General features: G+C 40.6%; 4 protein-coding genes across 13 annotated transcripts; 3 read left to right on the top strand and 1 right to left on the bottom strand.

The window, feature by feature from the left end:
* Positions 1-9,935: 9,935 nt before the first annotated feature.
* Positions 9,936-74,611, top strand: LOC124278517. Of its 9 annotated transcripts, none has more exons than XM_046714224.1 (8): positions 9,936-10,061; positions 34,405-34,442; positions 59,693-59,810; positions 68,838-68,997; positions 69,265-69,482; positions 71,773-72,021; positions 72,916-72,999; positions 73,345-74,611. In XM_046714224.1, the coding sequence occupies exons 3-8, from the start codon at positions 59,753-59,755 to the stop codon at positions 74,046-74,048; spliced, it is 1,473 nt and encodes a 490-aa protein (XP_046570180.1). In that variant the 5' UTR covers positions 9,936-10,061; positions 34,405-34,442; positions 59,693-59,752; the 3' UTR covers positions 74,049-74,611. The 9 variants fall into 9 exon arrangements, with proteins under 9 accessions (XP_046570180.1, XP_046570181.1, XP_046570182.1 ...); XM_046714223.1 differs by lacking the exon at positions 9,936-10,061 and adding an exon at positions 17,727-17,786; XM_046714222.1 differs by lacking the exon at positions 9,936-10,061 and adding an exon at positions 21,012-21,066.
* On the top strand, positions 22,967-23,560 carry LOC124278506 (cytochrome b-like). Its single transcript, XM_046714207.1, has one exon. The coding sequence runs from the start codon at positions 22,967-22,969 to the stop codon at positions 23,558-23,560; it is 594 nt and encodes a 197-aa protein (XP_046570163.1).
* Positions 74,612-97,352: 22,741 nt separating the features above from the next.
* LOC124278515 lies at positions 97,353-99,913 on the top strand. 2 transcript variants are annotated; one of them, XM_046714217.1, is made up of 5 exons: positions 97,353-97,635; positions 98,007-98,147; positions 98,262-98,364; positions 98,505-98,684; positions 99,059-99,913. In XM_046714217.1, exons 1-5 carry the CDS (start codon positions 97,529-97,531, stop codon positions 99,911-99,913), a joined length of 1,386 nt encoding a protein of 461 aa, XP_046570173.1. In that variant the 5' UTR covers positions 97,353-97,528. The 2 variants fall into 2 exon arrangements, with proteins under 2 accessions (XP_046570173.1, XP_046570172.1); XM_046714216.1 differs by having other exon boundaries at positions 98,262-98,379.
* A 4,129-nt stretch (positions 99,914-104,042) lies between these two features.
* LOC124278516 lies at positions 104,043-105,468 on the bottom strand. The gene is made up of 4 exons (XM_046714219.1): positions 105,215-105,468; positions 104,952-105,049; positions 104,546-104,665; positions 104,043-104,368 (listed from the first exon to the last, which is right to left on the bottom strand). Exons 1-4 carry the CDS (start codon positions 105,239-105,241, stop codon positions 104,284-104,286), a joined length of 330 nt encoding a protein of 109 aa, XP_046570175.1. The 5' UTR covers positions 105,242-105,468; the 3' UTR covers positions 104,043-104,283.
* Positions 105,469-121,896: the final 16,428 nt, after the last annotated feature.

Here is a 121,896-nt window from a genome sequence, read left to right as displayed (position 1 = left end):
CTAAAAGCACGTGTTGAAAAGAGACTAAAGAAATTAATCTACAGACTTGGATATAAAACAGAAAAATCTTCAACAAAAGTTGTTTCTAATATTTTTTAAAATTCTGAATACGAAACCCATCTGAATTTAGTACATTATAATAATCGGAGGGCGTTACTCAATTTCAGAACCTCAAACCATTACCGTCCAGTGATTAAAACACCCCCAAATGAAAGATTACACTCTCTTTGTAATTCAAACGATATTAGAGATGGATTTCACTCTTTGGTTACTTTCCCTACCTTGGTCGAAGAAATGAAAGAAAATATCAACAACTATTACAGTAGAAACCTAAATAAGCACAATAGGAACCAGCCTTTCCACTTTAATAAACTAATACACTTTGCAAAATAAAAATGTCATTTTAAGCAACGCCCCAAATTGAAAAACAATAACACAATGTACATGAGTGGAACATTGTTCACTTAACTGGTTAATGTATGAACATTGTTCATTTTCGCATATATATATATATTACCATATTGTGTATTATACATGTATGCAACATATACAAGTTGTATATAATAATGATACAAACATGTACTAAAACCGAAACATGAGTCTCATTAACCAATTCTGACAATGACATACTTTTCAGCCGATGCGAATTTTCTCGTGTGAAAGTGAAAAGAAACACTACAAACAACTATGGTTACACTAAAGTCCAATTCCTTGTTTCATAAGAAAATGGTATTTACAATTAATTTTATGCTTAAAGTTTTAGAAAAATCGTATTTCTATACTTTCTGTGGAGGTTTAGGCAGCATGTCGTTAACTAAGACGTCACAGACTGCATCTGTTTGAAGTGGTTGTACAATGATTCACAATTCATCTGGCTCACTGGTTACACCTGTTATGTGTTCTTTGCTCTTATTAAACGTATTTCTGTAACGTACAATGTGATTGATATAATATCAAGCCCGTACCAGACCGCTAAACCTTTCTCGCGGCCGAGCCTCGTTTTGAGATTTCCACGATTTCCAGATTTCCGATTGTCAGAGCACGCTGTACGACAGAGCTCGCTGCACGACGTGTTTGCAAGGATTAGGAAGAGCGTAGTGTTGCAATATACAGGTGATTATATGTATCAAATAATACTGATTAATATCTATAACTATATCCAGTTGAATGAGTTGGTCAAAAAAATCTGTACTGGTTATTGTACTAAGTTGCGCAATACAAGTGATTATATGTATCAAATAATACTGATTAATATCTATAATTATATCCAGTTGAATGAGTTGGTAAAAAAATTCTGTACTGGTTATTGTACTAAGTTGCGCAATAGGACGGAACCCAGTCAGCAGGAAACTAGACTGTTGTGTTATCAATGTTTTGACTTGCTCTAACGCCACAGAACGCGGTCGTTAAAGTGTAAATAAAGTTCAGTTTAGTTAAAAAATCACACATTGTATCCTTGAACGTCGAGGGTTGCGCAAACTCAACATTATATAGATATATCTGTTGAAGCATGATACTCTCTTTGAATGTCCAGTACAAACAGCGTGTTACCATCTGACCTGTAACATATGTGACTGGCATCAACCTGGGAAGACGTCAGCGTCAAGTGACTAGTGTGGTGAGTGTTTCACGGGCATCACATAAATACATTGACACAGTAGATAAATCTCTTGTTGTGTCATTATTGTGTGAAATTCCTGTAGAGGCACTGTAGAGGCATTCATCTCTACGTTTGTTTGTAACTGATATTTCATCTTTCTGAGCCAGGGCTCCATATACCAGTCTGTGGCATCTTACCGAGTTACCATTGTCTAGTTTATTCAAATAAAAAATCTTCAAAATCAAATAAATATTTGTTTATGTCATGGCGAAACAGAAACAGACTCAGGTGCAGTTAGATAATCATGATGGATAGTTTGCAGTCATCGTTTGTCAACGTCAGATCTAATTGAAATTCCACGTTTAGGGTAGAATGCTCCTCACGCCTTTAAATGCCAAATAAACAAATCCACCACGACCTGGTGGCGCTGATCAATTTCCAGATACTTGACTTATGCATTAAGTTGACATATTGGCAACATTGATTGTCAGCTGTTCCTGGCGATGATGCCAATTACAGCGGTATCTGGACCCACGCAAGGTACAATGTCATAGCCCTTGGCTACAAAAATGACATAAAAAGACATCTATTTTAAGATTTGTCCTCTCGTTTTAAGATGTCTTGTCTTGCCTGACGAACCATTTGATACGTAAATCTTAGACTTAAGTAAAACCCGCGTGATATATATTTCTGGATAAATGTTTTCTCACAAATTGTGTAAGACTTTGAACGTTTATTGTCAAAGCGATAGTGCACTCAAGGGAGGGGTTACCGCTTGAAGCCAAATCGGTTTTTCATATCCGACTGCGGTGGTATTTCGGAAATACTTGGCTTATGTCAATAATTCGCCACTAGTTTGTGCTCTGGGTCGTTTGTCCTGCTAATAGAATGACACATGTAAACCTTCCGTGTGTATGCATATACACAGCTGGAAAAACGTTAAGCACCCCTAAATATGTTGATCGCTAACAGAACTATTTTCGGGTTCAGCTTGTGTATGATGGTACGTATGATAATAATGTTCATTTAAACAATTATTTCAAATGTACTTGAATGAAACTGTCTCTCAAACACTCCCCGTGGAGCATGTCCAGAAGCACACCAAAGAATTTTCACATTTTCACATGTCGGTATTTAATCTGCATGGGTTACAATGCTCAATCATGTCTCTGCTATTGTGATATAAAGAAGATTTATCAGATGGCCAGAGATGGCGATGTATTGGTATGCAGAACTCCGGTATGTTCTTTGAAGCAGTTGGAATGAATGTCCACCACATATTTGTCGGTCGTTTGGTACAAAATACATGGAAACTAATGAGGTGAAGGATCGTCCACTTTCTCAACGACCCAGGACGTCAGATCTTGAAGACTGGGCACTATTGAGGCTGATTCGACGACAACCATTCGCCAGAAGCACTGTTCTGAGGACTTGGTGAAGAATACGTTGGTCTCATGAAAGCCGATTCTTTCTTCATGTAATCGGTGGACGATTGATTATGAAGGCAGCGTAATACAGCATTTGCAGCTAAAATCATCCAACCAACTGTTGCCTTTGGTGGAGGTTTCGTCATGGTGTGTGAATATGTCTCTGATGACTATAAACTTGACCTGGTGACAATACGTGGGAATTTGACGGGTGATCAGAATATCCAGCAAATGCTGGATCCAGTTGTTGTCCTCATTTTTATTACCATCTCTTGCTATAAGACCTGTATTTACGGATGACAACTACAGGCCAGACTGTTCTCATGACAGCTTTCATTAAGACTAATGCAGTGACTCACCTTCCGTGGCCCGCCACGAGACCTGAACCCCTGGAGCACATTTGGGACTTCATCGAGCGACGGATACAAGCACGTGTAATACCTGTTCAAAATCTGCGTGAGTTGGAAGCAGCTTTGTACCAAGAATGGCCACAGTTTCCTCTGCACCGATGATACGATGACTAACAGGGGATATGCACGCAGGGCACATTTATCCAAGCATTTGGATTGTACACTGCATATTATCCCAGGTTACATATCGACGTTTTGTCTCATCACACACACGCTAGGTTGACTGATCATCTCCATCTAGTTCCATACTTGTAACATGTATCATTTTGAGCCACAACAGTTGAAGGCATTGGTAAACACGTTACATGTTTTCACAGTGAAGTTGGTAAACATCACATACAAACATACATAGTATCAGGTCAGTGAAGTTGGTAAACATACATGGCGTGATGTTAAACACACAAAGAATCACAGTTGGTAAACATCACATACACACATAGTATCAGGTCAGTGAAGTTGGTAAACATACATACAAAACACACATAGTATCAGGTCAGTGAAGTTGGTAAACATACATACAAAACACACATGAAGTATCAGGTATCAGTGAAGTTGGTAAACATCACATACAAACACGCATAGTATCAGATCAGTGAAGTTGGTAAACATACATACAAACACACATAGTATCAGGTCAGTGAAGTTGGTAAACATACATACAAACACACATAGTATCAGGTCAGTGAAGTTGGTAAACATCACATACAAACACGCATAGTATCAGATCAGTGAAGTTGGTAAACATCACATACAAACACACATAGTATCAGGTCAGTGAAGTTGGTAAACATACATACAAAAACACACATAGTATCAGGTCAGTGAAGTTGGTAAACATCACATACAAACACGCATAGTATCAGATCAGTAAAGTTGGTAAACATCACATACAAAAACACATAATATCAGGTCAGTGAAGTTGGTAAACATACATACAAACACACATAGTATCAGGTCAGTGAAGTTGGTAAACATCACATACAAACACGCATAGTATCAGATCAGTGAAGTTGGTAAACATCACATACAAACACACATAGTATCAGGTCAGTGAAGTTGGTAAACATACATACAAACACACATAGTATCAGATCAGTGAAGTTGGTAAACATCACATACAAACACACATAGTATCAGGTCAGTGAAGTTGGTAAACATACATACAAACACGCATAGTATCAGGTCAGTGAAGTTGGTAAACATCACATACAAACACACATAGTATCAGGTCAGTGAAGTTGGTAAACATCACATACAAACACACATAGTATCAGGTCAGTGAAGTTGGTAAACATACATACAAACACACATAGTATCAGGTCAGTGAAGTTGGTAAACATCACATACAAACACACATAGTATCAGGTCAGTGAAGTTGGTAAACATACATACAAACACACATAGTATCAGGTCAGTGAAGTTGGTAAACATCACATACAAACACACATAGTATCAGGTCAGTGAAGTTGGTAAACAACATACATAAACACACATAGTATCAGGTCAGTGAAGTTGGTAAACATACATACAAACACACATAGTATCAGGTCAGTGAAGTTGGTAAACATCACATACAAACACACATAGTATCAGATCAGTGAAGTTGGTAAACATCACATACAAACACACATAATACGCATAGTATCAGTGAAGTTGGTAAACATACATACAAACACACATAGTATCAGGTCAGTGAAGTTGGTAAACATCACATACAAACACACATAGTATCAGATCAGTGAAGTTGGTAAACATCACATACAAACACACATAGTATCAGGTCAGTGAAGTTGGTAAACATACATACAAACACACATAGTATCAGATCAGTGAAGTTGGTAAACATACATACAAACACACATAGTATCAGGTCAGTGAAGTTGGTAAACATCACATACAAACACACATAGTATCAGGATCAGTGAAGTTGGTAAACATACATACAAACACACATAGTATCAGGTCAGTGAAGTTGGTAAACATACATACAAACACGCATAGTATCAGGTCAGTGAAGTTGGTAAACATCACATACAAACACACATAGTATCAGGTCAGTGAAGTTGGTAAACATACATACAAACACACATAGTATCAGGTCAGTGAAGTTGGTAAACATCACATACAAACACACATAGTATCAGGTCAGTGAAGTTGGTAAACATACATACAAACACACATAGTATCAGGTCAGTGAAGTTGGTAAACATACATACAACACACACGCATAGTAAACATCACATATCAGGTCAGTGAAGTTGGTAAACATCACATACAAACACACATAGTATCAGGTCAGTGAAGTTGGTAAACATCACATACAAACACGCATAGTATCAGGTCAGTGAAGTTGGTAAACATCACATACAAACACACATAGTATCAGATCAGTGAAGTTGGTAAACATCACATACAAACACACATAGTATCAGGTCAGTGAAGTTGTAAAAACATCACATACAAACACACGCATAGTATCAGGTCAGTGAAGTTGGTAAACATATACAAACACACATAGTATCAGGTCAGTGAAGTTGGTAAACATCACATACAAACACGCATAGTATCAGATCAGTGAAGTTGGTAAACATACATACAAACACACATAGTATCAGGTCAGTGAAGTTGGTAAACATCACATACAAACACACATAGTATCAGGTCAGTGAAGTTGGTAAACATACATACAAACACGCATAGTATCAGGTCAGTGAAGTTGGTAAACATCACATACAAACACACATAGTATCAGGTCAGTGAAGTTGGTAAACATACATACAAACACACATAGTATCAGGTCAGTGAAGTTGGTAAACATCACATACAAACACACATAGTATCAGGTCAGTGAAGTTGGTAAACATCACATACAAACACACATAGTATCAGGTCAGTGAAGTTGGTAAACATCACATACAAACACACATAGTATCAGGTCAGTGAAGTTGGTAAACATCACATACAAACACGCATAGTATCAGGTCAGTGAAGTTGGTAAACATACATACAAACACACATAATATCAGGTCAGTGAAGTTGGTAAACATCACATACAAACACACATAGTATCAGGTCAGTGAAGTTGGTAAACATCACATACAAACACGCATAGTATCAGGTCAGTGAAGTTGGTAAACATCACATACAAACACGCATGAATATCAGTATCAGGTCAGTGAAGTTGGTAAACATACATACAAACACACATAGTATCAGGTCAGTGAAGTTGGTAAACATCACATACAAACACACATAGTATCAGGTCAGTGAAGTTGGTAAACATACATACAAACACACATAGTATCAGGTCAGTGAAGTTGGTAAACATACATACAAACACACATAGTATCAGGTCAGTGAAGTTGGTAAACATCACATACAAACACGCATAGTATCAGGTCAGTGAAGTTGGTAAACATCACATACAAACACACATAGTATCAGGTCAGTGAAGTTGGTAAACATCACATACAAACACACATAGTATCAGGTCAGTGAAGTTGGTAAACATACATACAAACACACATAGTATCAGGTCAGTGAAGTTGGTAAACATCACATACAAACACGCATAGTATCAGGTCAGTGAAGTTGGTAAACATCACATACAAACACACATAGTATCAGGTCAGTGAAGTTGGTAAACATCACATACAAACACACATAGTATCAGGTCAGTGAAGTTGGTAAAACATCACATACAAAGTATCACATAGTTGGTAAACATCACATACAAACACGCATCATCAGTGTGAAGTTGGTAAACATCACATACAAACACGCATAGTATCAGGTCAGTGAAGTTGGTAAACATCACATACAAACACACATAGTATCAGGTCAGTGAAGTTGGTAAACATCACATACAAACACGCATAGTATCAGGTCAGTGAAGTTGGTAAACATCACATACAAACACGCATAGTATCAGGTCAGTGAAGTTGGTAAACATCACATACACAAACACACATAGTATCAGGTCAGTGAAGTTGGTAAACATCACATACAAACACACATAGTATCAGGTCAGTGAAGTTGGTAAACATACAAACGTACACACCTCGCTGTAATGATGAAGAAACAGTGACATTTCCTGGACATATGGGCGTGATAACCCACACAGCAAGGAGCATCTTTGACTCCGGCTATAAATGTCATAGTATTTATAACATTAATAAAGTGTAGTGAGTGAGTTTAGTTTTACGCCGCTTTTTGCAATATTCCAGCAATATCACGGCGGGGGACACCAGAAATGGGCTTCACACAAGGGGAAATCGAACTTTGGTCTTCGACGAGGCTACCCCACCGCCCTCTAATAACATGATGGTGACATGTACTGGTGTTGATAAGGGTAAACAATGGAGACAAGCAACATATAGAAGAAGAAATTAGTGTGTTATATAAATAATGGTAATTAAGTGATGGAGATACAAAACGTGTATTGGCTGCATAGTAATTAGCATGTGAGATTACAAGTATAATCGGACAATGGCAGCCCCGAATCACTTACTGTGACAACTGTAAACCTAGCAACATTTGCAAAGAGATCCACAGTCAGAAATGTGAACCTTTGATATCAACGCTGTATCATTAGATACTTCAAACCGATCAGATGTATCGAACTTTCATAGGCGTAGGAACAGTTTAAAAGTTGGGGGCAAGATTTCGAAATTGATAACGGGGGTGGGGGTGGGGTGGAGAGAGGAGATATATGAAAAGGACAGACGAGTTCACTTGCTTTGCAATTTCTCCGCAAAGAGTGTCCCAGCCCTTGTCTGCAGCTTTAGAATACTTCACAAGAAGGTCTTTATAATAACTTATTCTCTTTATATTTGGTCTTAAATATCTGAAAAATAAGAAATTGAGTCACTGTCATTTTTCTTTATGATAATCATATTTTGGGTGCTGACAAATAGAACAATAGGGTACTGAAAAACAATAGTTTTATACTATAAATATATTATAATTACATTCAATAACAAGGCAGAAGTGAGCACAGCTCACATACCCCCGCTTATAGTCTGATCACCTTCAATACCATTATTGAATACCAAAATAATATTTTAGGAAAACTTTCAATTTTGGCATCATGCAATTGAAAGCCAAAACCCACAATGGCACCATAAGGGTAAGTTCCATGCCAAATTTGAAGTTTGTAAGTGGTATAGTTTTTGAGTTATGCTCAGAGAAACCATTCCGGACGCACGGACACACGGGCGGACGGGCTGAGCGCTATATACCAGCGACTACGTCGTAGCTGGGGTATAATAATGCAGCCATTCTTATTTCATACATGAATTCGGCTTTCAGATAAAACCAGCTCTCTCACTGCCAATATATGAGTTTGAAATCGTGTCTTATTGTTATTGTTTAGATTTTCAATAAATAAATCAAACAGCACCTATTATACTTAAACTATGGCTATTACTGTAAACTAAATGTTACTGTATAGACTACACTGTAATGTCAATGTATGTTGTCAACTTACCGCTGATTCGAATCCATGTTGGCTGTTAATAACAGCCTGACTGCCTCTACTTTCACTTTTGAGTGACATGAATTAAAAAATTTGGATTCTATCATTAGCGGAATTTTTTTTTGTGATCATGTTATTTTTTCAACGTTACCAGAGGTTTGAATTTGTGTTTAATTCTCTATTATGGTCCCTAAAAACATTTCCAGCTTGTAAAAATATGGGGGGGCATATGTTTTTTTAGGGGGCGCAGCTGACCCCCTGCCCCCCCAGTTCCTACGCCTATGACTTTAGAATAACTAAACCTCTTCATGATTATTTCCCTTTAAAAAGCGTGGTAGTTAGCCTCAGAATATGTATACAACAAGTCTATGCATATTCATAAACTTACTTTGCAATTTGCATACATTTGATCTTACAGTGTATCGTATGTATTATTAATTATAACTATTAGAAACATAAATGGTAAATTATGGATGTCAACCCGTGTGAAATGAAAACACGATGTGGAATGATGAAGGAATTACGGTGCAGGAGATGAAGAGCGTACCCTGACACGTCTTGTTCCTTACTGTACAGAAGTTGACATCAATAAATGTCCACCTAATGTGTATCACTACTGAATGCCATTCAAAGACTTGAATCGAAATATGTTTGTGTTGGAGGGGTCTAAACATATGCATGTTACCTGTGTACCAAGCCTGGGCCCTCTTCCCCAAAGCGATCGTAGAGCTAAGGTGATCGTATCTCCCATTCTTTCATGTAGACTTACGACAGTCGTAGCGCTACGATCGCTTTGAGGAACAGGGCTCAGTTTTTTAAAATGTTTTGTTTCCTGTGCCCCTGGGTCGTCCTCTAGGTGACTATGAAGTGTCCCAGTGATCGGGCATCTGCCTTCTAATGACGCTGTTTCAAAGTAACTTTGAAGATAAGAAAGAATTGTGATTAACATTTTATAGAGCGGATTCACTTGAGATGTCAGCTGCGACACGAACCGTGCAATGTCGGGGGTGCTGTTAAACGAATCGACATCGCACTCCCGTCGTGTAGTAAGTTGAATCTGGCCCAAACTGTTGACGTATATATGTTAATGACAGGGGAAAATAACAGTTGGATCCCAATAGCAGCTATTAATCAACACCCCTGTAACAGTAAGTATTGAACCTTATTTTATGCATGTCCGTGGATGGGAAAATAGTCATTTCTAACCATGTAAGCTTCACAGTCTCCTCATGCTCTGTATCACAACCTATCCCAAAGTATCATTTGTATACACTTTATGTAGCAACGTGCTCTATATCACAACCTATCCCAATGTATCATTTGTATACACTTTATGTAGCAACGTGCGCTATATCACAACCTATCCCAAAGTATCATTTGTATACACTTTATGTAGCAACGTGCTCTATATCACAACCTATCCCAATGTATCATTTGTATACACTTTATGTAGCAACGTGCTCTATATCACAACCTATCCCAATGTATCATGTGTATACACTTTATGTAGCAACGTGCTCTATATCACAACCTATCCCAATGTATCATTTGTATACACTTTATGTAGCAACGTGCTCTATATCACAACCTATCCCAATGTATCATTTGTATACACTTTATGTACCAACATGCTCTATATCACAACCTATCCCAATGTATCATGTGTATACACTTGATGTAGCAACGTGCTCCGTATAACAACCTATCCCAATGTATCATGTGTATACACTTTATGTAGCAACGTGCTCTGTATCACAACCTATCCCAATGTATCATGTGTATACACTTTATGTACAAACGTGCTCTATATCACAACCTATCCCAATGTATCATGTGTATACACTTTATGTAGCAACGTGCTCTATATCACAACCTATCCCAATGTATCATTTGTATACACTTTATGTACCAACGTGCTCTGTATCACAACCCATCCCAATGTATCATTTCTATACACTTTATGTAGCAACGTGCTCTGTATCACAACCTATCCCAATGTATCATGTGTATACACTTTATGTACCAACGTGATCTATATCACAACCTATCCCAATGTATCATGTGTATACACTTTATGTAGCAACGTGCTCTGTATCACAACCCATCCCAATGTATCATTTGTATACACTTTATGTAGCAACGTGCTCTGTATCACAACCTATCCCAATGTATCATGTGTATACACTTTATGTACCAACGTGCTCTGTATCACAACCTATCCCAATGTATCATTTGTATACACTTTATGTAGCAACGTGCTCTAAATCACAACCTATCCCAATGTATCATGTGTATACACTTTATGTAGCAACGTGCTCTGTATCACAACCTATGCAAATGTATTATGTGTATACACTTTATGTAGCAACGTGCTCTGTATCACAACCTATCCCAATGTATTATGTGTATACACTTTATGTACCAACGTGCTCTGTATCACAACCTATCCCAATGTATCATTTGTATACACTTTATGTAGCAACGTGCTCTGTATCACAACCTATCCCAATGTATCATTGTGTATACACTTTATGTAGCAACGTGCTCTGTATCACAACCTATCCCAATGTATCATGTGTATACACTTTATGTAGCAACGTGCTAGTATCACAACAACGTGCTCTGTATCACAACCTATCCCAATGTATCATGTGTATACACTTTATGTAGCAACGTGCTCTGTATCACAACCTATCCCAATGTATCATGTGTATACACTTTATGTAGCAACGTGCTCTGTATCACAACCTATCCCAATGTATCATGTGTATACACTTTATGTACCAACGTGCTCTGTATCACAACCTATCCCAATGTATCATGTGTATACACTTTATGTAGCAACGTGCTCTGTATCACAACCTATCCCAATGTATCATGTGTATACACTTTATGTACCAACGTGCTCTGTATCACAACCTATCCCAATGTATCATGTGTATACACTTTATGTAGCAACGTGCTCTGTATCACAACCTATCCCAATGTATCATGTGTATACACTTTATGTAGCAACGTGCTCTGTATCACAACCTATCCCAATGTATCATGTGTATACACTTTATGTAGCAACGTGCTCTGTATCACAACCTATCCCAATGTATCATGTGTATACACTTTATGTAGCAACGTGCTCTGTATCACAACCTATCCCAATGTATCATGTGTATACACTTTATGTAGCAACGTGCTCTTTATCACAACCTATCCCAATGTATCATGTGTATACACTTTATGTACCAACGTGCTCTATATCACAACCTATCCCAATGTATCATGTGTATACACTTTATGTAGCAACGTGCTCTGTATCACAACCTATCCCAATGTATCATGTGTATACACTTTATGTAGCAACGTGCTCTGTATCACAACCTATCCCAATGTATCATGTGTATACACTTTATGTACCAACGTGCTCTGTATCACAACCTATCCCAATGTATCATGTGTATACACTTTATGTAGCAACGTGCTCTATATCACAACCTATCCCAATGTATCATGTGTATACACTTTATGTAGCAACGTGCTCTGTATCACAACCTATCCCAATGTATCATGTGTATACACTTTATGTACCAACGTGCTCTGTATCACAACCTATCCCAATGTATCATGTGTATACACTTTATGTAGCAACGTGCTCTGTATCACAACCTATCCCAATGTATCATGTATACACTTTATGTAGCAACGTGCTCTGTATCACAACCTATCCCAATGTATCATGTGTATACACTTTATGTAGCAACGTGCTCTGTATCACAACCTATCCCAATGTATCATGTGTATACACTTTATGTAGCAACGTGCTCTGTATCACAACCTATCCCAATGTATCATGTGTATACACTTTATGTACCAACGTGCTCTGTATCACAACCTATCCCAATGTATCATGTGTACACTTTTTATGTAGCAACGTGCTCTGTATCACAACCTATCCCAATGTATCATGTGTATACACTTTATGTACCAACGTGCTCTGTATCACAACCTATCCCAATGTATCATGTGTATACACTTTATGTACCAACGTGCTCTGTATCACAACCTATCCCAATGTATCATGTGTATACACTTTATGTAGCAACGTGCTCTGTATCACAACCTATCCCAATGTATCATGTGTATACACTTTATGTACCAACGTGCTCTGTATCACAACCTATCCCAATGTATCATGTGTATACACTTTATGTAGCAACGTGCTCTGTATCACAACCTATCCCAATGTATCATGTGTATACACTTTATGTAGCAACGTGCTCTGTATCACAACCTATCCCAATGTATCATGTGTATACACTTTATGTACCAACGTGCTCTGTATCACAACCTATCCCAATGTATCATGTGTATACACTTTATGTAGCAACGTGCTCTGTATCACAACCTATCCCAATGTATCATGTATACACTTTTATGTAGCAACGTGCTCTGTATCACAACCTATCCCAATGTATCATGTGTATACACTTTATGTAGCAACGTGCTCTGTATCACAACCTATCCCAATGTATCATGTGTATACACTTTATGTAGCAACGTGCTCTGTATCACAACCTATCCCAATGTATCATGTGTATACACTTTATGTACCAACGTGCTCTGTATCACAACCTATCCCAATGTATCATGTGTATACACTTTATGTAGCAACGTGCTCTGTATCACAACCTATCCCAATGTATCATGTGTATACACTTTATGTAGCAACGTGCTCTGTATCACAACCTATCCCAATGTATCATGTGTATACACTTTATGTAGCAACGTGCTCTGTATCACAACCTATCCCAATGTATCATGTGTATACACTTTATGTAGCAACGTGCTCTGTATCACAACCTATCCCAATGTATCATGTGTATACACTTTATGTACCAACGTGCTCTGTATCACAACCTATCCCAATGTATCATGTGTATACACTTTATGTACCAACGTGCTCTGTATCACAACCTATCCCAATGTATCATGTGTATACACTTTATGTAACGCAACGTGCTCTGTATATCACAACCTATCCCAATGTATCATGTGTATACACTTTATGTAGCAACGTGCTCTGTATCACAACCTATCCCAATGTATCATGTGTATACACTTTATGTAGCAACGTGCTCTGTATCACAACCTATCCCAATGTATCATGTGTATACACTTTATGTAGCAACGTGCTCTGTATCACAACCTATCCCAATGTATCATGTGTATACACTTTATGTAGCAACGTGCTCTGTATCACAACCTATCCCAATGTATCATGTGTATACACTTTATGTAGCAACGTGCTCTGTATCACAACCTATCCCAATGTATCATGTGTATACACTTTATGTACCAACGTGCTCTGTATCACAACCTATCCCAATGTATCATGTGTATACACTTTATGTAGCAACGTGCTCTGTATCACAACCTATCCCAATGTATCATGTGTATACACTTTATGTATGCAACAACGTGCTCTGTATCACAACCTATCCCAATGTATCATGTGTATACACTTTATGTAGCAACGTGCTCTGTATCACAACCTATCCCAATGTATCATGTGTATACACTTTATGTAGCAACGTGCTCTGTATCACAACCTATCCCAATGTATCATGTATACACTTTATGTAGCAACGTGCTCTGTATCACAACCTATCCCAATGTATCATGTGTATACACTTTATATACACTTCTGTATATGTATCATAACGTGCTCTGTATCACAACCTATCCCAATGTATCATCATGTGTATACACTTTATGTACCAACGTGCTCTGTATCACAACCTATCCCAATGTATCATGTGTATACACTTTATGTAGCAACGTGCTCTGTATCACAACCTATCCCAATGTATCATGTGTATACACTTTATGTAGCAACGTGCTCTGTATCACAACCTATCCCAATGTATCATGTGTATACACTTTATGTACCAACGTGCTCTGTATCACAACCTATCCCAATGTATCATGTGTATACACTTTATGTAGCAACGTGCTCTGTATCACAACCTATCCCAATGTATCATGTGTATACACTTTATGTAGCAACGTGCTCTGTATCACAACCTATCCCAATGTATCATGTGTATACACTTTATGTAGCAACGTGCTCTGTATCACAACCTATCCCAATGTATCATGTGTATACACTTTATGTAGCAACGTGCTCTGTATCACAACCTATCCCAATGTATCATGTGTATACACTTTATGTAGCAACGTGCTCTGTATCACAACCTATCCCAATGTATCATGTGTATACACTTTATGTAGCAACGTGCTCTGTATCACAACCTATCCCAATGTATCATGTGTATACACTTTATGTACCAACGTGCTCTGTATCACAACCTATCCCAATGTATCATGTGTATACACTTTATGTAGCAACGTGCTCTGTATCACAACCTATCCCAATGTATCATGTGTATACACTTTATGTACCAACGTGCTCTGTATCACAACCTATCCCAATGTATCATGTGTATACACTTTATGTACCAACGTGCTCTGTATCACAACCTATCCCAATGTATCATGTATACACTTTATGTAGCAACGTGCTCTGTATCACAACCTATCCCAATGTATCATGTGTATACACTTTATGTAGCAACGTGCTCTGTATCACAACCTATCCCAATGTATCATGTGTATACACTTTATGTAGCAACGTGCTCTGTATCACAACCTATCCCAATGTATCATGTGTATACACTTTATGTAGCAACGTGCTCTGTATCACAACCTATCCCAATGTATCATGTGTATACACTTTATGTAGCAACGTGCTCTGTATCACAACCTATCCCAATGTATCATGTGTATACACTTTATGTAGCAACGTGCTCTGTATCACAACCTATCCCAATGTATCATGTGTATACACTTTATGTAGCAACGTGCTCTGTATCACAACCTATCCCAATGTATCATGTGTATACACTTTATGTAGCAACGTGCTCTGTATCACAACCTATCCCAATGTATCATGTGTATACACTTTATGTAGCAACGTGCTCTGTATCACAACCTATCCCAATGTATCATTTGTATACACTTTATGTATGCAACGTGCTCTGTATCACAACTGTATCACAACCCATCCCAATGTATCATGTGTATACACTTTATGTACCAACGTGCTCTGTATCACAACCTATCCCAATGTATCATGCTTTATGTACCAACGTGCTCTATATCACAACCTATCCCAATGTATCATGTGTATACACTTTATGTAGCAACGTGCTCTATATATCACAACCTATCCCAATGTATCATGTGTGTATACACTTTATGTAGCAACGTGCTCTGTATCACAACCTATCCCAATGTATCATGTGTATACACTTTATGTAGCAACGTGCTCTGTATCACAACCTATCCCAATGTATCATGTGTATACACTTTATGTACCAACGTGCTCTGTATCACAACCTATCCCAATGTATCATGTGTATACACTTTGTATAACGTGCTTTGTATGTAGCCTATCCCAATGTATCATGTGTATACACTTTATGTAGCAACGTGCTCTGTATCACAACCTATCCCAATGTATCATTGTATATCACTTTATGTAGCAACGTGCTGCTCTGTATCACAACCTATCCCAATGTATCATTTGTATACACTTTATGTAGCAACGTGCTCTGTATCACAACCTATCCCAATGTATCATGTGTATACACTTTATGTAGCAACGTGCTCTGTATCACAACCTATCCCAATGTATCATTTGTATACACTTTATGTAGCAACGTGCTCTGTATCACAACCTATCCCAATGTATCATGTGTATACACTTTATGTAGCAACGTGCTCTATATCACAACCTATCCCAATGTATCATGTGTATACACTTTATGTAGCAACGTGCTCTGTATCACAACCTATCCCAATGTATCATGTGTATACACTTTATGTAGCAACGTGCTCTGTATCACAACCTATCCCAATGTATCATGTGTATACACTTTATGTACCAACGTGCTCTGTATCACAACCTATCCCAATGTATCACTGTATACACTTTATGTACCAACGTGCTCTGTTCTAACTATGTACCTTGTTTTCAAGTATTGATGTAAGTTCCGCCTCTAGTGGAGGCTGGTAGGTTGTTATCGCATGTGACTGGGTTTGCTCGGCGTTCATTCAATTGCTGGTAACTGTTTGTTTGCTATTACGTAGCAACTCCGCATCAAGCGTGAGACATGGCAACATTACAAACTACAAACTGATATGGCTTGGTTGATAAGGATTTGAACAATGCATGTTAAGAGCTGAATAGAGTTACTTCGTCGCTGATTCATGTCTATCTCAGAAGTCAATAGATTGCGTACTTAATCTACTATCAACACATTGATCGGCCACCCCTGATTAACTGAGAGTTAATTAGTGAGACCACTGATAGTCTGAAATAAACCATCGAGTTGTTTTACTACACCAATTAAATGAAGGCGAAGATGCATGCACACACACACAAACACACAAACACACACACATACATACACACATAAACACACACACACACAAAAATGACATGTATGTTACATACATACAAGTAAGTATGCAAAATACATAATGCACTACTTTAATTACTAACTGCGTTAGAATTATTTTTCATTTTTTCAGTTAAAGTATAATTGCACCTTTTGAAATACTGTCTTCAATCATTCGGAGCGATTGGCCATCACCGCTACAGGTTGATCAATACTGAATCTTGCCATTTCATTAAGCGGCTTGTTTTCAAATCTGCTTACGAGACTGTTTTAAAACTTCGTTGTGTGGATTATTTGGCCGAGTCAAAGCGGAACTAGGTGTAAACTGAACAGCAAGCTGGTGGCCTATTCATAAAGGTTAGTGTGACTGTATTTAGTTGACATTAGGGAAAGGGATTACATCCACCACAGGTATCCCGCCCGCTGGGCAGACAGGCAATGATTGCACTGCGTGTATCTGACATGTCATGGCGAAAATTCATGTGTTGGGTTTACTCACACTCCGGCGCAGCGATGACTTAACATAACATCACTGCCACAGGCTAATTTGCATATCACGTGAGTGGACTTTTCTCTTGTTTGTAATCAAACGCGCATATTCATGATAAGAAGAGACTGGACTCACGAAAGCTTTTCGGCGCTCTCTTCATAATGTTTTACATTGTTACATATATATTCTTCAACAACTGCGACAGTTAGGTCTATGACAGTACATATTTAGATATCAAACTGGCTGCATCGTTTGCTCTCCATCAGCTTCGATGACAGCACGTGGAGCCGTACAACCTATGTAAAGAAAGGATCGCTACGCAAATCGAAATAGTGTTACATGTTTTTGGATATTTTCTCAGTGAAACTAAACCATTCTATTAAAGATGTTTAGTTAGATGTGTAGGCTCGTCAAAAATAAAAGAATAAAAGAAATTTGTACATTATATTGAATTGACATTGCAAGATGTGACGAATCGTCACAATTTTCTGGCCTGTGGCAGAGGTACTATGCTGGCTGGCCGCATGGAACTCTGGGTAGGAGAGTGGGGTTTACTGTACTTGTCATGAAGGTTAACACACAGAGTGTAGTTTTACGCCGCTTTTAGCAATATTTCAGCAATATCACGGTGTGGGACACCAGAAATGTACCCATGTGGGAAATCGAACCCGGGTATTCGGCGTGACGAGCTAACGCTTTAACCACTAGGCTACCCCACCGCCCGTAGTAGTAGTAGTAGTAGTAGTAGTAGTAGTAGTAGTAGTAGTAGTAGTAGTAGTAGTAGTAGTACAGGTATTATTAAACTCACACGGTAAATCATGTCAGATCCCATCACAGCTATTCTGATACTTTGGGTCATGCAGCAGACTGCACATCATCTGTAAACATCTTGGTGGGATTGGACGAGGCAGTGCGTCCAGGCAGAAGTCCCATTCGCTGTCTTGGTTGCGTGTAAAGTGGGCAGAGTTTATGATGAGCATAACCAGCCTGACTGTGCCTGGATCAACTGAACTTTTATTGCACTTAGTTATCTTCATCTGTAAACGATGACAGATATATATGTTATTTAGGTTTCACCTCATACAAATAAAATATATACAAATCACAAGATAAAATATATATGATGAGCTATCCCTTATGGGGTTATGAGAGTCTATACACTGATAACAATGATGCCAAGTCTATATGACAGACAGTGATTGGTTAGTATGATCGACACGATTCTCAGTGATCAATTTTATCAGTCATGGAACAGTTCAGTTACTAATAGATCAAAAAACTTTTACTATAAATATTACAAGAAATTACCTAAATTTGAAAATTACCATTATCTACCAAAATCTATCCATTACTTAAATTCAGAACTACAAATCATAAACTACCAATTGAAAAAGGTCGCTGGACAAATACAGGAAAAGAAAATAGAACTTGCAATCTTTGTAATTCATCAGTCATAGCAGACGAATTTCATACATTTTTTGCTGTACATCACTAGAAAGTCGAGGAAAAAATCTCATACCAATTAAATATACCAAAAATGACAACCTCCACTCTTTCAAATTATTACTCTTTTCTTCCAGTAAAAGAAAAGAACTGAAATCTCTTGCAAAATGTATCAATATTATAGAGTGTCATAGCCTTTCTCTATCATGTTTGTTGTATCAGTTATATGTACTGCCATCTTGATCACCATAGTATATCATTATACCTTGTAATTCACTCTTATACCATCTTGGGGGTCCTATGGAGAATAACAGAATCCGAATGAGAAGATATTAGTGGTCTGATGATGGTTGATCTCGGTGGGGAGTTTAACCCCCTGAACCCATCGAACAATACCCCACTGGGGCTAACCCTCCGAAGCCGGTTCATTACTGGGCCATATATACCGACAAGGAGAAACCCATCTTTCACCTCCGCAGCTCAATAAGATTCATTCCGGTTTTCAAACCCATCAATCTGAAGACAGGACTTGACCCGAAGGGAGGCACGGACAACATCCGCAAAGAAACAAAATGGCCAGACATTTCACAATAAGTAAATTATTGAAGCATCATTGGGACAATGTGGGTGTATGCTAGTCTGACTGTATAATATTTGCGACCAGCTCGGGCGTCTGAAATTGTAATGGCATCTTTGCATGATCCCTCAGTTCTAACCGCAGCAAACCCGAAATTGCAAATTAGACGTTCGCACTACCGTTCCTAAATACCTTGTTGCAGCTGTCATGTATGACCCACAAATGTGCTTACAAAATGGAAATTCAAGATTTTCAAAGAAAAATGGTCCTGAAATGGTATTACCTTCACTAATAACATATTGCCAAATGTCGTTGACTGTAGTTATACAGAAACTTCAATAACTATACTGACTTTTGGCCAGGTCAATTCGGCAACAAGTTACACATTAACATCAACAATAACATTGACATATTGTCAAATGTCGCTGGCTGTGGCGATACAGAAACTTCAATAAACTATACTGACATTTTACCCAGTCTCTCTAACTTCAGTGATAATACAGGCTTCAATAACTGAGTTGACATATTGGTAGATCAGGTTGACTGTGGTTAAACATTGACTAAGTCTTCAATAATTACATTGGCTTCCATAACTATATTTCCCAGTGTCGCTGGTTGTGGTTGTACATTAACTTTATAACTTCGTGTCTTTACTGACTTTCTGCAGCAAATCATGTAACAAATCGTCAACCATCAAGCGACATTACCACGTGACTTATCGTTGTGGTGGACAATAAGTAAGGCATTATTTCAGTGTTAATATTCCAAACATTTTATTTCCATGATTAGTTTGAATTGATATGTCATATTTTTAATAAGGACCTTGTGATTTATGAGTAATGTTGTCTTTAAATAGTGATAAATGTACAAAAAAAACAACTGTGTTAGTTTGAAGTCATATTAACGTGAACTACTCATTCTGTTCTAATGGCCATAAAACCAGTTACTGTAGCACGTATTCTTGCAGAACGACAGCAGTGTTCGATTGAATAGTAAATATGTTATGCCGGTATTATAGTGTGGTCAAATGATTAAATCAATGGTTTGTAACAAGCTGGGAGCGCTACTTAGACGGTGGAAGTCGTCTCAGCTACCTCGCACAACAACTGGATGCTGTGGATCATCAGGTTAGTACATTCCCTGTAGCTACCAGTTGAGAATTGCATGCTAGTAATATCTAATATGAAATGACATAGGATTATGAATTATTAAACACACTGGTGATGATGGAATACAGTGTATGCATCCTTCCAGCTGTAATGGAAATAATTAAGTTCCGTTATTTCATCATCACAACGTCATGGCTGCATATATTTCACCACTATGGTAGAACTGGTATACGCCGATGTGCATTTGATGCATTCCTTGGGTCAGGTGTCTAGTAACTTCAGTTAGTTGGTTCAGTGACAAGGGGCAGATATAAAGTATCCAAACGCTTTGGTGATTTTTCCAAGTCAATTGACATATTGATAGTCACGGTATATAGAACTATACACAATGCCAATACTGATATTCTTTGGAGTATATAGTGCCCCTCGTGTATCTAGTGAGTTTGTTTTTCGGGTGTAGCTGGTGTGTCTCGATTTTCAGGTGTTAACTGATGTGTCTCGATTTTCAGGTGTTAACTGATGTGTCTCGATTGTCAGGCGTAACTGGTGCGTCTCGATTGTCAGGTGTAACTGGTGTATCTCGATTGTCAGGTGTAACTGATGTGTCTAGATTGTCAGGTGTAACTGGTGTGTCTCGATTGTCAGGTGTAACTGATGTGTCTAGATTGTCAGGTGTAACTGGTGTGTCTCGATTGTCAGGTGTAACTGGTGTATTGTTGGGTGCAACTGATGTGTCTCGATCTTCAGGTGTAACTGGTGTGTCTCGTTTGTCAGGTGTAACTGATGTGCCTCGATTGTCGGGTGTAACTGATGTGTCTCGATTGTCAGGCATAACTGGTGCGTCTCGATTGTCAGGTGTAACTGATGAGTCTCGATTGTCAGGTGTACCTGATGTGTCTCGATTGTCAGGTGTAACTGATGTGTCTAGATTGTTGGGTGCAACTGATGTGTCTCGATTGTCAGGTGTACCTGATGTGTCTCGATTGTCAGGTGTAACTGGTGTGCCTCGATTGTCGGGTGTAACTGGTGCGTCTCGATTGTCAGGTGTAACTGATATGTCTAGATTGTCAGGTGTAACTGGTGTGTCTCGATTGTCAGGTGTAACTGATGTGTCTCGATTGTCAGGTGTAACTGGTGTGTATAGATTGTCAGGTGTAACTGGTGTGTCTCGATTGTCGGGTGTTACTAGTGTGTCTTGTTTGCGTGGTGCATTAGTTATGATCAGTGCTGTGCCTGGTTTGCCTCTTATGTTAGGCTTCTGGTGAACTTCACTGGGTACCTGGTACCTGTCGTACATTATGGGAGTAAGAACGATGTGACTCCTACAATTTCTTTGTGTCTGGTGTATTTAGTGTGTTTGATATACCTGACTCTGGTGTATCTGACGTTTTGATATGCTTGATGAACCTGATCATTCTGGTGTATCTGGGGTGGTTGATGTACCTGGTGATTCTGGTGTATCTGGTGTGGTTGATGTACCTGGTGATTCTGCTGTATCTGCTGTGGTTGATGTACCTGATGATTCTGGTGTATCTGGGGTGGTTGATGTACCTGATGATTCTGCTGTATCTGGGGTGGTTGATGTACCTGATGATTCTGGTGTATCTGGGGTGGTTCATGTACCTGATGATTCTGGTGGGTGTATCTGGTGTGGTTGATGTACCTGGTGATTCTGGTGTATCTGGGGTGGTTGATGTACCTGATGATTCTGGTGGGTGTATCTGGTGTGGTTGATGTACCTGGTGATTCTGGTGTATCTGGGTTGGTTGATGTACCTGATGATTCTGGTGGGTGTATCTGGTGTGGTTGATGTACCTGGTGATTCTGCTGTATCTGGAGTGGTTCATGTACCTGATGATTCTGGTGTATCTGGGGTGGTTCATGTACCTGATGATTCTGGTGTTATCTTCTGTGGTTGATGTACCTGGTGATTCTGCTGTATCTGGGGTGGTTCATGTACCTGATGATTCTGGTGTATCTGGTGTGGTTGATGTACCTGATGATTCTGGTGTATCTGGTGTGGTTGATGTACCTGATGATTCTGGTGTATCTGGTGTGGTTGATGTACCTGATGATTCTGCTGTATCTGGTGTGGTTGATGTACCTGATGATTCTGGTGTTTCTGGTGTGGTTCACGTACCTGGTGATTCTGGTGTATCTGCGGTGGTTGATGTACCTGGTGATTCTGCTGTATCTGGTGTGGTTGATGTACCTGGTGATTCTGCTGTATCTCCTGTGGTTGATGTACCTGGTGATTCTGGTGTATCTGGTGTGGTTGATGTACCTGGTGATTCTGCTGTATCTAGGGTGGTTGATGTACCTGGTGATTCTGCTGTATCTGCTGTGGTTGATGTACCTGGTGATTCTGATGTATCTGGTGTGGTTCATGTACCTGGTGATTCTGGTGTATCTGGTGTGGTTGATGTACCTGATGATTCTGGTGTATCTGGTGTGGTTGATGTGCCTGTTGTGTCTAGTAGGTAATCTAGCCTGTTGTGTATCTAGTGGTTGATGTACCTGTTGTGTCTAGTATATTGGGTGTATCTGGTGTGGTTGATGTACCTGTTGTGTCTAGTATATTGGGTGTATCTGGTGTGGTTGATGTGCCTGTTGTGTCTAGTATATTGGGTGTATCTGGTGTGGTGGATGTGCCTGTTGTGTCTAGTATATTGGGTGTATCTGGTGTGGTGGATGTGCCCGTTGCCTAGTATGTGTGGTGTGGTTGATGTATGTTGTGTCTAGTATATTGGGTATCTGGTGTGGTTGATGTGCCTGTTGTGTCTAGTATATTAGGTGTATCTGGTGTGGTTGATGTGCCTGTTGTGTCTAGTATATTGGGTGTATCTGCTGGTGGTTGATGTGCCTGTTGTGTCTAGTATATTGGGTGTATCTGTCTGGTGTGTGTGGTTGATGTGCTGTTGTGTCTATATATTGGGTGTATCTGGTGTGGTTGATGTGCCTGTTGTGTCTAGTATATTGGGTGTATCTGTTGTGGTGGATGTGCCTGTTGTGTCTATATCTGTATCTGGTATGTTGCCTGTCTGGTATATTGGGTGTATCTGTTGTGGTTGATGTGCCTTGTTGTGTCTAGTATATTGGGTGTATCTGTTGTGGTTGATGTGCCTGTTGTGTCTAGTATATTGGGTGTATCTGGTGTGGTTGATGTGCCTGTTGTATATCTAGTATATTGGTGTATCTGTTGTGGTTGATGTGCCTGTTGTGTCTAGTATATTGGGTGTATCTGTTGTGGTGGATGTGCCTGTTGTGTCTAGTATATTGGGTGTATCTGGTGTGGTTGATGTGCCTGTTGTGTCTAGTATATTAGGGTGTATCTGGTGGTTGATGTGCCCGTTGTGTCTAGTATATCAGGTTGTATCTGGTGTGGTGTGTCTAGTATATATTGCGTATCTGTTGTGGTTGTATCCTGTTGTGTCTGGTATATTGCGATTGTCTGTTGTGTTGGTATATTGGGTGTTGGTGTCTTGTGAGCCTGTTGTGTCTAGGTGTGGGTGTATCTGGTGTGGTGGATGTGCCTGTTGTGTCTAGTATATTGGGTGTATCTGGTGTGGTTGATGTGCCTGTTGTGTCTGGTATATCTAGTATATTGTGGTGTGTTGTCTGGGTGTATCTGTGGTGGATGTGCCTGTTGTTGTCTAGTATATTAGGTGTATCATCTGGTGTGGTTGATGAGCCTGTTGTGTCTAGTATATCGGGTGTATCTGGTGTGGTTGATGTGCCTTGTTGTGTCTAGTATATTGTATCTGGTGTATCTGGTTGTGGTTGATGTGCCTGTTGTGTCTAGTATATTGGGTGTATCTGGTGTGGTTGATGTGCCTTGTTGTGTCTAGTATATTGGGTGTATCTGGTGTGGTTGATGTGCCTGTTGTGTCTAGTATATTGGGTGTATCTGGTGTGGTTGATGTGCCTGTTGTGTCTAGTATATCGGGTGTATCTGGTGTGGTTGATGTGCCTGTTGTGTCTAGTATATTGGGTGTATCTGTTGTGGTTGATGTGCCTGTTGTGTCTGGTATATTGGGTGTCTCTGGTGTGGTTGGTGAGCCTGTTGTGTCTAGTATATTGGGTGTATCTGGTGTGGTGGATGTGCCTGTTGTGTCTGGTATATTGGGTGTATCTGGTGTGGTTGATGTGCCTGTTGTGTCTGGTATATTGGGTGTATCTGGTGTGGTGGATGTGCCTGTTGTGTCTAGTATATTGGGTGTATCTGGTGTGGTTGATGTGCCTGTTGTGTCTGGTATATTGGGTGTCTCTGGTGTGGTTGGTGAGCCTGTTGTGTCTAGTATATCGGGTGTATCTGGTGTGGTTGATGTGCCTTGTTGTGTCTAGTATATTGGGTGTATCTGGTGTGGTTGATGTGCCTGTTGTGTCTAGTATATCGGGTGTATCTGGTGTGGTTGATGTGCCTTGTTGTGTCTAGTATATTGGGTGTATCTGTTGTGGTTGGTGAGCCTGTTGTGTCTAGTATATTGGGTGTATCTGGTGTGGTTGATGTGCCTTGTTGTGTCTAGTATATTGGGTGTATCTGGTGTGGTTGATGTGCCTGTTGTGTCTAGTATATTGGGTGTATCTGGTGTGGTTGATGTGCCTGTTGTGTCTAGTATATCGGGTGTATCTGGTGTGGTTGATGTGCCTTGTTGTGTCTAGTATATTGGGTGTATCTGGTGTGGTTGATGTGCCTGTTGTGTCTAGTATATTGGGTGTATCTGGTGTGGTTGATGTGCCTGTTGTGTCTAGTATATCGGGTGTATCTGGTGTGGTTGATGTGCCTTGTTGTGTCTAGTATATTGGGTGTATCTGTTGTGGTTGATGTATCTGTTTTGCTTACCGTTCTGTTTCTCCCAATACAGAAGCTGACATCCCTATATGCCTCCCCGCCATTATGTACATGTATTCTTATCATCTTAATGCAAATTGTGGATTTATAGAATAATAACAAGCACCAAGTGTATATATAGTCTCTTCCCTCTGGCCCGTGATTTAATGGAAGTTAGGGATACTTTCAAACTAAAACAAGCAGCATGACATCAAAGGGAATAAAGTTCTATCAAACATACCATTTGTTGTTAATACACAACAGTGCATTTGGGAATATGTATGTCAACTCTTTATCTTTCAATCAGATCGAACCATTTACTCGTTATGTAGAAGTTTCATAGTCAGTCAAGTATTTTCTTTTCGATGTTGTGAACCCCCGTATGGATCAGTCCTCAGGAATGGAGTGACTTGCGTCAGTAGTCATTGTCATGAAGCACTACTTCATTCCACCGGGGAAAGACACTCACTTGACCCTCATGTCCTCGCACGTAAAGTTGATTTACCGGTTAAGTATAAGTCTTATACGTCTCTAACGCCACAAATATATATCTATTCAGCAGGAAAAGTCAGTTCTATAATCGGTTGATTAATAGTGCTTCGATGAGACAGCAAATGCGCAAAGCTACGCCAGAGAGTAATGTTAAATATATAGACATCTTCAACCTAATCTTAACCCAATTATTGATAATTAAATGCTCATTTGGTTCTTTCCTTCAGGGCAAATAGACATGTTTGTTCAACCCCATGGGCTTAGGGTGTACTATTTAGGCTTTGTTACATTATTCAATAAATCTTTCATTAACTGCTTATATTTAACACGCGCCTGGAAACCTGGGTGCGGTCGGCGCATTGATGAAGACATCCGGCTTCATGTGACGTACCTGTCAGTGATTTGCCTGTGCACTTAACAATGCTCGACAGTTCGTAGTGATGATGATTGCATCTAAACACAAGAAGATATACACATGGTATGAAATTTAGTACTCGCATCTCTGGATGTATAATTATATATGTCATATTTGGAAGTAGCCAATTTATCGTTTCACCAAATTACCTTCAATGTTTGTCTAATTCGATATTTATGAGAATATTAACTGGATGAAAGGGGGTTTTAATCAGCACACAGTAGGATGACGTCACGATGATTTAACTTCAATACGGCGCGTAATCAACCTTCCACCCATGTCACGGCTATGTTGATATATCATAAGGGGTTAATTTGTAATAGAGTTCTGGGAGTACTAGGGTGGACGGCTTTGTACTGGCAATATTTACACAAGCATGTCTGTAAAAATCATTGTTAGAAATTAATTGTGCTGAAATGACTGTATCGAGCAGGCAGTGTGTTCAGTTCTCCTATGATGGTTCTACTTGTGTTCTTCAAAAGTAAAGCTTAATCAGTTTTTGTTTGTTTTGGGTTTTTTGTTTGGTTTACAGCTACTTTTGACAAACAAAGGTTGGTCACGTAGTTTCGTGATGTTACACTGAAGAGTTCCATCTGTCATTTTGAACATACATGTTCTGCGAGTCCAGCAGCAAATACCATCGATTCTTGTACGTCAATGTCGTAGATATATGGACATATTACTATATCTCCAGCATTTGTTTTTTTAAGGGAATCATAAAAGGTATAAGAGATGACATATGGATCTGTTCAGTCTCACCAGTTTCACCAGAATTATCTCGTTCTTCTACAGGGTACCCAGTTACTGATTCTCAGCAACTAATCTGGGCGGAACTTGATCAGTAGTCGTCACTACTGGCTATGTGCCTGGTCTGATGATGACCACTCTCACGCTTGATGGATAGCCTTGTTTTAGGTTATTCTGACACGGGAGAAGGGCAGTAGGCCTCGCTTGAATTTTCTCAATAAATGTCATAGGAAGTGATTATTTGAAAATCGATGGCGATCTGGATAGACCAGTTTATTGAAAAGCGACATTGGAAGTCATATTCGGATCTAATTTCAAAACTTCCGGATGGTGATTGATGGGAAAGCATTGTGAGAAATCTTGAGTCTGCATCAAACAGGAAACGCGTTGTTTACCCACTAATTTTCTTCCTAGCTTTCTTTGAGAAGAGTATAAAGTGCAGGGCAGCTGATACTGCGTTATTACACACAGACTACAATGTGCTGGCAGACCCGTGCATATAACGATTACGTATTGATATCTTAATCTACTCACCTTTCCTTTCCGTCAACGACAGAGTGAACAACACCCCCAGTCAGAGAGCCATGACTGACAGCCAGGTTCAATACCCTGGAATAGCCGTCGCTTTAATAAACGCAGAGATAATGTTGATATATGGTTATTGGATGCAACAGTTCCACCTGACAATGATCTACTGCCTAACCCTCTCACCTCCATCTGTATGTAAATTATCGGTGTCTGTCAATCTACCTCATATCCACCTGTCTGTGACTGTCAATCTACCTCATATCCACCTGTCTGTGACTGTCAATATACCTCATCTCTACCTGTCTGTGACTGTCAATCTACCTCATATCAACCTGTCTGTGACTGTCAATCTACCTCATATCCACCTGTCTGTGACTGTCAATCTACCTCATCTCTACCTGTCTGTGACTGTCAATATACCTCATATCCACCTGTCTGTGACTGTCAATCTACCTCATATCCACCTGTCTGTGACTGTCAATATACCTCATATCTACCTGTCTGTGACTGTCAATCTACCTCATATCCACCAGTCTGTGACTGTCAATATACCTCATCTCTACCTGTCTGTGACTGTCAATCTACCTCATCTCTACCTGTCTGTGACTGTCAATATACCTCATCTCTACCTCTCTGTGACTGTCAATCTACCTCATCTCTACCTGTCTGTGACTGTCAATATACCTCATCTCTACCTGTCTGTGACTGTCAATCTACCTCATATCCACCTGTCTGTGACTGTCAATATACCTCATCTCTACCTGTCCGTGACTGTCAATCTACCTCACATCTACCTGTCTGTGACTGTCAATCTACCTAATCTCTACCTGTCTGTGACTGTCAATATACCTCATCTCTACCTCTCTGTGACTGTCAATATACCTCATATCCACCTGTCTGTGATTGTCAATATACCTCATCTCTACCTGTCTGTGACTGTCAATCTACCTCATATCCACCTGTCTGTGACTGTCAATATACCTCATCTCTACCTGTCTGTGTCTGTCAATATACCTCATATCCACCTGTCTGTGACTGTCAATCTACCTCATATCCACCTGTCTGTGACTGTCAATCTACCTCATATCCACCTGTCTGTGACTGTCAATATACCTCATCTCTACCTGTCTGTGACTGTCAATATACCTCATCTCTACCTGTCTGTGACTGTCAATATACCTCATCTCTACCTGTCTGTGACTGTCAATATACCTCATCTCTACCTGTCTGTGACTGTCAATCTACCTCATATCCACCAGTCTGTGACTGTCAATATACCTCATCTCTACCTGTCTGTGACTGTCAATCTACCTCATCTCTACCTGTCTGTGACTGTCAATATACCTCATCTCTACCTGTCTGTGACTGTCAATATACCTCATCTCTACCTGTCTGTGACTGTCAATATACCTCATCTCTACCTGTCTGTGACTGTCAATCTACCTCATATCCACCTGTCTGTGACTGTCAATATACCTCATCTCTACCTGTCTGTGACTGTCAATCTACCTCACATCTACCTGTCTGTGACTGTCAATCTACCTCATATCCACCTGTCTGTGATTGTCAATATACCTCATCTCTACCTGTCTGTGACTGTCAATCTACCTCATATCCACCTGTCTGTGACTGTCAATATACCTCATCTCTACCTGTCTGTGTCTGTCAATATACCTCATATCCACCTGTCTGTGACTGTCAATCTACCTCATATCCACCTGTCTGTGACTGTCAATCTACCTCATATCCACCTGTCTGTGACTGTCAATATACCTCATATCTACCTGTCTGTGACTGTCAATCTACCTCATATCCACCTGTCTGTGACTGTCAATATACCTCATCTCTACCTGTCTGTGACTGTCAATCTACCTCATCTCTACCTGTCTGTGACTGTCAATATACCTCATCTCTACCTGTCTGTGACTGTCAATCTACCTCATCTCTACCTGTCTGTGACTGTCAATATACCTCATCTCTACCTGTCTGTGACTGTCAATCTACCTCATATCCACCTGTCTGTGACTGTCAATATACCTCATCTCTACCTGTCTGTGACTGTCAATATACCTCACCTCCCTCCACCTGTCTGTGACTGTCAATATACCTCATCTCTACCTGTCTGTGACTGTCAATATACCTCATCTCTACCTGTCTGTGACTGTCAATATACCTCATATCTACCTGTCTGTGACTGTCAATCTACCTCATATCTACCTGTCTGTGAATGTCAATCTACCTCATATCCACCTGTCTGTGACTGTCAATATACCTCATCTCTACCTGTCTGTGACTGTCAATCTACCTCATCTCAACCTGTCTGTGGCTGTCAATCTACCTCATCTCTACCTGTCTGTGACTGTCAATCTACCTCATATCCACCTGTCTGTGACTGTTAATCCACCTCATCTCTATCTATCCAACCCACCAATACCTGTATGTGAGTATCTATCTAACTCACTGTTAGAGTTGGAGTGTGTGACTGTCCAGGACTGTACTTTTAGCTATATATATGGCATTGCTTCGTAAAAAAAGTGATGAAAAATAACATTTATCAATGTAATTGTTCGCAAGTTGGTTTAGCAGCATGTATTTTAAATTCTCCAATGTAGAATATAGAAACAAACCTAGAAAGAATACAAAGCGAATGAGTACGTACCGACAGGGCAATGTTTATGGCATACTCATGAGAGGTCCTGTAAGGGTTATGTTATGAAACACGGAAACACACCTAAAGGGATGTTATTGTACTAAGCTGGCTTAGGACTTTGCTTTACCATTGTTTTCAAGGGACCACCTTACAGATTAACTTATTTGCACTTGGCCAGGTTTACAGAGAAGCTGTTTGCATTTGTACATGTCGCATTACCGGGATTTTGCTGTCATAACCATATCCCGGAAAGAAATGTGCACGGACATACCCAGACAAAGATGCTTGCAACGTTTCTCAGAAGCCTTCAGTGTTTGAGTATTTTTCTGAGATACTACTGTTCTGAGCCCCGTACAAAGGCGTTAAGGTTTGTAACAAAACTTTGTGATCAGCAGGGAATATGGGTGACGCAATTCATTGTGCGGAGTTGTGTCCCTTTTGACTCCTTGTTCGCCTTGATTAATGCCCTGTATGTGGGACCTGCATCTCTTTGGCACGCCAGAAACCTATGACTCCCTGTTCGCCTTGATTAATGCCCTGTATGTGGGACCTGCATCCCTTTGGCACGCCAGAAACCTATGACTCCTTGTTCGCCTTGATTAATGCCCTGTATGTGGGACCTGCATCCCTTTGGCACGCCAGAAACCTATGACTCCTTGTTCGCCTTGATTAATGCCCTGTATGTGGGACCTGCATCCCTTTGGCACGCCAGAAACCTATGCCTCCTTGTTCGTCTTGATTAATGCCCTGTATGTGGGACCTGCATCCCTTTGGCACGCCAGAAACCTATGACTCCTTGTTCGTCTTGATTAATGCCCTGTATTTGAGACCTGCATCCCTTTGGCACGCCAGAAACCTATGACTCCTTGTTCGCCTTGAATAGTGCCCTGTATGTGAGACCTGCATCCCTTTGGCACGCCAGAAACCTATGACTCCTTGTTCGCCTTGATTAATGCCCTGTATGTGGGACCTGCATCCCTTTGGCACGCCAGAAACCTATGCCTCCTTGTTCGCCTTGATTAGTGCCCTGTATGTGGGACCTGCATCCCTTTGGCACGCCAGAAACCTATGACTCCTTGTTTGCCTTGAATAGTGCCCTGTATTTGAGACCTGCATCCCTTTGGCACGCCAGAAACCTATGCCTCCTTGTTCGCCTTGATTAGTGCCCTGTATGTGGGACCTGCATCCCTTTGGCACGCCAGAAACCTGTGACTCCTTGTTCGCCTTGATTAGTGCCCTGTATGTGGGACCTGCATCCCTTTGGCACGCCAGAAACCTATGACTCCTTGTTCGCCTTGATTAATGCCCTGTATTTGGGACCTGCATCACTTCGGGCTTCCCTCCCCCGAAACGCTGACAGGCCGTGACATGTGGGGAATAATGTTCAAAGGGGCGTTAAATTCACCCAATCGCCGTTAATCAAGTGAAGTTATTTTCCGTTATATACTGTGAGTTTTTATGAGAACCTGGATATACACTAAACGCCAAAAGACACGTTACCCTCCTTGCTAAATACATTTCTTAAAATCTACTCAAGTGAGGATGAAACTGTCTGCTGCATTGTGATGCGTGGACGTCCACTTTTTGGTCTGTCTACGGTGACCCCAGTCTGTCTGTAGCGCTGAATAAGTCATAACCGTGATATGGTAGCATCCGAGGGCGTCGGCATCAGGCATGTCGACCCCATCTGCAACATCTCATTGGCTCATTCTCTCTCTTCAGCTGTTAATCGTGGCATATTTCTCGTACTTGTGTATCAGATCATGCATTCTAGGCTCTCTTTATACCCTGTAGAATCACCCTACACGTGAAATTGATGCAAATACTGTTTGAACATTGCTACGTTTTGGCGACTGATTTTGCTATGTGTAAACAGAAAATGGAAAAATGTTATTTTGCAAACAAAACTGTTAACAAAGATCATTTAGGTGTTCCTAAACACTTTGTCACAATATCAAAGACACGTTGTACTTGTTTTCACAGACTGAAATCATAGGAATGATTCTTTTACAATTTTACACACTCTACAACAGTTGTTTCTTGTTTTAATAGTTGAAAACTGGTGACTTTAAATTGTTTATCTTCGTTTCAAAGCAGAATTTTATTTCAAGTTTTCTCTTGGACATCTAAATCACTGTTATTGGTTTTTTTCGGCATGGTCGAAAATAGGACAAATTAAGTCTTCTGACAAAAGATGCATTTCACCTAAATGTGAATGCATTTGCGATTTTTTTCCCTAATTTGCATAAAGCTGTGTTGTTAAGCTTTCTTGTAAACTTATACCTTCTAACATATCTTTGATATATTTTAAGTAATGCATAAGGGGAGGACGGTAACGTATCATTTGGCGTTTAGTGTAGTCTTCACTTCGGGGGTAGTAAGAAATAGTGACTTCCTACTTGTCTAGTAGCTGACAAATCGTTAATCCCTACCATGTTTGTTTAGTAGCAGGTACTAGATTGTTTTTGGTTCTGGTAGCGTTTCTTCTTTGGTGGCACAAGGCTACCTGACTGCAATTGCATGAAGAAAATCTCACAAATTCCCTGCTCACTCTGGATGAACTCAATGAACCTGTAGAGGTTCGGGTGGTTTCTGCCAAGTCTCTTCAGGTTTGAATACCACCTCTCGAGGTGGTTTGTCGTACGTGGACTACAAGTGTGAAAGTGGTTCCACATCTCACGGTTGTCGTTGTCCACCTACTGCTCAGTGACGTAGTCTGCAAAGTTTATGGCATTTTCATTGTCCAAAATCAGCCTCATCAAGGGTGTTGACCAACACATCATCAATGTCACACATTCTCACAAGTGGCAACGCTGCAGCTCGTCTCACCAACATGTTGACGTTGTTGTTCTGGAAGGCAACCAGAAGTCCACACTGCTGGGCTTTTCGTCATGGATGCTGAAGACGTTTGTGTTACGCCATGATGTATACAAAACAGTCGGACAGGTAACCCATATCTCAATAATTAGGCCATCCCGTCATGGATGCTGAAGACGTGATTGTGTTACACCATAATGTATACAATGACCACATTGTCATTTTCCACAAAACTATTTGAACAATGACGTCACGCATCTGTCTCCCGGTGACGAATTGATATCTTAATGATAAACGTTATGGGTGGCAGGTCTATCATAGTGAAACACATTTTATCCTTAGAAACCGTCTGACAGATAATTTATAGCCACAATCCATTACCTTCGCACATCCACATCCTCATAACCACAGAGAATGAATTAATCCTAGCTTCCAGACAATTGTTCTTTTATTTATGGATGGTTTTCAGCCCATAACGGTGACCCAACTCGACATAGTTTCGCACTTCTTGTTCATGTAAAGGCAATATTTATGGATTATAATTAGTTTCGTATTTACTGCATCATAAAAAAAACTAATGGCACCTAGGAGCTACGCGAGAGATTGCCTTTTTTTCACCTGTCTTATAGTTTTGATTATCGATCCAGCAATCCTGCACCGACTGTTTATAGGGTGAGCCACGCTGATCCCGGTCGCCCAACAATACGCACGCCGTTTCTCACTTTCATAATAGCTCTCTCACTCAGAAAACGGGTTTGCGCCATCATCTGGAATCCATCCTTCAATTCACTTTACTGATGTGCGCTATTTGTCATCGATCTAACCGTAAGTTAAATATGGACTTTTTCTAAAACTGAACCAGTGCTTATTTTCCAGATGGCCGTGCGAGTTTGAATTGAACAGTGCAGTATGTGGTAAGTTGTCAGCCAGCACATATCTTACTTAGTCATGCCATAGATAGGATGTGATAAGGTACTTTATGTCAAGCCAGCCGCATCATTTGTTTAGTTTATATCCGGTATCATGTATCAGTAGGTACGTCGTACATTATGACATCTTTGGGAAGTAACGTGAAAATGGGAAGCAGGAGGTCCATTTTTGCTGTTCCCCACCATGACTCGAATATTGCTAATAGCGTCATAAAACCTTATTCACTCACCCAGTGGGAAGATATCCACAGTTCTGAAACGCATAATTTCTACTTGTTTATAAATGTGTAAGAACATGTGTTTGAACTCTAAGGAAGCCATATGGTCTATATTCAAGGTACTGATTTTTTTCTCAGAGAGTGTTTTTTCATAATTTAAATGATTCTTTAAATATTTTACATTTCGTTGCTCTACGCACACCTTGTACCTTCTTGTCCTTGTACCAAATACACCTGTGAATGGAGACGTATAAAGGGAGATCACTGTGCTGCCTGTTTTGCATTGCCACCAGTGAGTTTGATCTTACTTAAATTCATTTGATACGTTGTACGTAAAGAGACCTATAATGACCCAGGTCGACCAAACCCACACAAAATAATAAGTATACAATAAGTGAATAGATTATTCTAAACTAAAAAAAAACCCAAACAATTTGGAAAAAAAAATCAACCAAGGAAAGAAACCTGACAAACACTTTAATGAAGATTACTAGAGTCTTAGAACTTAGACAGTCCTGGGAATTATACTTCAGACTTAGACAGTAGACACTGGACTTGGACTATCTATGTATAAAATACACACATTAATTAGCCTCAGTCTCGATGTGGGAATTTGATTCTTGGTACCGGAATTCGGAGTACATTTCGTTCTTTCTCAAAATACCACTCACATCACTGCGACCTTAAAATACACGAGCTTTTTACCAGACAAGCTATTGGTTGATTCATGAGCAACTTCCGACGCCGTTGGGATTTGCTGACTAGAGACAACCAAGACACTGTGGTACCTGAGATTCAGTAGTCAGCTCTCTGTCTTTTTAGGATTAAGTCGACAACTAAATCCGAACTGGGTTGTATGATTCCCTTTTTTGTGAGACTTGGTTGAGGGCACATTTTTATCAATCTTGTGCATCTGACCACTGACCGCTCCTGTAGCTACGACCAAAAAGATAAAACAGGTGATTTGTCGTAAAAATATTGTTTAATGCTACAAGTGTATAACTACTTTAATTGTCCCGAATCATGTTATTCTTCTGCAAAACTAACATTATTTTTTCTACGTAACGACAAAGGTTCACATTATCCTGTATAAGATTATATCTTAAATAACCAAACAATTATGGTATTTGCATCACAAACACCGACTATGTATGTTCAGAAATGTAAATATGTGAAATAAAGATAACTATGGCAAATTATTCAAACAACTGATTGAGTAAATACAGAAAGAGATAATTTTCAATGGGTACATGATAATTTAAGTAGGACAATGATCTTTTCCACGTCATATTATGATTTGTTAAACCGTAAGACTGGGGTTGAATAAATATTTTACCAAAATGCTTAGTATAGCTTTTATTCGAGCTAACACTTTGCCATTAATGCATTAAAGGTTCTGCACAACTGTCATAACAAACAGGAAACGCTGGCTTACTCTGAGATTATAAAATCTGTAATTCATCAGTCTTTGCATGATTTGCTGCAGGAAAACAGGATGAGTGGAACTGCAAGCGGAAGTTACAGATAACAATGAAGGATTCTCACAACAACGATTCAAATATAAGACTTCAATATCAGATTTTGTATTTTAATGATTTTTCATTATTCCAGAAACGTTTACTTTGGTAGTAATTCTATGATCTGAAATTTATTTACGGATTCCGGAGAATTAAGCCTCATTCTCAGTAACAGATGAACCCCAGTTCCAATCAAGAGAGGCCTCGTATCCCATGTTGTTACGGTTAATAATTTGCCGTGACAAAAGGTTTAAGAGTCCCCTTTGAACCAGCAAAATAGAACACAGACAAGTCTACAATATTCAATAATATATTGAGTAAAAAATGATCAAACTACAATACAGATTTCTAGTACAATGCAGTTGAGTCACAAATCTAAAATATTGGGTCATAAATATAAAATGTCTGTTACAATCATAGCAAGATAACCAACATAATAAGATGACATGTAATAATATGAATAACATGAGAAACCTCTTGCAGAATTACTAAGATATAATTGAGATACAAACATACAACAGCATCAAGTCATTATGCTTTTACAACCTGGAAAGTGCATCAACACAAACATTGTCTTTGCCTTTACTAATCACAAGATTGAACCCTTGCAAGGTCAAACTCCATTTCATAAGTCTTTGATTCTTGTTCTTCATTTTGAGAAGAAACGTCAAGGGATTGTGATCAGTAAACACTTCAATGGGCAAAGTAGTGGTACCTAGGTACACTTCAAAATGCTGCAAAGCTAGCAAAAGACCTAATGTCTCTTTCTCAATGGTAGAATAATTTCTTTGATGCTTGTCAAACTTCTTGGAAAAATAACAAACTAGGTGATCAATTCCTGAATTATCCTCTTGAATCAGGACAGCACCTGCACCTACATCACTTGCATCAATTTATAACTTAAATGCTTTCTCAAAATTTGTTGCCTGCAATACTGGAGAATTCATGAATATGGCTTTGACTTTTTCAAATGCAGTCAAAGTCAAGTCAAAAGATGTTTATTGTATGAAAGGCCTCCGGCCCATATACATGAGAGTTACAGTGATAAAGGAATAGTCTGGATATTTACATATATATTTAAGAGTATACAATTCGCTTTATAAGAAGATCTCTTTTAGCTAATGCATATTTTATATATAAGGACAATTGAGCAAGAATATTTTCATTATTGGTTTGTAACAAAGATATATATGCATAATTGGGCTGCTTGGCAAAGAGATGGTGCGGTGTATATTTCTGTCTTAATTCGTGATAACAAGGACATATGAGGGTAAAATGAATTTCATTTTCTATTCCAACGTTAAATGAAGGACAATATCGACTTTCTTTCTGGACAGAGGTTTTTCTACCCTCATTAACCATTAAAGATAACAAACCTAAACGATACTTTACGAACATTGTTCTTAAACTATATGTTGTAATTATTGATAAGTATTTTTCTGGCTCGAGTAACGTTTTAAAGGTCCTGTAATATTCATATCGTGAGCTTGAATCTAGGGTGGATTTCCATTCTTGATTGAACATAGCTATTGATCTAACACGAAATTCATTAATAAACCAGTTCACATCGCCAATTGTTTGGCACAACCATACGAAACCGAAACCGTGAGAAAATAATAAATTTCTGATATCAGTTACCCAAGTGTGTTTTCCCAAATTATCCAGATTTAAAAGCATATTGTAAGCTAATTTTGGCAGACGTTGTTCGTGCATATTTAGAACCTTAAACCAATATTTTAAACATCTTATTTGAGAATTGATATACAAAAGAAAATCTGCCACATTCGCCATATAGCCTGCCATACCCAAGAATCTCATGAGTTCACCTGACAATATGAAGAATACAGGAACAAAGGATAGTCGGTGCTGTTGAGTAAACGTCAACAAATCTGATTATATTTTCAGCCTTAGTAATTCGCCGTTCGTTCAGCCAACGTGGTTTCGGTGTGTGGCGTTTACGCACATGTCATGCCCCTGACGTTTTCAGTGGGAGAAAGGTCTAGGTTCATTGCTGGCCACAACTTACTATGGATGTTGTGCTGCTGGAGATGAACACTGACAGTTCTCGGTGATGTCACAGGCGTTGTCGTCCTGAAACTCGAAACTCGAAACTCGACACCTTGCGTGTTACAACTGTCCGGAGACGGGTTCGCCATCATAACCAATTAAACGTCTAAAGTGCCATAAGGTTCCAGGATGCCGTTGACTTGACGTTCATTTCGGCGTCGCCAGACACGACCATGTGTATCAGGGGCGAGCCAAGTGGATCGGAAATCATGTGCCAGCATATGAAGATACCCAGTTTCGGTTGTGGCACCACTGACGTCGGATGATTTTTAAGAAGTGGCACAAAACGTAGAGGTCGAATAAGAAGATGAGCTGCAAGATTTCTAATCGTTTGACGTATAACTCGTACCTTTGAACACAAGCCTTTTGATTCGCCTTTTGAGCTCGGAGGGACTTGTTTGGGGTCCAACGTTCATGTAGTTTTGAAGGGGGTTGAGGGTTGGTTTTATATACAATTTTGACTTCGTCTTTTTGAAGGGTAACGTTCGTTTCTGGAGCATAATTCTGAAACTAATTGACCCATCATCACCAAATGTCATGTACAGCTGTAGATGTGCCTTTTGGGGGTTTGAACTTTTCTTTCCATTTTATTTGTTTTTGTTCTTGATTAGATTCCAGTGAAACGGTTACATCCATAACTGAATGTGATAAAATTTGATTTTGGTTCCAGCATTTGTTGAAATTATTATTGACTAGAGACAACTCCGTGACTGAAAAACAACAGATACATTCATGCATTTCGACATAGAATCATTTAGAATTCTGATTGTTTCATAAAATATAACTGTGGAGTTGTTGATTTGTTGATAAGCAATTAAGTTCAGTTGAATATAAAAATATTAATTGAAGACTTTACAAACATAATAACACACATATGTACTATCAACAATATGTATTTTCATACTTAGAGATTTTGAAATTGAAGGAATCAAATGAAGTGTTTGAGGTCTGAACGTTGAATGGGGGAAGGGGGAGACATCTCTGTGGTGTATATATGTGCTTGGTCAGAATTGTGTCTCTTTGCAACTGTCTTGTAGTGTATATGCTTGATCGGACATTTGCTTCTATATGGGCTAGCCAGGTATGGGTGTGGATATTTAGGGGAGTATGTTCTGTGAGGGATATATTCAGTTCCGTGACTATGGTTTTATGTGTGTGATGGATATGTTGCGCACCCATAGATACTACGTTGACATTTCACATGCACTTTATCTATGAGGGTCACGCCCTTTATTAATTGATTATAATGATAATGTTTCGTGTTCTCAACATGTTGGATGTGTCATGTTGTCAGTAACGGATAGTGTATCACACCGGCCGGTGTCTGCTGTAAAACCTCACGCGGAAGACCCAGGTTCGATTCCCCACATGGCTACAATGTGTGAAGCCCATTTTTTGGTGTCCCCCTGTCGTGATATTGCTGGGATATTGCTATAAGCGGTGTAAAACCATACTCACTCACTCACTCTGTTGTAAAATCGACCCCGTGGCTGCAGGTGTATAAACCCAGAACATGGAATTCACAGATACAAAACCTAAACCACAAAACATACAACGAATTGCAATTGGACGTTTTATTAATTCAACCCTAGGCTTCTGATGGAAGCATATCATATAAAGATGAAAACATTTGATAGAGTCAAGTTTCCATACATACGATGTCTTGTAAGCTTGGGTTCGCTGTCGAGAAAGTTGGAAACCCCCATCACATGACATGCACTTTATTACTTTAGACATGAATGTTTAATTCTCACATGGCAATACCAATACAACGTGGATGTGCAGCAAGCCTTGATTACGACGCTGGTATGTTGTTTTCGTGTAGCCATCGCCGCCTGACTTGAACCAGTGTCAATTATTCATGGCATCAGTCGGCTTGCCATACCACGTGATACCAGTAGGCGCGGCCTGACTCAAACAGACACTAATCATTACTATGTCCTCCGAGGCACGGAGCACATTAATCACTAGAATCTTTTACTATATTTCAGTGGTGGACTAACATATAATCTACGAAATACCGTTATCTGAAAGGTTAGATATGTAGGAAACAGAGTCCTCGGGTAGGAAAGGTGAAGGTGGTTGGTTGAGTTATAGCATATATGATCTCGGGTCTGTCACGAAGACAATTAGAAAGTACAAAATCTTTATATACGATCACCATATTGTATTGTAATTCAGTTATCATTTAGTTTGACAAACTCAGTGAACTTAGTAGTATATGAAGCAGCTTTATGTTGTAAAGATCGTTATGTCGTTTCCTATATAATGCATCACCTAAATTCTTTACATGAGTAAAGCAGCATAATGCATGGTTGACGTTGGGATGCGTTGATTAATTCCCCCTGAAGCACACCGACCTCTTTCTCTGACACACAGAAAACTAGAGTAATTACAGCACATTATCTGACAATATGACCTGGTATTTCATCAATAATTCAGTTTAATCACAACCACACAAACCTATTTCATTCAAGCGCCCTGGCCAAATTGCATAACAATGTTGTGCGTGCAAATTGAGCCGTGATGTTCACAAGTCCCTTTAATAGACAATGATCTGATTGATTACATAGTAAATTATCTTCGGTCCAATTTCCAAATTTCTTCACAAATGAAATCTTATTTCCCTGCAAAGGAACTGCCAAAATCATTCACGGAACAGTACTTTCTTCCTATCATTGATCGTGAAGAAAGAATTTCGCAGCAAATGTTTTGACACATTGTGGGCGGTAATAGCTATATCGCTGCATCATGTTGCCGTGGTCACTTTGAGGAGAAATGGCTGCTGTTCATTATTTTCGCAAACCATTATTTCGTTGCTTATTTGGACATTTCACCCAATCAGAGAAACGAGCTGAGATTAGCCCTTGTTAATGGCAGTTGTAATTAGCTCCGTCTCACAATATTATTCCATTCCTGAAACTCCATTCACCCTTCAGCAATCGTCCTCGATTCTGAAATCAACAACACGTTTTATTAGTTCTGGCAGTTAGGTTGTTTGATCAAATACACAGATTCAATGCGTGGATGTTGACCGAAATATTCGTTTTATTGTGGAATGTCTACATACACACTTGGATTTGAACATGAACTGAAGATTTTTACAGGGACAAAATAGGTGCGGTTTGGCGTCATCGAAATCGTATTAACAAAAGCTGGAAACCTTGAAAAAACATCACTATCTATTGATCACCAAGAAACGTGCGTGAATATACCTTGCTGTGACTTTAGATTTTTATTCTAAAATCACAACTATGTCCATGGAACACAGTACATAGAGATTGCATATCTACCAATGATGTGCATGTCGAAAGTAGATAAACCTTATATAATACAAAGTACTTTACATTTTACTCTTTACTATAGGTAACGGTGACCTCATACTGCCAGTCCTTATGGCTATCAATGACATCAGTTAATATCCAGTTAGTCATACCTCATGCCATCTTCAGGAAAACCAGACAACTCAAACACAATAACGCCATGAACTGTATGGACGTCACTTACTTCGGCTAAATGAATTGCTTTGTAAAGAAACTTATTTATCGAGCGTGTGGTGTGGAACATACCTTGACGAAACACATTGGTCATGTACTTGTCAAATGTATTCAGCTGAAAAGAGGATATGAAAGTATTCAACATCCAAGAGACGTCTCATACATTCAATCAGTTTCAGTATGAATGTACATGACTACAGCAACAACAGTGCATGTCTCCCAGCTCCTTCGGTGCCACATAACATCCAGCTCTAACCGTTCTACTAAACATATACTGAACTACTTTAGAAATGCATTACCTTGTTATATTTGATCATGGAATAATCAAAACGACTTTTGAACCCAAACGGTGTTTGAAGTAATTTGACTATGACAGATAAACGTGATGCACACCGAGAAACACGTGCATCCCTGATCACGTGACCCACCCTTTGCTGAAAATCATCTTTTCACCTGCAAATCGCGTGAAACTGCGTAGAACGTGGCGGTTCAACAACACATTGAAGCCTTCCTTGAAGCCTGTTTGTCTACACGTCAATTGGCTAGAAGGAAAATTGTCACAATTCAAAAATCGTCAGGCTATCGCCGTGCCTACGACAAACTGGCAGAACACGTGATCGACTACACCTAGTGCAACCATGTGCCACGATCTCATCACTCGTTAAGGAACCGGTTCAAGCCAGCGTCCAGAACAGACACTATCATTCGTGGAAGAAGGGGTCTCATCAGTCCCCAGACGGACGACGATTACGTCAGCTAGGACTGCGTGCGCGTACGTGCTCTCGTTACTGTCGAGTCCAGATTTCATCTCAGTCATGATGATGGAAGGATCAGAGGCCGGAGTCGACGTGGAGCACGTAACGCTGATTGTTGCATTCAGCAGCTGAACCTCAGGGTTGGTGGAAACGTTATGATTTAGGAAGAGATTGGATGTCAAAGCAGGACGCGTCTACACATCTGTCGTGGTCGAGTTACAGCTCAAACGTATACACCTCAAACGTAAACGCCAGTCGTTCTCTACATAGCGCGGATCAACGTCTTCACATTATGCAACATGATAATGCACGACCCAATACTGCTAGACACAGCATGAACTTACTTCAGAAAAAACAACGTTCCTATCCTGCCGTGACTATGCTCGACCTACCCGTTACTAACATTGACTGTGTCACAGTTTTAAGCGCGTGTTAAATTTGACCCCCCGTCAATGTCATCGTTAATTTATGGGTGCACTAAATGATTAATTTTGTCTTTTTTTGTGTTTCAATCTTGATTGACAATTTCAATGTCAGCAGGGACATGTTCTTGTATTCATTTATTACGAAAATAAAACTTTTTTAGCCTGTGATGCGTTTCTAAAGTAGGTCAGTATATTATAATCTGACAAATACATGTAGTCGGGCTGGTGGACACCCGGTGTCATTCAGGTGATACGGTTGTTGCGTGTATGCCTCCAACCACCAAGTGACGACCAAATCGCGTGCTAATACCAGGAGGATTAGGCAATCAGTTATGTCGTTTGTATAAAATGGGAATAATATTGACTGACTGAAGTATTCTCAGTTCATGTCAATCAATGCATGTAGTGAACTCGTTAGAATCCCTATACAGACATAATTCTTCAAGCATACGAACGAGCTGAACACACTGCAGAACACACTGCTGGTTGGGGTATGTCAAACATGGAGGGTCTGTGTACCAATACTTGGCCTCAGCTCGCTTCACGTATTTGTACGTGTAAATAAACTAGTTTCGGATGGTTTCGTTATTGAATGTATCAACATCATTGACTTTGAGTTTCATCTTTAAGTACAGGTTTGAAATACACCAGTTGTTCTCGAACGTCATCTCATGGTGTCACGTGTAGTATGTTTCAACTAGTTATATTACTCACTACTGAAACGTTGAAGAAACTATGGTCGATACGAATTCAAGGTTGGTGATCAGACAGTTCTTATAATATGCTACGTGTCGACAAAGTGCCTGGCTTCTTCTGATATGGATAAAAAAATCATATGATAATTATTTTTAAATCAGGTTCCAAAATTGCTTGAAATTGCCATCATTAAGTTTACAGCGTTTACATTCACCATAGCTTGACATCATGCTTGGTTTACATTCACCATAGCTTGACATCATGCTTGGTTTACATTCACCATAGCTTGACATCATGCTTGGTTTACATTCACCATAGCTTGACATCATGCTTGGTTTACATTCACCATAGCTTGACATCATGCTTGGTTTACATTCACCATAGCTTATCATCATGCTTGGTTTACATTCACCATAGCTTGACATCATGCTTGGTTTACATTCACCATAGCTTGACATCATGCTTGGTTTACATTCACCATAGCTTGACATCATGCTTGGTTTAGATCCCGAGAGACGGTAGACTGATGGAGCCACGTTGTTTTGACCATAGCTTGACATCATGCTTGGTTAGATCCCGAGAGACAGTAGACTGATGGATCCACGTTGTGTTGACCATAGCTTGACATCATGCTTGGTTAGATCCCGAGAGACGGTAGACTGATGGAGCCACGTTGTGTTGACCATAGCTTGACATCATGCTTGGTTTACATTCACCATACATCATGCTTGGTTTACATCACCATAGCTTGACATCATGCTTGGTTTTACATTCACCATAGCTTGACATCATGCTTGGTTTACATTCACCATAGCTTGACACCATGTTTGGTTTAGATCCCGAGAGACGGTAGACTGGTGGAGCCACGTTGTGTTGACCATAGCTTGACATCATGCTTGGTTTACATTCACCATAGCTTATCATCATGCTTGGTTTACATTCACCATGGCTTGACATCATGCTTGGTTTACATTCACCATAGCTTGACATCATGCTTGGTTTACATTCACCATAGCTTGACATCATGCTTGGTTTACATTCACCATAGCTTGACATCATGCTTGGTTTACATTCACCATAGCTTGACACCATGTTTGGTTTAGATCCCGAGAGACGGTAGACTGGTGGAGCCACGTTGTGTTGACCATAGCTTGACATCATGCTTGGTTTACATTCACCATAGCTTATCATCATGCTTGGTTTACATTCACCATGGCTTGACATCATGCTTGGTTTACATTCACCATAGCTTGACATCATGCTTGGTTTACATTCACCATAGCTTGACATCATGCTTGGTTTACATTCACCATAGCTTGACATCATGCTTGGTTTACATTCACCATAGCTTGACATCATGCTTGGTTTACATTCACCATAGCTTGACATCATGCTTGGTTTACATTCACCATAGCTTGACATCATGCTTGGTTTATATTCACCATAGCTTGACATCATGCTTGGTTTACATTCACCATAGCTTGATATCATGCTTGGTTTACATTCACCATAGCTTGACATCATGCTTGGTTTACATTCACCATAGCTTGACATCATGCTTGGTTTACATTCACCATAGCTTGACATCATGCTTGGTTTACATTCACCATAGCTTGACATCATGCTTGGTTTACATTCACCATAGCTTGACATCATGCTTGGTTTACATTCACCATAGCTTGACATCATGCTTGGTTTAGATCCCGAGAGACGGTAGACTGATGGAGCCACGTTGTTTTGACCATAGCTTGACATCATGCTTGGTTAGATCCCGAGAGACAGTAGACTGATGGATCCACGTTGTGTTGACCATAGCTTGACATCATGCTTGGTTAGATCCCGAGAGACGGTAGACTGATGGAGCCACGTTGTGTTGACCATAGCTTGACATCATGCTTGGTTTACATTCACCATAGCTTGACATCATGCTTGGTTTACATTCACCATAGCTTGACATCATGCTTGGTTTACATTCACCATAGCTTGACATCATGCTTGGTTTACATTCACCATAGCTTGACACCATGTTTGGTTTAGATCCCGAGAGACGGTAGACTGGTGGAGCCACGTTGTGTTGACCATAGCTTGACATCATGCTTGGTTTACATTCACCATAGCTTATCATCATGCTTGGTTTACATTCACCATGGCTTGACATCATGCTTGGTTTACATTCACCATAGCTCATGCTTGGTTTACATCACCATAGCTTGACATCATGTTTTTTACATTCACCATAGCTTGACATCATGCTTGGTTTACATTCACCATAGCTTGACATCATGCTTGGTTTACATTCACCATAGCTTGACATCATGCTTGGTTTACATTCACCATAGCTTGACATCATGCTTGGCTTGACATCATTCACCACCATAGCTTGATATCATGCTTGGTTTACATTCATCATAGCTTGACATCATTATTTACATTCACCATAGCTTGACATCATGCTTGGTTTACATTCACCACATCATGCTTGGTTTACATTCACCATAGCTTGACATCATGCTTGGTTTACATTCACCATAGCTTGACATCATGCTTGGTTTACATTCACCATAGCTTGACATCATGCTTGGTTTACATTCACCATAGCTTGACATCATGCTTGGTTTACATTCACCATAGCTTGACATCATGCTTGGTTTACATTCACCATAGCTTGACATCATGCTTGGTTAGATCCCGAGAGACGGTAGACTGATGGAGCCACGTTGTGTTGACGATGTTTGCATTCACCATAGCTTGACATCATGCTTGGTTTAGATCCCGAGAGACGGTAGACTGATGGAGCCACGTTGTGTTGACGATGTTTGCATTCACCATAGCTTGACATCATGCTTGGTTTAGATCCCGAGAGACGGTAGACTGATGGAGCCACGTTGTTTTGACCATAGCTTGACATCATGCTTGGTTAGATCCCGAGACACGGTAGACTGATGGAGCCACGTTGTGTTGACGATGTCGCATGAAACAATGCTACACATGTTATGAATATTGTTGACATAGTGATGACGAATGTTCCCACCCCTGTTCACATGGTCCACAGAGAGATGGGTAGTGGGTGGAAAACTCTCATTTGCAACACGAACTAAACCGTGATCAAACCTGCAGCCATGAATGTTGTATTGCTCGCTACAAAGTACTGTCTATGTATTAGTGTTGCTGTGGACATCAGTATGATACTAAGTAATTCTGTTCACGAGCCCTGCGTTATATTCAAAAATGAAAAACTAAACTCACGTAAACTATCTCAATAATACCGCGAGGTTGCTGCCCATACATCCGAAGTCTGTACTTCTGTGGGTTTCAGTGAAGAGTAGACGTATCTGTTGTTTCTAAATGATTCTACTGGGATCAGAACAGTGCTACCGAGTCTCTCATTCGATAACCAAAGATTGTCCCGCCGACAGGTGATGTTAAAACAAAGTGGAATAAAGATGCATGTTTATGACACAGTATCTTCAACGGGGGAGGAATAATTGCATGTGTCAACCAGCCTGGGATGCTCTCTATACATTACCTATATATAACTGTATAGTATAAACTGGAGGAACAATTAAACCATATTGGCGCTTTGGAGCAAAAACATCTTATTTTCCCTCTACTGAATAAATGAAAACCCTCTGATTATACAAACCTAATCATTATTTTTGGCCATGATGACAAACATGAATAATTGCTACTGAAGACGGTCCCATATTTCTCCGATGTAGAACCTAGTGTCTAGGGAAATTCTGAAGATTGGTGCATTGGGAATAATTTCCTATCAAGCTGACACGAATGGAAACAAAGTGAAAATGAATTAAATGTATGCCTAAATGAACACCCTGTGAATGCCTAGTTTGCAAGACGATCCCAAAGAAATGCCCAGGTATCTCAAGGCTGAACAGTCTAGACAGTGCCCCTGAGAACGATGACGTTCCTATGGGTACTAGCAGTTTATGTCAGGAGAAATGTCACTTAATTCCCAGACATGCACGGCATCGAAGTGAAGTTTGCCGGCCCTCAAAACAAATATACTATCAAAACGCAGATTTAGACGCATTTCCGTCTGTTGTTACTTGGACAGATCTTTTGGATATGTGATACATACATGCATGTAATGTAATTCGCTGGATTGTCGCCATGAAAAGATGAAAGCTAAAGTAGTAAACTAAACTAAACTAGTTCCATTATAACAGGGACTTTCCACTGTACGATTCAGTTTTTATCGCTATAATGCGTTTTGGAAGTATTATCAAATGGTGATAATAATAATAATGTTCGCCCAAAGACCACAGACATCCCAAACACAAAAGCAAACCCTTACCGCATTAAGTATGTTTATATGTAGGTTATATTTCAACGACAGTTCCAAATGAAAACAACTTTCTGTGGAGAACAAATGCCTGTTCAAAAAACACCCTTCAACATATGTCCGCCCTTGGTTTGACTTGTGATGTATATTTTTTTTTAGGTGCGTTGTACATGAGAAGAATATTTGTTTCCATATCAAGTTTCACGCCCAAGAGTAGGTTCTCTAGGGGAATATAACATTATGAACAATACACAATCACGAGGAAGGTTAAAAACACCCAACAACTTCGTGGCCAAATGTTTAACACACTACGAAATATGTATAAAAGTACAGCTACGTATATAATTTGTGTGTCACTATTTGGAGTCACACATTACAAGATACAGCTAATATTCTGACGTCAAAGTCATGTGGGTAGCAAGCACTGAACGTAAAATAATGACATGTACCACGTAACAAATTACCCAGGGATCCGACTGTACATCATGTGTATACGAATATACAGGAACAAAGACTATAATCGATAAAATGTATGAGAGCATGTAAATTCCACCGCCGTATAGCGAGGGCACTAGTGAGCAACCAACTCTTTTGTGAATATTATGTGAGTGGTGCTGCCGGTAGAGGATGTTTAGTGAACACCTGGTGTCATCACTGATTTTCAGTGACCAATCACATATACAAATGTATTTCATCACTGTTTTTCCAAGTGGAATCTATTTCAGTTGATAATTGAGGCTGATTTGGGTGGTGTTGATGTTTTCAATTAATAAGCTATGTCGGTACCAATGTATCTACTGACATAAACCCGTCGTGTTCGAAATGCCGTATTGTGCTCGTTCTGTCCCATCTAGATGGCATCCAAAATCTGGCTGTCGTATTATGAAATGTCTGCAGCTGTGCCCAATGACATGACCTCAAATAACACAGTCGTTGTATGTAAGGACATTACTACACAAAGAACTTAATGAAGCACCCCTGCAATGATAGGTTTGCAATAACTTCTCGCGGTGACCACGATGGAAAAACATGAGTTTTTCTGACCCGTATGATCCCTTGACTCATACAAAAACGACAAAATGATTGGAATCATGTTGGTTTTATGATGGTAATTGTTCATTTAAAAAAAATCACTGATTTTCATTCAAAACCATGTCTGTACAAGTATGGCCTTGGGATGTTTAATGTTGACTTATATTGGTGAATGTGAACATTCAAAATGTCATTTTGCGTGTCTTACTCGATTAAAGGTCAATACCGAGTGTAACTTCCATCTGACTTTATGACAGCCAGCACTCTCCTCCTCTTACCCCCTGTCAGCCTCCTGTTCCTCTGAAGGGGCAGTCTACGCCATTTCCTGTGTAAAGCAGCTTCCAACTCGGCCAGGTTCACCAAAGAACGAGGTCTGACTAACACATAAAGCATCAATGCTGTCAACCCTCGGCGTGTCTCTTTTGTACTAACAGTAGATAATGCCATCGAACTTTAACATTACTGATGTAACAAGGACATTAACAGTTCGACCCGAGATATAAACAATGCCACTTTATACTTAATTTATGATATAGAAACAGCATAAATTATACGCACTAGTTCACATTACTCCTTTAGTTTTGTACTCTTACGCTTGTCTATTACACAGCTGCGTTGACAGTATTCATGTGATGATCAATTCAAACTTGACAGTTTATAGATTGCCTTCACCGTTTATATATTATCGTCATAACATATGCACTAGAGGAAGAAGAAACTATCGAATCCTCAATAAAATATTTTAAAACAAATGTTACAAAGAAAAAGTATATACATAATCCCAACAACTTACCTAAGCCTGTTACTCCAAACAGTACTAATACTACCCTCCCCAAATACTGCTAAACTATCCCATGATTAATGCTGTCCCTACACAGCTACTCCTCTTTCTACTACTACTGCTACTACTACTACTACCACTACTACTGCTGCTGCTGCTGCTGCTGCTACTACTACTACTACTACCACTACTACTACTACTGCTGCTGCTACTACTACTACTACTACTACTACTACTACTACTACTACTACTACTACCACTACCACTACTACTACTACACTTGTATTCATACTAAGATTAAACGCAACTACCATAAGACTAAACTACTCACTGAGATTTACTCAATGCTAGTTATTACACAACACGTATCTACACCTAGAAATAGTTGTTCAATGCAGTCATTGCTGTGCTTTATACAGCAAATCACAGTTATACATACACACAATGCAGCACATTTTATGGTTCATATATATCACAATAATATACGGATGTCTACACTGACATTTATAGTCACGACTCAATATGAATGATAGTGGCCACATAAACTCACTTAAACTTTCCCTCACGACCAGAACCCGATAACGAAGAACTTACGCTTTCCGCCAGTGTACTCATGTTAAAACAAATCTATGAAACATATGTATATCCATAAACTCTGTGAGCTGTCGTATTTTCTGCCGTTGTTTTATCATCTCTTTGTAAATCATTAGTTACTTTGTATACTATGACATTTAAATATATGCAAATACAATCAGGGTTAACTTAGAACATTCATACATATTCATGAAGTGTACATCAGTGTGGTCGATAATCCACCTTGTGCATATTCAGCATGAGACAACACTGCCGGGCAAGATGAAACCTCGGTATATATAACCCTGATATTCAGTTCACGGAATCCAATTAAATTAGTGCAACATTCTCAATGGTAAATGATTAAAGTGCAGATCATATTTCAAACATTTTGATCAATTACAAGGATGCTCTATTTTTGAAGACATGAAAAGAATTTCAGCCTTGGATTGCATAGCTGCACTAATTGAGACAGTTGCCCGTCCCACCAGCGACGGCCATTGATGACGATCATATATCACTGCTTCCAGTTCCACATAACGCTACGGTCTGTCCCCTGTTTCTCACGCCCCTTGTGTATTAATCATCTGTTATTACCTGGATACCGGGCTGCGGCAAATTGCCGTGATTAGGTCCTTCGTGGTGCGTGATTTCGCGATTATCCGCCCAGTGCAATGTGTTTGTGTCTAAGCAGGAGATTGCCTGCTATCACACACTTGATAAAAGATTGAATACAATAATTAACAAATGGCAAAACAATTAAATTACCTGCGTGAGATTCTACAATGAATAAAATGCATATCACTTTGTACCACATGAATTATTGTTGAAATGGCGAGGGTGCGAAAGAACTATTTTTGCCGGAAAAAATACTTTAAACTATGAACATGGGAAAAAGCATCGCAACACCACATATTTTTCATAGTATCAATGTTACCATAAACCAAAGCAAAGGAACTTATCAAAACCTCAATTAAAATCACCGTCTGGTTAGATTGACACTCAAGGTATGAATAATGACAAATCAAAATGCGAAAAAGATCGAAAATCTGTAGTATAATTATAGAAGCAAACACGGCAAAACATTAGCTCATTTTGTAGTGCTAATATCTGTGGTTGTATGATGTTAACAGGTCCGGTCATGTTCAAGATTCTGGCATACAATCCTCAAGGAATCACATCCGTATCAATGACCTAGCACAATGTCAATATCTGGTGTAAACTCCGCCAATAGCTTCCTGTTGCGCATGTGTGTGTTTCTGCGGGACCAAACACGAGCTAAGCCATCAGTCCGACCAGTGGACCCTTCCCCATGACGTCATATTCCAGTGACGTCGTGCTGGACGCCCAGCTAATTGTCCTACTTTGTGCTCTGAGGATAACAACTGACGTCTGATAGGTCGTCTCGCTATATACTCGACCGACTTTAGGCTATTTCGGACCTCTCTGTTGGACAAACGACGATGTGGAAGTCACTCTGTTTTAACACGCCAGATGAAGGGATGAAGTCGTGTGATTCTGAAAGTTGGCACCCGTGGCCAACCTGAACGCAGACGGTCATTGCTTTGCCAGGGGCGTAGCTACCATTGTGAAAAAAAGCATGATTGTTGCTAAAAAGGCTGGGCAAGCCCTCAATACTATCGGTAGAATTTGTAAATGTTGTGATGGCAATATAATTGAGGACGAAGTTCACTTTTTGGTCAGCTGTCCACTATATTCGGATTTATGCTATGACTTGTGAGAAAATGTATTAAATGTTAACCCTTTTTTCTCTCTCTTGTCACCTTCCAACCAGGCCGCATATATGCTAGGTAATGTGAAATTAATAAAACCCTTAGCTGCATTAGTTACTAAAATGTTTAATAGACGTAAACGCACTTTGTTGTCATGTAATTAAATGTACCACACTTCACTGTTGCTTATAGAATTGTGATATTCTATTCACTACTATCTGTTTTAGGTAGAATGTAGTGGCTTGTGTCTCATAGGCCATAAGGCCAGATGTTATATTTTATATCAAGTATCTTAAGGTATCTATGTTTGTGTCATATATAACATGTGACACACAAATAATAACACTCTTTCTTCTCCGTAACCATACGCAAACGCACTTTGTAGTCATATAATTACATAAATATACCACACTCCATTGTTGCTTACAAAGCTGTGATATTTTATTTACTACTATCTGTTTCAGATATAATATAGTGCCTTGTGTCTCAGGCCATTTGGCCGGATGTTATATTTCATTGAATGTTTTAAAGTCTATGTATGTTTTATATATAACATTGTGACACACAATAAAAATATTTTCTTCTTTTTCTTCTTCTTCTTCTTCTTGACTTAAAAGCTTTGCAACCTATCGGGCTTACACGAAAAATTGGCTTTCTGACGTATTTTCTGACCTCATAGACGATCACTGATAACAACCCACATCTCTTGCCAGTATTCGTATTCGGCAAACCAATAGCTTGTCATCTTTAAGCAGTTGTCCGTTGAGAAGGCAAGATATTTGCTTATCAACAACGGAAGCCATTGACTATCTGGGCAAACCTGTTTGTCACCATGTTTGTCACTGCATATACCTACTTCCCAGAAAGGAAAATGTGACTTGGGTTGTGCATTGCTTTCAATCACACCAAAGAAAACCTGACCTCGTGTCCATTCAGTATGCGAAACGTTCAGAATGTTAGATAATATATATTAGATTCGCGCCTATATTGTGATAAACATAGAGATTTTTTCTGGGTTACATCTTCTTTTTATTCTCGAGTACAACGTTTCAGGGCTTGTTCTGGCCCCATCATCAGGTAAACTGAACAGTAACTGTTAACTCTGGCCGTGACGTCACAATGCTTATGACGTCACAATGCTATGACGACGCAATACATGTGACGTCACGGCCAAAGTTAACAGTTACTGTTCAGTTTACCTGATGATGGGGCCAGAACAAGCCCTGAAACGTTGTACTCGAGAATAAAAAGAAGATGTAACCCAGAAAAAATCTCTATGTTCATCAAATATCATCTTCTAAAATGCCAATCAAGCATCTATATTGTGATAGTCTAAATCCTGTCCCAGGCGTCTGTGTATAGAAACGGGGATGTTTCAAGTTAATTATTTGCTGGCAATGCATGGTGTAAACTGTCATCTAAGGAATACGAAATGCTTGAAATTACCCGGCGTTACTTCGGTAAAAATATTCAAGGAATGTGCAGACGCACCTCTTCTTCAGTCACCAGAGACTGTCTTGTCAATTTCACTTCAGGCGAGAATTGATCAATGCTCACTCATTCCTCAGACGACTATTCAACAGTGGCAATAATATATGAATATTATAATAAAAAACACAACTATCAAAACACATACTTGTTCAGGCAGTACCAACCCGATCATAACATGATAAATGTACAATGTCGGCCTTACACCACATGATATCACCTGCATTACATATGAACTTGAACTTCTTACACTTTTAGCATACATTCACTACTCACATACCTGATAGAACTATATACACGAATAACACACTTGTTAGAGCTATATACACGATTCTCACACCTCTTAGAACTACATATACACGACTACCATACCTGTTATAACTATATACACGATTCTCACACCTGTTAGAACTATATACAGGACTACCATACCTTTCAGAACTATATATACACGACTACCATACCTGTTAGAGCTATATATTCACGACTCTCATACCTGTTATAACTATATTCACGACTCTCATACCAGTTAGAACTCTATACACGACTCTCATACCGGTTAGAAAATATATACACGACTACCATACCTGTTATAACTAAATACACGACTCACATACCTGTTAGAACCATATACACGACTACCATACCTGTTAGAACTATATTCACGACTCTCATACCTGTTAAACTATATACACGACTCTCATATAGGTTAGAACTATATACACGACTACCATGCCTGTTATAACTATATGCACGACTCACATACCTGTTAGAACTAAATGCACTACTCTCATACATGTTGGAACTATATACACGAATACCATACCTGTTATAACTATATACACGACTCACTATATACACGACTCTCATGCCTGTTAGAATTATATAAACGACTCTCATACCTCTTAGAACTATATACACGACTACCATACCTGTCATAACTATATACACGACTCACTATATACACGACTCTCATGCCTGTTAAAATTATATAAACGACTCTCATACTTCTTAGAACTATATACACGACTACCATACCTGTTATAATTATATACACGACTACCATACCTGTTATAATTATATGCACGACTCACATACCTGTTTGAACTATATATACACACGACTACCATACCTGTTAGAACTATATACACGACTACCATACCTCTTAGAACTATATACACGACTACCATACCTCTTAGAACTATATACACGATTGTCATACCTGTTAGAACTATATACACGACTACCATAACTGTTATAACTATATACACGACTACCATACCTGCGATAACTATATACACGAGTCTCATACTTGTTGGAACTATATTCACGACTCCCATACCTATTATAGCTATATATACGACTCTCATACCTGTTGGAACTATATATACGACTCTCATACCTGTTATAACTATATATACGACTCTCATACCTGTTGGAACTATATTCACGACTCCCATACCTGTTATAGCTGTATATACGACTCTCATACCTGTTGGAACTATATATACGACTCTCATACCTGTTATAACTATATATACGACTCTCATACCTGTTGGAACTATATTCACGACTCCCATACCTATTATAGCTATATATACGACTCTCATACCTGTTATAGCTATATATACGACTCTCATACCTGTTAGAACTATATTCACAACTACCATACCTGTTATAGCTATATATACGACTCTCATACCTGTTATAGCTATATATACGACTTTCATACCTGTTATAACTATATTCACGACTACCATACCTGTTATAGCTATATATACGACTCTCATACCTGTTATAGCAATATATACGACTCTCATACCTGTTATAGCTATATATACGACTCTCATACCTGTTATAGCTATATATACGGCCCTTATACCTGTTATAGCTATATATACGACTCTCATACCTGTTATAACTATATTCACGACTACCATACCTGTTATAGCTATATATACGACTCTCATACCTGTTATAGCTATATATACGACTCTCATACCTGTTATAGCTATATATACGACTCTCATACCTGTTTGAACTATATGTACGACTCTCATACTTGTTATAGCTATATATACGACTCTCATACCTGTTATAGCAATATATACGACTCTCATACCTGTTATAGCTATATATACGACTCTCATACCTGTTTGAACTATATATACGACTCTCATACTTGTTATAGCTATATATACGACTCTCATACCTGTTATAGCTATATATACGACTCTGATACCTGTTAGAACTATATTCACGACTCTCATACCTGTTATGGCTATATATACGACTCTCATACCTGTTTGAACTATATACACGACTCTCATGCCCGTAGGAACTATATTCACGACTCCCATACCTGTTATAGCTATATATACGACTCTCATACCTATTAGAACTAACTACACTTAGACTAACACCCAGTCTCTGAAATGAAAATTGTTCCTAAATTAATATCATAAAATATCATGAAAAGGAGCCCAGACACATTTTCAATAGAATCTGTGGAAATCTAGACTCGCCACATATTCTTTTTGCGCGGGGTTTCTTGGATAAAATTGTGTCTAGTCACAATAACATGTGACTAGTTGATTAATGTTGATTATTAAAACAGCAAGAATGACGTTTTTACACTATAACTATAGCTTGAAACTATCAACACAGTGTCTATACTTGGTGGCACAGGAACGTTTTAAAGGTGCCGCAAAGAGACTTCACGTATTCACATAGGTCGCTGATTGGTCAGTTGAACCAACATGCCATATTGTTCCTGTATTGCTGTAAACATAATATTGCCGTTGTAGGATTTAGTTGTCTTGGTTGTGTTGACTGTTCAGACATATTTTAGAGAGTTAGGGAGTAACCTACTGAAAACTGGGGACCAGTTGCCACAGGGGATGGATAATGTTGACACCCCGATGCATCCAAACGGATGTCCAGAGTGCGATGGTTATTCTCCAGTGTCTTTGTATGTAAATAAACAACCCAGCAATACGCGCATTTGTGAACATGTTTGTTTGTGCTTCATATGCTGGTGGGCGTTTACTGCCTGACAATATATATCCGTTGGGATGCATCGGGGTGTCAACATTTTATCACCAAAAGCAAATTGATACACATGAAACGACTCAAAATAATTCTGTTGTAGCTTAATGCATGCTAAGTATTATGTAATGTCATTAATAAAAACAGAGTATTTGATTTGTTAACGGTACACTTGTGTAACATTTCCTGTGACTGTCTGATGATTAGGAAAAGTAAAGCCTACCTTCTATTGTTGCCAGCAAGCGCCCTTGGCACTATATTGTTTTGCTAGTCACACCCCATAATCATTATCAAATGCTTTCTTGGCATGGCAGAGATAGCCAATACGACATAGTCCCCTGTAGGTTAAACAAATAGTTTTTGTGCTCCACACAGAATAGATTTTAAAAAGGCTAGATTCTTGCAAGGGAGAGAACATGGGTAGAATGAGCATGAACAATATGTGTTTCCACGCGGTACCTTTGGCATCTTTGTAGCACATTACTGGCAGTAACGGAACCCACCATACTGTCTCACAATCGAAACAATCAGTTTCTATAGCAGGCCATTAGACTCGACATCCGCCAAGTGAGACAGTCGCCGGAAAGTCATTACTACAGCTGATCGTACAGTTTGCTGTAACTTGACATCTATTCCTGATTCATTGCAACACTGGCTGCACCGGGTTTGCAGCATTTCTATGACTGGGAAATACTGAATCTTTTATACAAGGCACTTAAAATATATGTTGGGAGTAATGAAAGCGTGCCCTGGTTCAATCCAATTTACCTGATTCTGTTGATATATTTTTTTCTTAGAGGTTAAGAAGTACTTACGAATTATGAATTAGCATAATAGTATTAATGATGACTAATTTGTAGGTCTTAGCGTTTTGTGAGTTTCAGCTGCACGTCTCTGTTTTGATGTCTTTGCCATTTTATGTGATTATGTCCGATACAATTCTCCATTTTGACTTGTAAAATATATACTTCTGGCGAACAATAGGCTTGCCATGTGTTTGTGGCAGAAGTCTATGTTGGGGCAGCATGTGCTTAACTTTTCACGAACACCCGGTATCGTTACTATTACATAATGATTCCTAAACACAAATGGACGATATAGTGGGGATTTCTTTTCTCCGAAGAGATTGCTATTTTACATGCAAAGAGATTTTTCGCTTTAATTATGTCCATACAAAATTTAAAATTGACTATGACCAGTCACAGAAGATACAAGTGACTGTACAACCGGTGATACTCTCGGGGAGTTGGGTATGCCATCGACTGTCGTGAAGAACATCTCCTTTTGCTATAAACATATTAAGTATTCTGTCGATGAGATATTGATCGGACTAGAGAAAGCGTGGCAGATTGATCCATTGGTATACAGCTTGTCGTCTTTACCAATCAGAGATGAAGCTCTCTGTACGCTGTGGCCTGAATGTTTTAAAGAATGGCACCACGCGTGAGTGCTGAGTGCGTCATCTGCCAAACCACATGCAGGCTGCTCTCAACTAAGATACACTAACGGTAAGCAGTGTTTCATACATGTTAACAGTGATGTTGTGACATGTTTCAAAACGGCAATCTAATCAACTTATCCTGTCTTATCAATATATACATTAAGGCTATGCACAAGAGTGTGAAGAGGGGTTGAATGAAAATGTTATACATTTTTTGTTTGAGTGTAATGCTTACAATGTAATTAGAGATAGATATGTTCCTGTAAATAGTCACTGAAATAATAGTTGCTAATTATCATAATATATTAACTTGTAATTGTAGATATACCCTTGTAAAGTGTTCTTATTACATCAAAGGAGCTCTTGCTTATAGAAACAAAAGTTACGTCATTAGCCATTTAATTGAATTACTTTGTAAAGTTTCACCTATTCTGCGAAAATGTACTCTTTTTGTATGTATCGTACATGGGCCGATGGCCTACAAACCGAAATAAAAGAATAATTGCACAACGGTATGAAGGTGGTAACCACGGATGGACGTAAATGAAGTCGTTGACTTGTTCGGAATAAATCAAGTGGTGATTACTTGTTTTCCTTATATGGATTAAAGAGGTGATCAGAATTTTTTTTGACTCGGTGATATATTTTGCCAATTAAATGACTCAGAACACAAAATGGCAAAAGACATCAAAACAGAGGGAGAGAGAGAGAGAGAGAGAGAGTGTGTGTGTGTGTGTGTGTGTGTGTGTGTGTGCGTGCGTGCGTGCGTGCGTGCATGAAATTATTATTTCATCCAGCCTGAACAAGTTTTGTGGGATGCAGTTTGTCCTTTCAGTCAGTAATTACATGAGCCCGGTTTGCTCGTGATGTCAGTTCTGGAAAATATTCTACATTGCACAATTGTAATGCTTGGAGTAGTATTCATCCTCAGCCATTGTCCCATTGTTCAAATTCTCACTCCGAACATTGCTTTGTCAGCAATATTAATCAGACAATGTATCCAAAGGTTAAGACAAAGGAGAAAGTCTTCTACAATGAAACACAATCAATACAAACTAAAAGTGCAACAGTTAAGTATATTGTTTGACTACCAGACCGTTGTGCATTGGACTTGGTGCCTGTAATTTAGTTCTTGGATTTTGTCCATTTGCAATTTAGTGCAATCTCTCAATTATTTACATGTTAATTGTATTTAATACTGCTGAGTGCAGCGTAAAACTAAACTCACTCACTCACTCTTGCTATTGTTCTTGTTGTTGAATGTTGTTTTATACGACTTCAACTATAAAATGAGCACATGTAAAGGATTCACCCTGAAATAGTGACAACACCAGGTGTCTGCACAAAGCTGAGCGTATCCTGCCCCTTTTTGTCACCGATGTATATTGCTGCGCTTAAGTTTTCATTACAATATGACGATCCGTTAGCGGCGAAAGATCTTGTATGCATACAGGAGTTTGGACCAGTATAGAATATGGTGACTCTATTTTTTTAAATATATCCGAAGCTTATACATATATGAACATTCTCAGAGATGAAAATGTTCTTTGTCATACGCTCTGTTTGTCAGAGGTGTACTTTCACCGGTCAGGGAATGTTGTCAGCTACTGACGTTAATTGCAAACTGTTTAATGTTGTAATGGTTTCTCCTATAGTTTCAGGGTTTCCGGAATAATGCCTTGATCAGACCATACATCTGCGCATGACGAGGGGACTACATCATGCGCGCATCTCTCATCCTCATCTTCGCTGATCCATGGCTGTGGACCACACTGTGCTGTAAGTATATAGCTGATCCATGGCTGTGGAGCACACCGTGGTGTAAGTATATAGCTGATCCATGGCTGTGGACCACACTGTGGTGTAAGTATATAGCTGATCCATGGCTGTGGACCACACTGTGGTGTAAGTATATAGCTGATCCATGGCTGTGGACCACACTGTGGAGTAAGTATATAGCTGATCCATGGTTGTGAACCACACTGTGGAGTAAGTATGTAGCTGATCCATGGCTGTAAACCACACTGTGGAGGAAGTATATAGCTGATCCATGGTTGTGGACCACACCGTGGAGTAAGTATATAGCTGATCCATGGCTGTAAACCACACTGTGCAGTAAGTATATAGCTGATCCATTGTTGTCGACCAACACATGTCACTCTTCTGTCTGTACATGCAACTTGAAATGGAATGAAAGTGTTGATAGGCTATGGAAAGTTTTTTTAATAATATATGATGATTTAAAGAAATGATTCAACCAAAGTGGTTGGATCAAGATTTGGTCTACATCATTTTCCTCAAAAGTATTTTTCTTACAGAATATCCTCCAAGCTGATAAAACGTTTCTCCCATAAGGATTATCATGGTCAGTCAACAGCATTGGAGCCAAGTGAAAATAAATGAATTATGGGAAAGATGTTTATCGATTCTTTAGTCTTTTTATATAGTTTTTCAGTGAGGATAATTTCAAAGCATTAATGAAACATTCTATATCGATCAATCTGAGGCCTCCATCTTGATAATCTCTGTTTATAGTTGATCTCTTTATTTTGTCGTTTTTATTCTCCATAAGAATTTATCAGTTATTTTATTGAGTTGTTTAATGAATGTTTTAGGTGGGTTGGGCAGTGCAAATATGTACAAGAGTTGAGATTGCCAAAGTTTTAATAACAGTGATTTTTCCAATAAGAGTCAATTTTTTTCTGCGCCAATTGGCAATTAATCTATTGATATGTTCTGAGCGTTTCCTTGTGTTAATCACCCACAGGTCATTTAATGAAGCATTTAAGGTAATTCCTAAAATTTCGAAGATCCTCCCTGTGCCAATCAAGATTAAGGTCATTGGCTTAAGTTATATTACTTTCAGACATTGAACCTATCCAAATTGCCTTGGTTTTATCTATGTCCTACGATTTGGTGAAATGTGTTCAGTGTTTCAATTACTGCATTGAGACTTTTTTCAGATCCATCTAGAAATAATTGACTATCGTCAGCATACTGTCCTAGTTTAGGTTCAATATCATGTAGTGTTATGTCCTTTATGTCTGGATTTGTCCTCATCATAGTACCTAATATTTTGACTGCAAGAATAAGTACGGTGAAATTGGATCTCCCTATCTACATCCCCTTTCAAGCCTGAAAAAATATGACAAATGTCCATTTTGAATAACTGATGCTATTGTATTAGAGGATAAGATTTTTACCGATTATATAATATTTGGACCAAAACCAAATTTGTTCAATACCGGTGTCAAAAAAGATTTAGAGATAGTATCAAAAGCTTTTCAAAGTCAATTAAGAGAAGCAAATCTGGTTTGTTTAACTTTTTAGCTTAAAAAACATAATATCATAGATCATCCTGTTTTTTCACTAATACAACTACCAGGATTAAATCCTGTTTGGTTGTCATGTATAACTGTATTCAAGGTGCTTTTCAGTCTATTTGCAATACAGGAAGTGATTATTTTGTATAAAGCATTGAGCAATGAGATTGGGCACCAATTCTTTAACATTTTTCTGTCCTTAGTTGCTTTTGGAAGACAGGTGACTCCCCTATTCATTGTGCATGTTAATGAATTATTAGTAAATGTCTCGTTTATAATCTAAATATCCATTGGCTTAAGTACTTCCAAAAGAATTTCAAAAATTCTATTGGAGAACCATCAATACCTGGGCTCTTATTGTTTTCATAGATAATACTGTTTTCCTTATTTCTTCCATTGTCAGGTCCTTTTTCAGGTCATCATACTCTTTCTCACTTATTTTCTGTGTAGTTATATCATTCAAAAGTTCATTATTAATGTTATCATCACTGTTTGATTGTTAATAAAGTTTAGAGTAGAAACTTTTCAATTCTTCTAAAATGATTTTTCCATCTGTAATAATTTCTCCATTTTCTTTCCTTATACTATTTATCAAATTGCTAGTAAAATGTCTCTTTTCGAGATGTTAACAGTAACTAGTTGGCTTCTCTCCTTCTTCGTACCATGTTATTCTCTGTCTGATTTGGATTCCTCTGGTTTCCTCTTCATGGTATTGTTCTAATTGTTTTTTCATTGTTGATAGTTCAGATAATAGTTTTTCATTAATACATTGGAAATCATTTCTAATATTTTCTTCAAGTTCTTTAATATTTTCTTCTAATTGTTGTATTTTCTTAGTTTTATCTTTCTTCAAAAAAGGAGAGTAAGAAATGGTTATCCCCCTGGGTTTCATTTGAAAAGTCTCTAAAAATAAACAGTCTGACATTTTCAGTCGCAAGGTTGCATATTCAATAAGGGTGTCAGTATCTTCCTCTGCATGTGTTCTGTCTGCATATTCATACAATGTTTCCTTTAAAGTATCCTTGACAATTTTAGTATACTCTTCATTGAGTAACAATGAAGTGTTGAATTTCCAATACCCCTGTCCTCTTTCTTTAGTTAAAGCATTTGAGAAAGAGAAAGAAACCGGGGAATGATCCGATTTATAACCTGGAATAATGACAGTGTCACATGAGATATTAAATAAATCTTGTGTTATAAGAAAAAAGTCTAGTCTAGCTTGTTGCCTAGGTTTCTTTTCCACCAAGTAAATTTTCTGCAGTCAGGATTTTGCTCCCTCCACACATCTATCAAATCAAATTGTTCTATATTTTTTAGAATTGTATTCCTTGCATTAGGGTTATTAATATGTTTATAGTTTTCTAGGTCAATAGACGGGTTTAATACCAGATTCCAATCACCACATTATATCATAGAGTCTGTTCCCGTATCATCAATCAGCTTAAATATTTTTGTGTAACAAGATGGTTCATCTTTGTTTGAACCATAAAGATAGTTAATGTCATCTTTGTAACATTTATGTATTTCAATTTCGGTGTTATTATTATTATTATTATTATTATTATTAAATAGTATACTAGGTATATAGCTTATCCATGGTTGAGGGACCACACTGTGGAGGAAGTAAACTGGCGTTCAAAAGAAAGTACACAGGCAAAGATTTGGTCAAATAGCACAAAATTAACAATTTTTTAAAAGATAATTTCATGTGTTTATTGAGGCACATGGTCAAACAGAACTCCTCACAATAAAATGAAACTTTAAGCGGGAACATTATTGCCTTATGGTACTGTCAAACATGCACGGGGTCCAAATGACACATTTCATTATTGCAGATGAAAAGTTCAATGTTGATTACCAGACACCCAAATGTCACAAAAACAGGTATCACATTCAGTATCTTGTATGGCCTCCACGGGCATCAATGCAAGCCTGTACTCGTCTCCTCATGGAAAACGTAAGTCGCCTGATGACGTCATTTGGAATTCTTGCCCATTCCTCATGGAGAGCATTTTCAAGCTGTCGTACATTAACGGGCTGCTGTTGCCGAAGTCGGAGTTGTCTTCCGATATGGTCCCATAGATGTTCAATCGGGTTGAGGTCAGGTGAACGAGCGGGCCATGGCAATACATCAATATCACGGTGTTGGAGAAAGTCTGTGGTGATCCTGGCTGTGTGGGGTCTGGCGTTATCATGATGGAAAATAATTCCATGATGTTGTCGCATGAAAGGCAGTACAACAGGTCGCAACACCTCATCACAGTATCGCTGGGCATTCAGATTGCCACGAATTGTCACTAAACGTGTCTTCTGATCACCACAAATTGCTCCACAGACCATAACACCACCACCACCAAAGGGGTGAACATCTTGTATACAGTTTGGTGCCAACCGTTCTCCCCGACGCCGATACACCCAAATTCTACCGTCAGCATGAAACAGATTAAATCTGCTCTCATCACTGAAGAGGACACGTACCCAGTTACGACGTTGCCACCGATGCACAGTCCTTGTCCACTGTAAACGGTTCCTACGATGTAGAGGTGTCAAGGACATGCCACGGAAAGGTCGATAGGCCCGGATACCAGCAGCACGGAGTCGCCTCATCACTGTGTACCTGCTGATGCGGTGACCTAATGCTGTCGCTGCTGATGACGTTGCAGGTAACATTTGATTGCGTAAATGGATTATCCGCAGGTGCTGGTCATCTTGTGGTGTAGTGACTCTCGGACGTCCAGTTCGGGGTCGGTCAGCTGTCTGGCCTGTCTGTTGAACACGTCTGAACAGATTTATTATGGTTTGTCTTGTGCACTGGAAGGTCCTTGCAATATGACTGTTGGACGCCCCCATCTGTGACATACCAATGGCTCTCTCTCTCTGCACTGGTGTACGTCTTGGCATTTTCTTCATGTGTTTATTGTCGTCTGCCATATCAGCATTGGGATGAGTGTCTTTTATACCCGTTTACAATTTGATTGCATGTGCAAGAGGGAATAATCACAATTTCAACAAATCTCGTGTTGCACGTGCAGCCACACATATGGCTGCATTTTGAACATTTTACCCCTATAGTTGCGTTTGTGAGATCTATTTTCAGTGCAAATCTTGATGAATTGAAACGAGGTTCATGTATGGTGAACAAATGTTTAGGTGTGTACTTTCTTTTGAACGTCAGTTTATATAGCTGATCCATGGTTGTGGACCACACCGTGGAGGAAGTATATAGCTGATCCATGGTTGAGGGACCACACTGTGGAGGAATTATATAGCTGATCCATGGTTGAGGGACCACACTGTGGTGGAATTATATAGCTGATCCATGGTTGTGGACCACACTGTGGAGGAAGTATATAGCTGATCCATGGTTGTGGACCACACCGTGGAGGAAGTATATAGCTGATCCATGGTTGTGGACCACACTGTTGAGGAAGTATATAGCTGATCCATGGTTGTGGACCACACTGTGGAGGAAGTATATAGCTGATCCATGGTTGTGGACCACACTGTGGAGGAAGTATATAGCTGATCCATGGCTGTGGACCACACCGTGGAGAAAGTATATAGCTTATCCATGGTTGTGGACCACACTGTGGAGGAAGTATATAGCTGATCCATGGCTGTGGACCACACTGTGGAGGAAGTATATAGCTGATCCATGGTTGTGGACCACACTGTGGAGAAAGTATATAGCTTATCCATGGTTGTGGACCACACTGTGGAGGAAGTATATAGCTGATCCATGGCTGTGGACCACACTGTGGAGGAAGTATATAGCTGATCCATGGTTGTGGACCACACTGTGGAGTAGGCACATTTGTATATAGCTGATCAATGGCTGTGGACCACACTGTGGAGGAAGTATATAGCTTATCCATGGCTGTGGACCACACTGTGGAGGAAGTATATAGCTGATCCATGGCTGTGGACCACACTGTACTGTACGTATATAGCTGATCCATGGTTGAGGGACCACACTGTGGAGGAATTATATAGCTGATCCATGGCTGTGGACCACACCGTGGAGATGGCTGTGGACCACACCGTGTATATAGCTTATCCATGGTTGTGGACCACACTGTGGAGGAAGTATATAGCTGATCCATGGCTGTGGACCACACTGTGGAGGAAGTATATAGCTGATCCATGGTTGTGGACCACACTGTGGAGGAAGTATATAGCTGATCCATGGTTGTGGACCACACTGTGGAGGAAGTATATAGCTGATCCATGGTTGTGGACCACACTGTGGAGTAGGCACATTTGTATATAGCTGATCAATGGCTGTGGACCACACTGTGGAGGAAGTATATAGCTTATCCATGGTTGAGGGACCACACTGTGGAGGAAGTATATAGCTAATCCATGGTTGTGGACCACACTGTGGAGGAAGTATATAGCTGATCCATGGTTGTGGACCACACTGTGGAGGAAGTATATAGCTGATCCATGGTTGTGGACCACACTGTGGAGTAGGCACATTTGTATATAGCTGATCAATGGCTGTGGACCACACTGTGGAGGAAGTATATAGCTTATCCATGGTTGAGGGACCACACTGTGGAGGAAGTATATAGCTAATCCATGGTTGTGGACCACACTGTGGAGGAAGTATATAGCTGATCCATGGTTGTGGACCACACTGTGGAGGAAGTATATAGCTGATCCATGGTTGTGGACCACACTGTGGAGGAAGTATATAGCTGATCCATGGTTGTGGACCACACTGTGGAGTAAGTACATTTGTATATAGCTGATCCATGGTTGTGGACCACACTGTGGAGGAAGTATATAGCTGATCCATGGTTGTGGACCACACTGTGGAGGAAGTATATAGCTGATCCATGGCTGTGGACCACACTGTGGAGTACGTATATAGCTGATCCATGGTTGTGGACCACACTGTGGAGGAAGTATATAGCTGATCCATGGCTGTGGACCACACTGTGGAGAAAGTATATAGCTGATCCATGGTTGTGGACCACACTGTGGAGGAAGTATATAGCTGATCCATGGAGGACCACACTGTGGAGGAAGTATATAGCTGATCCATGGTTGTGGACCACACTGTGGAGGAAGTATGTAGCTGATCCATGGTTGTGGACCACACTGTGGAGGCAAGTATATAGCTGATCAATGGCTGTGGACCACACTGTGGAGGAAGTATATAGCTTATCCATGGTTGAGGGACCACACTGTGGAGGAAGTATATAGCTAATCCATGGTTGTGGACCACACTGTGGAGGAAGTATATAGCTGATCCATGGTTGTGGACCACACTGTGGAGGAAGTATATAGCTGATCCATGGTTGTGGACCACACTGTGGAGTAGGCACATTTGTATATAGCTGATCAATGGCTGTGGACCACACTGTGGAGGAAGTATATAGCTTATCCATGGTTGAGGGACCACACTGTGGAGGAAGTATATAGCTAATCCATGGTTGTGGACCACACTGTGGAGGAAGTATATAGCTGATCCATGGTTGTGGACCACACTGTGGAGTAAGTACATTTGTATATAGCTGATCAATGGCTGTGGACCACACTGTGGAGGAAGTATATAGCTGATCAATGGCTGTGGACCACACTGTCTACAAGATAGATAACTGATCCATGGCTGTGGACACTGTATGGTTTCTGTAACAGTCTCAACACTTGCCGTTGGGCACTTAGCCTTCACTATGTACGTACTGTACTTCAGCTTGACACAAAGTCAGGCATGAACCTTTGTTGAGAGAAGGTCAACGTCAGAACTTGATGCAAAATTGAAAAGTCAGATCGTATATTCTTGTTCTGATATCAATTCTTGTACAAAATCTAAAATAAGTTAGTAAAAACATCCCGCATAAAATAAGATAGATATAACCACTATATGCACCGCCATGTTTACATTAGTTTGTAAGTTAGTTAGTTTGTCGTTTAACGCCGCTGCAGTCTGTAAATCTAGGAGACAGAACAGACAATCCAGTGACCAACAGCATGAGCATCAATCTACGGGATACGATGATATGCATCAACCAAGTCAGCGAGCCTGACCACCCGGATCCGTTAGTCGCCTTTTAAGACAAGCATGGGTTGGTGAAGACCAATTCTAACCCGGCTCTTCACGGGTAGCCACACTCATTAGAACCTCTAACTGAAGAAACGCCTTGTGAATGGCTTCAATGAATCATGTCTGTGTCCGTGCATGCTTGATTTCACTATATCTAATGTCCTGTTTTAAAAGATTCATATTAGCCACAAAAAAAAGTGGCTCCAGGGGAAAGCTTTCTTGTAACTGTTGGATACACCAGAACAGGCATATTCTTTGTGGCACAAGAAGTTTACTGACGTAATGACCAATTGTGCTGCAAACTTAGTTTAATTGACTTTAAATCTGTCTTGGTCAGTCATGTGTATGTTTCTTTACAATGGACTCGTCAACTGATGATTCCTAAAGTAACACCAGAGAGTGACTTCTTAGTAAGGCAGTCGTCTATAACCCGGAAAGTCATCGAGCTGTTAAATTTCATTCCCTGTACATTAGAGGGAAGTTTACACATGGTGGACATATCCAGTGAAGCGGATCTGAACACAGAGATACAAAGTGTACGGCTACTTCAGCCAAAACCCGTAACGATCCGGGTAAAAATTTGTCTTCACGAACCCATGTTTGTCGTATGAGGCGACTAACTGGATCGGGTGGTCAGGCTCGCTGACTTGGTTGACACATGTCATCGTATCCTAATTGCGTAGATCGATGCTCATGCTGTTGATCACTGGATTCTCTGGTCCAGAATCGATTATTTACAGACCGCCGCCATGTAGCTGGAATATTGCTGAGTGTGGCACCTACCAACCTTTAGCCATGAGTTTCACTCCTGCAGCGCCTGGCGTTGATTTCAGTCGTGATAGGCTAAATATACTGAAACGGTATAGCCATGTGTGCCAGGGAAACCATGTTACCCCATACTACGCCCAAAAGAGGCGTCAGTCGGGTATGCAAGCAGTAACAGAAGTTTCAGAAAGATGGCCTTCGGTCCAGTTTGCTCTTTATTGTCTATTGTGGCACAGTACCTGCAGTCTGTAGGAGCAATACACAACATGCAAGTGCATGGAGAAGTATAAACTGTGTACATGATACTTGTACCTGCATGAGCTGCATAACGAGGTCTCTCATGCACCAGATAGCAGACATCTGCATTGTATGCTCCAAAGTACAAATACATACTGCACCCCACATTATTGAACCTGCAAAAGAAGAGTGTAGTAGGATATGTATGACAAAAATCATATAGGTACAACACTGAACTTGAATAATTTTACACAGGAACATTTTTTCTGCTCAAAACTCATGGCTTCAACTTACGGTTCACGACTTACGGTTCCCGTAGCAAATGGCTCCCAATTCACTTCTTACAACTTAGTCTTTTAGTAATACACGATCATCAACGTGACTTTCATCACGCTCGCCATGCTACCATGTACGTATTCCCTGATTCAGGTGTCGGGGGCATGGACGAGGAATACGAATCTGGACGGTCCTACGTCCTCAACCCCCTGAGACTGTCCTGGGGGGACGCGGCAAGTGCATGCCGGGAGATGGGGGGAGATCTGGCGGTCATTAGGAGCATGTCCACCCTGCCTACCATCCAGCTGGAAGGGTAAGTTTCTTGACACGTGCAGTTCATGTAGTGTAATATGTCTCCTCTTTCGACCTTACAGCTCTGAAGGAGAGTCTGTAGACATGCGCAGTTCATGTTGTATCATATCCCATCAAATGGAAGGGAAGGTTATGCAACATGCAAGTTGCAGTTCATATAGAAGTACGCTGACGCGTGCAGTTGGTAGTCATCCATTTTTGGTGTCGTATGATACGCCTTTGTTCACAACAAACATGATTCAAGATGGTTATATCGTTATATCCTCAGAGACTGGACATTCTGGATCGGCCTCACGAAGAACGAAGAAGGCAGGTGGCTATGGAGTAATTCTGACAAACCGATGTGGACAAACTGGCAGACAACCTACATCCAAAACTTACAGATCCCCAAGTTTGGCTGTGCTTCAGCTGTCACTATGATGCCGTATTGGTGGCAACCTAAAAACTGCAGCAGCCCGCTCCCATCGCTGTGTGAGCTGCAGGAAGGTGAGCTCCGTGTGTGTGTGTGTGTGTGTGTGTGTGTGTGTGTGTGTGTGTGTGTGTGTGTGTGTGTGTGTGTGTGTGTGTGTGTGTGTGTGTGTGTGTGTGTGTGTGTGTGTGTGGTAACGGAAGTTACACATGTTATAGCAGTATGTACTTATAGTGTGTGTGTGTGTTTGTGTGTGTGTGTGTGTGTGTTTGCGCGTGCGTATGTATGTGTATTTATTCATAGCAGTGGTTCTGACCGATGTTTTTCAAACCCCAAATCTATACTAGGCACATAAAGAAACTGTGCATACAAAAAATTAAATCTAAATTTATCAAACCTGTGTAGACACATAAGGATTTAAACTCAGAGATTAGTGACATGTATCCAACATGCATGCACGTGCCACGTTCCGTGACGTCAGTGGGTTCTTCCTTGAGACGTACAATACGTTGTTGCACGTGCATTCCGAGAAAGACAAACAGAGCACATGAATGCCACACAATACTGTCACTTTGGAAAGCTCAACCCCTGCCCTTGTGATCGTTCAAAAAATTAAACGGCTATTGAAACGCATAGCATGCCAAGGCTCACGTCTGCACAACGTCATGAGGCCTTTGGGATGGTCCGTGGGGGAATGTCTCAACGACAAGTGGCTGCATATTTCCACTGCCACCGGAACACCATTTCTGCACTGGTGAGACGCTACCAGAACACAAATGACGTCATCGATCGGCCACGTTCTGGACGTTCACGTGTAACAACGCCAAGACAGGACAGATGGATAAGGGTGACCCATCTTCGCCACAGGTTTCAGACTGCAGTGATGACTGCCCGAACCATCCTAGGACTTCGCCGTATCCACCCCAACACAGTTCGACAATGTTTACGGCATCACGGGATCAGACCACGATGTCCCGCCATACGGCCTATCCTGACACAACGTCATCGACAAGCTCGCCGAATGTGGTGCCGAAAATTCATGTCCGCAGACCCTTGTTTTGGTGGAGAAATGTTGTTTTTACAGATGAGTCCAGGTTTAACATTTCCCATAGTGATGGACGTCAACGTGCCTATAGACGCGTGGGAGAACGTTATGCACAGGCCTGTGTCTTGGAGAGGAATCGCTTTGGTGGTGGTGGTGGTTCCGTGATGATTTGGGGTGGAATAACAGCACGCCGAAGAACTCCTTTGGTGATTGTTCAGGGCAACTTAACTGATGTGGGCTACAGGGATCAGATTCTTCGACCTGTGGCAATTCCTTTTCTGCAACGTCATGGCCCTGGGTTAACATTCCAACAGGACAATGCCTGCCCTCATACGGCAAGGGTTGCTATGGATTTCTTGCAACACCACAACGTTGACTTACTGCCTTGGCCTGCAAATTCACCGGATCTCTCCCCGATAGAGCATGTTTGGGACGAGATGGATCGACGTCTACGCAGTCTTCCTCATCCGCCAGATAACGTCCTTGACCTTGCAACAGAACGTGAGAGAATCTGGCGTGACATCCCACAAGCCTTCCTTGCACATTTGATAGGCTCTATGCGTCGTCGATACACTGCTGTTCCCAATGCCGATGGTGGACATACCCTTTATTGAGCTTGTGACATGGTCGTTTGACCCCTGTACCGCTTGTGGACTCGTGACGTCATTGTGATTGACTTTTCAATTGAAATTCTCACGACTTGTTATGGTCTCATGATCCCTCCATGAAAGTTTATATGTACCTTTGACATTGTTATCGTACTAATCAACTGTGATAATATTTTGACAATGCACAGTTTCTTTATGTGGCTAGTATATATGGAACATGAAGCGTTGTCAGATATTCCTGTATGACGTGGGAATTTAGGGACCGTTCATAATTTATGGCTATGGCTGTCTGTCTGTGTGTGTGTCTGTGTGTGCGTGTGTCTGTGTGTGTGTGTGTGTGTGTGTGTGTGCGTGTGTGTGTGTGCGTGTGTGTGTGTGTGTGTGTGTGTGTGATATATGATTTTAAGGGGGGGTCACCCATTTTGTTCTGGGGAGCTAGGGGGTCATCAATTTTGTACACACGTACTAGGGGTCATCAATATTGTACATAAAATTATGTTTAAAATTATGCTTAGAAATCATGGAAAGGGGAGGGGGGTAATTGACTTTGTACATGAAATGCAAGGGGGGTCACATACTTTGTACATAAATTTTAGGGGGGTCATTCACATTGTTCATGCTCCCCCCTCCCCCCTAAAATTATGAACGGTCTCTTATGACTGCATTTATATTCAATTTATCAGGATGTTAATGTGTTGTTTCAACTGGTTTCAGGTGAGTGCACTTTCGTACGCCACAACCACTCCAGCGTCATTGCCAACAACGTGAAGATTCCTTCTGGCGTGGATCTTGAAGAGTGCAAGAGGCTCTGTGAGACCGAGACCGACTTCACCTGCCGCTCTTTTGAATACAACAGCAAGAGACACTACTGCCAAATGAGCGACGTGGACCGTCACACAAGCGGAATCAGGTTCACGGAAAGCGATGAGGAACTCGACTACTACCACCGTACATGTGATACAGGTGAGCGTCACTGTCATGTGCACTTCTGTCTTGAAGCACTGTCCGTGAGATTCAGGTAAGCGTCACTGTCATTTGTACTTCCGTCTTGAAACACTTTCTGTGAGATACAGGTAAGCGTCACTGTCATGTGCACTTCTGTCTTGAAGCACTGTCCGTGAGATACAGGTGAGCGTCACTGCCATGTGTACTTCCGTCTTGAAACACTTTCCGTGAGATACAGGTAAGCATCACTGTCATTTGTACTTCCGTCTTGAAACACTTTCTGTGAGATACAGGTAAGCGTCACTGCCATGTGTACTTCCGTCTTGAAACACTTTCCGTGAGATACAGGTAAGCGTCACTGTCATGTGCACTTCTGTCTTGAAGCACTGTCCGTGAGATTCAGGTAAGCGTCACTGTCATTTGTACTTCCGTCTTGAAACACTTTCTGTGAGATACAGGTTAGCGTCACTGCCATGTGTACTTCCGTCTTGAAACACTTTCTGTGAGATACAGGTTAGCGTCACTGTCATGTGCACTTCTGTCTTGAAGCACTGTCCGTGAGATTCAGGTAAGCGTCACTGTCATTTGTACTTCCGTCTTGAAACACTTTCTGTGAGATACAGGTTAGCGTCACTGCCATGTGTACTTCCGTCTTGAAACACTTTATGTGAGATACAGGTTAGCGTCACTGTCATGTGCACTTCTGTCTTGAAGCACTGTCCGTGAGATTCAGGTAAGCGTCACTGTCATTTGTACTTCCGTCTTGAAACACTTTCTGTGAGATACAGGTGAACATCACTGCCAGTTGAAAGCAGACTTCCTTCATTGCTGTGATCAGTAGTAAACTACATCTCACGACGTGAATGTATGCATACTTCCCGCGGTACTAAGACGTATCTTCTATGTCTCTAGGTCGTCTGAAGGCTGGATACACCGTCTCTCCCATCGGTATCATCACACAGGAGTACAAGACAACCCCAGATCCAACCACACCAGGTGATACATTGTTCGCCGTTCAAATACACGCATACTGACTTTCGTAGCTGGAAGAGTAGATAGAACTTGATAGAAGAAACTGATCACCAACCCCTACCTTACAAAGTAGGTACCTGTTCGATTGGTAAGACACAATTCCAAACCCTACCTTTCAAAGTTGGTAACAAACACAGTAGGTAACAGTCATATACATCTTTTCAAGACACACACAACCTACCTACACACTGACAGAAAGCTCAAACTTGTTTTTTTCTTCAAATTTATCGGTATTTTGTTTGAACTGGATTCGTTTTCGTTCATGATAATCTATGTACTGCTTATATAGAGATAAATTATATCTTGCAGAACCGACGTCGAGTTTGTTTTGCACACAACTGAAGTCAATTGACCCAAACACAACCGAGCCGGTCCCTGAGGAAGTTAAAGAACTTCAGTCTATGAATGTAGTGTTTAAAGCTCGCCAGACGACGCTGAAGAGAATCAGCGTCCCTGACGCCAGACCTTCAGCTACGTACGTGGGATCATCTGCCGTCATCATCTCATTCTCAATCATTGGAGCGATCGTCTTATGTGACCTCTTTACCTTGCCACGCCATTGCAGAAACGCACATGGACGCCTGAAGCAGAAGAAGAAAGAACCCATAGAGATGAAGTTCGCTGATCGGAGTCACCTGAACATCACGGACCACATGAATGGAGTAAAACTACACATGCAGCATCTTTCTAAAAACAATACAGCAACTGACAGTAAGGAAGAAAACGTTGATCCATTGACAAATGCCGAGGTTCTAAGTGAACACTCCTTCAGTAAGATTATGAACACGGACGTCGGAGAAGACGGCATCGTTCCCAATGGAACCTTACAACGCAAAACCTCATCCAGGACATATGATTGGTCGGATGAGGAGGACCCAACCGAACCACGTGATATCCTTGAAATTGAAATAGAATGCGACACTAACGATGCCAAAAGCGAGGATGTTGATCTCGATGCATCTTCAGGTAGTTCAAAGTACATTTACCGGACGTACATGAGCACGGACTTATGAAGTGCTTGGCAGCTGTGCTCACGGTGCTTGTATTCCGATGTTCAATTTGTGCCATATATTTCAGTTGCTTTGTGTGTTTATGGATATCGGTGTCATTGGGAAAACAATCCCGCAAGTTAGACAGATATACACTCTCACTACATTCCTACTGGAAGGGTTACTGCCTTGAAGACAGCAACACCAGGTGGATGGACGATCATATGGCAACTGTGAAAATAATTATTATAGCAACAAGTAAGGGGCGGCCATTGTATCACCAAGAGTGGGTATGTTAAGGATGAGAGTCGATATAAAGGAATTAAGCTGGAGGTATTTATTCAAGACAAAATATAATATTTTTGTTTCCTACATTCCCATGTTTTGTACCTGTCATGCGTAATGCTTTTGGAATTGATAAGAAATATATATCAGTTCTCTTTGCAAGCTGTTTACCCACCCACTTTGAAAACTATCTCCCCAAATAATGTTCTCGATATGTAACATCTACTCTTGTTTTACTATATTTGGGGTTGTATGTTTAATGGTTACACTATGTTTTATAATAAAATAATAAATTATTCACAGTATTGTGTTTGTCGGTATCCTTCAGATGATATGAGAAGTCAATCGTGCCCAGATATATTTTAGCACTAAGCCTTTCTTTCTTTATCGATGGCTTATATTTATTGTTGCACAAACAGCACTTTATTATGGTACACAATGTGTATCCTCCTCTATGAAACCAGGAAACACACCAGCACTGTCAGGTCCTCTGTCAGGTCGACAGCATACACTTAATGTTCACCTTCTTGTAATTGTAGATATTCTTTTCTTGTGGTATGAACTGTACGAGGTCTGTAAAGTTGGAGAGATATTAGTCATCAAAGTGCTACTCGATTGTAGTCAGCTCCAGATACAAAGCTAAACAGAAGTATTTACCTTGACAACCACTTATTGTCGACTGGAACATAACAACATATTTCGACAAAAGATGCATATTTCCGTTTGAAATAGGTGATTCTGCATAAGAAACACAAAATTGGAAAATGTGTGAGTGAGTGAGCATGGTGTTACTCCACTTCTAGCAATATTCCAGCAATATCACACCAGAAATGAGCTTCACACATTGTACCCATGTGGGGAATCGAACGCGGGTCTTCGTGACGAGAGAACGCTTTAACCACTAGGCTACCCCACCCCCAGTTGGAAAATGAACTTCAGCAACACCATGGAAGATATACGTAGAAGAAATGCATAAGGATCTTGGTAAAAGAGGTTCCTCCGGTGTACTTCACAACTGGTGAACATGGAGATACATAAGTCTTGTCCAATTGTCTGCATACATCTTATCAATGATGAAGACCAGCATTTCGTATTGTTTCCTCGGTAAATTTCAGACGAAATTTTGCTTTTATACTTGACAAATTGCCCCGACCCTCTCAAGATTCAAGTGGAACTGTACATTAGAACAAAAGCCAAATGGATCAAGGAAATAGCTTTTCTTTTTCATTTTTTTTTGACAGAATTGTTTCACTTCTGAGATTCTAAACATCAAAAACATTAACATCATTTGTTTGTAAACAAAGGGTTACACGATTGCGTGAAGCTGTTGTCACCACCAATATCGCCAGGGTCGTGGATAAATACACTACCCACATCCTTATTATATACATCGACATTCGTTGACTTGCCTGTTGTCCTGCACGCTCAGATTCCTCCATTACGTTATAGCTGAAATACAAAAGCTGATCTGTTGAGGCACAGGTATGTTCCCTTGAAGCCTGGAAGATATTCCTTGAACTTCCAGAGAGGGTAATTAGGGTTTAAACAATTAAAGCACCCAGGCAACTATTTATGTGTGTTGTTGGGAGGGCAAGTGTGTCAGAGACATACTACGTCGAGTCGGTTTTTCAAACTACGTAAATAATTTGTAAACCCGGACAGAAATGAGTTCTTCTTCGGTGTCACCTTTGGCCTAAAGACAAGCTCATTCTTCTGTTGTAATGTATTCGAATCGATACAAAATTTGCTGAATACGATATATTTACATATGATTAAACCTACTCCTTAATACAACCAAGGAAGAACTCTGTATCCCCAGGCAGTATTTGGCGGAATTAATACCATGCAGAAACGAAGAACCACAAAGGATTTGACAAGAACTTTATTGTACAGAGCGACGTTTACACGTAGATTGTTGCTAGGCTGAAGTGACTACAACCAAGTGATGAGAGGTGATGATAACTTGTGACACGTAGCAGATTAACAACACAACATTGGAAAAATCTCACATAACTCAATGAAGTCATGATCAGATTTAGACCCGTCTTCTTCCAAGGTTTGTGACGCCGGATTTCTATGACTTCCAACAGTTTTGTGTTCGTAAAGTGCTGATTGCACCTGAATTTCGACTGAATGTGATGGCTAGGGAACTCGACTTGCTGGCGGTCTGAAAGAACTTATTTACCGCCCGCTTTAGCCGTTGACGGTTAATGCTCTTTGATGTATCCGCCAGGCTGGAGGCTCCACGAGTGAGTCAGCAGTCACCATTTACTGGACGTGGTACAAAGGTGCTTGTGTCTACGTCTGGGGTAGGAGCAACACTGTCCTTCCCTATGCATCTGTGTAAAACTCATCAGTCTGCCCTGAACATCCCAAATCACTTTCAAATTTGATTTATTATATTTTACTTGACACTATATAAAGAGCACAGATTAACGTATTGCATACTGTGTTATTCACAGTTGTTATTCACAGCTTTCCTACACTATGGTGTTCTCAACTGGAGTCATTTACAGTACAAATATACTAATAAATAACAGGAACGTCCGTACCCGAATGTTATTGTGTACATTAGCTATTGTTGGACAGTCAGCCTGTGTAGCAGCTTCCAACTTGGCCTTCCTCCAAGGCTGTACTGAATGCTGAGCCCATGGATGTATAGTAATTCTATCCTTCGAACATGTCGGACATGTATGATTGCTGAGGGAAGTTTCTTGCAGTATCGAGGTACAGGAGAATGCCAGTCACGTGTCAGACAATAACCGAGCAACTGAATGATGTCATTTAAGAGTTAAACGGCCGTATGTTACATATGTGTATTTTTTAACATTGCTCAGTTTGACCAATCTGACATGTAACGTGATGCTCCAAGTGCATGACATCGGCAGATTCAGCACGACATCGGTAGATTCAGCACGACATCGGCAGATTCAGCACGACATCGGCAGGTTCAGCACGACATCGGTAGGTTCAGTACGACATCGGCAGATTCAGCACGACATCGGCAGGTTCAGCACGACATCGGCAGGTTCAGCACGACATCGGCAGGTTCAGCACGACATCGGCAGGTTCAGCACGACATCGGCAGGTTCAGCACGACATCGGTAGATTCAGCACATCGGTAGATTCAGCACGACATCGGCAGGTTCAGCACGACATCGGCAGGTTCAGCACGACATCGGCAGGTTCAGCACGACATCGGCAGGTTCAGCACGACATCGGCAGGTTCAGCACGACATCGGTAGATTCAGCACGACATCGGCAGGTTCAGCACGACATCGGTAGATTCAGCACGACATCGGCAGATTCAGCACGACATCGGTAGATTCAGATTCAGCACGACATCGGTAGATTCAGCACGACATCGGTAGATTCAGCACGACATCGGTAGATTCAGCACGACATCGGTAGATTCAGCACGACATCGGCAGGTTCAGCACGACATCGGTAGATTCAGCACGACATCGGCAGATTCAGCACGACATCGGCAGATTCAGCACGACATCGGTAGATTCAGCACGACATCGGTAGATTCAGCACGACATCGGCAGATTCAGCACGACATCGGCAGGTTCAGCACGACATCGGCAGATTCAGCACGACATCGGCAGATTCAGCACGACATCGGCAGGTTCAGCACGACATCGGTAGATTCAGCACGACATCGGCAGATTCAGCACGACATCGGCAGGTTCAGCACGACATCGGTAGATTCAGCACGACATCGGCAGGTTCAGCACGACATCGGCAGATTCAGCACGACATCGGCAGGTTCAGCACGACATCGGCAGGTTCAGCACGACATCGGTAGATTCAGCACGACATCGGCAGGTTCAGCACGACATCGGTAGATTCAGCACGACATCGGCAGGTTCAGCACGACATCGGCAGGTTCAGCACGACATCGGTAGATTCAGCACGACATCGGCAGGTTCAGCACGACATTCACACACTGACATCGGGAAGGCGATAAGGTGCACCACGTCATCATCTTCCATCCCCTGCTCTGCCTTCTTTGCATTTATTTTACGTTTCCCCTTCCCTCCTCCTCCCTCCTTCTCCCTCCTCCCTGCTTTCTTCACCTCCTTAGTCTCCATCTTTTCTCCATCCAGCTCTCTTCCCCTTCACATACAATTGGTTTACTTGAATCACTTTTCAGTAGTATGCTAAATCAATACTATCTGGTTAAGAAAGTTGAAGGAAAGGCAAGGTTTACTTTGGGGCAAGATGTACTTATAGATAAATGGATGTGTGTCTGTCACGCGGCGGCGGAAAAAGTATTAAAGTTTCATGATGTGTAATGGGTTGCCTCGTCCAATAATAATTAGGTACTTCCGACCAGTGCTAATCGGTCTGTTTCCACGCAATCACTCTGGCATAAAGATGTGTGGATATCACGTGCATTATCTATGGAGACATACCCCTACAACGTCAGACTGTAACTTGCCACGGTAGACAGTACCCTGCTAGTCTATCCACAATAGACAGTAATCAGCCAGTCTATCCTGATGCTGGAACTCCAGCTGATCATGGTTTAATGTGATTCCAGGAAGACAATACCCCTATTCTTTTACTGCCAGGAAAGCCACTCAAGCTGATGGGTTCACGGTTTATTTGTTCATGCAACATAAATGACGCTGATTGCAGTAGGTCAGAATGGTCTAAACTGTGATGACGCACGCAAGGTTTCCCATCCTGCTATGTTTGTGAATTATTTAGCCTGTTGATGTTTCCACTATGATGAAGGTTTCACAGCAACACCCTTCACAGCATGGCCATTCGTTCGTGTCCTTCATCAAAGGGTGGTTCTCTGCTGAGGTCTTCGTTAATCAGCCCAGCTGCCCTTGTTCTTCCTCAATAGACACATGTCAGTGACTCTAGCCATGCTTCTTGACTTCCCGACCAGAAACATCAGTGTTGGCTGGTCGGGGATGGTTAATACTGTATAATACAACTTTTATGAAATTGCTCTTCATGTAAGCGGATAACTGTCTGGTTTCTCATAAAAAAAAATTATTCATACATAAACCTTGTTTTCGATGTTTTTATAGCCGTTGAAAAGTTGGTAGCCGTAGACGAAGCGGAATATCGAAGATGGTTTCACGAAATCCTCATGACGGTTTCACTGGAGGTGCTATTTGTGGGCGGTGGTTGACGATATGAGTTGTACGTCTTCACCCGCAACTAGTATGCATATTTAAAATGTAAAGTTGTATATGTATAAAACGTCAATGCAAGAGAATATTGAATCTCAAATAACCTCCGACAAAGATTGCATAAACATAAAAGCCCAAATTGTAGTGAAAATTATTTCACGGGATCACTGATTGATGACGTCAGGTGAAAAAGGAGAGTCCTTCTTCTCTGGTAACATCCTTTACAAAATCAAGTGTATTAAGTAACCTCTTGTAATAATAGGAGGACGCCTCAACTTGTCCAAGTCAATTTTCATCATGTTTACATCTACTCATTAAACATTGCTAATGCATATTATTGTTCCTGTAGGGAAAGATCAATTTGTTTCACAAGTGTGGGTTCACACATAAACATGCTTCAACGTACTTAGCACCGCAGTTAATATCTATTTGTTCACATATTCATATTGAACTCCGCTAAATGTAATGTACCAAATCTCTTGTTAAACCCTCAGACCCTACAGCGTGTACCGCTGTCAATATGGAACTATAATCATCAGTGTAGCGCGGCTTCCGTACCCTTTCATTATGTGAAGGCGTTTCCTTTTAATGGACAACCTAGTCTTGGAACGAACACATGGAACAGTAGTCATAAGTATCGAACGTGTCCATGGTATTGTGTAACACACTGATCTTTTTCTTGTGATCAATTCGTTATGCATCCGACTTGAGTCAAAACAAAGTCACCGAACCTGGAACAAGTCCTTTATGTGTTGCTGCTCAGTCCTATCTCAGCAGACACACTCAACACAAGGAAACTAAAGCATTTTGGCGAGGCTAATACGAGAAATTACTGGAACACCCCTTGAGATTTACTGCCGTGTAAACATGATAGTAATTACGTGGGATGGAAAGGTGTAACACTGTACACATGTATTGACGTATCATCACTATGAGTCATCGCTTTAACTTTTGAGACAACGCAAGATTTCGTTTAATTGAACGAGTGAGTGAAATCAAAGCCTTCGTAAACAGTATTTCGGGAGAACCACAATGATCACGGACATGAATCTGAATCCAAGATAGTAGGTTTGTGTAACATCTAAGGAGACCACTGTGCGCATTCACATTCGACCCTGTTGTTAGTGCTGGGAGAATATTGGAGTAAAGAGACAGGACAGTGTTATTGATTAGTACTGGGAGAATATTGGAGTAAAGAGACAGGACAGTGTTATTGTTAGTGCTGGGAGAATATTGGAGTAAAAGAGACAGGACAGTGTTATTGTTAGTGCTGGGAGTACTGGGAGAATATTGGTTAGTGCTGGGAGAATATTGGAGTAAAGAGACAGGACAGTGTTATTGTTAGTGCTGGGAGAATATTGGAGTAAAGAGACAGGACAGTGTTATGATTAGTACTGGGAGAATATTGGAGTAAAGAGACAGGACAGTGTTATTGTTAGAGCTGGGAGAATGTTGGAGTAAAGGAAGAGGACAATGTTATGGTTAGTGCTGGGAGAATATTGGAGTAAAGAGATAGGACAGTGTTATTGTTAGTGCTGGGAGAATGCTGGAGTAAAGACACAGGACAGTGTTATTGTTAGTGCTGGGAGAATATTGGAGTAAAGAGACAGGACAGTGTTATTGTTAGTGCTGGGAGAATATTGGAGTAAAGAGACAGGACAGTGTTATTGTTAGTGCTGGGAGAATATTGGAGTAAAGAGACAGGACAGTGTTATTGTGGGTGCTGGGAGAATATTGGAGTAAAGAGACAGGACAGTGTTATATTTAGTGCTGGAAGAAGATTGGAGTAAAGAGACACGACAGTGTTATTGTTTCTGCTGGGAGAATATTGGAGTAAAGAGACAGGACAGTGTTATGGTTAGTGCTGGGAGAATATTGGAGTAAAGAGACAGGACAGTGTTATTGTTAGTGCTGGGAGAATATTGGAGTAAAGAGACAGGACAGTGTTATTGTGGGTGCTGGGAGAATATTGGAGTAAAGAGACAGGACAGTGTTATGATTAGTGCTGGAAGAATATTGGAGTAAAGAGACACGACAGTGTTATGATTAGTGCTGGGAGAATATTGGAGTAAAGAGACAGGACAGTGTTATTGTTAGTGCTGGGAGAATGTTGGAGTAAAGGAAGAGTACAATGTTATTGTTAGTGCTGGGAGAATATTGGAGTAAAGAGACAGGACAGTGTTATTGTTAGTGCTGGGAGAATGTTGGAGTAAAGAGACAGGACAATGTTAATGTTAGAGCTGGGAGAATGTTGGAGTAAAGGAAGAGGACAATGTTATGGTTAGTGCTGGGAGAATATTGGAGTAAAGAGACAGGACAGTGTTATTGTTAGTGCTGGGAGAATATTGGAGTAAAGACACAGGACAGTGTTATTGTTAGTGCTGGAGAGAATATTGGAGTAAAGAGACAGGGCAGTGTTATTGTTAGTGCTGGGAGAATATTGGAGTAAAGAGACAGGACAGTGTTATTGTTAGTGCTGGGAGAATATTGGAGTAAAGAGACAGGACAGTGTTATTGTGGGTGCTGGGAGAATATTGGAGTAAAGAGACAGGACAGTGTTATGATTAGTGCTGGAAGAAGATTGGAGTAAAGAGACACGACAGTGTTATTGTTTGTGCTGGGAGAATATTGGAGTAAAGAGACAGGACAGTGTTATGGTTAGTGCTGGGAGAATATTGGAGTAAAGAGACAGGACAGTGTTATTGTTAGTGCTGGGAGAATATTGGAGTAAAGAGACAGGACAGTGTTATTGTGGGTGCTGGGAGAATATTGGAGTAAAGAGACAGGACAGTGTTATGATTAGTGCTGGAAGAATATTGGAGTAAAGAGACAGGACAGTGTTATTGTTAGTGCTGGGAGAATGTTGGAGTAAAGGAAGAGTACAATGTTATTGTTAGTGCTGGGAGAATATTGGAGTAAAGAGACAGGACAGTGTTATGATTAGTGCTGGGAGAATGTTGGAGTAAAGAGACAGGAAAATGTTATTGTTAGTGCTGGGAGAATATTGGAGTAAAGAGACAGGACAGTGTTATTGTTTGTGCTGGGAGAATATTGGAGTAAAGAGACAGGACAGTGTTATGATTAGTGCTGGGAGAACATTGGAGTAAAGAGAGAGGACAGTGTTATGGTTAGTGCTGGGAGAATATTGGAGTAAAGAGACAGGACAGTGTTATGATTAGTGCTGGGAGAATATTGGAGTAAAGAGACAGGACAGTGTTATGATTAGTGCTGGGAGAATATTGGAGTAAAGAGACAGGACAGTGTTATTGTTAGTGCTGGGAGAAATTTGCAGTAAAGAGACAGGACAGTGTTATGGTTAGTGCTGGGAGAATGTTGGAGTAAAGAGAGAGGACAGTGTATTGTTTGCTGGGAGAATGTTGGTGTAAAGAGAGACAGGACAGTGTTATGGTTAGTGCTGGGAAAGAATGTTGGTGTAAAAGAGAAGAGGACAATCTTATTGTTAGTGCTGGGAGAATGTTGGTGTAAAGAGACAGGACAGTGTTATGGTTAGTGCTGGGAGAATGTTGGAGTAAAGAGACAGGACAGTGTTATTGTTAGTGCTGGGAAAATGTTGGAGTAAAGAGACAGGGCAGTGTTATGGTTAGTCCTGGGAGAATGTTGGAGTAAAGAGACAGGACAGTGTTATGGATAGTGCTGGGAGAATGTTGGAGTAAAGAGAGAGGACAGTGTTATGGTTAGTGCTGGGAGAATGTTGGTGTAAAGAAAGAGGACAGTGTTATGGTTAGTGCTGGAAGAATATTGGAGTAAAGAGACAGGACAGTGTTATTGTTAGTGCTGGGAGAATGTTGGAGTAAAGGAAGAGTTCAATGTTATTGTTAGTGCTGGGAGAATATTGGAGTAAAGAGACAGGACAGTGTTATTGTTAGTGCTGGGAGAATGTTGGAGTAAAGAGACAGGACAATGTTATTGTTAGTGCTGGGAGAATATTGGAGTAAAGAGACAGGACAGTGTTATTGTTTGTGCTGGGAGAATATTGGAGTAAAGAGACAGGACAGTGTTATGATTAGTGCTGGGAGAATATTGGAGTAAAGAGAGGACAGTGTTATGGTTAGTGCTGGGAGAATATTGGAGTAAAGAGACAGGACAGTGTTATGATTAGTGCTGGGAGAATATTGGAGTAAAGAGACAGGACAGTGTTATGATTAGTGCTGGGAGAATATTGGAGTAAAGAGACAGGACAGTGTTATTGTTAGTGCTGGGAGAAATTTGCAGTAAAGAGACAGGACAGTGTTATGGTTAGTGCTGGGAGAATGTTGGTGTAAAGAAAGAGGACAATCTTATTGTTAGTGCTGGGAGAATGTTGGTGTAAAGAGACAGGACAGTGTTATGGTTAGTGCTGGGAGAATGTTGGAGTAAAGAGACAGGACAGTGTTATTGTTAGTGCTGGGAGAAAATGTTGAGTAAAGAACAGAGACAGGGCAGTGTTATGGTTAGTCCTGGGAGAATGTTGGTGTAAAGAGACAGGACAGTGTTATGGATAGTGCTGGGAGAATGTTGGAGTAAAGAGAGAGGACAGTGTTATTGTTAGTGCTGGGAGAATGTTGGTGTAAAGAAAGAGGACAGTGTTATGGTTAGTGCTGGGAGAATGTTGGAGTAAAGAGAAAGGACAGTGTTATTGGTAGTGCTGGGAGAATGTTGAGTAAAGAGACAGGACAGTGTTATGGTTAGTGCTGGGAGAATGTTGGAGTAAAGAAAGAGGACAGTGTAATGGTTAGTGCTGGGCGAATGTTGGGGTAAACAGACAGTACAGTGTTATTGTTAGTGCTGGGAGAATGTTGGAGTAAAGAGACAGGACAGTGTTATGGTTAGTGCTGGAAGAATGTTGGGCTAAACAGACAATACAGTGTTATTGTTAGTACTGGGAGAATGTTTGAGTAAGGAGACGGTACAGTGTTATGGTTAGAGCTGGGAGAATGTCGGTGTGAAGAGAGAGGACAGTGTTATTGTTAGTGCTGGTTGAATGTTGGAGTAAAGAGACAGGACAGTGTTATTGTTAGTGCTGGAAGAATGTTGGGCTAAACAGACAATACAGTGTTATTGTTAGTACTGGGAGAATGTTTGAGTAAGGAGACGGTACAGTGTTATGGTTAGAGCTGGGAGAATGTCGGTGTGAAGAGAGAGGACAGTGTTATTGTTAGTGCTGGTTGAATGTTGGACTAAAGAGACAGGACAGTGTTATTGTTAGTGCTGGGAGAATCTTGGTGTAAAGAGACAGGACAGTGTTATTGTTAGTGCTGGGAGAATGTTGGAAGAGTTGGAGTATGGAACAGGACAGTGTTATTGTTAGTGCTGGGAGAATGTTGGAGTAAAGAGAGGGTACAGTGTTATGGTTAGAGCTGGGAGAATGTTGGTGTCAAGAGAGAGAGGACAGTGTTATTGTTAGTGCTGGGAGAATGTTGGAGTAAAGAGACAGGACAGTGTTATTGTTAGTGCTGGGAGAATCTTGGTGTGAAGAGAGAGGACAGTGTTATTGTTAGTGCTGGGATAATGTTGGTGTAAAGAAAGAGGACAATGTTATTGTTAGTGCTGGGAAAATGTTGGTGTAAAGAGACAGGACAGTGTTATGGTTAGTGCTGGGAGAATGTTGGTGTAAAGAGAGAGGACAGTGTTATTGTTAGTGTTGGGAGAATGTTGGAGTAAAGAGACAGGACAGTGTTATGGATAGTGCTGGGAGAATGTTGGTGTAATGAGACAGGACAGTGTTATGGTTAGTCCTGGGAGAATGTTGGTGTAAAGAAAGAGGACAGTGTTATGGTTAGTGCTGGGAGAATATTGGAGTAAAGAGAAAGGACAGTGTTATTGTTAGTGCTGGGAGAATGTTGGAGTAAAGAGACAGGACAGTGTTATGGTTAGTGCTGGAAGAATGTTGGGCTAAACAGACAATACAGTGTTATTGTTAGTACTGGGAGAATGTTTGAGTAAGGAGACGGTACAGTGTTATGGTTAGAGCTGGGAGAATGTCGGTGTGAAGAGAGAGGACAGTGTTATTGTTAGTGCTGGTTGAATGTTGGTCTAAAGAGAGAGGACAGTGTTATGATTAGTCCTGGGAGAATGTTGGTGTGAAGAGAGAGGACAGTGTTGTAGTGGGATAAAAAACATGACACAATGGCTGCTGAAGGGATACTGAACGTGACACAATGCCTGCTGAAGGGATACTGAACGTGACACAATGCCTGCTGAAGGAATACTGAACGTGACACAATGCCTGCTGAAGGGATACTGAACGTGATACAATGGCTGCTGAAGGGATACTAAACGTGACACAATGGCTGCTGAAGGGATACTAAACGTGACACAATGCCTGCTGAAGGGATACTAAACGTGACACAATGGCTGCTGAAGGGATACTAAACGTTACACAATGGCTGCTGAAGGGATACTAAACGTGACACAATGCCTGCTGAAGGGATACTAAACGTGACACAATGCCTGCTGAAGGGATACTAAACGTGACACAATGCCTGCTGAAGGGATACTGAACGTGACACAATGCCTGCTGAAGGGATACTAAACGTGACACAATGCCTGCTGAAGGGATACTAAACGTGACACAATGCCTGCTGAAGGGATACTGAACGTTACACAATGCCTGCTGAAGGGATACCGAACGTTACACAATGCCTGCTGAAGGGATACTAAACATGACACAATGCCTGCTGAAGGGATACTGAACATGGCACAATGCCTGCTGAAGGGATACTAAACGTGACACAATGGCTGCTGAAGGGATACTAAACGTGACACAATGCCTGCTGAAGGGATACTGAACGTGACACAATGCCTGCAGAAGGGATACTAAACGTGACACAATGCCTGCTGAAGGGATACTAAACGTGACACAATGCCTGCTGAAGGGATACTGAACGTTACACAATGCCTGCTGAAGGGATACCGAACGTTACACAATGCCTGCTGAAGGGATACTAAACATGACACAATGCCTGCTGAAGGGATACTGAACATGGCACAATGCCTGCTGAAGGGATACTAAACGTGACACAATGGCTGCTGAAGGGATACTAAACGTGACACAATGCCTGCTGAAGGGATACTAAACGTGACACAATGGCTGCTGAAGGGATACTAAACGTGACACAATGGCTGCTGAAGGGATACTAAACGTGACACAATGGCTGCTGAAGGGATACTAAACGTGACACAATGCCTGCTGAAGGATACTGAACGTGACACAATGCCTGCTGAAGGATACTAAACGTGACACAATGCCTGCTGAAGGATACTAAACGTGACACAATGCCTGCTGAAGGGATACTGAACGTTACACAATGCCTGCTGAAGGGATACCGAACGTTACACAATGCCTGCTGAAGGGATACTAAACATGACACAATGCCTGCTGAAGGGATACTGAACATGGCACAATGCCTGCTGAAGGGATACTATACATGAAACAATGCCTGCCGAAGGGATGCTGAACATGACAATGCCTGCTGAAGGGATACTGAACATGACACAATGCCTGCTGAAGGGATACTGAACGTTACACAATGCCTACTGAAGGGATACCGAACGTTACACAATGCCTGCTGAAGGGATACTAAACATGACACAATGCCTGCTGAAGGGATACTGAACATGGCACAATGCCTGCTGAAGGGATACTAAACATGAAACAATGCCTGCCGAAGGGATGCTGAACATGACAATGCCTGCTGAAGTGATACTGAACGTGACACAATGCCTGCTGAAGGGATACTGAACGTGACACAATGCCTGCTGAAGGGATACTGAACGTGACACAATGCCTGCTGAAGGGATACTGAACGTGACACAATGCCTGCTGAAGGAATACTGAACGTGACACAATGCCTGCTGAAGGGATACTGAACGTGATACAATGGCTGCTGAAGGGATACTAAACGTGACACAATGGCTGCTGAAGGGATACTAAACGTGACACAATGCCTGCTGAAGGGATACTAAACGTGACACAATGGCTGCTGAAGGGATACTAAACGTGACACAATGGCTGCTGAAGGATACTAAACGTGACACAATGCCTGCTGAAGGGATACTAAACGTGACACAATGCCTGCTGAAGGGATACTAAACGTGACACAATCCTGCTGAAGGGATACTGAACGTGACACAATGCCTGCTGAAGGGATACTAAACGTGACACAATGCCTGCTGAAGGGATACTAAACGTGACACAATGCCTGCTGAAGGGATACTGAACGTTACACAATGCCTGCTGAAGGGATACCGAACGTTACACAATGCCTGCTGAAGGGATACTAAACATGACACAATGCCTGCTGAAGGGATACTGAACATGGCACAATGCCTGCTGAAGGGATACTAAACGTGACACAATGGCTGCTGAAGGGATACTAAACGTGACACAATGCCTGCTGAAGGGATACTAAACGTGACACAATGGCTGCTGAAGGGATACTAAACGTGACACAATGGCTGCTGACGTGACACAATGCCTGCTGAAGGGATACTGAACGTGACACAATGCCTGCTGAAGGGATACTAAACGTGACACAATGCCTGCTGAAGGGATACTAAACGTGACACAATGCCTGCTGAAGGGATACTGAACGTTACACAATGCCTGCTGAAGGGATACCGAACGTTACACAATGCCTGCTGAAGGGATACTAAACATGACACAATGCCTGCTGAAGGGATACTGAACATGGCACAATGCCTGCTGAAGGGATACTAAACATGAAACAATGCCTGCCGAAGGGATGCTGAACATGACAATGCCTGCTGAAGTGATACTGAACATGACACAATGCCTGCTGAAGGGATACTGAACGTTACACAATGCCTGCTGAAGGGATACCGAACGTTACACAATGCCTGCTGAAGGGATACTAAACATGACACAATGCCTGCTGAAGGGATACTGAACATGGCACAATGCCTGCTGAAGGGATACTAAACATGAAACAATGCCTGCCGAAGGGATGCTGAACATGACAATGCCTGCTGAAGTGATACTGAACATGACACAATGCCTGCTGAAGGGATACTAAACATGGCACAATGTAACATTGGGTTTTGGGTACGTAAGAAAGCACGATGTCGGTTAATCTTTAGAGTACAGATCATGACCTCGTTTCCATCGTTAGTTGGCTAGAGGACACGATAAAGTCTCTATTTGATTTCAGTACCGGATATTACAGATTCTTTAACGTAGCCGTCATAGATTTTGCCCTGTTGGCGCGTGTTGTTTAACAGAAGATAAATAGGACATGTTTAAAATATCGCCATAGCAATACATGTTTTCTTGGCTCCCTGTTTTTGGTCTTTTGTGAATATGGCATCTCGTCATGACTACACGCTATTGAACTGTTGTGTGTTGAATAATATGAATCGCTGTTGCCCACCCACATGTTTATGAAATGCTGTCTTCATACACTGCTTTATCGAGCAGTTGTAAATAAAGTTCAGCTGGCAAAGCGCATCGCCTCTTACACCCTCTCCATCTTGATATCATTTGCCGCGAGCGCATATACTTCAACAGCCACGACTATTTCCGTAGCAGCATCGACTGTTGATCGTGCATTGTGTCAACACGTTTCTTCACGTGGCCCTTGTTTGGGGAATATTTATAACACTGCGACGATGTAGACTGTGAGTGCTGCAGGTGACACAGGCAGCCGTGTCTGGTTGAGTATTGACGCTCAACTTCCGGATATAATTGATCAAATGGTGCTTTAAGAATTAAGTTACATCTCAAAACGTTCAGATAAATGAACTGCAATCGTATCATCTCCAAGGCAAGTCGGGTGAAGATCAATGGTATACCCACTTAGCCAGTTAATAAACATATATACACACACGTCCTTGCCATCACGTCTTGGAAAGTTCATCTATCTGGTGTTTATAGACATTTGAACATTTTCAAAATATTCAGCTAGCGATTATCAAACGCATTCTTGTCACAAGTATGGATACATGCCACAGATAATATCGTCACCGTATGGATGTATTGAGGTTTGTGTATCGTTAAGTGAAGATCGTTTGGATCATTCCTTGAGATTCGGCATGTTGTAAATATAATCAGAAACAGCTAATAACTACTTCAGTGTGTTTTACGTGTGGCACAGAAACAGTGTATACATACACAGGTCAATAGTACACCAAAATCAACGTCACAGCAACATTTAGTACACTGACTGAAGCGCCCGATAATACTATCCGATGAAGCTAAAATGGCATCACACGACGTTTACTTGCAGTCACTAATATGTCGGATATATCACGGCTGTCCCTGGGTTGGCGAAGTCATTGTTGACAGCATAAACAACCATACAGCAGGGTGCAATTACTCAGCAAGGACATACCATCAACTCGTTGTTTTATTGGAACTGCAAACATGAGATCCTTGACCAGACCCCATGACGTAACGTCAGTAGTGCGTGAGTTGATTCTCGTGGAGTGAGTGATTGAGTTAAGTTTACACCGCACTCGGCAATATTACAGCTATATGGCAGCGGTCTGTAAATAATCAAGTCTGGACCAGACAATCCAGTGATCAACAGCATGAGCATCGATCGATGCAATTGGGATACGGCGACATGTGTCAGTGAGTCTGACCACCCGATCCCGTTAGTCGCCTCTTACGACAAGCATGGGTTACTGAAGATCAATTTTAACCCGGATCTTCACGGGTCTGATTCTCGGGGGTAAATGGATCTGATAATCAAGGCAGGTGACTTGGGGGACAGCGTTTCATCGTCACTCATTATATTAAATGTCTTTGGTCCAGACTCGATCATTTACACGTCAACGCCTTCTTGCTGGAATATTGCAGTGTTAAAGTGTTTTGGACGATGAGCGGTAGTGGTTTCACCGTGAGCTCTTTCATGTCTTACAAACTTATAACAATCGTTCGTTTTTAAACATCAAAAAGTTAAATTATTGTTCATTCTACCATGCCATTTAAGTATGTTCGTTTTTGATTGACTGTTACTAAAAAATTAGAAGTGAAAACTTTTCAATAACCATTTCTGAGAGCCGATTCACTGCGCGTAATGTCAAAACACGACTTACAGACTGTCGAATAGTTAAAGACTGTCCAGATATTGGATATTCCTACCAATATGCGAATGTAGGGAGAGGATATTAAATGTTCTGTAATGCTCTTGGGGATTGCAGTTTTTCCATAAATAACTCGGCTGTTGATTGGTTTCCTGAACTAATGACTGTTCGTTCTTTCGATCTATCATCCACTACCTGATATGGAATTATATGTGACATCATTATTAATTCTGAGTAAATATCTGCATCTTGATAAATATTCCATATCCATCTGCCCGCCATCCATCAATCGTACACATGCATACAGACATACTGAATATGATGGTAATAGCGAGCGATGTGTGCCGAAAAGGTCGCTTGTTGACTGCAGCGTAGGGATACATGTTATGGGCTATAGCTGCAATACATGTCCAACTTGGTAAAGAATGGCATCAGAGAGCGAAACGTCTTCATTCCATTTCGAAGACAAACTGCAATTCCACCTCGCTCATTAGTGCGTCTCATACTACTGACTGGACCATAAAAGTAAAACCAGATTTCCTCAGCTCAGAAAGTATGTTTGGAAGTGAGCTGTACGCCGAAAACAAGCTTTTGCAGCCAATTAATGTTTCGATTCGTAACCCACATGTGTGTTGTTAAAGATGTACAGACCAGACACGGGACTGAATCGGGAACACGGGTGCCGCAGATATTGCAAGTACAACTTAGCCCCAATAGCCCAGTGGTGAGCTGTCACGATTCAGCCAGCAGTATTTTACAGGCGCTTTGTGACCCCATGTCACGTCTCCCCTGCAGATAATGGTGTGGTTTGTTGTTTTACGCCGCACTCAGCAATATTCCAGCTATATGGCGGCGGTCTGTAAATAAGTGAGTCTGGACCAGACAATCCAGTTATCAACAGCATGAGCATCGATCTACGCAACTGAGATATGATGCCATGTACAACAGATTACAAGCGCAATCAATTTCGCAAAAGGAAATTGTTTACATCAAGAGAAGTTTTCAGTCAGTTCAGAAGTTAGCCTGTCTCACAGCCCCTAAACCACAGTATTTCCTTTCCGCCCAACACCATCTGCAAAAGCTCTAGATGAAGCAAGCCTAGATCTCCATAGGTTATGAATCTCTTCATGATACGTCATGTTAGTAGTGTTGGGCTGTTGCCTAACTCTGGTACTCCTTATTATGATCCAATATCCGTGCTTCAAACAGTTCAAAATTAGCATTGAGGTTTTCGGTAAGATAAATACGTTGTTCACTGGTCCCTCGGGGCCCATGGGTTGATGTACCCTCTATGTTTGTTTATGTTCCCTGAGGGTACATCAACCCTTGCCCGATCCCCCTATTGACCAGTGAGCAACTTATATTGTATTGCGTTTTGCGTCAGTAATAATTATCTCATGTAGCAAGTACAGAGTATTGAAACGTGTTGTAAACGGATCTGAAAAACACACTCTTTCAACAGGCCTTGTCTAAGTTGCTAGTTTGTCCTTTATCCATATGGTTGGTAATTGTCTGTATTAATCTCTCCACGAGTCCATAAACTATTTATAGCCAAGACTGGGTCGTGGGTCAAAAGAAGTTCTTAAGCAAAGTAAACCTAATGCAAATGACAGGACTGTCTTCTTGCCATTGAGTTTCACATTTTAGAGATCAAGAACATTATAATTGGATGTTGAATAGGAATCGTGAGAATGTTCTTCACTTGCTGTCTTTCTCTCCATGTGACAAGGTGGTTTGAATGTCAATCATGATTTGAAGGAGTGAGTGAGATTAGTCTTACGCCACTTTTAGCAATATTCCAGCAATATCACGGCGGGGGACACCTGAAATGGGCTTCACGCATTGTACCCATGTGGGGAATCGAGCCAGGGTCTTCGTCGTGACAAACGAACGCCTTCACCACTAGGCTACCCCACCGCCCCATGATTTGAAGGAAGGAGTTGGAATAGATGAATTACAGTTTAGGGGCACTCGTTTGATGTACAATAGGAATACAAAATATCATTGTTGAAAGTGTATTTCAGTATTCATTTTAGCTCAATTACACATTCAACAGTGATATTTTTCAGCTTTCATTTTAGCTGAATTTATTCATTTGGTGACAGTAATGGTTTTTAGTTGTCGTTGAACATACTTTCACTTGCAGTTGGTTCCGATATGTGATCTAACACAGTCTGTACTTTTTGTTCCTTGGTTATAATTAGCCCGTCCATGCTAATCAAGGCATACATATTTTGATATAAACCCAATAAGGTGGTTTTGTTTGCTTCACAAGCAGTGAGACGGCAACGGCACCTTATGTCATAGATGGTAAGACACGTTGCTATATTTTATGGCGTTTCTGAAAGATGTTTTTACCTAAGCGCATTTCCTGGGATTGTAATGGTGTAACAGTGACCTGAAAAACTATACTAATTACGGTTTGTGATATCTGGCTATATCCAGTTTGATTTATATGTTCACTGGCCAAGATGCATCATACGTTGTAAATAGCAAATGGCAACGTATAATGCTATAAATTGTACTTTCACTTTTTAATAGCTTTAACTATATTAATATATCTTCCTGTTCAATTATTTTAATTGTACACGAAAATGATATGTATTGTTTCACAGAGTTGTTAAAATTGATTCCAAGTTACCATAAAACGGATTTCCAGCCCTTTAAGGGGCGGTGGGGTAGCCTAGTGGTTAAAGCGTTCGCTCGTCACGCCGAAGAACAGGGTTTGATTCCCCACATGGGTGAAGCCCATTTCGGGTGTCCCCCGCCGTAATATTGCTTGAATCTTGCTAAAAGCGGCGTAAAATCCAACTCGCTCACTCACTCACTCACATACTCCAGCCCTATACGGAATTGTACTAGAGTAAGCGCCATTCCCATTACTGTGAGTGAAATGAGTCGGGTACTCGTCTTCAAACCTCAAAATACCCTATCTAAATGAGACACATCACAAACCATCGAATTTAGATAAGTGTACTTGAGATTGCCTGGGAGCCCCATGTCACGTTAACCTCCACAGACGTCAGCAACAGGCACGTGACGTCAAACAAAAAGCATGTACTTGAGGATGGTTGCGAGGTAAACACAATTAGTTCTGTAAAGAACAATAGAATGCTACTGAGGACATTGAATAGCACAGGTCCAGGGATTAAGTGGACAACTTTTGTGGTTAATTGGAATGCATGGGAATGGTTATACAGCCATCAAGCTACAACAAGCTGCCGTGCTGTACAGAGAAGCAGCATGGTGCACTGCAGCTAACTACAGACAGGGCACACTTGTACCTAAGTAGCTGCTTCAATTCACATGTCTTAACAAATGGGAGTTAGTGAGAGAGGTTTTACGCCAGTTGGAAACGTTATCAATTATATCAAGGCGTGGCAGCATATTGTCGTAAAAGACCAGATGAGTTTACTATGAGATACTGTCCTATTGGGGAAATGATTCAGACATAATCTGATACAACGGAGTTGTGTAAGATAATCCTTTGTCCCTTTTCTGTCATCACCTCAGTTCGTGTCTGTGAGATAATTTGGGGATGCACAGTTCGAACAAGTAAGCAATGGTTAGCAATGGGTTACAGTTTTCTCGGACGTTCTTTCTTCCCACTTGGAGCTACAATCTAAGCCTCAGATCCCCCCGTGCCACTGAAGCGCTGACATTATTTAATCACAATCAGCGACCCAGGCTATTCGCTCACACACATGGCGACGGGATAAACCCAGGCTATTCCCTCACACACATGACGGGATAAACCCAGGCTATTCCCTCACACATGGCATAAACCCAGGCTATTCCCTCACATACATGGCGGGATAAACCCAGGCTATTCCCTCACACACACATATAAACATGGCGGGATAAACGCAGGCTATTCCCTCACATACATGGCGGATAAACGCAGGCTATTCCCTCAAACCTATTCCCATACATGGCGGGATAAACGCAGGCTATTCCCTCACATACATGGCGGGATAAACGCAGGCTATTCGCTCACATACATGGCGGGATAAACCCAGGCAGGCTATTCCCTCACATACATGGCGGGATAAACGCAGGCTATTCACATACATGGCGGGATAAACGCAGGCTATTCCTCACATACATGGCGGGATAAACGCAGGCTATTCGCTCACATACATGGCGGGATAAACGCAGGCTATTCCCTCACACACATGGCGGGATAAACCCAGGCTATTCCCTCACATACATGGCGGGATAAACGCAGGCTATTCCCTCACATACATGACGGGATAAACCCAGGCTATTCCCTCACATACATGGCGGGATAAACCCAGGCTATTCCTCACACACATGACGCAGGCTATTCCCTCACATACATGACGGGATAAACCCAGGCTATTCCCTCACATACATGGCGGGATAAACGCAGGCTATTCCCTCACATACATGGCGGGATAAACCCAGGCTATTCCCTCACATACATGGCGGGATAAACGCAGGCTATTCCCTCACATACATGGCGGCGGGATAAACGCAGGCTATTCCCTCACACACATGGCGGATAAACGCATTCATGGGCGGGATAAACGCAGGCTATTCCCTCACACACACATGGCGGGATAAACGCAGGCTATTCCCACATGGCGGGATAAACGCAGGCTGGCTATTCCCCACACACATGGCGGGATAAACGCAGGCTATTCGCTCACATACATGGCGGGATAAACGCAGGCTATTCCCTCACATACATGGCGGGATAAACGCAGGCTATTCCCTCACATACATGGCGGGATAAACCCAGGCTATTCCCTCACACATGGCGGGATAAACGCAGGCTATTCCCTCACACATGGCGGGATAAACAGGCTATTCCCTCACACACATGGCGGGATAAACCCAGGCTATTCCTCACATACATGGCGGGATAAACGCAGGCTATTCCCACACACATGGCGGGATAAACATGGCGGGATAAACCCAGGCTATTCCCTCACATACATGGCGGGATAAACGCAGGCTATTCCCTCACACACATGGCGGGATAAACGCATTCCCTCACGGGGATAAACGCAGGCTATTCCCTCACACACATGGCGGGATAAACCCAGGCTATTCCCTCACATACATGGCGGGATAAACCCAGGCTATTCCCTCACATACATGGCGGGATAAACCCAGGCTATTCCCTCACATACATGGCGGGATAAACGCAGGCTATTCCCTCACATACATGGCGGGATAAACCCAGGCTATTCCCTCACATACATGGCGGGATAAACCCAGGCTATTCCCTCACATACATGGCGGGATAAACCCAGGCTATTCCCTCACATACATGACGGGATAAACCCAGGCTATTCGCTCACATACATGGCGGGATAAACCCAGGCTATTCCCTCACATACATGACGGGATAAACCCAGGCTATTCCCTCACATACATGACGGATAAACCCAGGCTATTCCCTCATACATGGCGGGATAAACCCAGGCTATTCCCTTACACAGACATGACGGGACGGGATAAACCCAGGCTATTCCCTCACATACATGACGGGATAAACCCAGGCTATTCCCTCACATATATGACGGGATAAACGCTGTCCTTTCTGAACATGATCGATAACCTTTGTTGAAAGCAGACCGTGAAGTAACTCGTACCCACCCCCACGTTGGGTCGGCGATGGCAATGATACAACTGCATACACAACACATATATATGCAGAAAGGAATACACATACAAGTGACATGAGAGGTAAAATAATGTTTAGAATTGAAAAGGTCACTAGTCACTCATATCGAACACACAACAATTACACACCTGGACACATCCAGGTACGTGAATCACTCATTTTTAACACACAACACTTGCACACCTGCACACATCCAGGTACGTGAATCACTCATTTCAAACACACACTACTTACACACCAGGGCCTAGATTTCGAAGCTCTCTTAGCGCTAAGATAGTCGTAAGTTAATGTTAATGCATGGCACTTACGACTATCTTAGTGCTAAGAGAGCTTCGAAAATCTAGGCCCTGCACTCACCCGGGTATATCAATCACTTGTATCAAACACACAACACTCACACTTTCATATTAACTAATATTACAATTTAATACCTTTAAGTAGAGATAATCACAGGAAATTATTGAATTTCATATACAGCTTCAAAAATACACCGAATGCATCATGTTTCGAATAAACCAAATTGTCTACGATACTCACACGCATACACATAACCATTAATCACTAGTATGTTGTAACAGGTATCGAAGTCACGCTAGTTACCGTGGGTGAAGATGCATTGCTGAATGCCTATATAGAGAATACTACACGAGGAGCGAGGTCAGATAACATAGGAAGGTCACGAGTTTCGTATAATTCGTATGTAATGAGACCGAGTGTGGTATTTTATTTATTACCCACGTCTTACATGCATTTAAATTGACAAAATAGCGTATTTTTGTTATGTTTTTGGTTTCAAACCGAAACCGGTTTGATAAAGAGGTTGCGGAAGAGTTTTGTACTGTAGTACAATATTTGCATGACGTCACACTAATGACGTCACTGCCATGGTAACCGACGTCACGATGCATGCCAGTTGTCATCGCCTCGTACAGCCTCCTACAGTAAACTACTCCGTTGCAACTCGTTTCTTGGTTTCCAGTTGCTTCATTCGGCTAACATCACTGGTGGAAACATTGCGTTTATGTTTTTCGACAGATAAAATGTCTCAGTTCGACTCACAATTAAACAGCGACACGGCAACGTTCGCAATGTTTACATTCCCACAATGCATTTAAGTTGTAGAATGAATGAATTCACGTGTTTGTTATGAATGAAAAAATAGTTACGTCAGAATGTGACCTAATAGGGGGTGTAAGTCTCGCGCATTCTCATTTCCGGTGTCCAACTTCCGGTGACAAACAAACCAATCGGAGGACCGGTTATACAAAGCAGTTGCGCTACGCCACATACGTTCCTATTCGCCCGCCAATGAGACTGTTGCCAAGTCGTTCTAACCGCGGGAAATTTCTAACGGTAAAAGCATGGTTATTTGTTTCGTGTTTGGGTGTAATCACCGAAGCAATAGGGATTCCTGCAGCTTTTTCAGGTTTCCGGACAATAAACGAAGCCTATGGGGTCGTCTGTCAAGGTAAGACTACCAGAGTAAACGGGTTTAGCAGGTTTTTTTCGGACATGTCCGTAGTGGAGTCATCTCAGACCCCTACTGCCGTGCTGACTAAAACGCCTACAGAAATTATGCTGTAAAATGTTCATGTATTAACACATATGTAGTTGGTCAGTTAATGGATAATTCGGGCCCGATAATTCTTTGTGAATAATTCGAATTAAAATGTAAAATACTGCAGTACTAAATTGACTCTTGAGGTTTGATTTTCACACAATGTCATGGATCTCGTGTAGTGAGGCCATACAACATATGCTATTGGAAGTATTTCAACCTTTATAATGGATAGGCTTAATCGGTTTTAATTGTTATTTTAAATTATTTTGTAATTTCAGAAGGCTCGACAGATACCCAACATCCGAGAATGACAGGATTTGTTCATGTCATTTTGAAGGTGGCACAAAGGATGGTGATCCCATATTTTTCCCCCACAACAAAGGAAAACTGTTTCAGTTCAAGGATCCCAAACCACAGAGGTATAATGTTTTGCAGTTAATACATACATTTGCAATTTAAATGAGTAATCTATAATTAAATTTGTATTTATATTTAGGGTATATATTTATGATTATTATTTATTTTTCCTACAGAAAAAGGAGTGTGCCTTTGGAGTGCAGTGATGTACCGGCAATCCCACTGGCTCAGAGTCCTGATGTCCAAGCTGAACCTGAACACAATGGAAGGACGGATGTAGTAAGTATTTTTCATGTCAGTATAAATCAATGTTTGTTTAAAAAACATATAGCACATTATGCACACTTATGTCATTATTTTCTACTTCTCTAAATCTTTGTGCTGAATTTATTGTTCCAATACCAATATTTGTACCATAGGTGATGGAACATGGTTACGCCATACAGTGTGGAGACCAGTGTGTGGGGAAGCTGACTTCGTTAACCACTGAAGTCCAAGACTTGAAGGCCACAATCAAGTCCCTAGAGCAGGAAATCCACTCCTTAAACCTAAGGCGTTCAACCTTTTCTATCAACGATATAAGTGGCAGTGAAGAAAAGGTTGGTTAACAAATAACAGATTTTAACAGCAAAAACAAATGTATATAATAATTTTGTTTTACTTTCTCATTTATCTCTACCCCTTGGCCATTACAAAATTTAAAATAATGGGAACTTAAGTCACTTGTCATTCCCCTGTACACATAAAACAACACTCAAAATGTATAATACCTATTCTTATTAAAGGAGGGCTTTCAGGTGTGCTAATAATATTGTTGCCACTACAATTAAGTTAACAATGTATGTTAAATGCAACCGCAACAATCTAAGTAAACCTCAAATATGTTTATGAGTGTTGGTGTGTGTGTGTTGAGAGGAGGACTGGGCGCTAAATATTTTGAAGTACTGGTATTAATTTGAATGTGTGTTTACAGATGCTACTCTACACAAGCATACCCTATGATGTCTTCGAGATCATCTGCTCCATGCTGGAACGCTTCGACCTCAACTACTATGCTGGATGGAAACCATCAATTGTATCCTTGGAAAATCAGCTTTTGCTAACTCTCATGAAACTTACCATGAACAGCAAAGATCTCGATTTGGCACAAAGATTTCAAATCAGTCGTGCTACGGTGTCCAATATCTTCAATACCCTCATCCATGCTTTACATGAACTCTTTTCAGGTGTTATGGATAACTACATGCCCAGTCAGACTAAGTGTAAAGGCAGCATGCCCAAGTCTTTTGAAGATTTTGGTAGTGCTAGGGCATCTATCGATGCTATAGAGATGTCTCAGGATATCCCCAAAGACCTTGACTGTCAAAATAGAGTGTACAGCAACTACAAGTCCCGCCATACTGTTAAAGCTGTGACAGCTGTGGCACCTAATGGCGCTCTAACATATTGCACCAGTCTGTATCCTGGGTCAACATCAGATGTAGCTATTGTTAGCCATTCAAATATGTTGTCTTCTTTCAAACCAGGTGATCTTATTTTAGCTGATAAGGGTTTTACTATTCATGAAATGTTGCCACCAGGTGTAAGTTTAAATATCCCTCCATTTCTGTCAGGTAAGTCTGTTTTCACAAAAGAGGAAGGTAAAATGTGTTACAAGATTGCAAGAGCCAGGATACACGTAGAAAGGGCGAATGAGCGCATTAAAAACTTTGATATTCTAAACCACATTCCTGCAATTTATCGCCCTATCTCAAGTAAGATTTTTCAGGTTTGCTGTTTTTTGATAAATTTGCAAGCTCCATTACTCAAAGAAATAAATAAAGATTGAACATTAACAAGTATCACTATCCTTTGAAAGAACAAGAACACAAAAGATCAATCTGAAGTTTATTTTAATATATATTTCACAACTGCAAATATTCAAGTATTTTCATCAATGTATTTCTGAAATCTGCATAAATCAGCCATCTTTTTCCATTGATATAGGTGAGGTGTTTCAAGTTGACTCCTGCTGGCAACATTGCCTGGTTGCCTACCACTAGGGATGGGACGAGGAATCCCTGCCACTAGCTCTTAAGCTGAGTACCTTATTTGTCTAAAATTATCAGATAACAAGTTCAAAATGAATGACATTTTAATAAAACAAATTCACAAAATCCACTATAATGAAGCAATTTTTTGTATGATATATTCAGGGCATGATTCATGTAAACAAGTGTCTTAAGTAAACAATATTAAATGTAATTGGTTCAGAGAGAGTCTATGTGCCTATTACCGGCCTATTCACATATTGATATGGTACATATATTAAAATCACACCATAACTTAAGGCCATTACATGTGTATGAAAAACCTAAGGATACATCTAAATCATGATAACCCTTTCATAATTTCCAGACATTTACATATAAAATGAAATACTCATGAAAATTCTGGAAACACATAATGAAACGCTTGGAGTACATTGTGTGTTATCTCTTCCCTCCATATGTAATAACATATTTTGAATATTAACATACTTTAATTAGATTGTAACATACTAAAAGTGTATTTTCATTTCAGGAACACTGTGGACACGCTCAAGACACAATACAACAAGATGTCGAATGTATATTATTTTTACAATGTGTCCTGTACAGATACTAATGAAAATAACTTTTTAAACATAATGGATGACTGATTTTCTCACCAAACATTTGTACATTTTTATAGCTAAGTTGTAAAATGAGATCACTTGTAAATAAATACATGGACTGTGGATAAGCACTGAGTACTATTTGTGGTTGGGCATCTGATAAAGATATGTTCAGTTACAGTTTCGCGTAAAAATATATAAGTTGATACACGTTACAATGGAAGTTGAAATTTACAATTGACAAACTGTACAAGATTCAAATACAGCCATACCTATTGGTTCAGACAAGTTTGTTTCATGATCAACTTACACCATGCCCTAAACAATTAACCATTTAATACAGGTGTTTGGGATCAACCTACCCCTAGGGTATCCAATAACTGTCATGGTGCGTCATGTATCCACAACTCATGCTTCTTGCATGAAGCCCATGGGTGGTTAACCCGAAACAAAAATGTGTCGGGATAATAATTAAAGGCATTGTTTAAGTTGATACTGAGACAAACTGGTCTGAATTTTACAACAAATCACATGTGGCGGTGGGGTAGTCTAGTGGTTAATGCGTTGGCCTGTCATGCCGAAGACCCGGGTTCGAATCCCCACATGGGTACAATGAGTGAAGCCCATTTCTGGTGTCCCCCGCCGTGATATTGCTGGAATATTGCTAAAAGCGGCGTAAAACCAAACTCAGTCAGTCAGTACAACAAATCATCAATTGCACACTAAAAGAACATAGTCTCTTTTTCAAAATGTCAGCGTTGTTGTCACCATTCACAATATCTCCATATAGCCATGCTGAAATAAAAAGAAATTTATAATTATAACTTAATGTGGTCATGGGAGATTATTTAATCATGTAACAAAGTTCATCTTGTTCATAAGACAAACCATGAAGAATTGTTTCAGAAGGCATAAAGTAAGTGAACATCTTTTATAAGCCAGAAAATCCAACAGTAATCAATACATTTAAAAAGGGCTACCTAGTTACTGCAAAACGTTTCTTATAAACAAATGATTGTCAGTTAGTAGCCTATTATTGTCTTATCATTCTTTACTATGTTCATACAAGGCACTGGTGTGTTTGAAGTGTAATGAAGGCTGCAATATTTTCATGAAACTCTTAAACATACTTCAAATACAAACGACACAAAAGCTTCATATTACTATAAGATATATGTAACATGATGGAAACAAGTTGAATACTCAGCTTCGTGTTGCTGTTTATGTTGTGGTGAACAGTCCACTGGTGATCCAGAGCCGATCCTTGGGGTGCTGATACCTTGTTTCAGGATAGCCTTGATCCTTCTTCATATCCTCTGCAGTCACTTGGTCTTCTGTTGACTAGCTACCCACACTAAGACAATATGGTTGGAAAGTACTTGTCATAAAAGAAATCTATCAGCTTTGAGATATTTGAAGCCCATTCTGGATCCCGGTATATTCTGTGTATGAGAAGTCCACGGGGTGTCCAAATGAGGAGGTCACAGCATGTCTTCCCCATGATGTACAGTTGGCCTTGGATCTGATGGTAGTATTCATGGTCATTTGGCAAAGTAATTCTCCCATCAGTTCTGACTGCAAAGCAATATCATTTCAATAAGTAACATACCATTTCAATAACAGAATCTTGAGTGTATCTTTATACTATTTTCCAATAACTTAAAAAAAACTAAACTTTGATGTTCTTGTTTTTGGCATGTAATTTGACATATTCTATATCAACTGGTAATACACTGAAGTGGTATTTGTAATTTCACAGTACTAAACAAACTTTAAACTTCTGTTAATACCTAAGCAAAAATTCTTTTGACCAATGGCATCCAACGGTGGCTTGTCTCTGGCAGAAAATGGACACTTAACTTCGATGATGTCTGGTGGTGGTGTTGCAGACTGTGGAATTGGGGTTAGCACAATTCCATCTGGGGAAGCGCCGAGAATTCCTGATTCGTGAAGCCATATGCCTACAACGATGCATGTAACATAAGAAAGAAAATCCAGCAACCAAATTGTTTCTCATTACACTTTGTTTTTCATTTTTTAAAAGGCAACAATATCACGCCACACATCTCTACAAAGTACATAATGCATTTCTCTCAATAATACTATCAATCCCCAAGGAAGCTACCATATAATTTATTCCAATTAAAATTACGTATTTAGATTACAATATTACAATAAAAAGTTGGTCGAACATTATTTCATGCGAATCGCGTAGAATTACCTCCCTTCGTCCCTTGGAGCACTCTTCATGAATATTGTAAAATTCAACTTGTGATTGAAACCAGTTCACTGACAACACCACGTGTATATATATACCTACCTGTTTCTTCAACCTTAGCCCCAAGTTTATGATATTGGTCAATAGCGTTCCTTTCATGGTTGATCCCCCAAGCAATTGAGTCCTTCTTCTCCAAGTTGTAAGGGGAACTGAGGCGTTTCCAAAATGAAGGTGGGTAGCTGAAAAATTAAAATGATACTTGTACAACTAAAAAATCATGCAATGTATGAACTTGATAAATGTAATGCTCCTTTCATGCTTTTTCACTTCAAACATGTAATGCATGTAATCCCAAATTACCCCAAAAAGGTCATCAATTACATAATGAATGAATATATAATTTAAATTAATAAACCAATTCACACAATATGAATAAAATCAACAAAGTAACAAAACATTACGTACCTGTTTCTTTGGATAGCTCTCAAAATGAATCCAAAGTTTGATGAAGTAATCCTGTGTCTACGTACGATAGACCACATAGGATTGCTTCGCTGGCCTGAGGTAGCTGATGCTATGGTCTTCACTTTCTCTGGTGAAAGGAGAAGGGTCTTAGCCAGAAATGTCCTCTTACACAACGCTTGGATATATCCTGCACTCATAATAACATCCTCAACAGGAACAACGCATGGATCTTCTTTCTTTGGCTCTGGTGAGAGTATCCATTGCAAAGCTGAAAGGGGGAAATGAAATTAATAAATGTGGACTTTCACTTAAAACTGGTAGATGTTAGTTGATAACAAAGGAATACTTCCGACTTGTTAAATCTTGTTCATGTTAATTGTTATCATTAAGTATAATAGTTGCAATTATGATTAGGCCTTAAAAAAAAGCTTGTTCCGATTTCCCGACCGACCCTAAATATTCCTGCCGAGCCTAACAATTTTACTCACCACATAATAAATTAAATTTATTTTCTGACACATGAGTAATGTAAAAATATTTTGAAAAAAACAAAAAAAAACTACCTGCCTACCCTAGTTCTGAAATGTAGGAAATCGGAACATTTTTTTGGTTTTTTTGGTTTTTTTGGTTTGGCCTTACGCTCCTTTCAATTATCTCCAAACAAAACTCAGTTGTTACATTAAATAATTGTGGTCTTTGATTTGAAGCAAAAACAACAGCAAAAAACATGAAGAAATCTTTCCCAATTCTAACATGAAAGTGATAAGAACAAATAAGAAAAACAACAGGTAAAATTCATTCACAATTAAAAAATATTATAACATCAGAATAAAAGGAGAAACATCAAACAGTAATATAACACAACACAAATTTGAGGAGACTAATAACCAGTAAATCTTCCAAGCTTCTCCAGTTCACTACATAACTGGTCTCGATCTTCTTGAGTAACCTCTCTATTTAGTGCTCTGTTTAGATAAACAAAAGTAACAGGAAAACATTACTATATCAGATATTTTCATTTACAAACAGCACATGAGTTGTCACTGAGGTAACTGAAAAACATACTAGTCTACTGGATAAAATTGTAAGATTTGGACATTATTGTAACGTTTTCCATGTGGAAATATGTTGGTTTTAGTTACCTGTATCCTGGTTTTCTTGGAGGAAACAGGTCCTCCATAGTTGCAGTGTCAGCCCTCATCTTAGACTTTGGTTTTTTCAGCCAGCTGCACTTAACATCTGTCTTGCTTGCACGCTTGTAACTACCAAGTAAAAGTGAAAACAACAACTCTAAGAAATAATCTGAATTATTTTTTTTGTTGTTTACATGTCATTATGACAGCTAAAACTTGATTGATATAAATGCTTAAGTTCATAAAAATATAAACGGTACACCCGAATTTAATAATGGTTCTGTCACTTTCAGCTTGATATAGGCTTTCACAAGTAATATAACTGGTATATTTTTCAGCAAATATTATTGAAAATACTGCACCATTTAAAAGAAATATTCTTGACAAATGAACACACATAAATTCAATCACTCACCCAAACAGGAGAACAGCGGCGACATGGTGGCAATAGAAATTACCCATTGGACAATCACACCTGGTCACGTCCGTCCCATAGAGGTCATTTAGTTCAATCTGTAAGTAAACAGTGTACAGTTGGCTTTTGTATTCTCGAAATTATTGGTTTCTACAGACAGACACACGGAACTTATACCTTCTTGATTTCCAAATGAATACTTTTACAACACATTTCATACATAATAATATTCGTATTTCGCGCCCAAAATTTAAAGCACTGACCTGCACTCGGTAGGATTTGTCCTTCATTGACGCTTGAACATGGCCTTCTATGTGTCCAAGCTCTGGGTCATATAAAAAACCTAAGTACCCGATCGCAGCTCACAGAATTTTCGGACTTGCGAATCAATTTTGGCCTGTCTGAAGTGTAATTCACCCAGTACATAATGGAGAGCGCCATTGCTGAAAACTTTGTTTGTCACCGGAAGTCACGAAATCTCGCGATGCGCAGGATTCACTTACACGCCCTATAGAGGGCTTCGGGCTTTTCTACATTTCCCACAATGCATTCCCGGCGGCCATTTTGGAAGGCTTTGTTTACGCAGCTCATTGTTGTTGATCATTCATCCAGAGATAATGCCGACTACGTGTGCTATTGTTAACTGCAACAGTCGGGGTGGGAGAGATAAAAAGAGCTTTTATCGCATTCCTAAAGTTATTTCTGGACAGGGGGAAGCAGCAGAAAAGAAGAGTGAACGGCGAAGGAGAGCATGGATTGCTGCAATCAACCGATCCGATGTGACGTGTTACGAACAGCTTCGTGTTTGTTCGGATCATTTCATTTCAGGTAAGCTATATAATTAACATTTTGTAGGTACATACGAATCTAAAATCTTCACAATTCAAAGCCTCATTTCATATTGAATTGATGTGCTAGGTCGAGGTCGAGGGTCAGTCTTGGTAGTAGGCAGCCATGAACACTAAATGTTCGTAGGGTATGCAGTATATCATGTAAAGTTGATATTAGTACGAACTTATTTATTATGAATTCAGTGTCTATTGTTGTTTTATCAGAAAAATAGTAACATATTTTTTTTATGGTTTATTTAGTATCCTGTTTCAAAGCACAATGTGGAAACAGTATAAATTGATATTGAATCATGAGTTAACTTAATTGTCTTCTTAGAAATCTTGCATGTAGAGAATTTTACAGACAGATAAACTGTAAGTAATGACATTGTGTATTGTGTAATGAATAATTCATATATTTTCAGGAAAACCAGATCAATATGATGAATCACATCCAGACTGGGCTCCTAGCAAGCATCTAGGCTATGAAGGGACAAAGTCACCAAGTAAAGCAGCAGTACGCCACGAAAGACTGCAAAACAGAAAGGAAGCTGCTAAGAAAACAGAAGCTGCTCTTAGTTTACTTGAACTTAGTGCATACAGAGATCTGACAGAGATTTGGCTGAACCCACCCCTGAGTCACCTACTGTTGAAGAGGAACCAACCGACACAGAGAAGCTGGAGCTAGCTAATCAAGAAATAAGTGAATTAAAACAGGAAAATATGCAGCTGAGAGAACAAAACGAGTGTTTAAAGAACATTGTACACAAAATGAAGGCCAATTCACCAGAGGACTTTGAAGATGACAATGAAAAAGTGAAGTATTATACTGGATTGCCAAGTTTTGTAACTCTTATGGCACTTACTCATCTTTTGGCCCCTGACATGACAGAAAACAGAAATTCATCTCTCAGCAAATTTCAGAAGATAATCATAACCCTAATGAGACTTAGACTAAATTTGCCCATCAAAGACTTGAGTTATCGTTTTGGTGTATCTAAAGCTACATTATCCAAGGCTTTCTTAGATACTTTGAACTTAATGTATGTGGCATTACAACCTTTAGTGCGTTGGCCTGATCGTGATGAACTAAGGGAAACAATGCCGATGGTGTTTCGTAAATACTTTGGAAGGAGAGTCACATGCATTATCGACTGCTTTGAGATTTTCACTGATCGACCATCCAACATGACTGCAAGGGCACAGACCTGGTCCAACTACAAGCACCACAACACAGCCAAGTATTTGATAGGAATTACTCCTCAGGGAAGTGTAAGCTTCATATCGGAGGGCTGGGGAGGACGAGTAAGTGACAAACATCTAACAGCCAACTGCAAATTCCTAGACAATCTAATGAATGGAGATTTGATACTAGCAGATCGGGGATTTGACATCCAGGAAGTGGTTGCATTGGTTGGAGCCGAAGTTAAATTTCCATCTTTTATGAGAGGAAAACAACAGCTGAGTGCTACAAAAGTTGAGTCAACAAGAAAAATAGCTAATGTGAGGATTCATGTGGAAAGGGTCATTGGAACTGTGCGTCAGAAGTTCATGATTCTTGGAGCGACGAGTCCGATTGATTACCTCATTTCGAAAGCTGGTGACAAGTGTGCAATTCTTGATAAAATTGTGTTTGTATGCTGTGCTCTTACCAACATGTGCCCCTCTGTTGTGCCATTTGACTGACATTAACAGCTATCAACATGTGTCCTGTTGTGCCATTTCTCCAACATTAACATTCACATATTAAATTTCCATTAACTTTTATCTTGAGTTATTATTCATTGGCTACTGGTATGTTAAGCCATTAAAAAAATGAAGAAAAAAAAAAAAAAAAAAAAAAAAACAAGATAAAAAACATGTCTGCAGTTTATCCATTCTGTGTTAGGTTTAATCACAGTATTGGATAACCCAAGCTGCACTGATGAGCCCTGGGAGGGCGAAACATGTTAAATTTTCTGATTGAATCATATGATTTTAGACTACAGAAAATCTTTTTGTAAACACATTTTTGAGAGAAACAGGTATGTTTAATATTGTAACTGTTTTCCAAAATGACGACATATTTCACATATTTCGTCAACTTGATGTTGTCTATTTGTTGTTGTAGTGAGGACAAATAAATTGCCAAGAACAAGAAACCTTTCTAAACAAACTTTGAGTGCAATGCAAACATGTTTCGCCTTCCCAAGGCTCATCAGTGCAGCTAGGGTTTCCCAATAAAATAACTGAGAAAACTGCAGACATGTTTTGGGTTTTTGATGTTTTTTTGTGTCAGAACAAACAAATAATATCAACAGTGATCAGTGAAGTCAGGTAGGGAATGTGGATTCCAGGTATTTTCTTTTATTTCCTTTTTATACTTCTCAAGAAGTTACGCTCCAAGCAGTCCGAACAAAACCAATCTCCCTCAGGTTCAGCTTTCAGGTTCACACATGACAAATGAAACCACTCAAAGGGCTTGTTGGGACAGTCTTCAGAGTCACAGCCAATCATAATACCGCCTTTTGCACCATGACAAACACAGAACAGTTCCAGGTTTTCCTCAGATGTGTCCAGTCCAGGTGAGGGTTTGGAGGACTTTGATACAGCTGCTGTCTTAGCCTTGGACTTTGATGTCTTCTCTTTTGTAGCTGGTTTTGGCTTGGTCACCTTTCTATTTGTAGACTCAGACTGTCTAAGGGGCTTCTTCTTCGTTGATTTCTTAGCCGCAGATGAGATTGTCTCCTCTTCACTTAAACTGTATAATTTACCAACAAGTTCCGGAAGAATGACTGTGGCAAAACATCTTGACGATCGATCCAGTAACTTGTTCCACACATCGCTGTTGGGCTCAATCCGTTCAATGAAAATGTCTTTTGGAGTCCATACAACAAAATCACAGTAGTCTACATCAGCAACATGGATATGCGTCTGAACCTGGGAGTAATATGCATGGGTTTCCTTGAGTTTAAGTCCTGCACTGTTATTCTCAAGACAAGATCCTTTCTGAGCTCTGACATTCTCATCTCTCATGCAATATAGACACTTCACTTCAAGACATCCTCTTCCACAACAGTCACATTCAACTATGCCATCTGGAGAAGCGCCGAGATGAGGATAGTCTTTGTTGAGAAACAGTCCACAAGGTTGGGTCTTGAAATTAACATGATTTTCCAAGGAAATATCAGAGTAGTGTCTCCTTGCAACATCTTCATGATCACAACCCCATTGCATAGCAGCATTTGTAAATCTGTGTTCATGTGGATAACAAATCTGTTTTACCAGGCTGTATGATGGTTTCTCACATGATGTCGCACAAGCAGCTTTTATCCTTGAAGATGTTATTCGACCTGTCCTGAACCGAAACCACAAGTTACAGTCAGCTTGTTGCCTGGTAGCTGCCTCAACATTGATGGCTTCTTCCTCTGTAAAGGCAATACTGGGAAGTAGTGTACCGCAATGTTCCACTAGATCGTCACGAGACATTCCTTCACACTTGTCATCCCTCAGTTCAGATAACACTTTGGGGTACTTGGCCTGAAGACTAGTTGGCACATAGTCTGCGCTATATTCTTTCTTCACTGCCAAACAAACTGGTTTGTCTTCCTTCAGTGTCTTGAAAAAAGTGTCATACCGTGCCTGGGAAATGTTCACTGATAGCTTCTTCGCTGAGGTCTCATCCCTAATTACTTCAGTGTGGGTCGAATCAATTTGTTTATCAATTTGTTTTTTAAGTGTTTTTGCTGATGTAAAATCAATCTCACGTAGTGGAGCATACTGAACACTTGTCTTTGAAGCAGGTAACATCCAGTAGGCAGGTTTCTGAGTCACTGTACTGGCCTCTCTCATCCTGACTGTTGCCTCTACATAAAACAAAACTGATGCCACGTGAGAACAACTCTCTCCCAATCCTGCCTTACAGTCACAGTGAGCTGACGTTACCTTAGATTGCTTATCCGTGATTATCCAGGGTGTCAAACTTCGGTCAGATAATTTTTGAGAATGCATGACTCTTGCCTTGATAACACGATGTCCACTGGGCTGATGCAGATAAACAGAAACGTCACGAACCCATCCACAAACAAACCGGTCATAGCTGTCAAGACTCTTGTAATTTTGAAAGTCCTTCAATGTGTAAAATGGGCTGGGTTGAAAAATTAAGTAATTCACCAAGTCCGGGTATGAAACTTCTGGGAAGATGTCGTGATCTCTACTCCACTCAGACGTGTCGATCTGGTGAGGATCTTCACCACCAATTACAGATATTTTCTCCTTGTAACGGGTAAAAGCCTTCTTGTCTAATGACTCGGAATACTTCTCCATGCTACAAATCAGGTGAACAGTTATTTTCCACTGAATACTTCGGAAATATCACGTCTGTACTGGTAAGCGCTGTAATGTGAGAATGACTCTGCAAACAAAGCCTTCCAAAATGGCCGACCGTAAGGCCTTGTGGGATACTGTTACTATTTTTAGTAAAAAGGACGAAGCCCTCTATTGAGAGGTCATCGGTTATCCAATCAAATCGTTAGAATTTCAGGTCAAGTCGTTACGACACAGGTCAACGCGATACGACACTCGTGTGACGTACGAGATTAATATGCAACTACCCATACGTTGACCACGTGGGTAATAAATGGTATTATGAGCAGCGATCCACAACGCCAGCTACGATGAAATTAGTCAATTTGAGCTGGACCACCTGATCCAGCAAGTCGTCCCTTACAATATGCAGAGGTGTCATTAGTAACAGGGCATGGCGTATCGCAATCTGTAACAGTTAATTGGCACCTAAATTGCATGGAAACAATCCTAATATCCAAGACATAAGTTTTCAGAAACCAACACCAAGGACACGCTGCCATATAGTATGCACCACGCCAATGACGTATATATATCGCCATGAGTCACCTGTGCTTGTTTATGGCGGTACGTGACGTTGTGTTCAGTAGAATCAAAGGCAGCAATACTTCTCTGATTTGATTAACGACGGCTATTGCCACTTGAACAGTTTGCATAAACGCAGACTTTCTCTACGGCCGCACGTGCTATCTTCCCTGGGAGGTCGTGAAACAGCCCAACAACGCAGCAAACACAATCGCGGCTCTGCCTAATTGCTCGTGAAACGTTTATTGTGTCACTGCTTCAGCCGTTTGTTGGCACATGATGAATATCCTTCATGGGTTGTTGTTCAACGTGAGATAAGGCGCATATGTTATATGGTCTCAGACCTAATCGCACCGAGGTATGGTAACCGACTTGGGTGTGGTAACTGATTCAGGACTGATTCAGTTCCAAAAATGTGGTTTATATGCGCACCATCTGAAAGTCCTCCAAGCATTCCCGATCAATAAGATACTCGGGGTTGTGTTGGGAAAACTGTGGACTGTATGTTAGCAATATGTGAACTGTCAGATTGTCAAGTGCGCCCCCGTACGTGTATGTAAACTGTCAGATTGTCAAGTGTGCCCCCGTACGTGTATGTAAACTGTCAGATTGTCAAGTGTGCCTCCGTACGTGTATGTAAACTTTCAGATTGTCAAGTGTGCCTCCGTACGTGTATGTAAACTGTCAGATTGTCAAGTGTGCCTCCGTACGTTCATGCTCTTAACCACTGGTTTACATGATTCAGATTTCATACGTTATAGGTCGCTATCGTATACATATTGTAAAGAATTTGATGACTGATATAAACCAATATGGATGACGTCAGTGTGTTAGCAAGCTTATTTTCAAAACGTTTTTTTGTTTCAACCATCTATATAGCTGATTAAATGCGTATGTTCAAGGTATAAGTCATATGATTATTTCTTTGTAGTCTTTTAAATGGCATTTAGTGTATCGAGAACCTTAATAACTCGTCAGTATTACACAAGTATTAAAGCAATTTAGCAATGACACAGTACAGCACCCGGCAACCCCTCTCGTTCTGCTTAAACCCCTCACATCCTCTCGCGTATGTAACAAGTTATATGGTCTGATTGGCAGTCTTACAAGTTTGGTCATTTGTACACAATTAATACCCATTGACCATATGCACATCCTGCTAGTTATATATGACGGTGTCTCACGATTTATGCGATATATTTGGAGACCTGTGTTGACCAAGTGAAACAGAATTATGGGAAACGAGTTTATAGCCCCCAATCCAGTTTATTAAACGTTCCACGAGAACGTTTTCAACGAACATGACAATGTTAACATATCTAGGGATTGTATTTTCATTACTATTTGTTAGTGCTTGAAATTGCCTACACCTGACAAAATGCCACTGAGTATAGTAGTATCCTTAATGCTTCCTAAATAGTTCTTGGTATGAAATTTCTGTTAATGTCTGCTAAGACAGTATTACTAATGTTAAGCATTCATAAAAGTTAGTTTGGACCACTAATCTATGCAGGATATGAATTTTAGAAATCTGATGACTGTTAAAACTAATCTGAGGGCCATCGATGGTGATACGATTGGTTTAGGTGAGGTGGGTTGAAATTGGGTTTAACGTCGTGCTTGAGAATATTTCGCTCATATGACGACATGCATGCGGGTGTATGTGTATGTGCGGCTGCTTGTACTAGCCCAGACTTAAGCTGGTTTTATAGTGCTAGCCCACTGAGTGAGTGAGTGAGTGAGTTTAGTTTTACGCCGCACTCAGCAATATCCCAGCTTTATGGCGGCGGTCTGTAAATAATCGAGTCTGGACCAGACAATCCAGTGATCAACAGCATGAGCATCGATCCGCGCAATTGGGAACCGATGACATGTGTCAACCAAGTCAGCGAAACTGACCACCCGATCCCGTTAGTCGCCTCTAACGACAAGCATAGTCGCCTTTTATGGCAAGCACATGGGTTGCTGAAGATCTATTCTACCCCGGATCTGCTAGCCCACTGAGTTACCATGCCGCAGTGAAGCATGAATACCCCACTCAGACACATTATACTGACTCCGAGCCGCCCAGTCCTTGTTGTACCCATTAATGTCGAGCACCAGGCAGGGACCAACAAGTACCATACTTTAACGTCTTTTGGTATGACGCGGTTGAGGATCGAACCCGCGACCTTCCGCTCTAACCACTACACCACGGAGGCGGTCGATTGGTTTAGGAGATCTATGGGAGTATTCGAATTGTTGTGACTCTCTGTTCATACATCTGCAACTGGATACGTATACTCTAAAAAAACCTTCAATTTTGATAGGAAGCATAAGCTTTAACAAACTTTTCAAAGACAGACATCTTATGAACGCACCACCATTTCTCTTTATCACCACCCCTAAACACAACGCATGGGATGCACGCGCACAACGCAGTAGCCCCACACACGTGCATGGGGTGTCATAATCACTGTAGACCATTACTTTTCTCATGCTCAAATCTAAGTTTACTCAAGTCTGTTTGTGTCGGTGAAACCTCGTTGGTATGGCAACAGCTACAATATAATTATCAGCATACTCTGTGGAAAAGGTCCGTGTATCCTTTGAAGATCCTCACTTTATTTTATCCACGGGATATGAAATGAAAAATACGTGTTTCCCTCTCTCCCGTGAGTATTTGAGCACTTGCACAGCAGAGACAGCTTTTGAAATCTAAAGGTCAAGATTCGAATAACAATTTTAGCGCACACTAAAATGTGTCGCACTTTCAAAACGACTTAATGAGTACCTGTGTTATTTCTCATATTTTAGTCTTCGTTCCCTTTGAATCTGAACAATTGCATAAAAGTAGAGTACAGATCTTCCTCCCCTCAACCCAAGTCGATTGTTCAAGAGAGGAATCAAATTCACTTGTATCACTTTTTAAACGTATTTCCTTTACAGACAATAATTTCTTTGTTCCTTGCGGGGGTCTAAAATGAAACACTGAATCCACAGTCATTTAACAAACCAGCTCGTTAGATGTCTTGCTGAAAGTGATAACGCTTTAGTGACTTCACAAACATCACACACTTATGCTAATGGGTTAGTAGAGCACATGTCAAATACCAGGTATCGGTATGAAAGTATATGAAAGGAAGTTGAAATCCCACATGGCACTTCACTTCCGGGAGACTGAAGCTAAAACGGAAGTAGAATGACATCATGGTAGCATGGCTTCACGCCCTTTGGAACACAAGCCGTTTCCACTGCAGTTTGCAATTTCAGGAATCACTGGATATCCTCTTGTAATGACGATTATATCGATGCCCAAGAGGCCGCATCTCCATGGCATTAACAAAGGTTATACCCCCAACAGTGCGGCAGCCCTATTACTGTACATGAACAGGGACGGATTAATATACCCCTTATTTGAAACTCCTACGGAAACAGTGGAGAGTGGCTATACAACTGTAAAGGGATGGACACCAGAACATGACAGGGCTATGTAACTCTAAAGGGATGGACACCAGAACATGACAGGGTTATGTAACTGTAAATGGATGGACACCAGAACATGACAGGGTTATGTAACTGTAAATGGATGGACACCAGAACATGACAGGGCTATGTAACTCTAAAGGGATGGACACCAGAACATGACAGGGCGATATAACCGTAAATGGGATGGACACCAGAACATGACAGGGTTATGTAACTCTAAAGGGATGGACACCAGAACATGACAGGGCTATGTAACTGTAAATGGGATGAGCACCAGAACATGACAGGGCGAAATAACCGTAAATGTGATGGACACCAGAACATGACAGGGCTATGTAACTCTAAAGGGATGGGCACCAGAAAATGACAGGGTTATGTAACTGTAAATGGGATGGCCCTAGAACATGACAGGGCGATATAACCGTAAATGGGATGGGCACCAAAACATGACGGGGCTATGTAACTGTAAAGGGGGTGGATACCAGAACATGACAGGGCTATGTAACTGTAAATGGGATGGGCACCAGAAAATGACAGGGTTATGTAACTGTAAATGGGATGGGCACCAGAACATGACAGGGCGATATAACCGTAAATGGGATGGGCACCAGAACATGACGGGGCTATGTAACTGTAAAGGGGGTGGACACCAGAACATGACAGGGCTATGTAACTCTAAAGGGATGGGCATCAGAACATGACAGGGCTATGTAACTCTAAAGGGATGGGCACCAGAACATGACAGGGTTATGTAACTGTAAAGGGATGGCCATCAGAACATGACAGGGCTATGCAACTGTAAAGGGATGGGCATCAGAACATGACAGGGCTAAGCAACTGTGAATGGGATGGGCACCAGAACATAACATGGTTATGTAACTCTAAAGGGATGGACACCAGAACATGACAGGGCTATGTAACTGTCAATGGGATGGGCACCAGAACATGACAGGGCGATATAACTGTAAATGGGATGGGCACCAGAACATGACGGGGCTATGTAACTGTAAATGGGATGGGCACCAGAACATGACGGGGCTATGTAACTGTAAATGGGATGGACACCAGAACATGACAGGGCTATGTAACTATAAATGGGATGGGCACCAGAACATGACGGGGCTATGTAACTGTAAATGGGATGGACACCAGAACATGACAGGGCTATGTAACTGTAAATGGGATGGGCACCAGAACATGACAGGGCTATGTAACTGTAAATGGGATGGACACCAGAACATGACAGGGCTATGTAACTATAAATGGGATGGGCACCAGAACATGACGGGGCTATGTAACTGTAAATGGGATGGACACCAGAACATGACAGGGCTATGTAACTGTAAATGGGATGGGCACCAGAACATGACGGGCTATGTAACTGTAAATGGGATGGACACCAGAGCATGACAGGGCTATGTAACTATAAATGGGATGGGCACCAGAACATGACGGGGCTATGTAACTGTAAATGGGATGGACACCAGAACATGACAGGGCTATGTAACTCTAAAGGGATGGACACCAGAACATGACGGGGCTATGTAACTGTAAATGGGATGGACACCAGAACATGACAGGGCTATGTAACTGGGATGGACACAAGAACATGACAGGGCTATGTAACTGGGATGGACACAAGAACATGACAGGGCTATGTAACTATAAATGGGATGGGCACCAGAACATGACGGGGCTATGTAACTGTAAATGGGATGGACACCAGAACATGACAGGGCTATGTAACTGGGATGGACACAAGAACATGACAGGGCTATGTAACTGGGATGGACACAAGAACATGACAGGGCTATGTAACTATAAATGGGATGGGCACCAGAACATGACGGGGCTATGTAACTGTAAATGGGATGGACACCAGAACATGACAGGGCTATGTAACTGTAAATGAGATGGACACCAGAACATGACAGGGCTATGTAACTGTAAATGGGATGGACACCAGAACATGACAGGGCTATGTAACTGTAAATGGGATGGACACCAGAACATGACAGGGCTATGTAACTGTAAATGGGATGGACACCAGAACATGACAGGGCTATGTAACTGTAAATGGGATGGACACCAGAACATGACAGGGCTATGTAACTGTAAATGGGATGGACACCAGAACATGACAGGGCTATGTAACTGTAAATGGGATGGACACCAGAACATGACAGGGCTATGTAACTGTAACTGGGATGGACACCAGAACATGACAGAGCAATGTCGGCTTCTAAGAAGAAAATGATTCGGTGTGATTGTGGTATACTCCTCAGGGTGATTGACTGTTGTGGGTCAAAAGTTGGCTATTCAAAACAGCCTCTAGTTCTACCAAAGCAATCCGAAGGACAGATTCAGAAACATAAGTATTTCTCTAAGTAGCTCTGAGAGCAAGCAGTATTATGGTCGCCTCTGTAAGGTACCAATGAGGTTTCTCATGAAACCCCTTCTAAATGGCGTGCTGGTCGTTGGGAATTAGCTCAGCAAAGAGTCCAAAGTCACAAGAAGCTAATTACAATTTTATTAACAAATACAGAATAACATTGGGTGACAGAGTCAGTACAAGCCCCTGGGCCGAGGGCTAGAGCTAACCTGAGTTGGAGAGTCTAAACCCAACTGAGTAACATTTTGATTTCCTAACTATTTATCTAACATTGAAACAACATAAAGATTACGATTTGTTGATTATGTGACAAGAAAGGGTGTGCCTGATAATACCCTACAATAAATGAAATGACCAGACAGAGGGGAGTACTTATTCCTGCTAAACCTAATTCACCTGGCACTAATCTTGTTCACACATTTACTGGATGCTTGAATGATAGTATTACAATAGACACGCTTACTCTAGGTTAATCTTAATGAGCCCAAATTGAAGAGTTTGGTCTCAGCCAGCTCAAAACTGGATTATACAACAGCGTGTGACAAAACTCTTAATTGGAATTTCTAAAGGGGGATTAGTTATAGTCTGTATTAAGATGTGTACCACTGGGCTGCCCGGTACAGGTAGACTAACATCTCGTCTCTTAAATAAACACATTTTAAAGAAAATAATGTTCACTTTCATCATTTTCATAAACCTGGAAATCTGGACTTATACCTTTTTTAACAGTTTTAACAGTATGACTGAGATAAGTCTTTACTACTTTTGACTGGAGTCTTTCTCTAAGCTATTACTGATCATCATGACACTAATATTCTATATATATATTTTCCTAATAAGAATATCTGTTGAGTGATGATAACCACACATATTATTTTAGCAATATTCCAGCAATATCACGGCGGGGGACACCAGGAATGAGCTTCACACATTGTGCACATCTGGGGAATCGAACCCGGGTCTTCAGCCTGACGAGCGAAAGCCTTAGCCACAAGGCTACCCCACCGCCCCTATTATGGTGAGAAGTATCTTGTCTGGTGTTGTAGATAACCCCAGTTGCTCCATAGCAGGTGACATGAGTATCTTTCTCTGCGATCCATCATCAAATACGGCATGAGCTTCTATACTTCTGCCTGGTCCATGAAGATCCATTTTCACCTTTAAGTGACACCATCACACCATCAAGTGTCTAAACTGTCAGTGCAAGGTCATCGAATCTTCCAGTTCGTGCGACTCCGAGGTTTTGGTAGCAAATGTAAACCCGGGGACGAGGGAAAATTTTCCCAACTCCAAGGGTTTACATTTGCTACCACAATCGAGGGGTGTTTTATCGGACTTATGAACTGTCATGAATGTAAAACACAAATATGTATTATGTTCAGTTTGTGCAAATGTTTTGTGTACCTGTACTAAGCAGAACTACATTGATGGAACAGCCCGCAAATGATGCAACAGCCGGTGTCAACTGGGATGCGACTGTCAGCCAACACCTTGCCTCACACGTGCAATGCACGTGGGCCTAGATTTTTTCGAAGCTCTCTTAGCGCTAAGATAGTCGTAAGTGCCATCCATTTACATTAACTTACGACTATCTTAGCGCTAAGAGAGCTTCGAAAATCTAGCTAGCCAATGGTCTGCATGCGCTACCCGTGTCCTACACGTGCGCTGCCCGCAGTACCCATCTTGTGAGGAACACATGATTCATACTGACAAACAATCTTGTTCTTCATAGCGATCCTTCGTAGCCTAGTGGACAAAACCGCCAAGCCAGAGAGCGAAGGTTTGCGGGTTCGAAACCAGTTATCGCCACTATATATTGGAAGGTTTCAATAATGTGATATTTTATGATCAGTGATAGCAGGACAAACTTGCATCAATCATAACCTATGTTATGAAACTGTCGAAATTTAACCTGATATGAGTTTTCGAAACGTGTACTTCAAAACCTAGGTTTAGAAATGATCAGTGCAAAGTCAAAGCAGAGGTCTACCTGATTCTGGAAGCAACCTACTTTAGTGCAGACAAACGCGGAGACAGGTTTATAAAATGGTAAGAAGAGAATCACAGAGTTCACTTTGAATAAGACGATGGGGTTGTCCATACTTGTCTTGCAAAGCATGCAGGGCTGCTGGAAAGGGGGGTTGCCACATATATGTAAAGGCCTTGGCTAACCTTTTACAATACCTGATACCTATTGTCAGTGTGTGTATATATAAATAATGGGCCACTCCCTTATCAGCCATAAGTTTAATGAATGCTCCTGGAGGAAGTGCATAACACAAGATGTCAGCAGTGTTAGGCACCAGCATGTTACACCTGTATCATGTACAACAAGCAGTAAAGTTGTGAGTATCGAAGCCTTCTTATGTTATGACACTTATATCTCATTCAAATGAGGATGTACATTCACTAGATGCTCTAATCCCAATTCTAAACATGAGATCAAGCTTCCAGACAACCTCAGCTGACACAACTGCCTTTCTACGGTAAACTGGGGTGTCATTGGGTGTGGACAGCACCCGCAAGTCATTCCTGAGAATGGAGCCCACAAGACCACGGACACTTGTGTGTAACCCCTGTCCGGGCACCAAGGTTGTCTAGGTATTGTCACTTAAGCATCAAAACGAATGAAATATCAAATAAATATCGAAAAGTGACCATTCAGCATTAACCCCATTGTAAACATGAGATCAAGCTTACGGACGACCTCAGCTGACACTACAACTGCCTTTCTACGGTAAACTGGGGTATCATTGGGTGTGGACAGCACCCGCAAGTCATCCCTGTGAATGGAGCCCACATGACCACGGGCAGTTGTGTGCAAACCCCTGTCCAGGCACCTTGGTCGTCTAGGTATTGTCACATAAGCATCCAAACAAATGAAATGTCGAATATATATCGAAAAGTGTCAATTTTAGATCCAATGCCGAAAACAATTCTACCAGGACAACTCTACAATCTTAAGCTATCTTTCATCCAGGTTATGTTATGACAGAACTAACAGTATATAAGATGGATCGATGACAGAACCAATGGTGTGTCATCTACAACGATGATATCCCATAACAGAAACCAATTGTATGTCAATGATATATCAGGAAGAACAATGATATTATAGCAGAACCAGTACCATATCAGCGGGAACGGTTATATCAGGAGAGAACCATTTGTGTAAGGGTTGAAACAGTGGCGCCCCATGACAGATACAACGGCACATCGGTGAAACAATGATAGCATAACAGATCCAACAGTTTCTCAGCTTCAGTGATGATAACCAATGTCCAATACAGAACCATAGGTATGTCGGTGGAAATGCCAGGACACCGTACATAGTGCCGTGAGCAGGCAATGTGCCTGGACATGAGCGCCATATAAGAGGACAATTACTATTGCCACGATAGTACAATTCCATTATTAACCGAAGAATAACATCATGACAGATGGTTTACCACAATAGTACCAGTTGTATGTGAGGGAGAACAATTATGTTTGTACCAATTCAAAATCAGTGACAGCATGTGAAGGGTAACCAACTTGATCAACCATATCATAAAGGAACGATTGGTTCATGAATGTTACGGGCGGTAGGGTAGCCTGGTGGTTAAAACGTTCACTCATCACGCCGAAGACCAAGTCAAATTCCTGAGGGGTACAATTTGTGAAGCCCATTTTCTGGTGTCCCCTACTGTGATGTTGCTGGAATAGTGCAAAAAAATGGCATAAAACTATACTCATTCACTCATGAATGTTGACTTACTTGACTTAATCCTCTTAACTCCTTGAGGAGCATAGGGCCCTCCATGCTTGCCGGTCAATGGCTATGCTCTTGGTAGCCTCCCAGGTTAAGCCGGTTTCCTCAGTTCCTCTTTGTCTCCAGGTCTGTTTTGCATGTCCTCTTTTCCCCTTGCCTTGGTGATATTTGTTTTGTGCTTCCTTTGAGTATGTCCAATCCAACACCACCTTTGTTGCTTGATCTGAGCAGAGACTTGGTTTGCCGCTTCCCACAAGTCAAGGTTGGAGATTTTATCGAACCACTTGATGCGGAGGATCTGTCGGAGGCACTTGTTGATGAAAGTCTGTAGTTTGATGGCACTGATCTTGGTTACACTTCACGTTTCCATTCCATAAAACAGGACAGAACATTAGAGCTGAAGATCAGCAGTTTGGTTTTCAGGGATAGAACAGTGCTGTTCCAGATCTGTTTTAATGTGATGAAAGCATATTGGGCTTTTCTAATCCTGGCCTTGATGTCCTCGACTGTGCCACCAGTTGTGCCGATTTTGCTGCCCAGGTAGGTGAAGTCGGTGACGTCTTCAGTGACGTCACTTGTCCGTTGTCAGTATACCAATATATAATAGTCTGCAACATAAAATAATGGCATGGAGGAAAGAATGAAATATTAACTTTAACAATAACACCATGACCTTACATGGGGCATGTCAGCTACAAAAATGGCATCATGACAAAATCTATGGTACATAAGCTGAAATAATGACACCAAATGATGTGTGAACCAGAAAATGACATCTAGATAGAATCAGTTATATCTATTTGACGACCTATAGCTAGATAGCTAATAGCTAGATAATCTAAAGCTGGGCAATAGCCAGATAAACTAAATCTGGGCTACACATTGTAGCCAGATAACCGGTTTCCCAACATTTGGAAATTTAAGTAAACAGAGGGATTAGAGGATTAAGAACTGTGTGACACACTCACTTTCATTTTAGGGGTGACAGGTTGGATAGGTGACTTAAACATAACAAAATGGAGTGGACTGTTAGCCTGTATAGGGGTGACAGTTTGGAGATTGTGACTCAAACATAACAAAACGGAGTGGACTGTTAAGTGGTTGTTTATTACATCTCCGACAATGCATCATCATTCAACATCAATCACATAAAACATATCCCATAATTTTATTTCAACCTTTCTTTTGGACATCTAAATCACTGTTATTGGTTTATTTCGACATGGTCGAAAACAGGACTACTTCTTTGAGTGGCATTTTAGAAGTTGGAAGTCAGATAGAACAAGTAGGTATATGGATTACAACTTCTTTTATTCCAGAGCACGACGTTTCGATACAGGTTTTTTGTATCGTTTTCAAGTGAGATGTAATAAATAAGACTAATTTAACTCTTCTGAAAAAGATGCATTTCACCTAAATATGAATGCATTTGAGAATTGTTTTTCGTGATTTACATAAAGCTGTGTTGTTAAGCTTTCTTGTAAACTCATACCTTCTAAAATATATTTGATAGATATACGTCAAGCATGGTGAACACATTTCAGTTTGACACTAATTAAGCAGTCCAACCTGACACCCCCACCACGAGTTTGCCCATACTAATCCGTCTATTGTTCTACGCCTGGCTGATTTTGT

This window comes from Haliotis rubra, unplaced genomic scaffold, assembly GCF_003918875.1.
Source record: "Haliotis rubra isolate DU_JTF1 unplaced genomic scaffold, ASM391887v1 Scf239, whole genome shotgun sequence".
NCBI classification, from domain to species: Eukaryota; Metazoa; Mollusca; class Gastropoda; order Lepetellida; family Haliotidae; genus Haliotis; species Haliotis rubra.
The sequence above is the reverse complement of the archived record's forward strand: the minus strand, read 5'-3'. Positions and strand labels throughout refer to the sequence as shown.

Coding starts and splice junctions, on each gene's coding strand:
- LOC124278506 (XM_046714207.1), top strand. CDS start 22,967: ATGTACCTGGTGATTCTGCTGTATCTGGGGTGGTTCATGTACCTGATG.
- LOC124278516 (XM_046714219.1), bottom strand. CDS start 105,241: ATGAAGGACAAATCCTACCGAGTGCAG. Junction 105,050..105,214: donor ACAAATCCTACCGAGTGCAG/GTCAGTGCTTTA, acceptor GTTTACTTACAG/ATTGAACTAAATGACCTCTA. Junction 104,369..104,545: donor CCAAGAAAACCAGGATACAG/GTAACTAAAACC, acceptor TTATCTAAACAG/AGCACTAAATAGAGAGGTTA.
- LOC124278517 (XM_046714225.1), top strand. CDS start 59,753: ATGCGCGCATCTCTCATCCTCATCTTCGCTGATCCATGGCTGTGGACC. Junction 68,998..69,264: donor CCTACCATCCAGCTGGAAGG/GTAAGTTTCTTG, acceptor TTATATCCTCAG/AGACTGGACATTCTGGATCG. Junction 72,022..72,915: donor CCACCGTACATGTGATACAG/GTGAGCGTCACT, acceptor CTATGTCTCTAG/GTCGTCTGAAGGCTGGATAC.
- LOC124278515 (XM_046714216.1), top strand. CDS start 97,529: ATGGTTATTTGTTTCGTGTTTGGGTGTAATCACCGAAGCAATAGGGAT. Junction 97,636..98,006: donor CTATGGGGTCGTCTGTCAAG/GTAAGACTACCA, acceptor TTGTAATTTCAG/AAGGCTCGACAGATACCCAA. Junction 98,685..99,058: donor TAAGTGGCAGTGAAGAAAAG/GTTGGTTAACAA, acceptor GTGTGTTTACAG/ATGCTACTCTACACAAGCAT.